Genomic DNA, 128,612 nt, shown 5'->3' with positions numbered 1-128,612 from the left:
GGGTGTACAATCTGTGAAGTTATTCATAATAGTTTCGGGGGATGTTACTCCTAATGTCACACGGGGTGTACAAACAGTGATATTATTTGTAAGGTTTTTTGGGTATGTCACTCCTAATATCACAGGGGCTGTACACTCTGTCATATTATTTGTAATGTCCTAAAGAAATGTTACCACTAATGTCACAGGCGGTGTATACCGTGTGGTATTATTCCCAATACTGTGGGGTGATGTTACTCCTAATGTCACAGAAGGTGTTCACACTCTGATAATATTCGTAATATCCTAAAAGGATGTTACTACTGATGTCACCATGCGTGTACACAATCTGATATTATTTCTTATATCCTCGGGTGATGTTACTTCTTATGTCACAGGGGGTGTGCTCCCTGTGATATTATTCATAATATCCTAGGTGGATGTTACTTCTAATGTCACAGGGGGTGTACCTTTTGCGATATTATTCGTAATATTTTAGAAAGATGATACTCCTAATGTCACAGAGGGTGTACACCCTGTGAAGTTATTCCTAATAGTTTTGGGGGCTGTTACTCCTAATGTCACCCGTGGTGTACACACAGGGATATTATTCATAATATTTTATGGAAATGTTACTCCTAATATCACAGGGGCTGTACATCTTGTAATATTATTCATAATATCCTAAAGAAATGTTACCTCGAAAGTCACAGGGAATGTACACCGTGTGATATTGTTCCCAATACTGTAGGGGGATGTTACTCCTAATATCACAGGGGGTGTTCACAATATGACAATTTTCATAATATCCTTAATGGATGTTACTGCTAATGTCACAATACGTGTACATCCTCTGTATTTGTTCATTATATCCTTGGGGGAGGTTACTCCTACTGTCACACGGGGTATACTTCCTGTGATGTTATTCCTAACATCCTAGGTGGATGTTACTCCTAATGCCACAGGCGCTGTATATTTTGTGATATTATTTGCATTATCCAAGAGAGATGTTACTCCTCAGGTCACAGGGGATGTACACCCTGTGATATTATTTGTACTATCCAGGGGACATTACTCCAAATGTCACAGAAGGTGTACACTCTCTGATATTACTCGTAATGTGTCAGGGAAATGTACTCCTAATGTCACAGGGCATGTACGTTGTGTGTGCACACCCCCTGTGACGTTATTTGTAATATTTTCGAGGCATGTTAATCTTAATATTACATACGCTGTTATCCATGTGTGAACACCTTTGTGGTATTATTCCTAACATACTAGAAGGATGTAACTCCTGACATCACATGGGGTATAAGCCATGTGTGTACACATTCTGTGATATTATTCATAATATCTTAGGGAGATGCTGCTCCTAATTTTACAAGCTATGTACGTTATGGCTGTACCTCCCCTCTGATATTATCTGTAATATTCTAGAAGAATGTTGCTGCTAATGTCACAGGGGGAGTACACCATGTGTGTTACATGTATATTACATTTTTACACTACTTTCCAGGAGTCAATCAATTTTGTCAATCAATTCACTATTCTTGTTGCCCAAAAGGGTAGAGATAATCACAGATCACAGATCTGTCTAGCATTAGCTAAGAACGTTTTATTACAGAGACGGATGCCTGTGTGTGCCTGCGCATGTGTGTGTGTGTAACTCAATCATAAATCGAAGGTTTAAGCGTTGTGTGGGTGGAAGATAATTCATTCTGACTCCTGGCTTCAGAGTCCCATGTTTGTTGGGAGAAAAGAGGGTCACGCTGGGAAGAATAGTAGCCCTGTGCCCTCCAGAACTGCAGCATGCTTGGGAATTGTGAGGCTTCCTGCCTTCCAGGAGATTTTGGAACTAGGAGGATGTCACCAGTGACTAGCACAGTACCACCTTCCTTACATCTGCCTGTCATCCCTCCTCAGGGCATCCAAATGTGGCCCTCTCCTTAACTTCTTCCTCTGCTTCTCTTCTCACAACCCTGGGATCTGAGCACTCTCTTTACCTGTGCACAGTATCGACTTAGGGAAGCCCCAGCACCTGCTGCAGTCAGGGCCGCAGCCCTGAGCTGAGTCTAGTAGAAATTTTGTGAACTAAACATAGAGCAAGAAATGTAAATTAGTGCACCCACTATGGAAAACAGTCTGGAGATCTCTCAAAGAACTGAACACGGAGCTACTTTTGATACAATTATTTCATTACTGAGTATATACTCAAAAGAAAATACATCATTGTACCAAAAAGACACATACCCTCCTATGTTCACGGCTGCAGTATTCAAAATAGCACAGACCTAATCAAGTCAGGAGTCCATCAATGGTAGACTGTATAAATAAAATATGGTACATATACACCATGGAATACTATACAGCCATAAAAAGAATGAAATCACAACCTTTACAACAATGTGGATGGAGCTGGAGGCCTTAATTCTAAGCAAATTCACGCAGGATAGAAAGCCAAATGCTGTATGTTCTCACTTACATGGGGGAGCTAAATATTGAACACACATAGACATCAATATGGGAAAAATAGACTCTGTGGACTACTTGAGGGTGGCGGGAGAAGGACGGGTTAAAAAAATACCGACTGGGGGCGGTCTCTGCAGCCTGCCTTGCCTGTCTCTCTCTGGGATCGCTCCTCCTCCTGCTCCTCTCCTGCTCCTGTTGGGCCTTGTGACCACCTGGTTACCTGTAGGCAGGCCTCCATTCAGAGTCGCATTGCCACAGGGATGGGTCCTGTCACTCCGCACCCCACCCCCAACCCAGTTACCTTCCCCTGAGCCCTGGTTCCCTGTTGAGGTCACTCAGTGCAAGGAGACCTGGGACGTCGCTGCCCGCTCTCCCCACCAGCGCTTCTTCCCTGGCGTGGGAGGCACCACACCCTCCTCTGCCCCATGCGGGGCCTGAAGGGGCCCCTTCAGATCACAGCCGCCACCACAGCCGCTGCCTCACACCGGAGGGCATGACACAGGGGTGGCTTTCCCAGCTGGCTGCCACACGGGAGCGCTAGATGCTTAGCCCGCCCCGTGGAGCGCTAGATGCTTAGCCCGCCCCGTGGAGAGACCTAAAATCAAGGCATGACTTAACAGCTTATTTTGTAAGAGAAAAGCTCAACCCAAAGGCAGATTGTTAGTTTGGACTTTATTGCAAGCAGAACTGCTATGATGTGCTTTTAGCACTGAAGTGAGTTCCAGGCTAAGAAGAGTAAGTGGCTTCTCTGCTTTCCCTCCCAAGCACAAGTGTATTCACCTTGCAGACTTGAATCACTGAAGATATAAGCCAGCTGTTACTCTCATTTTGGGAGACACCCTGTGGACAGCATGAAGACTGTCCCTGATGGAAGTCTTTAGTAAGCAGGAAGGAGTCAAGGTTAAAGAATGTGTTTGCTTAGCCTGGACTACAGTATTTTGGAAAATGAACCAAGCCTTGGGTTTTGCTCTGGAAGCCTGTCCTGCCTGCTTCTGTAATCTCGCGCTCTGCATCCAGATCTTGGCCCTTTATGGACACCACCGTCTGTTACTCTTACGATTCTCTGCTCTTTTGGGAGTTCAGACGCGGCACCTTATTTCACATCTAAGCTACCCTCTGCCATCCAGAAACGTAGTGGACCTGTAGAACTATATTGTTCTGCTAAACCTGTGACCACTCACATCTCAAGGTGGCATAATGGAAAAAATAGAACAAAAACATGGAATATATTAAGATTCATCAGGGTACTTTGACAGTTTTTTCTCTTAACTCCTTCCTTTCGAGTTACTACCAATGCATTTTCAACAACAGGTCCATGTTGTTGTAAGTGGCCCTGGAGCAGTATCCACAGCAGGTCTTGGTGATTTTGATTCATCCGCAAAGCATTTTATTACAGCAAAATAATAAAGGTGCTGGTTTCATTGGCTGCAGGGTACCAGAGAGTAACCCCAAAGCTGAGGAGTGCGCTAAAATCCAGGGGAAGAGGCTGAAACATTCCACAAAGAATTACTTAAGCCCTCCACAAGAACATCTTTAGATTTTGAATGTATCCTTAGCGGACAAGGGATCATATAAATGTGCAGCTTATAATCCGGCCACACATGAATTAAAAGTTGAACCCATTGGCCAAAAGCTCCTTGTGAGTCACCTTTCTTCAGATGATTTTGGCATTCTTCCCCTGCTCGTTCACAGGTATTAGCTGTTCATTCACATAGCCCTGTGCCTTTGGAGTGTGTGTTTAGTGGCATCCTGGCTCCTCAAGTGTGTTGGCTAAAGAACAGGCAGGATATTGCCCCGGGAAGCAACTGGAGAAGGTTGTGTTCTCATCTTGCCATAGATAGCATTGACCCAGTGGACTCTGGAAACGATTCCTGCATGGTGCGAAACAACTCTGGAGATGTAAAATATGTGGCATCCATGGTTAATGTACTTGAACACGCTCCTGCTCTAAGGGACTACAGGATCAGACAGTGTCTCTATTTTCCACAGAACACTTTATCTCTGATGCTTGTAGGAACCCAGCTGCCAAGTATAACTGGTTTCATAATGCGTGGCCTAATCATCCTTCCTCAAGACATTGAACTGCAGGAAATTGATGGAAATTCAGTGGGGTTATTATGCAAGGTACTAGGCTACACCAGTGTTTAGCAGATAATGAGATTGGATTTATGCAGTCTACTGGAAGACTTGAAATAGAAAAAGGCAATGGATTCAAGCAAGTTATAATTTTGACACCAGCAAGCACAAAAGTGGTAGATGGAGACTTTGTTACTCTGTCCTTCAGTGCCACGAGGCTGTTGGGTCCGGTCATTTGTTGGTATGACCGCCATGGATTGATAACCAGCCATCTCTCTTAAGTCCTTAGATCTAAATCCCAAAAGTCAAACTTACCAAGACCTGGAATCTTGGAGCTAGAGCCTGTCTACTTCATCATGTCCCAAGCTGGCTTGAGCCCTCTCCATACTCAGGCTGTGATGCGGGAGCATGTGGAGAAAAACATCTGTGAAGCTACAGATGAACATGGTACCATGCAGGCAGAAGCACCTCTCATGGTTGTTCTTTTTGAAACAAACAAAAGGAGAAATAGTCACACTTTATGTTGCTACCCAGAATAATGAAAAAAAATAAGAGATTGTTCAGAAACTGGATTATTCAGCTCATTTCCAGAGAAAGTACATCCCAGTGCAGTTTCTAGAAACATCAGAGAAAAATGCTAGTGGTATCTCTGTTCCTGAGGTCCCCACCAAAAGGAAGCCCTACAGACCCCCATACCAGTACATACAACCTGGTGTGGAGGGCAGGCAAGGAAAGTGGACTGCCCATCAATGCCTATTTTGTGAAGTATCAGAATCTGGACTATGAAGTTAATGTGATGGGAAGTTGGCACAGGGTTTGAATCCCAGGAAGTGAAAGTGAGCTTCATTTAGCTGAAATGGAGCCATCTGGTCTTTATGAACTCTTGATGGTTGCAAGAAGTGATGCAAGTGAAAACCCACCTGCCATGCTTACCTTCTGAACCAGCAAAGAAAAGACAGCATCATCAAAAAACACCCAGACGTCCTCTCAACTCGTAGGCACCCCCAAGTATCCTGTTGTTTCAGAAGCTGCAAACAACAATTTTGGAGTGGTGCTTACAGATTCATCTAGGCACAGTGGCGCTCCAGAGGCACCAGATCACCTGATTATCTCCACTGCATCAGAGACGTTGGTCTATGTCACTTGATTTCCTTGGGCAATTGGGAATTCTTCAATCGCTGCCTTCAAGGTCAAATATAAATGGATGAGGACCAGTGACTGGCTGGTGGCAGCTGAACATATCCTTCCTTCCAAAATTTCTGTGCAAGTTTGTAGTATAGAACCAGGTTCAACATACAAATTTTGGGTCACTGCTATCAACCATTATGAAGAGAGTTTTCAGAGATCAGCGTCTCATCCTTATCCGGTGACTGGGTTCCCCAGACTTTTTTCCAACTGTGCAATAACGGACCTCACATTGTATACACAGAGGCTGTCAGCGTTACTCAGATTGTGCTAATGTGGACATGCATTCCACGAAGTAACAACAACACTTCCATTCTTTTGTGTCTATTACTGACCCACAGATAATGACAACACCAATGTTTATAAGAGGGATGTTACAGAAGGTTCAAAGGAGTGGCACATGATTGGCCATCTGCTGTCAGAAACTTCCTATGGCATTAAAATGCAGCGCTTCAGTGAAGAAGAAAGTGAGTTTAGCAATGTGATGATCTGCGAGACTAAAGTGAAATGTGCTCCTGGAGCTTCTGAGTATCCGAAAGGCTTGAGTACCCCTCTGAATTCCTCAGGAAGTGAAGGAAATGCGAGGCCAGCAACCAGCCCTGACAGAAGCAGTGACATGTTATATCTGATCCTTGGCTGTATGCTGGGTGTCTTGGGCCTCATTCTTATGTTTTTCATTGAATCGTGCCTGTGGAAGAATCGCCAGCAGAATATCATACAGAAATATGATGCTCCAGGATACCTCTATCAAGGATGAGATATTAATGGACAGATGATGTAATAATACACCACTCTCTCAGGAGCAAATGAAATAAATGGAAGTGTTCATGGGGGTTTACTGAGCCACGGCGGTCTCAGCAGTGGCTGTTCCCACCTTCACCATAGGGTTCTCAATGGGGTCAGTGTAATTGTGAATGGGAGCTTAAATGGAGGATTTTACTCTGGGCACACCAACTCTCTTACAGCAATGGGAATGGCACTGGAGGTTGTAATCCTAAGCAAATTAATGCGGGATCAGAAAATTAAATGCTGTATGTTCTCACTTATAATTGGCAGCTAAGCATAGAATACAGAGAGACATCAGTATGGGCAAAGTAGACTCTGTGGTCTACTTGTGAGTGGACGGAGAGGGATGGGCTTAAGAAACTACTTATTGGAGGCGGACTCTACAACCGGACTCTCTTGTCTCTCACAGGGCATGCTCTGGGCAGCCCTGAACCCGCCGTGTTACATGTCCACTCCCCTCCGCCTGGAGGAGCGCTGCCGCGGGGGCGCGCCCCAGGTCCCCTACACTGAGCCCTGATGCCGGGCTCCAGTGTCAAGGTGCCAGAAGAACCAGGACCCAGCGCCCGCCTGACCTACCCAGCGCCTGCATCCTGGCCTGCAAGACACCGCGCCCTCCTCTGCCCTGCGTGGTGTGTGGAGGGACCCCTTCGGATCACAGCCGCTGCCGCCATAGCCGCCACCATAGCAGCCGCCATCGTAGTAGCCGCCGCGGGCGTCGGAGGGAAGGATCTGAGGGGGGCTTTCCCAGCCGGTGGCCCCACAGTGACTCTGGATGCTTAGCCCGCCCGGCCGAGAGATCTAAAATCAAGACATGACTTAACAGCTTATCTTGTAGGAGAACAGCTCAACCCAAAGGCAGATTGCTAGTCTGGACTTTATTACAAGCGGGACTGCGGTGATGTTTATAACACTGAAGTGAACTCCATTGTAAGTACAGAAAGTGGCTTCTCTGCTTTCCCCCCCGAAGCACAATCATATACACCTTGCAGACTTGAAACACTGAAGATGTAAGCCAACTGTTACTCTGACTTTTGGAGACTCCCTGTGGACAGCATGAAGACTGATCAAAGTCTTTAGTAAACAGAAAGGAGCCAAGGTTAAGGAATGCGTCTGATTACCCTGAATTGTAGTACCTTGGAAAGTGAATCAAGGCCTGGGTTTTGCTCTGGAAGCCTGCCTTGCCTGCTTCTGTAATCTGGCGCTCTGCATGTGAATCTTGGGCCCATATGGACATTGCTGTATGTTACTGTCATGACTCTCTGCTCTTCCATGAGTTCAGACTTGGCACCTGATTTTACTTCTGAGCCACTCTCTACCGTCCAGAAACGTGGTGGACCTGTAGAACTACATTGTTCTGCCAAACCTGTGACCACTCATAGCTCATGGTTGCATAATGGAAAATAGTAGGATAGAAACATGGAACATATAAAGATTCATCAGAGAACTTTGACAATTCTTTCTCTTAACTCCTCTCTTTTGAGTTTCTACCAATCCCTTGCCAAAAATAGCGTTGGTATTATTTTGAGTGGCCCTGTAACAGTGTCCGTGGCAGTTTTTGGTGATTTTGGTTCATCCACAAAGTGTGTTATTACAGAGGAGGAAAAAAGTGCTGTCAGGATAATAGAAACGATGTCATCTGCGTTCGCACAGAAAATCCAGAAGAGTTCAGCAGAGGAGACAGCTGTGTCTATTCAGAAACGGACAGCAACAATTTACATTGGTATCCTCTTATTTTGCCACCTATCTCAGAGGACGGTGCTGAAAAGACAACATGGCCTCCGCCTGGTATTCCTTTGGACAGCCCCTCAGGGGTCCTCCAGCGTCCCCAGGAAAGTGGAGGATGTGCAAACAACCAGTCATCTTCTGACTTCAAGCCTGTAACCAACTGCACAAAACAGGCCTGGGAGTGAGCTGTGTGAAGGATCTTAATTCAAATCGGAGAAAATCATTCTTTATTTTTTTTTTTTTTGCAGTATAATGTCATGTGAATGTGTCTTAAAATGTGTGCCCTTTTATATTATTTATGCCTGAAAAGTTTTCTTACCCGTTGCTTCCTTGCTCTCAGTAAGAAACAACCTTGTTTTGCATAGCTTTCAATCACCTGGAGGGCAGAGGGATCATTCCAAATTTTCTAACAACTGTAGTGGCAGTAAGAACTCCTCATGCAACTGATTCCATCTCTTGGCTGCTTCAGCGCAGAGGAAATGCAGCGGCCAATTGAAAGTTGCCAGCAGTCAGGTTTTCAGATGGAAAACCGTCTTTCAATAGTGTATTATCAGACTTTCTGAGAACACTTTGAAGTCAACTACAGTTGTTTATAATAGCAGACCTGACTGATGAATTTTAAAAGAGTGCCTTCCACTAAAGTGGTGATGTGACCAGACAACATTCTCTCTATCTGCACGTGGGCACAAGTGATGTTCAGTCTTCTAGTCACTAGTCATAAGCAGTGTCGTGGACATGGTAGAGTGTAAGATGTAGTTGAATGATTGCAGTATGCGGAAAAGGAACCCAGGCCAGAGAGACAAATAATGCTTTAGTATCCCTCTGCTTTAAAATTACATTGATTCCTAAAATGGCCGGTATGGGGCTATTTTTGACTGTTTCTAAGAGTAGGAACAAAATAAGACTTGAAGTCGTGGCTTGAAAAGAAAGATCCACATTTTCAGAAGAAAAAAGGGGAGGGCTGCAGGGAGCCTCTCTTGGAGGGAGCTCTTCCGTCTGCTCCATTAGCCTAGGAGCATGCTCATGGTGTCACACTGCCAGAAACTAGTCATTCTCTCACTTCCAACAGGGGCAACAGCCTGAAGGTGTGAGTGTCAGAAAATACTTATTTTGGAAGGAAAGGTGTTTGTCGTTGTTGTTGTTTATTTTCTGAAGTTTCCTGAATTTTTTCCAGAATGTCTTCCTTTTAAACAGGCACCTAAAGCCCTGGTCAGCAGAACTCCTGACCACTGCTGCCTCTGAGTGACAAGGACATTGGAGCTGTCTTTGGATTGATCTTCTCCACATTAATAAATCATTATGATATAATATTTAAAAACTACCTACTGGGTACTATGCTGACTACCAAGGTGACAGGATCCGTATTCCAATGACAAGGTTAATGGAGACATACAATTCTATAGTCATTTATATTTTAATAGCATTATACTCTTTTAACCATCCTCACCTTGTATACAATCTCATTGTATATTAGGATTCAGCTATTAGAGCAATAAGGAAGAATGGATAAATACAGTCAGCTTTTTGTTTTGTTTTGTTTTGTTTTTGAGACAGGTTCTCACTCTGTCGCCCAGGTTGGAGTGCAGTGGTAAGATCACGCCTCACTGCAGTGTCGACCTCCCCAGATCAAGCAGTCCTCCGACCTCAGCCCCCCAAATAGCTGGATACAGGCTGAGCTGACATGGCTGAGTAATTTTGTTGTTGCCATTGTTGGAGAGACAGGGTCTCACCTTGTTGCCCAGGCTTCTCTCCAACTCCTGGCTCAAGTGATCCTCCCACCTCAGACTCTAAAAGTGCTGGGACTATATATATATATAAAATATATGAAAAATAGTGCTTGGAAAATAAGCTTACTAATTGAAATATATATATATGAATGACTGCTTTGAAATATATATATATTATATACATGCACACACATATAAATGTATATATATATATATATACAACCTTCATCTGAGAGTAGGTATGCTTTTGGCTTCTGAGATGAACATATTCACAATGATAAATATTTACTATGAATTCAGCTAAACGTGAAACTCAGCAATATTCGTATCTATTTACCTCTATTTCTACCTAAATCTGTATTTCAAAAGTTGTGGCTAAGCCTTCCTAGTTAGTTAGATTTTTATCCTTTACCATTTAATGTGTGTGTGGTTTGGAGACTGCTTTCACAGATCAGGAAGTTGACAATTATGTCCCACATTCAGCGGACTAACAGCTCAGAGATCCTCTCTCTGGTTACTGCTACGACAGTGCATGGTCAGTCTTCCAGATCACCGGAGACGATTGTGATTTTATTTTTAGGTCTAGCTTCTAGGAATCACTCCCTGGAACAGAAGAATTTATTGTTCACCCAGTGTTCACTCAGAATTTGTGCTTTAGCTCTTCAGCCAGTAGGGCTAAATGCTCTTTATTGATGAATCAGTGGTTAGCTTGGGGAGTGCTTACAAATTTGTCCACGTTATACCTTGATTGCTCTTGAGTGGGTGCAGGCTGGCACAGATACACAGCCTTCCAGATCTCCAGAAATTAGTGATCCAAAGACACTTTTTCTTGGCTTTCTCTTTGCCTGGTTTTCTCTGGTGAACTTCTGGCTGGCTGTCAGAAGTTTGTTCGTTGGTACAAAGCAGGCTAAAGATTCCAAGCTCCTCTTTAATGTTCCTAACCGAGGTCTCCATTGTTTTTGACGATGCCCTTGGGAATGTACCTTTTCATGACTGATTCAAAATCAATCATTAATGAGAGGCATTGAGCAAAGCTCTCAGTTTTTACGGCCTGTCAGTCCTCCTACATGAATCTCTGCATCACTGCAAAGGAGTTGACAGTGGCTTCTCTAGCACTCACACACGCTCTACAAGTCTGTGCTGGAGTAGGTAGGGGGATGGTGTTTTGTCTTATCCCTTGAGGGATGGAAGATACAGCCAGTGGGAAACTTGGGCATAGCAACGCTAGACCTGCTGTTCGGGGTGGAGATTCTACCCTATCAGTGGAGGTTGTATGTGCATTATCTCATCCAGTCCTCACAACTACAAGAGAAACATATTTCTCTCATAAACTTATAAGAACAGCCAATTCAACTGAAGTTTAAATTATTGGCCATATTTATGCCAGGCATGGTGGCTCACGCCTATAATTCCCAGTACTTTGAGAGGCTGAGGTGGGAGGATCACTTTCTCTTACAATTGTAGGACAGAATAAGAAAATTCACTTAAAATTTGATTATCCACTGCCTGTATCTAGTATTCCTTCTATTAATTCAAGTCATTGTTTATGAAGGAATTTTCATATTTTTGTGAATTATTCTTAAACATTAAGAACTATTCTTATGAAGGGGCAATCATAAAGTAATTCATGTTCAAGAACACATTTTAAGACACAGATTATTCTTATAATGAAAGAGAGAGTAACACAAATAATTTAAATTTCAGTTGAATTGGCTGTATTTAGGCCTCGCCTCGTGGCTTATGCCTATAGTCCCAGCACTGTTAGAGGCTGAGGTGGGAGGATGACTTGAGCCAGGAGCTTGAGAGAAGCCTGGGCAACCAGGTGAGACCCTCTCTCTCTAGCAACAGCAAGAACAAAATTACTCAGGCATGACAGTTCAGCCTATAGTCCAGCTATTTGGGAGGCTGAGGTCGGAGGATTGCTTGATCTGGGGAGGTCGAGGCTGCAGCGAGCCGTGATCTCACCAGTACACTCCAACCTGGGCGACAGAGTGAGAGCCTGTGTCAAAAACAAAACAAAACAAAACAAAAGCAAAAAGCTGACCGTATTTAATCATTCTTCTTTATTGCTCTAATAGTAATATTCTAATATACAATGAGATTATATACAAGATGAGGATGGTTAAAACAGTATAATGCTATTAAAACATAAATGACTACAGAATTGTATGTTTGCATTACTCCTATCCTTGAAATAACCCATTACGTAACCCATCTGTCATTAAACTTTTGGATCAGAGTTACTCTTTATAAATGGAGTTGGCCTTTTTTAGACTTTGTTCTCAGCAATCCTCATTAAAGTAGGCATTCCTAGATTGCTTTAAATAAATTCAAAAAACACATATCAGAAACTTTTGATATGTTTGTTGTGTGCCATATTGCCAGCAATTAGATTAAATGCTAGAAAATACACCATGAAATATGATATTTGATATACAGTTGGACCTCCCTATGAATGGGTTCGGCACCCATGGATTCAACTCATCATGGATTAAAAAATTTCAGGAAAGAAATGGAATGATTACCTTTTCACTGAACATGTGCAGACTTTTTTTGCTCGTCATTATTCCCTAAATAATACAGTGTAACAACTACTTACATAGCATTTACATTGCATTAAGTATTTTAAGTAATCTAGAGATTATTAAAGTACATTAGAGGATGTGCTTAGGCTACATGAAAATACTTCCTCATCTTTTGTAAGGACATCTGAGGATTATTAGCATCTAAGGATTTTGGTATCTGTGGGGAGTCCTGGATCCAATTTCCAGTCGATACTTTAGGAAAGTCTTCATACAAAATTAACACAATAAAAATATAGGTATTTCTGATAATAAGGATATTTTACTGTACATGTATTTTAAAAACTTCAAACACCTAAATAAATGTGCAGTTTTCTTAAAATGTAATGAGGCTTCTGAGTATTCTGTATTTTCTGAAGCAAAAAGTGGGTCTTACTTTCTATTCTGGTAATGACATGTTCCCAGGTAACTGTCTGTAGGATGCCATCCATGAAATTACTAAAATCTTACAGGTTTTCAGCCTTTTTATCTGTATCATTGTCACTCTCTTAAGATCTGTGTCCATCAATAGTTTGTTCCTGAGCTAAAGAAAATTGACTGAGCCTATCAATTGGATAAGCAGTCCAATTTATAACTTTATTAAATAATATTTCTCAGTATCCCTGTTGATTTTGGTTACATTCAGTAGTCAAAATCAAAAGGAATACAGGGGTAAACTTGGTAGCCTTTTAAACAGTTGTATCATATGTTTTTATCAATTATTTTGTGCATTTATTCTTTTATTCAAACTGACAATTAATGAATGTTAGTTGTATTTTAAGCATTGTGTACTTTCTTGGAATATACCTGTGTGTAGTACAAACACAATCCTTTTCTTGTAACCTGAGAAGCAGAAAAGATGCCTACTATTACACTGTGAGTTTTACAAAGAAAAGTGTAAGGTTTTCTGAGTCTTTAAAACAAATAGCCTAATCTAGTCCAGGAGCTAAAGAAAGAATTCCCTGAAGAAATGTTGGAACTTACACTTGATGAAATGGGACTTGCAGATGTGGAACAGAGAAAAGAAAATTCCAGTTCAGGGGGAAGAAACCTGTGCTCTTGCATTAACCCATCAGTTTGGATAAACACACTCGGGTATTCATTTACCTGGGCTGGCTTGGAAATCAAGGGAAAGAAAAGATACAGCATAAAAGAAAAGACATGCGCAGTATTCTAAGAGAGAGTAGTTTAATGAAAATCAAAACAAATGTATACCTCCACACTTTTAAAAATGGTACAAAGTTTCATAGAAAAAGATAAAGAATGTCAAGTATTCAGTAGGTTAGCATTCTCAGAAGTTGGTGTTTCTGATACCTTTAGTCATGTTACTGACCTATCTCTGATTCTTTGAGTGCAAATCCAAGAAAGCAAAGCAAAGCAAAGCAAAGCACAGTTGTAAGAGGGTAAGGGAAAGAACCAGAGAGGCTACAGATGAGAAAACTCTTGGCCACATTAACAAAGCTTACTATGCCACATTCATCATCTAGAAACACCCCAATCTGGCCTAGATGTCTTTCTGGATACTGAAATAATAGTGGGGAAGAGGTCTTGAGATGACACCGGTAGCCTTCTTGACACAAAAAAGTAGAAAAATTTTCTTGAAGTTAACCAGCATGTCATTTCTCATTGGGCAAGAATCATTGCAAAATCCAACAGCCCAGTGCCAACACTGCCCAACATCCACCTCTCAGTAATATCTTCCAAGGGTGAATGGCAGGGCTCGCCATCAGGAAAACACTTAGATTTTGTTGGAGTTGGGGCAATGTTGAGATGATCAGAACCAAAGAGTAGCTGTCTCAGAAATTCAAACAACGGGAATGTACCAAGTGGTTATTTTATTATCCCAGGAAATATGCACTGCAGGAATAAGAAAACAGTCACATGAAAACATAGTGTTATAAACTTCTAATGGATGTGAGCTTTACATAGTGTCTACGTATGCCAGGTTATCCCTGGAAATATAGGTCAGGACAGCAGGCACATAAAAGAAGAAATACGTCCTTAGATTTAACCATTGTGCTATTCTTCCTTATCGAGGAGTCCTTACAGACTCTCAGAGCCTAGTCCCAAGAGTTGTCCACATCCAGCTCCCAGTAGTGTTTGCCAGAGGAGAATACCCAGGCTCCCCATGCAGCAAAATAGCCAGATCTGTCAGAATGCAAAGATTCAGGTCTAAACCTCAAACTTCTCACATCCTCAAACAGCCTGATATTGTAATTGGTTACTTCCCAAGTGAAGGAATTTTCCACGGTGGAAAAAAGAGAATGTTCCAGTGAAAAGCAGTTTATAAATTCTTATGTTCAGATAAGAAAGAGATTCTCACTAGAAAACACAGGTCAAGATTAGAAAGAAACTTCTGTCTGGAAAAATGTTGGAATCAAAGAGTGTTAGGATATCTGCACAAGTAAACGCCTAAACTTCAATGATCGCAATTTCTATAAACTCCAAAAGTATAAAGGGGAGGAAGGTCATGTCTATGTCTAGTTAGCGACCATTCATAACAACTGAAAAACTGGAAGCTCTTGCACTGAAGCCAAGTCCATAGCAATAAAATTAACATTCATTGTCTCTTCTCTGTCAGGGCAGAGCAGGAGGCTTGGGACAGGAGATGAGGTGGGAAGCCATCCTTAAACCCAAATAAGAAAGTTATCACTTTGCCGGAAATATTATAATCTGCCACTTAAACTAGTCAATTCATACTTAAAGAGAAAATCTGACTCTGCCTTCTGAAAAGTGCAGCTTCCTTGCAAGAATTATCTGACTTTCATTCCAGATTCAGGCACAGACATCTTTTACCTGCTGGGTTTATCATGATCTATCCTGGAGTTCTATCTAAGGCCTCATCAACCAACAAATCACGTTCCTATCGTTCACAGATTCTCAGTTTTTGCATTGTTATATAAGTTACCCGTGTATGCTTTAGTTGATTAAATTGCACACGATTAAAATTATAAATGCTATGAAACTTCACCTGAAATGTATTTAAAAAAACACTGTCACTCAAATCAGTCATTACCTGCACTGAATTTGAAATTGAAATGTCCTGAATTAATTCAGGTCTGTATACTTCCTGTAATAATTGTATACAGGAAATTGTATCACGGTTGAACCATACAAGAATGGTTCTACATCCTAAAGGGCCCTTCTGCATGTTTTACTTTCCTAAGAAATTTGTTATATGGCTGGTTCCACCATCTTTTATTTAGTTTTGTCTGTTTGATGACAATGAAACTATAAATATAAATACCTATTCACAGGCCATTTTCTTCTAGATGAAAGATCATTACACTGAGAAAGCTGCCCATAGAAAACCAGAATTGAAGGCATTGCATGTGGATCCCACCAAGAGGGTGACACTCACCTAGAAAGCGGTTGAACCTATCCGCCAGCCCAGTGATGGGCCCTGTAGTGAGCTCTGGATTCACAGGCTGCGGCATGTGCAGCAGCACGGACTCACTCCTGCAAGGAAGTAGGTTGAGTTGGTTAGGTTTCTGATGTCTGTGTTTAAGAAACAGATTCCAACAGAAAATGCTTCATTCAAACCCACTTCTGATATTGTAATGTACCTCCACAATCCTAGGATGGGTTTCTGGCTCTTAGGGTATCTTTCTAACTCTTCACTCCATATCTAACCTACTGCCACTGAAAGATAAATGCCTCTCTCCCTATCTGCCACCAAATAGCTGATCTCTAATTATGACTCTGAATCCTAAAAAGAGGCAATCGTATTCTAGCAACTTCTGCATTGAACTCTTCAAAACATAACCGCCTGAGTTACTTGGAAAAGTAAGAAAAGGTTAATGTCTGATAAAAGACATAGGTAACATTCAACACACAACACAAACACATGAGTACACACACACACCCACACAATCACAATGACACATTGTGGTGTTAGTAAATTATGTTTTCACTTTGTTGGAAACAGCTTGATGTTTTTCATACCATGCCTTGTGCTCCAGCTTGCACTGATGGCCAATAACATACCTTGCCACCATGTCTCCCAAATCCTGTAGAGAGAGACAGAAAAAAAAATGACTTCTTTAGAAAGTTGTTATTCCTGTTGGGTGAGGTGGCTCACACCTGTAATCCTAGCACTTTGGGAGGCCAAGGTGGATAGATCAGATGAAGTCAGGAGTTCCAGACTAGCTCGGACAACATGGCAAAAACAAATCTCTACTAAAAATACAAAAAAATTAGCTGTGTGCGGTGGTGCGTACCTTTATTCCCAGATACTAGGGAGGCTGAGGTAGGAGAATTGCTTGAACCAGGGAGGCAGAACTTGCAGTGAGCTGAGATTGGGCCACTGGACTTCAGCCTGGATGACAGAAGACTCTGTCTCAAACAAACAAACAAACCAACAAACAAACAAGTTGCTATTCTGAGGATCTGCTCTTTAGGTTTTGAAAACTTTAGAATTACCACATACTATCACTGCAACAGTTTTAAAATGTATTCTCATCTCTAACACTTATTATACCGGTAAGACCTATTGACATAATCTATTTCTGATAGATTCAGGAACCTAAATTAGAGTGAGAGAGAAAGGTGTGAGTAGTGACTGCGCATTGCTGCAGCTGTCTACAATGTGGTCTTTTTCAGGGCTAGTCCCCGAAGGGTAATGTGGCTCAAATCAAGAGCATTTCAAACCTACGACTTCCCAAAAGGAGGAAGAAGGAAATGTTAGCTTTTCCCTAATTTCTTTGTATTATCCTATGGAAACAAAAATAGAATTTTCACATGAATTTTTTTCTTCCAGAGTTTGAATGAAATGTGCTGGAGGAGGAAGCTTGTGGTAGAAAACGTTCTATGGAAATCTAGTTGCACAATTCCATAAAGCTTTCTTTCAGTCCTTACCTGGAGCAGTTCCACATCTGGTTTATGACACATTTCCATTAGTTCCTGATACATTTCTTTCAAGTGTTTACTCTTGATCCATGTTGATCCAGCTTCTCTGCAGTTGCTGAAAAATCTCTTGGTATTCCTCGTTCAGTCTCTCTAAATGTTGCTTTTCTCCTTTATGGAGAGCTGGATGCAGCTTCCTATACTTATTCCTGATCATCTGTGCCCAAAAAACCACATCGCTCTGTAGGGACATGGCTTTGTAGGCTAAATGCTTAGGTCTACTTCCACCTCACAGAACACACAAATTCATCCTCCTCATTCCTTCTTTTATTTTCCACCCTTTACAAACAGGATGATGAGTTAAGCAAGACCTTCCTTCAAAATTTATGTAATTCATTAATTCTCGAACACCTGCGAAAAAGCCCTTTAGATTTAAATGTTTAAATATATGTCCTCTTAAATCTGAAATACCATTAGAAAACAACTAAAATTTATGATTGATTGTTAAATTGTCATCAATAATATATATAATCTTTGTTATTCAATTAGTTTGTAGTCTCAAACATTTGTACTTCACAGTGCAAACAATCACTCTAAGTAGAGATGCTGTTAGTATATTATAATCAGGATCAGAAGCCATCACACGGAAAGGATCTTAGTAAAAAATTTAACCCCCACCTCTCAAACCGACTACTTATTTTCTGTCTCCCATCTTTCTTCCTTCAAAAGCCACAGGCTCTGAATTGCCCTGCCATTCTGAGAACATGAATCTCCATTCCATTGTGTTTCTCCTCTCAATATTGACATATTTATTCTCTCACTCCCCCGGTCATTTGTTGTCCCTTCTCCTCAGCTTTTCATCGTGTTACATTTTCTCCTACTTGAGCTGGCATCATCTGGGTCCTTTGATGTCAGATTTCACCAGCACAGGCACATTTCTTAAATTACTGATCCCACCTGCTTTTTTACCCCTGGACAACATCATATTCACCATTAAATGCCTTTATTCCTCAATTATATACTATTTAATCAATATTACATAATTCGTTTATACAGAAATCTCTGCCTGAAATACTTACAAATTTTAAGCATCTACTTGTCCTTCAGAATTTATATCTATTTTTATTTATCTGAAAAGCATTTACAGAAAACCTGCACAATTGTTATATTGAACAGTCTGGTTGTTTTCCAGCCTACGAATAAACACATGACAAAATCTGGTATATGAAAATTTCAACTCAAGTTGCTAATATAAATGCTCTCAGCATGCCTGTCTCAAGCTGGTCGTGAGGACTCCTGGTGTCATACTTACCCTCCAGAGGAAGGCTGTTCTTCTCTCCTCACTTAGATTTCTCTGATTTTCTTGAATCTTTTTCCATAAAATCCTCATTTGCTTTATGAACTTCTCCTGCAAAAGAATTACTAGGTTGAACAACAGAAAATGAAACACCATAAATTCCACACTCTGAGTGGTATACACAAGCAAGGGACATAATACATAAATACATTAGAAAGGGGAAAGAAAAACAAATTTTTCACTGCTCATCCTCAATGGATATTTTTCAGTTTGAGGTTTCGGAAGGCAGAACAGATTAGGGAACTGAAAAGTGAAGATTTCCTGTAACTTGGCATTAGCATCCTGCTTCAGAACCCACTATGCTAGCCCCCAGATTTTGTAGTGTGCTAGTCCCATACTCGTTTGTCCAATAATATTGAATATATTTCCAAAATACGTTTCTTTGCGCTAGTAGTTTTGGTGGCTTTTCAATGCCTTTAGCATTGAACTGTAGAATCAATAATAATGACATTTACTTGTTCACGCTCTGTTTGGGTCCAAGCTTCATGAAGGAAGGTAGAGTTGCACATTTTATTCAAAATTTCATCATTGGTACCTAGAACAGCACCTGGCACTCAGTAAAGAATGGAGTAATCACCATGATGATTCTCATCGTCCTTCTAATCTCTTTAACTCTGCCACCTTCCAGCTTTCAGGTGATCGCAGAACTATCTCTTACCTGGTGTTCCTCAGCTGCCTCTTCAGTGGGATAGTGTTTGTGAGCCCCGTGCTCCTGAGAGGTGGCGCACAGCAAGCAGAGCAGACTCTTGTCCATGTCAGAGAACATCTTCTTTGTTTCCGTGTGGTCCCACGTGTTTGTTTCTCCGAGCTCAGGAATTGCCAGAGACTGGCTTTTCTCGCAGTGGTCACTAAGTTCTTCAGAAGAATTTTGGTTTTGAAGTCCTTGTTCAGTGATGGTTCCCTGCACGCAGGGCAGTTGGCAGGACTTCAGGCTTCTTCCCAGGAAAGGCAGAGACAGGGCCTACAGAAGCTGTGCCCACAGCAGACAGTGGCAGGGTCTACCAGGTAGTTCAGGCAGATGACGCAGGTGAGTTCCTTCTGGAAGGCATGTGAGAAGTCTGAGTCCATTTTCCTAAGGAAAGAAAACCACAAGAATTTAATCTTCTACCCTGGAGAGACAAAGGTCCAAGCAAAGTTTGAATCAGGTTGCAATTGAATAATATCCTTTCTTTCTAGAGAAGAATAGGCTTTGATTTGCAACAACAGAGATAGGAAAAATAGAAAACCAAGGCACTAAGAGATATCGACCTCTGTAAGAAAACGTGACTGTTCTCCAATCAACACAGGGCCAGCTTTCCAAACTCTATTTTCTTGCATAGAAGAATGTCGTATTTTTTGAGGGGTTAGTGTCCACAAAATTGCTTGGGCTTCAAAGGTTTCATCAACCTGTAAACTCAAGGGTTGAGTCTCGAATTGTCTGAGAATCAGTAACACTCTTAATTGCCAGTGATTGGTTTAGAGAAGGCAAGCGAACTAAGCTCTTCTACTGTCACTTTTTCATTTAACTGTAACAACCATCCATCGTGACTTTTCCAGAAGGACCTTGCTTGAAAATGTTAGAGCAGAACTCATACTTAGAGTCAAATCAGAAAAAGCTAGCCTTTACTCTCCAAGATAAAACAGACAAATCGAGGTAAAGGCACTTCTCCAAGGCAAAACAAACAATCATTGCTTTTCTAGGCTGCTCTGTTAATTCAATCAACAGAAACTTTCTGGCGTGTTTACTGTTCCTTTACTGTCTGTTAATTTGGGGATGTACTGGTTAATATTATGACATTTTTAAAAGACAGGTAATTAAAATTACAAAAAGATTGATAAACTGTAGGAGAGTACACAAAGGATAGAAATATTTTCTAAGCTCTTTGGAAGCATTATCATTACTCTTTCACGCAGTCAGAAAACGAGTAAGTATTACGCAATAATAATAGGCACTAGACAGTAAGTCAGAATTTTAAATGTATGTTATGAAAAAAAAAAAAAGAGGAAAAATAAACGTAGGCCAGGCAAGGTGGCTCAAGCCTGTAAATCACAGTATTTTGGGAGGCCAAGTCAGGCAGGGTGTTTTGAGCTCAGGAGTTCTAGACTGGCGACATGGCAAAATGTCTAGGTCGGCCTATCTCTATAAATATATATGTGTGTATAACAGCCGAACATGACGGCCCATACCTGTAGTCCCAGCTACTTTGGGAGATGAGGCTGAAGGATTGCTTGAAGTGAGAAGTAGAGGCAATAGTGAGTCTTATTTCCACCACTGCACTGCAGCCTGGGTGGCCCTGTCTAAAGCAAACAAAGAAACAAAGAAATGAACAACCTAAATCCTGGTTTCTACACTGTATAAATATATGATCCCTCTATTTCTGACATTTCTGCATGATTGCCAGTGAGACTTTTCTGCAGAAATACTCATTTCTTGCTTTCTTTGACAGACTGAAGTTTGTGAAGAGACTTTTACCATTTTTTAGAAAAAAAATGTTTGCCCGAATCATCCAATACACTCTCTACCTATATATAGCCATACATTGTAACACAGGCACATTACCACTAGTACGGTAGAATGTAACACATTTATACACATAAATTACAACACCCATAAGCCATTTATAGAACCCACAGAGATTAAAAAACTACTAGATATTTGGAAACTGTTGCAAAACGCTTACAATCTATACAAATAACTTAGAAATACATTAAGTAAAAAATTAATCATAACCTTAATTTGAGGAACATGTAGCAAGACAGATGACGAAAATGTTAATTTGTAAATAGGTTAAGTAAATGGAGCTTGTAAACCTACAGATTATGTTGAGAATAATTTTAAAATAGAAATGGAGCCGTTCTTAAAACTCTGAAAATGAGATCATTTCATCTAAAAAAATCTAATTTTGCAGATAAATTAAAGTCCCCAAATTTTGTTTGTTTTGGTTTGTAACCTAATAGTAGCTCCTACTCTGGAAATCGTGTGCTTACCTCAGAAAAATATCTATGTTCTCACCAAAGCCTGCTGTCAAATAAGATGAATTCAGTTCAGGGATCAGAGCCTCACCATGCAGTGCTGGTAGCTTTTGGAAGTCTCCAAGGCCAGTTGCAAAGACACTCTGTGGGTTCTGGAGAAGAATGAGCTTGACTCTTGAAGTGTCCTTATATAAATCTCTGAAGACCAACCCCTTTCTTTCAACTGACTGCATTTCAGGGGGCATAGGGGGGTGTTAAGATAGATGATGATTAAGTCTTTTCAAAACAGAAGTTTTTTTGTTTTTTTTTTTTTGGATGGAGTCTTGCTCTATTGCCTTGCCTAGGCTGGAGTGCAGTGAAGTGATCTCGGCTCACTGCAAACTCTGCCTCCCAGGTTCAAGCAATTCTCCTGCCTCAGCCTCCCAAGTAGCTGGGATTACAGGTGCCCACTGCCATGGCTGGCTAATTTTTTTTTTTTTTTGGCATTTTAATAGAGTGGTTAGTAAAGTGCTGGGATTACAGTCATGAGCCACCGTGCCCAGGCGATTCACTTTTATTGTAATGTAAGAATTTAATCTAAGAACACTGTCGGCCTCCACTCCAGAAGGGACATTTCTCCTGCTCCTCATGCTCCAGATGAAGGCTTTCAAAGGCCTCTCAGCAACCACAGGATGTAAGATTCCCTCCTATAATGCCTGCCATTGCTCATCCCAGCTCAATGGGTAAAGGAGGGAAAGTCTACAAAGCTCCATCTCAGGGATCTCCCTGGGCCACGGTAGTGTAGGGCATGTTGCTCTGAGATATATTGAAATGCATTTCTACTTGACAAAGTAATGATGGCAGGGCTTCATCTGAATGCATTTATTCTACCGCTCATGGAGAGGAGTGACATGCCATTTCAGACACATGAGAACACTCTCTGCCTAGTTACCGGTGGCTCCAGATCTTCATGCAGTTATGGAAACCCGTGCTGCAGATTCTGGAGAAGCAGCTCAGACCTCGTGCAGACAAGAGTTCTTCAAGAACCACCTTGGCTATGCAAAGACTATCAGGCTCAGCAACAGTCTGAGCTGGATGAGAGATAGAGCAAAGCTCCCAGGAGCAGCAGAAGCTGTAAGGGAGGGAAAAGGGAAGGAAGAAACTCTAGATTTCAGGATATCCCCTTTATCTCTATGAGAATCTCAGCACCCACAAGGCCACCGTTCCTTTTTCTGACTCCTCTTGGATCCAGGAATTTTCCTGGGTTAAGCCATCCAGGGATAGGACAGGAGATGCCATTTGGCTCTAGGAGCAGAGGAGAGAAACTCAGCAGGAAGAGTACCTCTATGGGAGGAAAATTCAGTTGAGCATGTTTGTAGGGTCACAGGGCTGGATATGGGTAGAGTCTAGTGTACATGTTCAGAAGCCACAGTTCCCCCAGATCTTCTGATTCTAACAAGTACACAGAGCCAATCAAATGAAGGAGGGGCGGGTCAAGGGAATTCAGGGACAAGGGGAATGAAGGATATTAGTTGCAGGAGGAGGCTGTTGAGGTCAGTAGGCAGACATTCTCCTTCTCCTCTTATATTGAGAAACAAGTAATGAAGCTTTAAGATGTTGCTTGTGCTCTGGGCCAAAGGCAGCAGAGCACTTGTCTCTGGTCTCCATATACACTTGACCTATTTACTTTCAGTATTCCCAGTAAGATTTTGATTCATTTCCCACGGAATAACACTCACCTACCATGCTTAAATTGCTATATATATTATGAGACTCTACTGATCGTAAGTAAGTTACTCTCAACCTTGAGATCTGGCTTCAGTTTTCTCTATTCTCATTCCTTCTCCTCTATATCAGAAGTTTCATAATAGAGAGTGGGGGCAAATATGGTGTGGAGAAATAATCAGTTTACATTTAGATATTTTTAATGTAGTTGTCACTTCCTAAAAAGCTAGGTAAAAGCTGAAATACATGAAATAGACACGCGCCTTCATTTCTAGCCTCCTTTAGGTGTCTGCCAAAATATATTCTATACTAGGTCTTTTCTGATCATAATATTATAAATTCAATTTTGGGCGGGGTGCAGTGGCTCATGCCTGTAATCTCAGCACTTTGGGAGGCCGAGGTGGGCGGATCACGAGGTCAGGAGATCGAGACCATCCTGGCTAACACGGTGAAGCCCCGTCTCTACTAATAATAATAAAAAAAATAGCCTGGCGTGGTGGCGGGCGCCTGTAGTCCCAGCAACTCCAGAGGCTGAGGCAGGAGAATGGCGTGAACCCGGGAGGCCGAGCTTGCAGTGAGCTGAGATCGCGACACTGCACTCCAGCCTGTGTGACAGAGCGAGACTCTGTCTCAAAAACAAAAACAAAACAAAACAAAAATCAATTTTGTCTATGATACTTTATTTATTTTCCTTTCCTGCTGTGTTTTTCTCTAAAGCACTTATCACAATGCGTTTCTCTATCAATTTTTTTTTTTTTTCAAAACCGGGTCTTGCTCTGTCATCCAGGCTTAAGCATGGTGCCATATCAGCTCACTGCAGCCTTGACTTCCCAATTTCAAGCAATCCTCTCATCTAAGCCGGTGTCTGAGAATACAGGAACATGCCACAACCCCAGCTAATTTTGTTTCTCTTTTCTTAGAGATGGGCTCTCTGTTGCTGAGGCTGGTCTTGAACTGCTAAGCACAAGTGATCCTCCTGCTTCAGAATCCTGAAGTGCTGATATTACAGGCCAGAGCCACTGTGCCAGCTTCACTTTTTCAATGTTGTATTTTGACTTGCTGACTTGTGTTTCTCACCCTGCGACCTCATTAGCTCTTTAGGTGCAAGAAAATCTGTCTCATTTGTTCATTTCTGCATTGGCTTAGAATGCTTATTAAGACACAGTAGGCACTTGATATTTTGAAGAAAAAAGTATCGTAAGTTACATCCTTTAGGATATCACTTTTAAAGCATCAAGATGACTTATAAATAATTTAGCTGATGATATCTCTCTCTTTCACACAGAGCCAATTTCTTTCTTAGTACTTGGGAGTGTCTTTAATATTATTTGTTTTTATTTTCCATCAGGAAATCTTTACTTCTTTCAGAATGTATATGTAATTTCCTTTAATCTCTTCTCTTCATAGTATTCATTTTATGTTTGAATTAGTAAATGATCCATACAGATTCTTCAGCCATGCATCTAGGCCCCATCTTGAACTACCCTATGCTACCTTTTCTGCTACATCTCTAAGCACTGCCTCTCTCATCATATGTGTGTTAATCACATATGTGAACTAAGTGGAAATCCAATAGTACAATGGTTTATCTAGTATATAGTTTCCAGCACCCCCCGCCCCAATTTACCTGCCTGAAATTCCAAGAAATTTTCTATTAATTTTTTTTATGTAATGTAGTTTAATTTTATTTAGAAAATTAGAGAATATAGTTTTAAAACTTTTGACCTATATATACTGTTGACCCTTGAATAACACTGGTTGGAGCTATGTGAGTCACGTATAATTGGAGTTTCTTCCGCTTCTGCTACCCCTGAGACAGCAAGACCAACCCCTCCTCTTTCTCCTCCTTCTCTGATTACTCAACATGAAGATGATCAGGATGAAAACTCTTATAATGATCCACTTCCACTAATTAGATTTAGTATTCCATTAATGAATATTAAATATATTTTTCTTTTGATTTTCTTAATAACATTTTCTTTCCTTTAGATAACTTTACTGTAAAAATAGAGTATACATATAACATAGAAAATATGCATTAATCAACTGTGAATATTATCATTAAGGCTTCTAGTCGACAGTAGGCTATTGACAGCTAAGTTTTGAGGAAGTCAAACGTTACACACTGATTTCTGACTACATGGGATCTCGGCACCCCAACCACCATGGTGTTCAAGGGTCAACTCTAAGTTTATTAAATATCATTCAAATAATCTGAGAATCTCTTTGTGAACAAAGACTTTATCTTTCTGTGAAACCCTGTTTATCTCACGCAGTAATTATTGCATTTCATAGTGATAGTGTATTTTATCATGCTTACTGATATTTTATATCATTTCCCAGGAAACAAAATTGTTTTAGCTGAATATTTTGATATTAGCAAGAAATCCTAATAAAAAGTTTGCTGCCATGTTGAAATGATTAGATAGAACCCTTTTGCTATTGTTCTGCTGCTCACAGTAGCATAACAATTGACACCTTCGTTGTGCCCATTGCTCTGTCTGGTACACTGAAGCATATGCTCTCCATGGATTTCTGATAATATCGTGCATTATATTAATATTTTTGAAAGTAATAGCTATATATTTCTAAAGTGTCCAAGAACTGTCACAAAGTTCCATATTTTGTCACAGTATTTTCATTTCTTGAATTATTTCTTAAGAAAAAGTATCAAATTTGGAAAAGAAAGACTGCTTTGAAAAAGACTTGAGTTCTAAAATGATAATAGCAAGTATTTCAAAGTAACCTCCTGCCTAAGAGAAGAGAAATTACTAAAGAAGTCGATATTCCCCAATGAGAACATTTTATAATCATTAGAATCAGTGATTAGAGTCAGGTGTGGTGACTCACACCTGTAATTCCAGCTATTTGGGTGGGTGAGACAAAAATCCTGAGGTCAGGAGTTCGAAACCAGTCTGGCTAACATGGTGAAATCCCATCTCTACTAAAAAACAAACAAAAAAACAGACAAACAAACAAACAAACAAACAAAAAACTAGCCAGGTGTTGTGGCAGGCACCTGTAATCCCAGCTACTCAGGAGACTGAGGCAGGAGAACCGCTTGAGCCCAGGAGGTGGCCAGCCTGGACGACAGAGCAAGATTCCGTCCCATAAAAAAGAAAAAAAATTATTAGAGATATAATATAAGAAGACATTTACAACAAAACATGAAGTAAGCAGAAAGAATTTAAAGTTGATTAATTTTATTCAACAAATATAGGAAAAACTTAAAGGGAGTTAATCAGTTAGTATAAGCACTGCATTATCTTCAGAGGAATATTGGGAGAATTATTTCCTTATTGTTCACAATTCTTTCCAATTTTTTTTATGTGGGTAAAAGGTCAACAATGAAAATGAAAATGTAAGCAGATTCCATGAAGCTGATTTTCTATCTTTAAAAGAAAAATGATGTTTTCTCTCCCTGACAAAATGCCTCATCATTTGAATTATGGTTTGTTAAGGACACACAGCTTTTTCTTCCTTGAGTATTTCTATATTTGTTTCATTTTCTCCAAATGATAGTAAAGATCCAGTCTGTGTCTCTATAAGATGTTTACAATTCCTGAAACACCTGAGCAGTGCATTGCACGTAATAATAGTAATTTCTCACTAAGTAAATTAAGTTGAATGTTGAATTTCTCAACAAAAACTTTGAAATCTAAGGAAGAGACATGTCTTCATCCTGCTTTTCTTGTATGACTTCTTTCCTCTGTATCAAAGGATACAGGGTGTTAACATAGGATACAGAGAAAGAGAAGTGTGTGTGTGTGTGTGTGTGTGTGTGTGTCTTTGTGCATTTACATGTGTGTAGCCACATCAATTTTTGTATTTGTAGCAATGGATTGTGAATTTGATTCAGAAACCCATAGCATTGTATTGAAATTATGTTTTATTTGATCGTCTCATCTGTTTATGAGAGCTGCTAACAGATAGTCTGTGTTTCATTTACTATATACTATTTCAAAATCTGAGTTCGTGATGCTAAATTCATAAATGTTGATTAGAGCTGATATCCAAATTATGGGGGTTGTAGTTATTCCTATTTTTCCTTTGTCAATAGGGTGCAGTTGAAAGAACAATATAGACCTCCCATTTCATTCTAAAACTATCTAGTGTGAGTTTAGGTAAGTTATTTAACTCCTGATCCTTTAGTATCTCATCTATGAAATGGGGCTACTAGCCTGCCCAACTTGCAGAATTGCTCTGAAGATTAAAAATCCTGTATTGTATAAACATTCAAAACAGTAATTGGCTCACAGGAGGTGATCAGCCAGTTCTAAATGCCAACTGTTAGTAAAACTACATTACAAAAAGTAAGAGATAAATGAATGAATATAATAATTAATGCTTTCATAATGTAATGATGGTTTCTCATTAGTTAATTACATTGTGACAGAATGGTATATTGAATTCAGTGACTCATTGTTCATCTACTCAGAGCTTGTTGATACACTTTCAATTAGATCGAATCATTCTTATTGCAATAGCAACCCCATCACTCCTTTTGGACTGTAAGTTCTGTGAAAGCAGGGAGTGTTTGATTCATAGCAGGCATCCAGATACTGTAGAAAGACTGAAATAAGCACCATGTTTTGTGTTCCTACTAGGTTTAGCTTTAAAAATTAGAATATTGATAGTTATCACTTGGTAAATATTTATAATTTGTCAGGCATCTTACTAAACATTACTAGATTATTTTAATTTAATATTAATATTATTTCTGTGAGCAGATTACTAGGAGACCTAAGGTGAAGAAAGTCTTGCCTATATTTGTATACCTGGGTTTATCAGTTAGTTATTATCGATGTAAATAAAAATCACTATCTTTTATCCCATTGGCACATGCAGCTGTTTATGTGCTTTCATAAGCTTTAGCAGAATAGTATTTTATAAGATTTAAAAAAAGTGGTAGCTATGTATTTTATTGTTCTTCATTTGCATATTATAGGAATTTAAAATACACATTTCATACTTGAAGAACACTGATTTGAATTGCACAGGTCTACTAAAGCACAGTGTTTTTAAAAAAATACGGTCAGCCCTTTCGATCTGTAGATTTCACATCAGCAAGCAAAGATAGGTAGAAAATCCAGTGTTATTCACTGTAATCCCAAGTACTTAGGAAGCTGAGAAAGGAGAATTGCTTACGCCCAGGAGTTTGAGGCTGTGGTGAGGTATGATCAAGCCACTGCACTCCACCCTGGCAAAAGAGCAAAATTCCATGTCTTAAGAAAACATAATAAAATACAGTATTGAAGGAAAGAACCCCACGTATGTAGAGGGCCAACTTTTTATTTTTAAAGATGGTAAACTTTATTTTTCCAAATTATTTTTTTCAAACTTATCTTTTTAAATATTAGTATTGCATACAGAAAATGATTTTGTTAAAAATATCACAAAGTGCCTGCCTTCCTTCCTTCCTTCCTTCCTCCCTCCCTCCCTCCCTCCCTCCCTTCCTTTTCTTTCTTTCTTTCCCTGGCTCGCTGCAGACTTCCTGCGTCCGGCTCCCGTGGTTCTCCTGCCCTGGCCTGCGGACTGCCTGGGATTGCCGGCGCGCGCCACCACCCCTCCCTCGTTTTTCTCCTTTGGCTGGAGGCGCGGTTTCGCCATGTAGGCCAGGCTGGTCTCCAGCTCCTGACCTCCAGTTGTCTGCCCGCCTCGGCCTCCCGAGGTGCTGGAACTGCAGACGGAGTCTCGCTCACTCGGTGTTGCCCGGGCTGGAGTGCGGTGGCGTGGTCTTGGCTTGCTGCAGCCTCCGCCTCCCAGCCGCATGCCTTGGCCTCCCAGGGTGCTGGGATTGCAGCCTCTGCCCGGCCGCCGCCCCGTCTGGGAGGTGGGGAGAGTCTCTGCCTGGCCGCCCATCATCTGGGTTATGAGGAGCTCCTCTGCCCAGCCGCTACCCCATCTAGGAAGTGAGGAATGTCTCTGCCCGGCTGCCCATCGTCTGGGATGTGAGGAGCTCCTCTGCCAAGCCGCCACCCCATCTGGGAAGTGAGGAGCGCCTCTGCCCAGCCGCCCCGCCTGGGATGTGAGAAGCCCCTCTGCCTGGCCGCCCCACCTGGGATGTGAGGAGTGCCTCTGCCCAGCCACCATCGTCTGGGAAGTGAGGAGCACCTCTGCCCGGCCGCCCCGTCTGCGAAGTGAGGAGCGCCTCTGTGCGGCTGCCCCGTCTGGGAAGAAGTGAGGAGGGTCTCTGCTCAGCCACCCCGTCTGGGAAGAAGTGAGGAGCGCCTCTGCCCGGCTGCTCCATCTGGGAAGTGAGGAGCGCCTTTGCCCAGCCGCCCATCGTCTGGGAAGTGAGGAGCGCCTCTGCCTGGCTACCCTGTCCGGGAAGTGAGGAGCCCCTCTGCCCGGCCGCCACCCCGTCTGGGAAGAAGTAGGAGCGCCTCTGCCCGGCCGCCCCGTCTGGGAAGTGAGGAGCGCCTCTGCTCGGCTGTCCCGTCTGGGAAGTGAGGAGCACCTCTGCCCGGCTGACTATCGTCTGGGATGTGAGGATCGCCTCTGCCCGGCCACCCACCATCTGGGATGTGAGGAGCGCCTCTGCCCGGCCACCCCGTCTGGGAAGAAGTGAGGAGTGCCTCTGCCCAGCCGCCCCATCTGGGAAGTGAGGAGCGCCTCTGCCCAGCCGCCCCGTCTGAGAAGAAGTGAGGAGGGTCTCTGCTCAGCCACCCCGTCTGGGAAGAAGTGAGGAGCGCCTCTGCCTGGCTGCTCCATCTGGGACGTGAGGAGCGCCTTTGCCCAGCCGCCCATCATCTGGGAAGTGAGGAGCGCCTCTGCCCGGCTGCCCTGTCTGGGAAATGAGGAGCGCCTCTGCCCGGCCACCCATCGTCCGGGATGTGAGGAGTGCCTCTGCCTGGCCACCCTGTCCGGGAAGTGAGGAGCCCCTCTGCCTGGCCGCCACCCTGTCTGGGAAGTGAGGAGCGCCTCTGCCCGGCCGCCCCGTCTGGGAAGAAGTGAGGAGCGTCTCTGCCCAGCCGCCCCGTCTGGGAAGAAGTGAGGAGCGCCTCTGCCCGGCCACCCATAGTCTGGGAAGTGAGGAGCGCCTCTGCCCAGCCGCCCATCCTCTGGGAAGTGAGGAGCGCCTCTGCCCGGCCGCCCCATCTGGGAAGTGAGGAGCGCCTCTGCCCGGCCGCCCCGTCTGAGAAGAAGTGAGGAGTGTCTCCGCTCAGCCGCCCCGTCTGGGAAGAAGTGAGGAGCGCCTCTGCCTGGCCGCCCCATCTGGGAAGAAGTGAGGAGCGCCTCTGCCTGGCCACCCCGCCTTGGAAGTGAGGAGCGCCTCTGCCCGGCTGCCCCGTCTGGGAAGTGAGGAGCACCTCTGCCCGGCCACCCATAGTCTGGGAAGTGAGGAGCGCCTCTGCCCGGCCACCCCATCTGGGAAGTGAGGAGCGCCTCTGCCCGGCCACCCCGTCTGGGAAGTGAGGAGTGCCTCTGCCCAGCCGCCCCATCTGGGAAGTGAGGAGCACCTCTGCCCGGCCGCCCCGTCTGGGAAGTGAGGAGGGCCTATGCCTGGCCGCCCTGTCTGGGAAGTGAGGAGTGCCTCTGCCTGGCCGCCCCACCTCGGAAGTGAGAAGCGCCTCTGCCCCACCGCCCATCGTCTGCGATGTGAGGAGCGCCTCGGTCTGGCCGCCCCTTCTGGGATGTGAGGAGTGCCTCTGCCCGGCTGCCCCGTCTGGGAAGTGAGGAGCACCTCTGCCCGGCCACCCATAGTCTGGGAAGTGAGGAGCGCCTCTGCCCGACCGCCCCATCTGGGAAGTGAGGAGCACCTCTGCCCAGCCGCCCAGTCTGAGAAGAAGTGAGGAGCGTCTCTGCCCAGCCGCCCCTTCTGGGAAGAAGTGAGGAGCGCCTCTGCCCGGCCGCCCTGTCTGGGAAGTGAGGAGCGCTTCTGCACGGCCGCCCCTTCTGGGAAGTGAGGAGTGCCTCTGCCTGGCTGCCCCGTCTGGGAAGTGAGGAGCGCCTCTGCCCGGCTGCCCTGTCTGGGAAATGAGGAGCGCCTTTGCCCGGCCACCCATCGTCTGGGATGTGAGGAGCGCCTCTGCCTCTCCGCCCCATCCGGGAAGTGAGGAGCCCCTCTGCCCGGCCGCCACCCCGTCTAGGAAGTGAGGAGGGTCTCTGCCCAGCCGCCTCGTCTGGGAAGTGAGGAGCACCTCTGCCTGGCCGCCCCTTCTGGGATGTGGGGAGGGCCTCTGCCCGGCCACCCGTCTGGGAGGTCTACCACAGAGGCCAGAAGCAATGTGGGGGCTGCATATGGTGGCTTACGCCTGTAGTCCCGGTACTCTGGGAGGCTGAGGCAGGTTGATCACTTGAGGCTAGGAGTTGGAGATCAGCCTGGCCAACATGGTGAAACATATGAAAAATACAACAGACAAAGCAACCAACCAACCAAGCGACAACAAAACAGGTCTAACCTGGAGTCATACTCTAATTTTTTATATTTTCCTCCCTTTCTGATCCTTTATCACACTTTCTTTCTCTTCCGCTTCCTTCTCCTTCTTCTTTGTCAAATAGAAGATTGAGTTGTTATCATTGATCCATACAAAGTCCCTCTCTCATTTATTTTCTTTAATTCCCACCCCCTATTTCTATTCTCCGTCTTCCCATGTGCAACCATCCTAATATGTTTGATATACATCATTTTGTTTGTACTTTTAAAAAAATTTTAAAAAAAAAGATTCATAAGAACAAGGATTGGCCAACCATGGTGCCTTATGCCTGTAATCCCAGCACTTTGGGAGGCCGAGGTGGGTGGATCACCTGAGGTCAGGAGTTTGAGACCAGCCTGGCCAACATGGAGAAACCCTGTCTCTACTAAAAATATAAAATTAGCCGGGCATGGTGGCACATGCCTGTAATCCCAGCTATTCGGGAGGCTGAGGCAGGAGAATTGCTTGAACCTGGAAGGTGTAGGTTGTGGTGAGCCAAGATCACTCCATTGCACTCCAGCCTGGGCAACAAGAGCGAAACTGTCTCAAAAAAAAAAAAAAAAACAAACAAAAAAAAAACAAGTATTATTTACTCAATTTTTGGTGAATCAGGAAGGTTGTGGTCGTGGGTTAAATGAAGAAATAAATGTTTGCAAAACAAAAATTGTAAGGAGCACCTCCTACTACTTCACCTGCCTGAGTTCAAAAACAATCACGAATATGGAAGGCTTGCTGAGCACTTTCGTATGGCATTGTTTATCATTGTGCATCATATGATTATTGGATATTTACAGATTTTTATTTGACAATTAAAAAAAATATCACAAAGTAGGAAGGACATAAATCCAGAAGAAAAAGCTTTTAAGTGAGTCAATTTATTTCTATGGAACAAACCTCAACAATTATTTTTCCTTTAGCTTTGACATGTTAGAACTTTTTTCACAGAATGATACTCATTACATGAGCTTGAATCTGAGAACCTCAGATGTGGCCAATAAAGAACTAATGAAAAATGTGTAAAGTAAGAAAATTATGAATGTTTTTCTAAAAAACAAAACAAAATAAAGCAAAACTGTTACGTTCCATTGGGACTCTTAGCCATGTTTTTCAGAAATATTTTGTTTTATATTATTGCCTACTTCATTGTCTTAACAATATGAAGACCAGGCTGTCAAAGGGCATTAGGCATGTGGTGAGAGTTATATTATGGCCAGTTAACACAAGGGAGGTCAGATGTGGCTCCACATTCCACATCCGCAGCTACCTTTCCTCACTGAGGCAGAGCAAGGTAATCCAGAAAGTCTTTTCAGACTCTGAGAATGCTGGACTTACATTATTCGGAAAATCACTTGAAAAGATGAAATATTAAATAATTTACACTAAAATTTGGATTATTATTCTGATAGATCAATTTGATTTGTTTAGTGTTTTTTTCACATTCAGCTTGTTAATTCCACAGAAGGGGGGGGCCTACTTTTCATGTATACATGTCTTTTCTGCAGGACTTGAGTATGCACAAATTTTGATCTCTGTCAGTGTCCTGGAACCAATCCCCAGAGCTGACTAAGTTCAGTTTTGTTCTGAAATTTTTATTTTGTCTATAGAAATGCATTTTCATGAAGTTATAACTATATTCATTTTATTTCTCATTCCAATATTATTGAGAATTATGAATAATCAACCAATGTTTCTGTAATGAGCATTTATTGATCCTTAGCGTTACCAGATAGACGTTTTTATAGGTAGAAAAAGAAAAAATGATTCCCTGTTATAGTATCACTTTTTCTTTTTTTTTTGTACTGTGGAAAAATATCATAGATGATTTCTTGCAAGCCAATAGAAAATTTCAATATATATGTAGTAATGATAAATATAATATTCTCTCATACAATGTAATATAATTTTTGCATATCTTTATTTTCAGTATCTTTTTGTTTCTTATTTTAAAATAATGTTTATTTTAGAAACTGTAAAGATCAAGAAAGCCACAGCAGAAAGTAAATAGCTGCCTAATTCCATCAGAAAAATATGAAATCATGGTTATATTCTTGTGTGTATAATTCTAGCCCTTTTCCTATTTTAAATATATTTTGTGTATGTATACACAAAACCCAGTAAATCTCTCTATATGTAAGGTATATAATCAACACATCTTTATTTGTTCTTTTTCATATTTTTGACATTTAGAGGTGTCTTTCTTCCTAAATCTTGACTATTGTAATTTTTTTCAGCCAAACATTGACTATCCCCAGGTTGACCTTATATGTATTGATAGGGGTTAGGTCATTGGACAGCCAGAAATGGCTCCATCTTTCTCTCCAGGGATTATCAAAGTGTCTGGCTTGGGAGTAAGAGCATGTTTTCAACAGTTCGATTGGTTGGCCAATGGCAGCATATTTTAAACTTACCCATCGCCCCAGCTTATTTTGTTGTTGTTCTTAAGAGACAGGTTCTCACACTGTCTCCCAAGCTGGAGTTCAGTGTGCAATCTTAGCTCAGTGCAGCCTCCAACTCCTGGGCTTGATCAATCTTTCCACCGCAGCCTCCAAAATCGCTAGGACTACACTCACGTGCCGCAGTGCCCAGCTAATATTTGTACTTTCATTTGTCAAGACAGGGTGTCCCTATGTTGCCCAGGATGGTCTCAAACTCCTGGCTTCAAGCAATTCTCCCACTTAAGCCTTCCAAATTTATGGAATTACAGTAATGAGCCACCGCTCCTGGCCTTATTTTTCTCTTCAGAGTTTGTCCTTCCTTTCTAGGTCTATGATATGAAAATGTCTTTGCCTGTTCCATAAAACATTCATCTGTCGTGGTCATATGAAACATTACAAAATTATTTTTGATGTTTCTTCATGTTTTATGTTAAGTATGCTAACATGGTAGTGTGGCTTTTTTAAAAAGGACAAAAAAAACACAATAGATGGTTGACTAATCACAAGCAGGACTTTAAGGATCACAGTTGTGCTATCATTTATTATGATATATTAAAAAACCAGCACTTACTTGTAATGTGCCTTGAGACAAACTATTTAGCAACTCGATTTCTCAGACCTCAGTTTCCTCCTCTGGGAAATACTAATATCAACTGTGTGTAGTTTATCTTGAAGAATTAGAAAAATTGTAAGTAAATACTTTATTACCCAGCACGATTGCTGTGGTTATTTTATCGTTGTTACTGTTGTAGCATTGAACCACTTACCACTTTAGGTTATTTGTTCGAAGTCAAATATTATTAATTAACACATATTTCATAAACTAGTCTTTTCCATTTTATTTATTTATTTATTTTTTAAAGGATGGAACCTTGCTTTGTAGCCCAGCCTGGATTGCAGTGGCATGGGATGATCTCAGCTCACTGTGACCTCTGCCTGCCAGGTTCAAGCAATTCTCCTGCCTCAGACTCCTGGGTACCTAGGACAACAGACACGTGCCACCATGCCTGGCTAATTTTTTGTATTTTTAGTGGAGACGGGGTTTCACCATGCTTTCCAGGCTAGTCTCGAACTCCTAACCTCGTGATCCGACAACCTTGGCCTCCCAAAATGCTGGGGGTACAGGCTTGAGACACCGCGCCTGACCATAATAGTCTTTAGAGTTGATTTAATGTGGAAGTTTAGTTGACAAGTGGCTGGTTCAAATTGTTAAATTAGAAATATTCAATGTTAGAATTGTAGAGTGCCCTTGTGTTCCTCTTCCGTATCATTTGGGCAACTAGTAAACAGTATACTGTTTTATCAACAGGTATGTCATCTATGCTCCAGGCAGCCACAGCAAGTATTCAGGGGAGTCATTTCCAGGAATTTCTAATGCTCTGTTTGATATTGAAAGGAAAGTGGACCCATGCAAGGCTAAAGGAGAAGTGAAGAGAAAGCTTCGTTGCAGCCTTCACTGGGCAGGCAGCTTCAGAGGCTTTGAAACAAGTAGCCTAAGAGGATTCCTTAGAGAACCCATATTGAATTTGTGTGGTATGTCACTCAGAAAGAATCATGATGGGTATATTGATGTATTTTAAAATTAGTATTTTAGAAATAAAGATGGATAGTATATATAGTTATGTGAGTGTTCATGTATTTGTCTTAGTGTGTATTTTTTCTTTTATTTTCTCGTGGATTAAAAATAAAAAATCAAAATTTATAATTATACAAGATTATTCTGAAGTAGAAGAATCAAAGTCAGTATTAAATCCAAGGGGAATGGAGAAATATCATAAAACTCTCATCTGGCATTTTCGAGGAATCAAGTCTAATGTGTCCATGTCGCTTCACACATGGGAAAACAGTTTGTCACAGAGCACACTGCGGAATATGCGCAACTGCTCCAAGCCAGAGGCCTCACGCCCTGCCTGGCCTCCCAAGGCTGAGAGGATCACTATCTCAGCGCACTAGTTGGGACACTGATTAAATTACACTTTTAGTATATGTAATCACTCTATAGCATAAGAAATCACTATTTTTTATTAAAATATTTTATTTATGTAAAAGACTATAATATAACACACAAGTATAGAGAAAAATAGTAATGAACATTTGTGAACCTACTAGCCATATTAAGAAAATAACATTTCCAATATCTTTGGGTTCCCCGTGCACTAATAACAGTTGTGCTTTTTCACTGTCTTGAATTTTGTGTTTATCTTTATTTCCTCTCTTATTCTTTATAATTTTATCACACATGGCTACATTATTTACATGTTGTATGGTTTGGCTTTAGGTAGTTTTGAACTTTTTAAAATAAAATCATACCATGTATAGTTTTGTGGTACTTGATTTTTTTCCACTGGTCTTTAAGTGTTCAGATAGATAGATAAGTAAGTAGATGATAGATAGATAGATAGATGATAGATAGATAGATAGATAGATAGATGATAGATAGATAGATGGATAGCATTTATTCAAATGAAAGGAACATTCAGGGTCTGTCAAGACAGAGAAAACATATAATAATGTGAATAGGGAAAGTTAATATAAAGAATGATTAATTATAACAGCATTTGAGCAAGGAAATATTGTCCAGTAGAATGTAAGGAGAAGTCTAAATAATACGTGATGAGCACATATAAGGAATTGCCATTGTTTCCAGGGTGAAGTTGGAGTAGCCAATGAAGAGTCCCCTCACCCCTTGGCCTCACTGAATGTTAAGAAGTCGCTGTGCTGTTGCGCTTGAACAACTTGCTTTAAATCCACACTTCAGAGCTCCTCAGAAACTTGCCTTCTGGGCCACTTGTAAAGCTGTTTACAAAGAAATGTCATGCCAGACAGGCTCCACTTCAGATTTGGCAAAGCGCAGTATCAGGAGAAGCTCGTGGCTGCTCAGTTCTCCTGGCCACCATGAACTTCCGGAAGTGGATGCTATAGCAACTGCCTGAACTACACAATCTGGGCATTGGTGTATCCCTGTATGCCCTCTGGGCCAGACACTGGAGGTGTCATTTCCAAAGCAGATTGGAAGCGCTTTTTTGGAATTTCTCTCCAATGCTTTCTACTCACACAGACTGACATCTTAACACGTGGCAAAGAAAAAAATATTTAAAGAGTCCAGATCTATTTATGTAAACAATCAAGAGTGAGTTTGTAGTGGAAAACCCAAAGTTGGATACATGGTGCATAATGATATATATTTGTTCATTTTCTGCTGTTGTACACTTGGAATGATTTTTGTGTTTTGATTTTGTGAACATGTCTCCTAATGTAAATAGCCAATAGATTCTCTTTCCAGACAGTATCTTCCGATAACTGGAATGTCTGCGTTATAAAATTTGTGGATGTTAATTCTATTGGGCAATGCCACAGCGCTTCAAAGTAATTTTATTTGTTTATATTTCCACTGACAATCATGTTATACAAAATAATAGAAGTATAGATGATTGTGGCAAGTTAAAGAAATACAAGGCACTCACCCTTACTAGAATCCAAGGCATTTGTGGGAAGAACAATTCATACACTTAGCACCAAATACATCAAGTACGTTTTGGAAGACATCGAGAGGAGTGTAACTACTTTCCTGTAGTTTATCAAAATCCCATAATAAGGTTAAGCAGGTAGGAATATAGGCACATTTCCATTTCAGAAAGCATTCTGGCCTAGATAGAATAGAAGGATATCAACCCAGGAAGAGAACAGAACTAATATTTTGTGTGTGTGTGTGTGTGTGAGACAGGGTCTCACTCTGTCACCCAGGCTAGAGTCGGTGGCACAATCCCTGCTCAATGCAACCTCAGCCTCCTGGGCTCAGGCAAGCGTCCAGCCTAAGACTTAGCTGAGGTTACAGGCATGCACCCTCATGCCCGTCTAAATTTTGTATTTTTTCTGGAGATGGAGTTTCACCATGTTGCCTAGCCTGGTCTCGAACTTCTCAGCTTGACCGGTCAAGCCACCTCGGCCTCCCAAATTGCTGAGATTACAGGCATGAGCCACCATGCCAGGCCCCACCATCTTTTCTCATGACAACTGCTGTCACTTAGACTTTACTATCAGAAAATATAAGACTACTCTCATCCTTTGGGTTTCAGCTTAGGTGTCATTTCTTTTAGGAAGACTTTTAGGATGACTGTCCCTTCCTTTGTATCAACTACTAGACCATGAGCTCCTTAAGGACTTAATCTTGGGTTTTTTTTACCCTTTTTTTTACAAATTTTAATTTAATTTTTGGGATACATGTGCAGAACGTGCAGGTTTGTTACAATTTTGGCTCCAATCTCTACCAGTAAGGAGAGTCCATAGCAGACACTTATTTTGTGAGTAGTCAGAGTAGTGCACATAAGAGACCTCCTGAGACATTCTGTGCTTTGAAAAGCAGAGCTGCACTGCACACTAGGATTTCCACAATGCCTTTGTTATGGGGTTTGGCCGAGCATGCCCACAGGCCTTTTGTGATGTCATTGATAGAGGGTTGGACAGTATGGTAGATGTAGGACAGTGTGCATATTATTATTCAAAAAAGTGGACCAAAGCCTGCACAATACTTGAAGGCTTTGTCAACTTTCAATCAATTCTGCCAGCATGCAAGAAGCGTCCCCTCAAAATATTGTATGTAACACGGTGGCTTAGGAAGATACTTTGGCAACATATTTAATGTCACTGAAAGGAAAACAGTTTTCGGAGACAGACTGCCTGGTTTCAAACCCTAGTTCTCCTACTTAATTTGAGTATGCCTATGGACAAATTATTAAACTTTCCTGTTCTCACGTTTCTTAATCTTTAAATGAGTATAAAATATTATTTATCTTATGGGGTTGCTGCAACAATTAAGCAAGTTAGAACATGTGAAGCACATAGAACAGTTTTCAGCACAGAATTGGTGATCAATAAATGTCTGATATTTTCACTTGAATGACAGAGTATTTTTTGGTTAGGTAAGGAAATACTGCCTTTTCTCTCTTACCTACCCTGCATGATAACACACTTGTAGTAAAATAGATAACTTTTTCAGCTTCTAGCACTAAAATTTGCAACTATATTTTATTCTTTCATATGCATCTCATAAGTTGCTTATTGTTTATTTCTGTCTAATACAGGGCAGTCTACAAAATGTAGAATCAAATTTTTATTGAGAAGTGAGAATACCAGAAAGTCTTTCTTCTTTACACTTAGGTAGATAACATGCAACATCTTAAGTAGTGTTTGAATCTGTTTTCAGAGAACAAGATTTGTGGAAAAGTCTGCATATATATGTATCTATTATTACCTTTTCTTAACGTTATTGGATATACTTTTTGAAGCATAATGCTGGTGAAATGACACTTCAGAAAACATACTAATTTGCAATGCCATGGACTGATTAAAAGACAGCCACTTCATCTTTTTCTAGGATATGCTGGCTTTTATGAATTTTATAATTTTTTAAATGTCTCTTCAAATGTAAATGGTGACTTTTATATAGATTTCTACTTTTTCAAATTCTAGCAAGGTTTGTTAATTTTAAGTTTATAGAAATGACCTAAATCCCCAAACATTAGATAATTTATGAATACAACTATGTATAAACATAGTTGATTTATGTATAAACATGTATCTATGTATAAACATGGTGATTTATTAAATCATGGTAAAAGACAACAAAATCTGTTAGTATGGCAACCGTGTTACAAATAACTTTCATGCACTATTAAAGATAATTATGGACATAATTATTGTGTAAATAACAGCCAGGTGCCATGGCTCATGCCTGTAATCCCAGCACTTTGTGAGGCCGAGATGGGCAGATCACCTGAGGTCAGGATTTCGAGACCAGCCTGGCCAACTTGGTGAAACCTTATCTCTACTAAAAATACCAAAATTAGCCAGTCACGGTGGCAGACACCTGTAATCCCAGCTACTCGGGAGGCTGAGGCAGGCAGGAGAATCACTTGAACCTGGGAGGCAGAGGTTGCAGTAAGCTGAGATCGCGCCACTGCACTCCAGCCTGGGTGACAGAGTGAGACTGCATCTCAAAAACAACAAAAAAAAAAAAAAAAAAAAAAAGGAAGGAAGAAAGAAAGAAAGAAAATAGATCAATAGATCTAACCAACTGGCAAGGGCTCCCAAGAAGCTGCAACTTCCAAGTCACTAAGGAGAATGGTGAATTGGCGGCCACGCTTCCATTAACTGCATTTCTGGATTTTCTAGTGTAGAGTGGCAAACCTAATACATATCTTCATTTTTTTTGTTATTTTAGAAGATAATTAATTGTTGATTCATTCTTGTTAATTATTATAGGTGAAATATTGGCTATTTCAGAATGTGAAAGTGTTCTCTCTAATCATCTGAATTGACTATGGGAAAAAACTTTCTTAATTAAAAATAATAGATATTATTTACATTTAATATATTGGAAGGAAGAGTTTTGATATTAAAGTTAAAAGGACAAATTTAATGATTCATAATTTTAGGAGTTGACAGTCCACTCTGATTAATCAATCTTAGATAAAACCTACTTTATTTATAATTGTCTGAGCATACTTCTTAGGTGAGTTTGGAGGCAGGGAGTATAGAATAATACCATAGATACTAAGTGTCTTTCATATATTATCATCAAGGAATCATTGAGAGAGATAGAATGACAGAGACAGGATGACATTCAGAATGTGCTTCTTCGTTGATTAGCTTATATAAGTGACTCAGAAATCATCCCAGCTTTTACCCTCCGCCCAGGCTTTAAGCTTGTCTAAGTAACTGGGAATGATTGAGAGCACGGCTTGTTTAACAAAAATGTCATGACGACTGTTGTCTCATTTTCTCATTTGCATCACGGTTGTTCATATCCATAAGTTTCATACCCGTGAATTCAACTAATCTCAGATAAAAAATATTTACAGGGAGAAAAAAGCAGCTGTACTAAACATGTACTTCTTTTTTGTCTTTTTTTTTTTTTTTTTTTTTTGAGACAGAGTCTCACTCTATTACCCATGCTGGAGTGCAGTGGTGCGATCTCAGCTCACTGTAACCTCCGCCTCCTGGGTTCAAGCTATTCCCCTGCCTCAGCCTCCCGAATAGCTGGGACTACAGGCAGGTGCCACCACGCCCTGCCAATTTTTTGTATTTTTAGTAGAAACGGGGTTTCACCATGTTAGCCAGGATGGTCTCAATCTCCTGACCTCGTGATCTGCCCGACTCGGCCTCCCAAAGTGCTGGGATTACAGGCATGAGTGACCGCGCCCTGCCAAACATGTACATATTTTTAATCTTCTTGCTGTTACTAAACAGTATGGCATTACAAGTATTTATACAGCATTTACATTGTATTAGGCATTCAAAGTAATCTAGACATAAAGTATTCAGGAGGATAGGTTTAGGTTACATACAAATCCCACACCATTTACTAATAAGAGACTTGAACATCTTAGGATCTTGGTATCTCAGGGAGTCCTGGACTGAATCTTCGACGACTATTGAGGGAAAACTTTATAAATCCCGTATGTTTGCATTTACTATGTCTCAGTTTGTACTGGAGCTAACTTATTAGACATATTGGACAGAGCTCAAGTAGACAAGGAAAATTGTCCACCAGCCTTTTTTTCCTTTTCATCGGGACAAATAAAAATAAGAGAAAGAAATTCTCACTTTTTTTTTTTAATTTTCAGAAACATGGATTCAGATGCCCTGCGAGTCTCCCAGAATGAGCTCATTTGCTGCATTTGCCTGAAATACCTCATAGACCCGGTCACCATTGACTGTGGGCACAGCTTTTGCAGGCCCTGCCTCTGCCTCTGCTCAGAAGAAGGCAGAGCACCAATTCACTGCCCTTTGTGCAGACAAATCTCAGAGAAGCCCAACTTCAACACCAGTGTGGCACTCAAAAAGCTGGCTTCCCTAGCCAGACAGACCAGACCTCAGAACATCAACAGCTCACACAATATCGGTGTGCTCCATGAGGAGGCTAAGGAGCTCTTCTGTGAGGCTGACAAGAGATTGCTCTGTGGGCCCTGCTCTGAGTCACCAGAGCACATGGCTCACAGCCACAGCCCAATAGGATGGGCTGCTGAGGAATGCAGGGTACGTGATGCCTCTAAGGCAGTGTGAATTATGTAGATTCCCAAATAAGAATGATGAGGGCCTATGATAATGATGGTGATGAGAATGCAGATGGTGGAGGTGGTGATAATTCCATGTCAATCATGATAACATAAATGTGTCCTTTCAATGTTGCTGACTAATTTGGCACTCTAATCATAGCTGTGTTGAGACTCCACTAAAGGAGGTTTCCTTAGAAACATTGTTCAAACATATAGAATGGAGCTGTGGAGCAGGTGGCCAGCACCAAGAACACTGTTCAAAGTCGGGTTATATAAAAGCCAGTTTCTCAGAAAATTGATGATATTATCTGAAGGGTCCCTTAAAACTCTCTATTATGTTTCTATCACTTTTCACATCCCAATGATTAGAACCAAATGTGTTTAATTTGGAAAAATCTGACCACTCCACTCTAACTTAATTTATGTTTCTTTCAATGACAGCCTTTTTTTTATTGATAAGGGGATGAAATCTACTATACTGTCTTCATTATTGCTAAGCTTCTTGCTTCTTTTGCAGGAGAAACTTATAAAGGAAATAGACTATTTATGGAAAATCAATCAAGAGACACGAAACAATCTAAATCAGGAAACTAGCAAATTTCATTCGTTAGAGGTAAAAATGAAAATGTTTTCTTTGTTTTTATGCAAATAAACACACTGTTAGCTTATAATTTTTAGCTAAATTCAAACTACCAGTTGAAAGACAGTGATTTCATCCACAGAAAATGTAGTGATTTCAATTAATATAATAGGAATTGCAAACAGAGAAGCCCACACAAGCTAGCCAAATTAATTCTAGTATATTGGATAAATGGCATGATGTGTATTCTAGTTCAAATTTGAAGGTTGGTATCAATCTTTTCAGACACCGCAGATGAGACAACATTTCACTAAGTTTGGGAATGAGGAAGGTGAAAGCAATAGAATAGTATATAGAGTAAAAATAAGGTAAAAGTAAAAAGAAACTGCATAATACGGTGTATGGCTAAATGTTTTTTAACATGTAGGCGAATCAGACAGGGAAAAATCCTAAAAGAGAGATTAATAGAGGAAATAATTGACTCAATAACAACTGTGAAGAAGCATCACAGTGATAGAAACCAGGAGTCTTTATATAGGTTTGATTTAAAAAGGGAGAGAGAATACAAACATTGACAAAGATGGACAGAAGAAGATAGAAAATGTTCAAGACTGCTTGCAAGAGTGAGGCAGAAAGTTTATAAGTTGCTTGATTACACCCAGCATATAATTATTTGAAGTTTTCTATTGAGAGTGAGAACGTGTAATCCTTTTAACCAAACATCTCTGCAGCACTATGTGTCATTAAGGAAGAGGATAATCAGTATTCAATATCAAAAGATGCATATATTTCTAGAAGAGGAGGAGCAACTGCATCTGCAGGCACTGGAAAGAGAAGCGAAAGAGCTTTTCCAACAACTACAAGACAGTCAAGTGAGAACGACCCAACATTTAGAAGGGATGAAAGACACGTACAGAGAGCTGTGGGAGACATGCCACATGCCTGACGGGGAGCTGCTCCATGTGAGGAGGGAGGGTCCATCCTCAGAGACAGGAAGCCTTTGCTGGACAGTGCTGCCAGGACATGCAAATATCACCTGCATATGTCACTGCTCTAAGCTAAGTGACAAATGCTGTCTGACTTCCACCATTACGTTTCTCCATTCACTTATTACTGCATACTTTGGTAATCTTTGGGAAATTTTTGCCATCTTAGCTGATAGCATATAACAAAGTTCTCTTCAATATAATTTGGAGTGCTATCCACACAGAGAGATCATCCAAAATCATTAGAACTCTAGGCCAGGGGAAGGTTAGTAATACTCCATTTACATGCCCTAGTTCATCCTCACTCTGATGTCCCAGACAGCAGTGATTTGCTGAAGACATTGAGGGGTTTCCCCTTGCCTGGGCAAGATTTCTCAAAGCTGCTCATCAATGTCCATGTACTGTTTCTCATATGGTTCTCTGTTTTGTTTTAAGAGTTGTCATGTGTGGTCAGAACTTTCCTTGGAAATAAGATTAGGAAATTAATGACACTGGAAGCCTAGATATCCTTGCTTTACTCCACCATCTCTTGCTGAGCTCCTTTCTTCCTAATGCCCACTGATGAAGCTTTCTATTGTTTAGTTGAGGTTCTGTTATTAATGTAGCCTTGAATGATTCCTTAGCAGGAAATAAAAAGATATACATTATTAAAACACTAAAACAGAAAGAAACAAGAGTGTGAGAAAAGATGCAGAAGGAAAAATCTCTCATAATTAACATTATCTTTTTTTTTTTTGCAGGATGTGGGAAATGTATCAGCAAGATGAGTTTACACTAAAAACAATGCTATTTCTGAAAATTTGTTCTCCTGTGAATGAAGGGGATGTATGCATTTTGAGGACTAACATCGTTGTCAGAGCTATTTCAAATTTTGTTTCAAAAGAGGGCCTGAGGTCTTCTTCTCTTTGGTCTGGAAAATATTCATCTTAAAATTTGTATGAATTAAAATATACATAAAAACACTTTGCCATTTGGAAGTTTTTTCTCCCGATCCATCCATCCTGACCAGCCATACCCCACAGATCTTAATACAAAATTACTCTGAGGAATCATAGAGGCATCTTCTACTCTAGAGGGGTTGGAGGTTAAAAAAAAAAAAAAAAAGACAGAGGGAGGAGAGAGATTCCGTAAGGATGGGCTGAGGAGGGATGTTTTGTTCCTAAAAGCATCAGTGACCTGGGCCTGCCCCATCACCGTACACCCAGTTCTAGGAAAGACCTCAAGAAAATGGTTGCCTCAGGACCCTCACCAGCAGGGTTCTCAGGCTGGAATTAGACTCCTTTGATTTGCACAAAAGATTAAAGCCTTTTGTCTCAGTGAACATTCTCTGTTACACACTGACTAGCGTTAGTGACAGTTGCAGACTGAGGTCCCAAAGTTTTTGTCTGGGTTTTCTGCTCTCTGAAATATTCCCAAGATTTCTGCCTACCCTCAGGGGGTGTGATGGGCAGAGGGAGGCAATGACTTTTTATGACTTTAGAAGTTGTGTAATGTCTGAGAATAACATACCTGGAGAAATTGGGTTTTTATGGAAGTAAAATTTAGAAAAAGTAACATCCTTATGGCCCCTAGAGTGTGGAATAAAATGTACAACCGGTTAACCAAAACTGGCAGAATTCTGAGGAAACATCTTATATGAAAATGTGATATCTTCGTATGACTGTATGATTAACTCTGGGCTTGGAACTATAGCTGAGGCCATTTTTTTTGCAGGACTGATTTGGCACAGATGCAACAGCCCCAGCCAGTGAACCCAGAGCTCACTTCATGGCGCATAACTGGAGTCCTAGACATGCTCAACAACTTCAGAGGCAAGAGCCAGCTGCTTCACAGTCCAGCCTCAAATTATTTCCTTATTGGGTCCCTTGGTTGAGGCTTTTTCCATTTAAGTTTTATTAGTTTTGACATGTAGGTAATACATACTTTTCCAAAACATGTGCATCTTCTCTACCTGCATAGTAATATTACAATGATGAAAACTCAATTTCCTGACTTACAGTTTGATGAAAATGTAAAGAAAGACACACACTTTATCTGCAGAATAAGAGGACAAAGAATATTCAGATCATGTAGTTATGAAGACACTAGTTCTCATGGTGGCATCAGTATTTCCTGTTTATTCAATTTAATTCAATTTTGAAGGCTTAGATTTGTCATAATGGTTTTTAATTCTTTCTATTCTATGTGCATTTACATGCATTCTACAAGTAACCTTTATTATTTACAAAATCAGAACATTTTGATCAACAAAGAAAATGACTGAAATATGCATAATCAGGACAATTCTAATGCCATCAGATACATCTCAAAACAAGTGAAAAGTGAGGGATCTGTGAACGTGGCTGAACCATGTTAGGCCCATTCTAGAGAGCAGGTCTAAGTAGCAGAGGGCAGGAACCCAGAGTAGATTGAATCAGGAGCTAAACAGATAATGTAAAGCCAGAGTATTCTTTTCAGAAACTTATAAATTTTACGTGTGTAAATTTCTACCAAATTTTTTATGTTTGAGACTATAACAGGCATTACTTACATTCCAATAAATTCCCACATCACAGCAAATTGATGTCTACCTGTTGATGATCTTAAACACAAACAATACAAGAAGATTTTTCTACTGAAGAAAAAAAAACATTTTAGATATGTCCTGAAACAAACTATGCAGAGATAGACATTAAATCATTACTTCGCCCAGTTATATGGTCACATTTTTTCTCTGATTTTAAGGAATAATACATAATTGTATGTGCTGAAGAGGTGTAATAACATTTCATCTTCATGCATGCATGGGGCTAAACTCTCTTGCTTTCCTTCCTTCTGTATTTTCTTGGAGGAAGAGCAAATGAAGTGAATAATTGGGCACAGAGCCTCTGTCCCTCATAGCACTCACTAATATAATATTTTTTCCTTGTCAGTGGATAATGCTCTGAGCACGGAAATGATTCCTTGCTATATAAGCCTTTCTGAGGATGTGAGATATGTGATATTTGGAGATGACCATCTCAGTGCTCCCGTGGATCCCCAGGGAGTGGAGAGCTTTGCTGTGTGGGGAGCACAAGCATTCACCTCCCACAGGCATTTCTGAGAGGTGGATGTGACCCTCTCCTCCAGCTGGATTCTGGGAGTCTGTAGAGATTTCAGGACTGCAGATGCCAATACCGTTATTGATTCTGATGAAACATTTTTTTTTAATTTCCTCAAAAAGGAGCAATCACTGTAGTCTCTCCATCAACTCTCCACCTTTAATTCAGTATGTACAAAGGCCTTTGGGTCGGGTTGGGGTGTTTCTGGATTATGATAATGGATCTGTGAGTTTTTTTGATATTTCTAAAGGTTCTCTTATCTATGGTTTTCCTCCTTCCTCGTTCTCTTCCCCTCTGAGGCCTTTCTTTTGCTTTGGTTGTACATGAAAAGTTGGTTTCATGATGATTTATTGTGACCTCCCATATATGAGGCAAATAGTGTCCTAAGACCCTACGTGTGAGAGCCTGTGAGCTCATTGTAACTTCATGGAATGTAATTACTTTATGGTAATAAATGGGATAACCACCTTGAATGTGTACATTTGTTAATTAAATTATTTTAATTAATAAATTATTGTGGAATCTTCACTAGAACATCAATAATTTTTTGTACTAGTTTTGTTGAAATTCATTCACTTACCGTGAAAGTCATGTTCTAATGTATTTAATTCAGAGATTGTTAGTGTATCACACTTGTGTAGGCATCAGAGCTCTCTACTGCCTGTGCACTTTTAACACTTCCAGAAGAATCCCGATACACATTAACATTTATTCTCCATTCAACCTCCCCCATTCCTTGACACCACTTAATCTACTTTTTATGTTTTTGCATTCAGGTAAATAAAATCATACAATGTAAGTTCTTTTTTTAATCTGACTCCTTTTTCAGAGAGTATGTTTTCAGTTTGTACACACTGTAAATCATTTCTCTTAGTTGTATATTTGAACCAGGCTGGGGTAGAATAATGAAGTGGTGGATATCTTATCTTACAAAGAATAAAAAGTGTGCTTATTTCCTTTTTAAGTCTGAGCAAGTTAAGTTGACCTCACAGACTTTATCGTTTCTCAACATCCTAGTTATTAATCACATTTCAACTCATGCAACAGATTTTCAGTGCCGGGTTGCTCTGCTATTACATCTCTGAATATATTATATCAGATTATAATATTCAGAAAACTCTTATACTTATTACTACCAGATTGAAAATTCCAAAGGGGCAATGGCAGTATTTGTCTTCTTTGCTAATATATTACAATTATTCAACGCAACTTTTAGAATAGATCATACAGTAAATAAGATGAGTAAATGGATAATTAGAGGAGTTAACATGTATAAATATTATTCTAACATTAAGAAACTATTCCAAAATATAAGTAACAAAATAGGATAGAACATACTAATGAATATCTATCAAAAGATAAGAAATAAATTGATTTTCAGATTCATATCAAAGATAACACTATTATGTTAGGGTTTAAAATAATTGTAGCATAATTTTTACGGGGTTGATTTCAATTGTCTTAGGTTTTTTAATATAAACAATCAAAAGAGGAAGGTTCCTATATAAGATGATGGGGAACAGGAACAGGACTTAGAATAATGGAGGCTGTCCTTATTTAAACTGACATATAAATTTAACTACTTACTAAGCATAAAGTGGTATAAACCTTCTTATGCAGTAGAAAGGACAAACTTTGTTTACATTTTAAATAAGAATCCAGATGATAGAGAATGGAAAATTGTATAAGAGAATGTAATAGCTACGTCTCCTAGCACACCGGCTTATGTGCTGTAACAAAGACCACGAGTTTGAAATGATTCAGAAGGTGCATTTCTCTCACATGATTGTACCAATATAGGAGTTGGTCAAGAAGAAGACTGACATCTTCAACAAGTGAATTTTACCTCTTTGTGCAGGAAACTTCCATTTATTACCATGTCCCATGCAGCAGGAGAGCCAGAAGAAACGTAGGAGGGTCAAGAGTATTTGGCTTTAAGGAAATCACCTGGTGTTTCTCACAGTGCTTTTATTCCTGTCCTATAGGTTCAAAATTAGGCAGATGGGACACTAAGTGGTAATGTATCTGGGAATGCTGTTTACACTCTAAACCTTATTTATTCTTATCATTTGATTCAGAAAACAAATTAAATGACTGGAACAACTGAAAATAACCCAAGAGATTTGTTCAATGAAACAAAGCTGAACCTCAACCAAATAGATAAGCTGCTGCCTAAGGTTAGCACCAGTTGTTATTCAAGAGTGAGTAAACCCTGCTTTTTACCACTGTCGAGGTGTCCAGTGTCGTCCTTTTTAGAGCCTGGCTAGCTGAGTGTTATGTGTCAAGAAACGTCTTATTTGTATTTTAGTCCCTTAAATGAACGATTTTGATAGAAATGATTCTCCCAATTTTGAAGATACTTATCAGAAAGATTCTCTTATTCCTTCACTCTATATCACGTAGACTATAATAAATTGTCTCTCTTCTGCCTCCACATATTTCATGCAGAACATTAGGAGTTAGCAGAGAGAAAGCTTCTCAACAGCTTCTTTTGGACTCGCTGCCTTTTTCCAAGTGATCTGAGATGATAAAATTATTCACCTTAGGGCTCCAACCCGGCACTCCTTTTTGATTTTCACCTATGTTTTGTGAGTTTTTCTGTTGATGCTACAACTCTATGCAACAGTCAAGGCCTCATAATTTAATTACATTATTTGTTGCTAGATTTCAAGGAAAAATTTGTTCCTGACATTCTTCTAATTTAGCTCACATTCACTTTGTCAGGAAGACAGAATTAGCTACTTTACGATCACTTAGTATTTGACTCTGATTTTGGAAGATGAAAATGTTTTTGTGTCTATTTACCACATTTTCTTAGCCATTTAACGAAGATAATTTTATTCTGTTGATTCTCCTAGAGATACTTAATTTATTTATTCTCTTCACCTGTCAGAATTTATGTTAGAATATCACCAAGACTTACTTACAATTGAAATAAGTCTAAGAGAGACCACTAACAACACTGTCAATCATTAATACAGAAATCTTTAACTTCCTGAGATTTTTATCCCTGAAAGAAGTTATTTATGAATAGCCTGGTTATAGTTTCTTTTAATACAAGAATTTTCACTCTTCTGTAGTACAAAAAGTAAAAACTGATAAAGAGGATAACTTGGAAAAAATTAATCTAACAAAACTGAGACACATTCTTGACTAGCACTTTATTTCTGTACTAAATTTAGGAGATATGTAAATGGCAGGTTTCCTAAGTGAAATGAGACAGACACACAGACAAAAATACTTCATGGTCCCACTCATATTTGAAATCGATTTTTAAAAGTTCAATACATTAAAAAATGGTGGTTACATTCATGGGAAGAAAATAAGTAAATGAAGGGTAACAGTGGTAAAGGTGCAGTAATGTAGAATAAATGAATCTGATGTACAACCTGTAGGTATATTAGATAATCTCGTATTGTTTTTGGGAAATATTCTGAGGGACTAGATTTTTGGTGTTCTTATCATAAAAAAGAAGCACAGCTAAGTGATATGATCGATTTGTTAATTTTCTTCATTATAGTAATCATTTCCTTATGCACATGTATCTCAAAACGACATATTGTGCACCTTGAAAATATAAAATAAAACAAATTAAAACATAAAGATAATTTTGTTCTTGCATGTAAGCCGAAAATAAGTGAAGACTGGGTCAGTAATAACAATGCTTTGCTGAATTAAGAGAATTCTAATAAAATATTTTTAGTTGGAAAGCTATCTGTATTAAATAAAATTGATCTAAAGCTCTTTACAGGGGCCATACTTATAATCCCAGTGCTTTGCGAGGCCAAGGCAGAAAAATCACTGGAGGCCAGGAGTTTGAGATCAGCCTGGACAACATAGTAAGACCTTATCTCTACCAAAGCATAAACAGAAAATTAGCCTTGAGTGGTGGTGCACACCTGTTGTCCCAGCTTCTCAGGAGGCTGAGTTGGGAGGATTGCTTGAGTCCAGGAGTGTAAAACTGCTGTGAGTTCTGATTGTGACATTGAACTCCAGCCTGAGTGACAGGGTGACAACTTGTCTCAAAAACAGCAACTAATTCTTTTTGGTAGTCATTTTACCCGAAAGGTATAATTCTTTCTCCTACAATTAAATCCGCATATGTCTAGGCCAGCTATATCAGGTAGAGCTTGTCCTCTAGTGCTTATATCTATAAAACAAGTAAGATAATTATAAGGAGGCTCTAAGCAAAACAATTTTTTTCTCATTCTGGACTTTGAGGTCTTAATTCTTAGACTAATTTTCTGTCTCAATAGTGGATATCACCCTGAAACTTAATTTGTCCAAGCACCTCACATATCCTGAGATTTTACAAAACATATAGTTCATAGGATCAATACGTTCTTATGCCTTAAAAGTCTCCAGGCATTGAAGGATACTACTATGTGGAAACTCGGGCCTTCTACTGCATTACTGAAAGAGCACATTTGAGACTCACAGCACTGGTTGCAGGAGTCTGTTAACAGGTCTGGACAATGAGTAATGTCAGTCTGGATAATTCTGAGGAAGGCTTTCTGCCTTGTTATAAGGAGGATAATCACTGGAGACTCTAGACAAGTTCCCGGTCATCATTCCAGCATTTAGTTGCTGTTTTTGTAATCCCAGCACTTTGGGAGGCCTAGGCAGCTGGATCACTTGCGATCAAGAGTTCAGGACTGGCCTGTTCAACACGGTAAAACTTTGTCTCTACTTAAAATACAAAATTAGCAGGGGGCGGGGGCGGGGAATATGCATTCGAAGGGAAGGAGAACATACTTAACATGCCATTGGAAGGTGAAATTCCTAATATTTGAGAATATTGTTGACAACTATGTTTAATTCTCAGTATAGAAAGATGTACCCTTTGAATGACATTAAAAATTCACTAGAAGAGTGAAGACTAATAGTTAAAATGTCACATAAGTAACAACAGTCTCAAAACAAAGTGTTCTAAAAGGTTAAAGTACGTATATGAGATAGAGGAGAGAATAAATAACAGTTAATTAATTAGACTTTATTATGTGAAAAGACTTTTCTAAAATTCTTCCATAATAATTGAAGATATAAATTACAATAATTAAAGTATACAAAAAATAAAAGCATTAAAATAGTGAAACATTTAAAAAAGGGTAAATTTGAAAATTATTTAATTTTTAATCTCAAAAATCAGAAAGTGATTTTATCAATGTCCTAAAAAATTAAAATAAAAACAAACAATAATGTAAAAGAAGTGAGGTTTCCCCCGGGCTGGGGGGGAGTTAGGGCTTCCTGGGGACACAGAAGCAAGAAGTAGGGACCTTGGCGCCCACCAGGCTTTCCCAGACAGAGCCTTCGCCCCACGCCCACGCCTCCGGCCGATTGTGTGGTGCTGCTGGCTGGGACCCAGCCACAGGGTGACGGGGCGCGCTGCATGACCCCGCCACCGCTGTCCCCACTCCTAGGCACACAGGTCTAGGAGGATCTCGCTGACTACAAAGAGTTCCAGGACTTCTCCAGTCTGCCCCACACCCGCAGCATCTCCTGGGACGACTCTTTCTACCCTTTCCAGGACCAGGAGGAGCACGGCGTCCAGGGCGTAGAGAGCGTCCTGGAGGAGGGCGTCCTGGAGGAGGGCGTCCTGGAGCAGTGGGGCTGCTGCAGACTCTGGTGCGGCGGGGGCTGAACTTTGAGAAGGCGCAGGAGACTGATCACAATGGCTAGACTGGCCTTAATGTCGCCTGCTACCACGGCTTTGTGGATATACCGTGGTGGCCTTAGCTGAGTGCCCCCAAATTGACGTCAACTGGCAGGACAGGGAAGGGAATGCAACCCTAATCGTAGCTGCACAGGCAGGAGCTGCCCCTGGCCCCATGGGCACAGTTGCCTTAGACACTGGCTCTCAGCCTTGCGCTTCCTGCCTCAGCATCACCTGGACTGGTTCATTTGAGCTTTAACACAGATCTGGTGGAAACACAGGCTACCAGGCCCTGCCCCTGGAGTCTTTCTTTGAATAGGCCTGGGTTGGGGCCCAAGAATGAGCAGAAGAACAGGTTTCCTGGTGAGGCTGATGCCCCTGGCCCAGGGATCCCACGTTGAGGACGGAGGGCTTTGAGGTTTTCCTGGCTGATGATGGCCAGGAACCCTTCACAGTAAGCATTGAAGACCAGCAGAGTCCCAGACCCCAGGAGAGATGTCGTCAGACGGACACAGAGGCATCACGGAATTAAAGTGAAAATGAAGAAAGGAGCTGAGGATGTGTTTCATGACTTTCCTGTGCTGTTTTACTAAAGAGGCTGTTCTGGCCCAGTCAGGGCATGCTATCATCACCAACTACTTGTTGAACTATGTCCTGGGTCTTGACCTTGAAGGATGGACGCGTTAGGTTGCAAAGCCGCCATGCAGGGTCGAACCCATCGCATCCGAGCCCTGAGCTAGCAGGGGCGGGTGTCCACGCGAGGGCCCCGCCGTGGGATGTCGCCAGAGGAGTGGCCACTTACACTTCTGCCTCATGCAGAGGCTCCTGGAGCGCCCCTGCCAGGAGCGGTTGGGGGAAAATTACCAGCTTGAGCTGCCTCCGCTCCAGGGCACGAGCTTGCAGAGGCTGAGGGACTGCGAGCTGTCCGCGCTGACACCGCGCTCCGTGCCTGGCCCGGAGGACCGGGGCGCCCTGGACCACATGGTCAGGATGATCACCAGCCTCTAACAGCCCCGCCGTGGCCCTCGCGTGCCAGACCGTGTGCCCCGAGTGCTCCCTGTGCGTGGGGAAGAGGCGGCTGGCGATGCAGGAAATCCTGGCGGCTCAGGAAATTCTCGCGGCGCGGCGGGGGATGGGGAGGCAGGCGCAGGAGGTGAGTGAAGCCGAGGGCACAGAGCAGCACAAGCGGCCCTGCCAAGTGGCCGCGGGCTCCCGGGAGGGCTCCCCAAGAGCCGGCCTCCCACCTGCCCTGCTACCGGGGTCCTGGGGCTCTGCCGACCCCGCCCGGCGGAAGGCCAGCCTCCTGCCCCTGCAGCGCCTGCGGCGGAGCAGCTTGCTGCCGGGCATGGTGCCCCGGGTCCGCCTCAGCAAGGCGCCCTCGCCCACCTTCCAGCCCCAGAGGCCGGCGCAGAAGGGCAGCACCAAGGTCAGTGGCCACCTGCGGATACCCAAGTGGCCTTACAAGGTGGCCAAGGAGGAGAAACCGGGGGCTGAGGAGGCCCAGAAGAAGCGCCAGGCCAAGGTGCAGGAGAAGCGCCCGCCGCCCTGGAAGAAGAGGACGTGAGAATCCGCGGGCGCTTCACACGAGTTTCGAGGACAGGGTGAGGCGGCGGGGCTGGGCACCATGGCGGCTCCGGGGACCACCAGGCCACGGGCGTTTCCACGCTGTCTTTCTAGGATGCTCCCAGGAAGGGGCTGGGGGATCCACATGGATTCGCCTGACACCAGCCACCCTAGCCATCAGTACACATAGAGGGCATGTTGCCTAAAAGGCTCCCTTTAGAGAACCTCAATTAAGATTTGTTTAAAGATCAATTTATGAGGCCGGGCACGGTGGCTCACGCCCTTAATCCCAGCACTTTGGGAGGCCGAGGCTGGCGGATCACCTGAGGTTGGGAGTCTGAGAGTAGCCTGACCAACATGGAGAAACCCCGTCTCTACTAAAAATACAAAATTAGCCGAGCATGGTGGCACATGCCTGTAATCCCAGCTACTCAAGAGGCTGAGGCAGGAGAATCGCTTGAACCCGGAGGCAGAGGTGGCAGGGAGCCAAGATCGCGCCATTGCACTCTGGCCTGGGCAACAAGGACCAAACTCCGTCTCAATCAAAGAAACCTCAATTTATTAAAGGGTATTTTCTGTTTAATTTTGTATTTTTAATTGTTATCCAATTTGCCAAGTTTTACAAGTGACAGGGCCCCTTGTATCCAAGGCAGTTTTAATACACTTGCCTGAAGACCTTTCATTTAAAATACTGTTTCTAGCAATAAATATTTATGATATCTGTAGGAGTTTACACAGAAATCATGGGATTCTCTCCTTTTTGGCTGTTTGTTTTGGTCTTTTCTTCTCATTGTGGGTGCACGTGCACACTGGATGTTTTTATTAGTTAGATTAAGTGATGCCAGATATTTCTATTTGATGGAGGGATTGACTCATTCAGCCACATGATCAAGTGAGAAAGAGATATCATATTTTATTGTATCTTTTTAAAAAGTATTATCCATACAGTCATATATTGGGGACAAACATTTATCATCAAATTATAAAACAATGCAGAGATAAGCATGTATGTATTGCTAGAATTAAACTCATTTTAATCAAGGAGTTTTAGATAAACTGGATACAAAATCTTTAACATATTAAAAATAGTTATGAGGGCCGGGCGCGGTGGCTCACGCTTGTAATACCAGCACTTTGGGAGGCCGAGGCGGGCGGATCACGAGGTCAGGAGATGGAGACCACGATGAATCCCCGTCTCTACTAAAAATACAACAAATTAGCCGGGCGTGGTGGCTGGCGCCCGTAGTCCCAGCTACTCGGAGAGGCTGAGACAGGAGAATGGCGTGAACCCGGGAGGCGGAGCTTACAGTGAGCCGAGATTGCGCCACTGCACTCCAGCCTGGGAGACAGAGTGAGACTCTGTCTCAAAAAATAAATAAATAAATAAATAAATAAAATAAAAAATAAAAATAGATATGAGGAAAACGTGTCATTTGATAAAATGCGGGAAATGTAATAGATGATTACCGGAACTACAAAATTAAGCCATATATGCTCTTAAGTAAATCAAATCCAGACATCCTTAAAATGAAAAAAAAGGATGCAGCAAGAGTAAGGAGCCCAGAATGATGCAAATTAAGGGAATGGGGGGAGGTGATGTTTAGAACAAGCAAAGAGAATACAATGGGAAGCAAATTTACTTTAGGCAAATTCTCCTGGAGTGGACCAGGAAGCCCTCTCTTCCAGACTCAGTTCCAAAGAGTCCCTTATGTGGGTATTTCTTTTATTTTTCCTTTGAGGACTGCACTTGGTGTTTAGTTCAACCTCATGCGGACCTCATGGAATTCCCAAGACTTGGGGCCTTGGCATTGTGGCACCTTCCTGCCACACGTACATAATTCACAGCATTACCAAGTCACCACGAGCTCCACGCTCACTTCTGTCAGCCCAGGGCCCAGCCAGGCAGTGTCGCATGGTCTCCCAGGCATGCCTTTCCAAGCCGGATATCCCTGCTGCGAAAGTTCTCAAGGCACTGGTCCGGGAAGCTGAGCCCTGGGCCTGTCCTAAAGCTCCACAGGTGACTGCACTGCAGCCCACATGGAGAGCTGCAGCTCTAACACAGGCATTTTGAGAGGCCTCAGTCGCCTTTAAGTGGCATTTCCAGGACACCCATCCTGAGCTCTCACAAATGGCTCCACATTCCCAAGGATGTCCTATTGTCATTGGAACAGCCAGTGTCAGGCAGCTTCTGCTCGGGCTGATGTGGCATCTGACCCTTGGTGGGTGGCCAGATATTCCTTCCCATTTCCGCCATGGGAAGTTGGCACTGGGAATGGTATGGAGCCCCCACGTCTACCCTAAGCCTTAGGTGTCTGCTGCTTCCAGGTCAAAAATGGACATTTCTGGTCCTGACCAGCTGCCACCACACTGTAACCGATGCTCATAGTCTCCAGGGATGTTTAGAACAGCAATGGCAGGACAGCAAACAACTGGCGATTTCTCCAGTTCCCACGCTGTTCCAGAGTGGGCATGTTGGATCCCTGTCCCCAATGTGTTCCAGCCTTACCCAGGTGCACACGGTACCCTGGGGCTAGCACAGGGCTTGTCAAGTAACACTCTTGGTGTCCACAAAACAGCTCCAGAGATACCTGCATTTTGAAAAGCCTGCCAAGCCAGCAAGTATAGGGCAGGACCCAGATTTCTTTGGCAAATCTGAAGGTGAGCTGGCCACTTGCCTGGTGAGTAGAAGCTGCCTTTACCTGGCCAGTGTATGCAACTTGAGAGAAAATGACAGCTTCATGGGGTGCTCTGGTGGGACTGGGAAGTCTGACCTCCCGGGGAGCTTTGTTATGGTCCCAGTGGAAAGACTGGATTTTGAAAACGCAACAGACCCAACTGAAAGAAGGGTCATCCCTGATTGGATCCCAGACTCTCCCTGATCTCTCTGGACTCGTTCTAGACGTGGCTTGCCTGTGGGCAGCCCTTCCCTTTGGCCCATGAGGCAGGTCCAGGTAGCTCCTGCAGCTGTGTGCCTGGCTACTGGCCCAGCACTTCTCATTTTCGCCATGTGGAAGCAGATTTGCTACTAGAGGAATTTTCCAAGTCAAAGGAAGTGTCGCCAAGCCTCTTTCCTCGACCTATGGCGAGCCCATGCCCTTGGTTTCTTATTCTCTTTGGAGTGGGCAGCAGAGGGGACAAGCCGGCCTCCAGCCAGGCTCAGGGAGTGTGGGGAGGGCAGGGAGAAAAATCTAGATGATGAGGAACTGGAGCCACCTTGAGGGGGGTGTCCTGGGGTCAGTGTCAGGGTGATAAGATGAGCCAGTTTATATTTAAGCAACATTATTATGTTCAATTATTTTGGGTAAGGGATTCCTCAGGGGAGGTGTGGTCATCTGGTCCCAGAGGGGGAGTGAAATGCCCACACATCTTCCTGAGCCATTTGGAAGCCCTTTCCTCTAGCCCTAGGTACTGATGACCCAGGCTCCTTGGTCTCAGGAGGTGCACAGGGCTGGGGGGTGCAGGCTTTTTGTCACTTACCCACTCAGCACTATTGGGCATCGGGCATTCAGAGGTCTCACGGTGGTCTCTCTAAAAACCTGGTGTCCTAGGAGAACAATTATTATTTTTGTCTATTTTTGTTTCTTTGAACTGCTGCATTCACTCACTGAGGGCTCGCCCTCTCTGCACCCCTCATCTTGTTCAGGAAGGAGGGGACTGATGAGCATGGGCCCCCTTCTCCTCTCCTGTCAGTTGCCACTAAACTGTCCCCCCTGGCTTTATCACCAAGTTCTCCCACCCCTGTTGCCTCATCTCTTCTTCTTCATTCACACTTCCTTCCTTTGCCTGTTTTCTTCTCCCAGTTGGTTAAGTTCTTTATGATCCCTAGCACCACCTACCCTGAGGTCTACCAAGGACAGAAAAGCAGGGGCCTCTGTGAGGCAATGTGGTGTTATCATGGTGGGACCTCCAGGCCCCCAGAGTGAGGGAAGAGCAGGCCTGCCAGAATCTGTGCTGATGGCTAAGAATTCCTCCACCGCCGTGCCCCTACCACCCCCTACTCTTTACTCAGAAGGGAGAGGAGGTTTGCTCTCTTGCAATGACAGCCCAGCCCCTGCTGTGCACAGGGATGGGGCTCAGGGTCCCTCCCTGCACCCTGATGTTAATTAACTATAAATAGTGAATTTCAAGTTAATAGCTACCTTCTCAGGGATTTATATATAAATAGAGTTAGAGGAAAATCTAAAGCCTATTTTACTACTTTTTTAGTGTTTGTGAAAATTAAGCTTAAAGTGGACAGAATAAATATTTCTCAGACAATGTCGACGCTACTGATTACAAGTGAGATGGCTGGAGCTCGCTCCTTGGTGGAGAATTTTTTGGTGATTGGAAATTGGGGACTCTGGCAACAGAAATGGCTTTACGGTGGGTGTGAAGTCACTTCTGTCCCTCGGAGAGCCTCTTGTGGATGTGAAAGCATGTATGAACACCAGTGAAATCCACCTCCACGTACACTGAGGCAGCTGATGAGAACACAAATGAGCCAGTCCTAGCACTTCCCTCCAGAGCTGGTCACTCCCGGTCTGACGTTAGAGCATGTGAATTAAGAGTGACAATTTTTTCTACTAGCTTCTGTGAATAAAGTGTTCTACAGTCAGCCAGCACTAAACTCACTAGAAAGGAGGAGGGAAGAGCGTGGAGCCAATCATCTAGAATTACCTCAGTGTGCAGAGGCTGTCCCTTGGCTGCCTTTGGGAAAAGCAGTGTGAAATATCATGTGCCTCTTTCTTTTCAAGCTCCTCCTGACAGTCACCTGGCAACACTGGAGACCTCAAAACTATGGAGATCAGAATTTCAATAGCTGTGTCGTCTCAGCATTGACCACTCCTCTGACCCAAGCTTTCTCCTGGCAGCAGGAGACGGAGTTCGTGATGTTCGTAGGAAAATACGATTTCTGAATGCAGGAGGGCCGTGCTGGGCCCCTCTGCCTGCTTCTCTCCCTGCTGTCAGCAGTGACCAGGTCCCCGGTGTGGAGGCGAGTCTGTCGTGGGTGAAACAGAAGTCCCTGGGGTAAGGCCAGACCCCAGGCCTGAAAAGGATGCAAAGCCTGCTGTTTCATGCAGCCCACCGGCAAGAAGACTACATCCCCTGCAGCCCCGCCATCCACATAACATGATATGGGAAGGCCGTCTCTTCACCCTTACCCTGGGGACCAAAGCCTGCCTTGAGGAGTGAGTACAGCCCTGAGGTGTGCCTTGCATTACTCTTTCCCCAGGTGTGCCCGTAGACTCAAGCTTGCTCATTTCTGTCCTGACACATCTCGCTGGTCCTGCGGTGGTCAGAGTCCTCCTGTTCTGTGTCAGCTCCTAGACATCATTAGTCTTTCACGTGATAAAGTATGAGCACTTTTCTCTTTTACAGTATTTGGGGAAATTCTAACACACTCCCCAGGGATTTGCGCAGGTCCCTCTGGCTCCCCTGGTGGGTAATTCTATGGATTCTGCACCTGGCAGCCAGCACTTTCCCTTGGAAGCCCCTGGGGTCCCTGTTTGTGTGGGCCTGGTCCTTGGTTTCTACCCCAGCACCTTTTGGCTGGGACCTGCCTAGAGCTGCCTGGAAGGTCATGGTCTAGGGAAGGACAGGTGGAACCCTGACCACAACAGATCCTTCTAAAACAACAAAGTCACATTGATGACGACGACTGCAGTGGGGTGAATGCCATCACAGTGGGCATGCTGGGAGCCGCCAAGGACTTACGGCAAAAGCAGTTCTTCCCAAGGCGCCCTTTGCATCTTCTCCTCCTCGTCTCTCAGTGCATTTGGAACTTGCTTATGCGTTGGAATGACTTAAATCAACTGCTCCTTTCTGTGCCCCTGCACTCAAAGCTTCCTTCATTAATAGGAAAAAGAAAAGCACACACTACCTGAAATGATTTTACTAATTTTTGAGTGACTCAGTGGAAAGTCAGTGTTGCATACACAATTTCCTCATGCTGAGCCAGCTTGAAATAAGACTCGATAAAAGGCACAGGCCTCAGTAGCAGGCGGTGCCACTGTGGACAGTGTACACTATGGTGTGAGGGTGTGCACAGGCGAGCGTAAGTGTGTTTACTCATACACACAGATAAACCAAAAGGACATCGGGCTTCCTGATGGCAAAGGTTATGGTGCTGCTGTAGCTTGTTATAGGCCCCTGGCAGTGTCAAATGGGAAATGCTTTTTTTTTTTTTTTTTTTTTTATTATACTTTAGGGTTTTAGGGTACATGTGCACAATATGCAGGTTTGTTACATATGTATCCATGTGCCATGTTGATTTCCTGCACCCATTAACTCATCATTTAGCATTATGTGTATCTCCTAATGCTGTCCCTCCCCCCTCCCCCCACCCCACAACAGTCCCCGGAGTGTGATGTTCCCCTTCCTGTGTCCATGAGTTCTCATTGTTCAATTCCCACCTATGAGTGAGAACATGTGGTGTTTGGTTTTTTGTCCTTGCGATAGTTTACTGAGAATGAGGTTTTCCAGTTTCATCCATGTCCCTACAAAGGACACGAACTCATCATTTTTTATGGCTGCATAGTATTCCATGGTGTATATGTGCCACATTTTCTTAATCCAGTCTATTGTTGTTGGACATTTGGGTTGGTTCCAAGTCTTTGCTATTGTGAATAGTGCCGCAATAAACAAACGTGTGCATGTGTCTTTATAGCAGCATGATTTATAGTCCTTTGGGTATATACCCAGTAATGGGATGGCTGGGTCAAATGGTATTTCTAATTCGAGATCCCTGAGGAATTGCCACACTGACTTCCACAATGGTTGAACTAGTTTACAGTCCCACCAACAGTGTAAAAGTTTTCCTATTTCTCCACATCCTCTCCAGCACCTGTTGTTTCCTGATTTTTTAATGATGGCCATTCTAACTGGTGTGAGATGGTATCTCACTGTGGTTTTGATTTGCATTTCTCTGATGGCCAGTGATGATGAGCATTTCTTCATGTGTTTTTTGGTTGCATAAATGTCTTCTTTTGAGAAGTGTCTGTTCATGTCCTTTGCCCACTTTTTGATGGGGTTGTTTGATTTTTTCTTCTAAATTTGTTTGAGTTCATTGTAGATTCTGGATATTAGCCCTTTGTCAGATGAGTAGGTTGCAAAAATTTTCTCCCATTCTGTAGGTTGCCTGTTCACTCTGATGGTAGTTTCTTTTGCTGTGCAGAAGCTCTTTAGTTTAATGAGATCCCATTTGTCAATTTTGGCTTCTGTTGCCATTGCTTTTGGTGTTTTAGACATGAAGTCCTTGCCCACGCCTATGTCCTCAATCATATTGCCTAGGTTTTCTTGTAGGATTTTAATGGTTTTAGGTCTAACATATAATTCTTTAATCCATCTTGAATTAATTTTTGTGTAAGGTGTAAGGAAGGGATCCAGTTTCAGCTTTCTACATATGGCTAGCCAGTTTTCCCAGCACCATTTATTAAATAGGGAATCCTTTCCCCATTTCTTGTTTTTGTCAGGTTTGTCAAAGATCAGATAGTTGTAGATATGTGGCATCATTTCTGAGGGCTCTGTTCTATTCCATTGATCTATGTCTTGGTTGTGGTACCAGTACCATGCTGTTTTGGTTACTGTAGCCTTGTAGTATAGTTTAAAGTCAGGTAGCGTGATGCCTCCAGCTTTGTTCTTTTGGCTTAGGATTGACTTGGCGATGCGGGCTCTTTTTTGGTTCCATGTGAACTTTAAAGTAGTTTTTTCCAATTCTGTGAAGAAAGTCATTGGTAACTTGATGGGGATGGCATTGAATCTATAAATTACCTTGGGCAGTATGGCCATTTTCACGATATTGATTCTTCCAACCCATGAGCATGGAATGTTCTTCCATTTGTTTGTATCCTCTTTTATTTCATTGAGCAGTGGTTTGTAGTTCTCCTTGAGGAGGTCCTTCACATCCCTTTTAAGTTGGATTCCTAGGTATTTTATTCTCTTTGAAGCAATTGTGAATGGGAGTTCACTCATGATTTGGCTCTCTGTTTGTCTGTTATTGGTGTACAGAATGCTTTTGATTTTTGTACATTAATTTTGTATCCTGAGACTTTGCTGAAGTTGCTAATCAGCTTAAGGAGATTTTGGGCTGAGACAATGGGGTTTTCTAGATATACAGTCATGTCATCTGCAAACAGGGACAATTTGACTTCCTCTTTTCCTAATTCAATACCCTTTATTTCCTTCTCCTGCCTGATTGCTCTGACCAGAACTTCCAGCACTATGTTGAATAGGAGCAGTGAGAGAGGGCATCCCTGTCTTGTGCCAGTTTTCAGAGGGAATGCTTCCAGTTTTTGCCCATTCAGTATGATATTGGCTGTGGTTTTGTCGTAGATAGCTCTTATTATTTTGAGATAAGTCCCATCAATACCTAATTTATTGAGAGTTTTTAGCATGAAGGGTTGTTGAATTTTCTCAAAGGCCTTTTCTGCATCTATGGAGTTAATCATGTGATTTTTGTCTTTGGTTCTGTTTATATGCTGGATTACATTTATTGATTTGTGTATGTTGAACCAGCCTTGCATCCCAGGGATGAAACCCACTTGATTATGGTGGATAAGCTCTTTGATGTGCTGCTGGATTCGGTTTGCTAGTATTTTATTGAGGATTTTTGCATCAATGTTCATCAAGGATATTGGTCTGAAATTCTCTTTTTTGGTTATGTCTCTGCCAGGCTTTGGTATCAGGACGATGCTGGCTTTGTAAAATGTGTTAGGGAGGATTCCCTCTTTTTCTATCGATTGGAATAGTTTCAGAAGGAATGGTACCAGTTCCTCATTGTACCTCTGGTAGAATTCAGCTGTGAATCCATCAGGTCCTGGACTCTTTTTGGTTGGTAAGCTATTGATTATTGCCACAATTTCACAACCTGTTATTGGTCTATTCAGAGATTCAACTTCTTCCTGGTTTAGTCTTGGGAGGGTGTATTTGTCGAGGAATTTATCAATTTCTTCTAGATTTTCTAGTTTATTTGTGTAGAGGTGTTTGTAGTATTCTCTGATGGTAGATTGTATTTCTGTGGGATCGGTGGTGATATCCCCTTTTTCGTTGTGTATTGCATCTATTTGATTCTTCTCTCTTTTCTTCTTTGTTAGTCTTGCTAGCGGTCTATCAATTTTGTTGATCTTTTCAAAAAACCAGCTCCTGGATTCACTAATTTTTTGAAGGGTTTTTTGTGTCTCTATTTCCTTCAGTTCCGCTCTGATTTTAGTTATTTCTAGCCTTCTGCTAGCTTTTGAATGTGTTTGCTCTTGCTTTTCTAGTTCTTTTAATTGTGATGTTAGGGTGTCAATTTTGGATCTTTCCTGCTTTCTCTTGTGGGCATTTAGTGCTATAAATTTCCCTCTACACACTGCTTTGAATGTGTCCCAGAGATTCTGGTATATTGTGTCTTTGTTCTCATTGGTTTCAAAGAACATCTTCATTTTTGCCTTCATTTCATTATGTACCAATAGGCATTCAGGAGCAGGTTGTTCAGTTTCCATGTAGTTGATAGGTTTTGAGTGAGTTTCTTAATCCTGAGATCTAGTTTGATTGCACTGTGGTCTGAGAGACAGTTTGTTATAATTTCTGTTCTTTTACTTTTGCTGAGGAGAGCTTTACTTCCAAATATGTGGTCAATTTTGGAATAGGTGTGGTGTGGTGCTGAAAAAAATGTATATTCTGTTGACTTGGGGTGGAGAGTTCTGTATATGTCTATTAGGTCCACTTTATGTAGAGTTGAGTTCAATTCCTGGATATCCTTGTTAACTTTCTGTCTTGTTGATCTGTCTAATGATGACAGTGGGGTGTTAAATTCTCCCATTATTATTGTGTGGGAGTTTAAGTCCCTTTGTAGGTCACTCAGGACTTGCTTTATGAATCTGGGTGCTCCTGTGTTGGGTGCATATATATTTAGGATAGTTAGCTCTTCTTGTTGAATTGATCCCTTTACCATTATGCAATGGCCTTCTTTGTCTCTTTGGATCTTTGTTGGTTTAAAGTCTATTTTATCAGAGACTAGGATTGCAACCCCTGCCTTTTTTTGTTTTCCAGTTGCTTGATAGATCTTCCTCCATCCCTTTATTTTGAGTCTTTGTGTGTCTGTGCACGTGAGATGGGTTTCCTGAATACAGCACACTGATGGGTCCTGACTCCTTATCCAGTTTGCCAGTCTGTGTCTTTTGATTGGAGCATTTGGCCCATTTACATTTGACGTTAATATTGTTATGTGTGAATCTGATCCTGTCATTATGATGTTAGTTGGTTATTTTGCTCGTTAGTTGCTGCAGTTTCTTCCTAGCCTCGATGGTCTTTACAATTTGGTGTGTTTTTGCAGTGGCTGGTACCGGTTGTTCCTTTCCATGTTTAGTGCTTCCTTCAGGAGCTCTTTTAGGGCAGGCCTGGTGGTGACAAAATCACTCAGCGTTTTCTTGTCTGTAAATTATTTTATTTCTCCTTCACTTATGAAGCTTAGTTTGGCGGGATAGGAAATTCTGGGCTGAAAATTCTTTTCTTTAAGGATGTTGAATATTGGCCCCCACTCTCTTCTGGCTTGTAGAGTTTCTGCTGAGAGATCAGCTGTTAGTCTGATGGGCTTCCCTTTGTGGGTAACCCGACCTTTCTCTCTGGCTGCCCTTAACATTTTTTCCTTCATTTCAACTTTGGTGAATCTGACAATTATGTGTCTTGGAGTTGCTCTTCTCGAGGGGTATCTTTGTGGCATTCTCTGTATTTCCTGAATCTGAATGTTGGCCTGCCTTGCTAGATTGGGGAAGTTCTCCTGGATAATATCTTGCAGAGTGTTTTCCAACTTGGTTCCATTCTCCCTGTCATTTTCAGGTACACCAATCAGACGTAGGTTTGGTCTTTTCACATAGTCCCAAATTTCTTGGAGGCTTTGTTCATTTCTTTTTATTCTTTTTTCTCTAAACTTCTCTTCTCTCTTCATTTCATTCATTTCATCTTCCATCAGCAATACCCTTTCTTCCAATTGATCGCATCTGCTACTGAGGCTTCTGCAATCTTCGCATAGTTCTCGAAACTTGGCTTTCAGCTCCATCAGCTCCTTTAAGCCCTTCTCTCCATTGGTTATTCTAGTTATCCATTCTTCTAATTTTTTTTCAAAGTTTTTAACTTCTTTGCTATTGCTTTGAATTTCCTCTCGTAGCTCAGAGTAGTTTGATCATCTGAAGCCTTCTTCTCTCAACTCGTCACAGTCATCCTCCATCCAGCTTTGTTCCGTTGCTGGTGAGGAACTGCGTTCCTTTGGAGGAGGAGAGGTGCTCTGTTTTTTAGAGTTTCCAGTTTTTTTGCTCTGTTTTTTTCCCCATCTTTGTGGTTTTATCTACTTTTTGTCTTTGATGATGGTGATTTACAGATGGGTTTTTGGTGTGGATGTCCTTTCTGTTTGTTAGTTTTCCTTCTACCAGACAGGACCCTCAGCTGCAGGTCTGTTGGAGTTTACTAGAGGTCCACTCCAGACGCTGTTTGGCTGGGTGTCAGCAGCGGTGGCTCCAGAACAGCAGATTTTCATGAGACCACAAACTCAGCTGTCTGATAGTTCCTCTGAAAGTTTTGTCTCAGAGGAGTACCTGGCAGAATGAGGTGTCAGTCTGTCCCTACTGGGGGGGTGCCTCCCAGTTAGGCTGCTCAGGGGTGAGGGACCCACTTTAGGAGGCAGTCTGTCTGTTCTCAGATCTCCAGCTGCGTGCTGGGAGAACCACTACTCTCTTCAAAGCTGTCAGTCAGACAGGGACATTTAAGTCTGTGGAGGTTCTTGCTGAGCTTTTGTTTGTCTGTGCCTGCCCCCAGAGGTGGAGCCTACAGAGGCAGGCAGGCCTCCTTGAGCTGTGGTGGGCTCCACCCAGTTCCAGCTTCCTGGCTGCTTTGTTTACCTAAGCAAGCCTGGGCAATGGCGGGCGCCCCTCCCCCAGCCTCACTGCCGCCTTGCAGCTTGATCTCAGACTGCTGTGCTAGCAATCAGCCAGACTCCATGGGCATAGGATCCTCCGAGCCAGGTTCGGGACACAATCTCCTAGTGTGCCATTTTCCAGGCCCGTTGGAAAAGCACAGTATTAGGATGGGACTGACCCAATATTCCAGGTGCCGTCTGTTTCCCCTTTCTTTGACTAGGAAAGGGAACTCCCTGACCCTTTGCACTTCCCGAGTGAGGCAATGCCTCGCCCTGCTTCGGCTCATGCACAGTGCGCTTCACCGACTGTCCTGCACCCACTGTTAGGCACTCCCTTGTGAGATGAAACCGGTACCTCAAGTAGAAATGCAGAAATCACCCATCTTCTGTGTCGCTGGGGTTGGGAGCTGGAGACCGGAGCTGTTCCTATTCGGCCATCTTGGCTCCACCCCCAACATTGGGAAATGCTTTAATGGCATGTTGTTCAATGTATATAATGGGGTCTCCCATGGCCCAGGGACCCACTATGAGCACTCCACCTTCTGTGGTGGAGAACACGGCTGGAGTCATCACAGCCCAGGTCTTTATTGAAATGCAGTGTTGACCCAGAAGGCTCATGTAGAACCCATTTGGCCAGGTCTGGACCATCTCTCTCCATCTGAACTGCCTTGGCTGCACAGAGGGACCCAGACCCAAAAGGCCCAGAATCAAGAGGAAACTGAATGACATTTACCATTACACCAGCTTTCATTTATTTTTTCCATATGATCATAAGGACTGTATTACTAAGTATGCTTATATATGCTATTTACAGTCTGTTCCCTTTTATATGATGAAAGATTAATAAAGAACAAAAAATTGCCTGCAGTAAAACCATGCCTGAGGCCAAGAGTGGTGGTTCATGCCTGTAATACCAGCACTTTGGGAGGGCAAGAGGGGCAGATCACCTGAGATAAGCAGTTCAAGACCAGCCGGGACAACATGGAGAAACCCCAACTCTACAAAACACACACACACAAAAAAAAATTAGCTGGGCATGACAGTGAGTGCCTGTTATTCCAGCTACTTGGGTGGCTGAGACAGGAGAATTGCTTGAACCTGGGAGGTGGAGGTTGCAGTGAGCCGAGATTGCACCATTGTCCTCCAGCGTGGATGAAAGGGAGAGAGAGGGAGGGAGAGAGAGGGGGAGGAGAGAGAGAGAGAGACAGAAAGAAAGAAAGAAAGAGAAAGAAAGAAAGAAAAAGAAAGAGAAAAAGGAAGAAAGAAAGAAAGAAAGAAAGAAAGAAGGAAAGAAAGAAAGAAAGAAAGAAAGAAAGAAAGAAAGAAAGAAAGAAAGAAAGAAGAAAGAAAGAGCAAGCCATGCCTGAAGGGCACAGTGTGGTCATCACCTCAGCAGGTTGACACTCACCTGGAGGTCATGAAATCTGTCCATTATGCCAGTGATGGGTTGAGCACTGAGCTCTGAGCTCACACACTGGGGCATGTGCCGCTGCTCTAACTCACTCCTTTAAAGAGGAAAATACAATTGAGCTTTCTAATACCAAATATTTCATCACAGGATTTAAAAACAAATAATCATTCAAGGGAAATTCGTCTTTAAAACCCTTTCCTGATGTAGCACTGCGAAATTATAGGGATTATGAACTTGAGCCACTGAGCCTAGACTGACTGATGTATTCTACCAATAAGCTATATACATAAACCCATGTCTTCCCACTTCTCAGAACCATGAAATCAATCATTCCTCCCTTTCTTTCCTTTATTTTTATTGTTTCTTAACAATACTAGAAGCCAAATTCATTCTTTTCTTAAACCACTTTTATTCATTATATGACTTCCTAAAACACCCGAAGAAAGGTTATTATCCACCATTTCTTCCATATACACCCTTTAATAACAGACAACCTACGTGAGAGTCATTGGAATTTATGGTGATTCACAGATAATTTTTTTGCAGTCTTATGTTTTTAAATTAGTCTTTAGTACCAAACCTCCCTACTCCATAGCCTGACCACTCTCTCTGAGCAGTAATCAATGCTGCACTGTACCCTCAGGATTGGAAGCCATGAGAAAAAATCTTCCTCAAATCCTAACCAAGATGTTTTCCACTCAAGTGGTAAGTGGATACATTTGTAGCATGTCTGTCTGAGGCTGAATCTGAGGGAAAAGGCCTAATACTTACAATCCACTGGTTGGTTTTCCTGCTCTCCTCATTTAACTTTCTTTGGTTTTCTTGAATTTTTGCCCAAAAAGATCTCATTTGCTTCATTATCTTCTCCTATAAAAGAACTATGAATTTGAACATCACAGAAACAAATCGCTTTGGGTGTCAGACCCCCATTGATAAAGAAATCAAGGAATGAGATATGAAAGAGATTTGGGAAGATCTCAGAATGTAGAACCACGACATGCAACACAATCAGTTTAATAGGAAAATCATAAGCAGGGCCGGTTTACAGATAATGTGGCATCTTGCATCAGAATTGGAATCCACTGACACCGTGCCTTGCTAATTCTAGCATATTTTATTGTATTATTTCCAGTGTTGGTAAATAGGTTTCTTATATAGAAGGCTTTTGAACTTGTAGTTTAGATAGCCAGAAACCCTTTCTGATATTGAGCTCTTTACAGTGCCTTGAACATTAAAGTAAATAGCCAAATTATTATAATGATTATTAACTTCATCACTCCCTCAGTGAAATGCAAGTTCCAGGAAGGAAGGTATTCTCACAGATTCCGTTTAAATTTTTACCATTGATACCTAGGCACTACATGACATCCAGTACAGAAAAGAATAATCCTCATGCTCTTCATCTTCTCCCTAATCTCTTTACTTGTGCCATCCTCCAGCTTTCAAAATGCTCTCAGAGCCATCACTTACCCAGTGTTCCTTAGTTGCCCCTCACAGTGTCTGTGAGCCCCGTGCTCCTGAGCGTACGGCAAATGAAGCAGGCTCTTATCCACTGCTCCAAATATCTTTTTTTCTCCCTGTGGAACCCACACATTTGTTCATTAGAACTCAGGAATTGCCAGAGACTGGCTTTCCTGGCAATGCACACCAGATTCTTCAGAAGAATATTGGTTTTGATGTCCTCCTGCTGTGACAATTCCCCACATGTGGGCAGCAGGTAGGAATTTTGGCTTCTTCCCAGGAAAGGCAGAGACAGGGCCTACAGAAGCTAGGGCCGCAGCCTGTAGTGATGGGGTCTATGAGTTAGTTCAGACAGAAGAGGCAGATGGGTTCTTTCTGGAAGGCTTGTGTGATGTCTGAAAACATTTCCCTGAAGGAAGGAAATTAGGAAGGGTATGATTGAAACTTCATCTTATGCCTTGGGGAAACAAAGACCAAAGCAAAATTTGACTCAGGTTGTGACTCAGTGATAAACTTCTGTCTAGAGTAGAACAGGCTTTATTTTGTATAAGACAAAAAGAGAACCTGAGGCCCAAAGAGAGCTCTTGGATCTGTAGGTAAAATTGTTGGGTTCATACACAACTCACAGGGCACTACATCCTACCATTTTCTTTTGCATAGAAAAATGAACCTCAGAGAGGCCAGGTGTGATGGCTCACACCTGTAATCCCAGCACTTTGGGATGCCAAGGCTGGTAGATCAGGTTAGAGACCAGCCTGGCCAATATAGGGAAACCCTATCTCTACTAAAGACACAAAAATCAGCCAGGAGTGGTGGCACATGACTGTAATCCCAGAAACTTAGGAGACGGGGCAGGAGACTCACTTGAACCCTGAATTTGCAGTCAGCTGAGACCGAGCCACTGCGCTTCAGCCTGGATAATAAAGCAAGAAGTAAGAAGGAAAGAAAGAAAGAAAGAAAGAAAGAAAGAAAGAAAGAAAGAAAGAAAGAAAGAAAGAAAGAAAGAAAGAGAGAATAAGAGAGAGAGAAAGAAAGAGAGAGAAAAAAACAGAAAGAAGAAAGAAAAAGAAAGAAAGATAGAAAAGAAAGAAAGAAAGAAAGAAAGAAAGAAAGAAAGAAAGAAAGAAACAGAAAGAAAGAAACAGAAAGAAAGAAACAAGAAAAGAAACCTCAGTTTTGTTGAGTTTTGACTTTACTCCAAAAAGCTTCAGGTTTAAGAGTATGAAGTTAGGACCAATTTATACCATTAGACGATGGGTCCTGAATACTCTGAAAATCATTCTTAATCCTCATTGTGATTGGTTTAGAAAAGACTGATTTAGTACAAAAGAAAAAAAGTGATTTGTTTAGGAAATGGTATTTAACTGCAATTTTACTCTCATTGTTTCATTTAGATGTCATAATTTTCTCCTTTAAAGTATTTTGTAAAATCTCAATCACAATCCACCACTGCAAAATGATTTCTAAATAACCATTATTTATTTACTGAACATTGTGAGATTTGATCAGATTTCACCCAGAAATGCTGAAGAGACATTTAGTATACTCTAAAACACTTGTGTATATGCTTGTCTTGTGGAGGCGCAAGCACTATGGACTCAAAAGTGGGAAGCTTCTCTCCCTAGTAAGGGGAGGGCACCACTGGGATCACTGGTGCCATCTCCTGCAATGGATCTTCTGATGTTGGGTCGAACAGAAATTCAGGAGTTGATTTCCCTCGGCGGGTGGAGCGGGATCCTTCCTTGGCTATCTGTTCTTTTGCTACTAACACTGCTGCTGCCTGCCCTCTTAGCCACTGTGGGGGGTCTAGCACCAGCTGTAACCAAGTGTCTATGTATGAAAACTGGTCTGAGTGTCCTGACTTACCAGTTACCTTGTGCCATATCTTAGAAACAAGGGACCTGTCCAGGCTTCTTTCTGATGGCCAGGCCACTTCTAATGTTGGCCAATCTATTCCACACAAAGTTCTAAGTTTCCCTGGTGTCATAGTAACCCCATAGTCTCCATTAAATCCCATCTTAAAATTTTTCAACATAGTTCCTTGCGGAGTAGGCTTACTTTGTGTCTGACCCATGTTTCCTCAAGACAAAACACCAAGCTCACACCACACGCACACCACAGAACAAAGAATGGGTAAAAAGGTCACACACACACTTTTTCAGTTTTCACCAAACCAGAATCAAAACCAAAATCAGAGTATCCATAAATCCAAGCCAGGTCAAACAAAAACCAAAGTATCAAGCAATTCAAGTCAATTCAAAAACGAAAGCCAAAGTGCCAGTACAGGCACGCAGTGGGTGATCAGGACACACTTCCACTCAAGTGGAGTAGGCAAGTTCCAAAGACCAGTCTTACCAAGTTTCAAATGTCTGGACTCCAAGTGCCTGTTCCTTCCCGGTGTTCAGCCACTGCGTTGATCCTCCACAGGGGCCTACCACACACCGCTCTGATGAGGCATTCCACCGGGGCAATTGCCTACCCGGGAGCGCTCTCAGGATCCACATCGCTCAAACTGGCTGGAGTCCCCCGCAGGGATGCGCCACAGGGCAGGCCTAAGCCAACTAAGGGGCAGCCTCAACTGTCCATCAATTACCTCGTTTCCTGGTCAGGGAACCAAGAAATGTAGCAGGACGAGTCACAGACAAAACTCCTCAGACACCGGATTAAAGAAGGAAGAGGTTTTTTATTCGGCCGGGATCCTCAGCAGACTTGTGTCTTAAGAGATGAGCTCTCTGAAAAAGAAATTCCTAGGGTTTTAAGGGCTTACAACTCTAAGGGGTCTAGGTGAAAGAGTCGTAATAGATCAAGTAAGCATGAAGAACGTGACTGGGGGCTACATACATCAGCTAACAGAACAAAAAGTTTTTTTTTTTCTTTCGAGACAGAGTCTTGCTCTGTCGCCCAGGCTGGAGTGCAGTGGCGCAATCTCAGCTCACTGCAAGCTCTGCCTCCTGGGTTCATGCCATTCTCCTGCCTCAGCCTCTCCGTGTAGCTGGGACTACAGGCGCCCGCCACCACGCCCGGCTAATTTTTTTGTATTTTTAGTAGAGAGGGGGTTTCACAGTGGTCTTGATCTCCTGACCTCGTGATCCGCCCGCCTCGGCCTCCCAAAGTGCTGGGATTACAAGCATGAGCCGCCGCGCCTGGCCAGAACAAAAAGTTTTACAGTGCTTTCTCATACAATGTCTAGAATTTACAGATAACACCAGTAGTTTTGGTCAGGGGTTAATATTATTATTATTTTAACCACCAGAGCCAGGTGGTGGCACCAAGGTCGTCTAGGTATTTATCTTACTTCTGTTTCTTTCTAACTTTTTGCTTTCTCCCTTTTCTCCTGTCTTATAAACTACAGAAAAGGGGAGGTTGGGGAGCAACTGGGAAGGACAACAGGAGAAGTGGTGGTCTCATACCATAATACAACAGCTAAATCTAGCTCTGATGCTTATTCTGTGTGGACAATAACAGCAGAGCCAATGGCTGATTTGTGGGAGGTAAAAACTACTTTTGCAGAATCGTACATGATTTCAGCAGAAGGGCAAGGACATTTCAGTTGGGAACAGATTGCTCCGTGGTAATGTGATCACTATGTACCCAACAATGGCTCTTTCTTCCTAGCGTCAATGCAGATGTTATTTTCTCCTTAACTATTATCATCTCTGTTTCTAACCATATAAAAGTATATCCACTATATATCTGAAGTAAATTCATACTAGTGGTGCAACATCTCCAGCCTTTTAAGTGTAAAAAGAGAAAACGTATGATGTGTTTACTCACTGTTTTATACTCTGTAACACATGAAGAGAAGACCCTTTTATTCATTGCCTGTACTATTATTTTTAAACTTTCTGAAACACTTTATCTTATATCCAGCATAGAATTGAGTTTCCCTTTTTGATTTAATCTGACAATATTTTTTTCCTCTAATAAGAGCATGTTATGCTATGATCTATATGCACATATCTTCTTTTGCTGTCTTGTTTGTTTTTATTGATTTTGTTTTGATGTTGTGATATTTGGAAGAGTTAAATTTTTATTCTGATGGCTACCTTACGTAATTTCATAAAATCATCTCTTTCTTTAGACAGTAGCTAATGTCTCTAAACTAAGAACAATGGTATTAACTCTTTCTTGTCTTCCCTATGTGATCTTTCATCCCCCAATTGGATATAATATTAACTTTGTTTCCCCTGGTGCCATTAAGTATGCCTACATTTCTATAAACAATATCCTTTGACTCCCAGGCATTACAGATGTGCAGTCAGTAAAATCATCCTGCAGAATACCTTCTTTTTCCTTTTCTTCTATTTTTCTTAGTGTATCATTTCTGTAATGCCAGAGCACCTACGGTTGCATTTCTTTCTGTCAGCTTTATCCAGCATTTGTTTTTGTCTTTTATTTAAGGTTAAATATATTCCTTGCTCACTATGACACTGGGGAAAGGAAGGTTTTTGTTGTCATGGTTGTGCTTGTACAGTTGCTTATTTAAAAACATTGGCGAAAACAAAAAATGTATGTAGATAGAATGGAGATAAGACAGAAAATGAGAGCGATTGATGATGAGTGTGCTTATTCTAGGCTGGGAGGGGTGCTACACCGAGTAGTGTCTCCAAGGCTACAGGAAAGGATGGTTGATTGGGAGCAGGTGGAGTTTCCAGTGGAGGAGAGAAGTCCTGTCTTCAACAACCTGTGCAGAACCAGGAACTGGTAATGGTTCAAATCAACTTACAGACCTGGAGGTAAAAATTTAGGACAACTCGTTTAGCACCTCGTTTCCTAGAAAATATTAGCTACTATTTGCTGAGCATCTGTCAGTCTGTCTGTAGCATGGAAGATCTGAGTACAGGGGAGACTGGATTAGTAACAGTGGGTCGGAAAATTATATAATATCCATCCAAAATTCCTGCTTTACATACACTGCACCTGGTATTTCCAGAACTAGAAGTTAAAGAAATTATTTGTGCTTGAACTTGCAGAAAACTGCCTTTTCCCGTCTTCTCTTGCATCTTAAACTGGAGTTTCTCTTTTTCTTGAGCTTCAGTGTCCTTCCCAACTCACTTTATAATTGACTTCCTGCAGTTTCTCCTTAGGGCAGGGCTTTGTTTCAGAGGTGGTTAATTTGTAGGGTTCATAGGATACAGACCACTCACAGCACCTGCTTTTTGCCATCCTCACTCTCAGCTGGGAGTTGAGGCTCAGGAAGCCTTCTGCAAGCCTCGGCTGCTGTTCTCAGATTAATCTGCTAAGTTCTTTTTGCCTAGTAGGAATCTCTGAATTTAGGAACATAGATGTTAGCGCTTGTATTTCTAGTTTTTCCAGTTCCCAGGGCCATTAAAGATTTTTTTCCTTTCCTTTCCTTCTTCCAAAAAAGTTGGTGATTCCCCTGGGTCCCTGTGGTTTAACCTCACAAAAGGTTCATGATGACACCCTGTTACATTGTTTTGTCATAGTTAATACTTCATTATCCCAGTTGCTCGGTCAGTTTTTGTGAGAGATTCAGGGATATTAATAAAACTGTGCTGCTGCTACTAACATCTTGCATAAAAGCCCTATTAATTAAAATGTTTACTTTACATGTGATTTGAACTTGTAATTTTTATTCAAAGTTTTTCAATAGAGATCCAGAAAAGACCCTCCTTATATTTGTAGTTTTGTGCATTGCAACACTTTCTAGTGAAAAAAAACAAAACAAAACATTAGAACAACACAAGTGATAGTAAAAGAATAAACCCTACAATCCATTAATTATAAAATGAAATACTGTGCAGGTGTTAAGAATGAGGGAATCAATAAGAACTTGTGTGGGGTAACTATAAACTTTTAAAAAATAAAGTATATGCTCATATGACCATATTATCGTTAAAAAAAAAACCAAGCATACTTGCACACAGCTTCAAGCAAAATGGGTACATTCATTTAAAAATATTTAAATTAAGTAAATGGCCCAATAATTTAACTTTGTAAAATTCTATGTCCTCTGATTATTTTATATGCTAGAAACAGGCATTACTGTTTTGTTTATTTCATTTGAAATAATTGTAGTCACATGAGGTTTAAGTTATAATACACAGAGGTCACATATGCCAATTTTTTAAATGGATACCTTATTTACTACTATTGAGTTTTGAGAATTCTTTACATATGCTAGATATAAGCTCTTTGTCAGATATAGGGTATGCAAATTATTTCTCATGGTCTGTAATTCAGTTTTTCAACCTCTTTACAGGGTCTTTCTAAGTAAAAAAAAAAAAAAAAGAAGTCCAGTTTTATCACTTTTTCCTTTTGTAGATTTTGTTTTTGATATCAAGCCTAAAAATTCTTTGCCTAGCCCAAGGTCTCAAGAGTTTTCTTCTATTTTTAAAAGGTTAATGAATTAATAAATTTATTTATTTATTATTTTTGAGACAAGGTTTCGCCCAAGCTGTAGTGCAGTGGTGCCATCATTGCTCACTGTAGCCACAAACTATGGACTGAAGTGATCCTTCTGCTTCAGCCACTTGAGTAGTAGCTGAGATTACAGTCACAAGCTACCATACACAACTTAAAGTTTTGTAATACTACATTTCACATCTAAGCCTGTGATTTATGTGAGTTAAATTTTATATAAAGTATAAATTTAGGTCAATCTTAGTTTTTGTACCTATGAATGTCCAATTGCTCTAGCACCATCTGTTGAAAAAGGTATCCTTCCTTTAAACGGATTTTGCATCCTTGTTAAAAAAAGTCAGTTGAATATCCTGTGGTCTGTCACCTTTTAATAAGATAAAAACATTAACATTCACCAGATATCAAAGTTTAGAAATTTTTTTAAAGCCAAACTTCTGAAAATAGAATAAAAACACCTTCACATGTCAAATTAGTCAATTTGCATAGGACTAATTCATTTAAGTATATTAAAATACAAACTAATTCAAAACACTAAGGTGATAATACAAAACTATAAATTAAAGGCTAATTATTAAGTCAAATTGCTGTATTCTATGTCTTAGAGTGAATTCAGAAGGATCCATTGTATTATTGAATAGGCAAGTTTTAATTTCAGAGGATGAAACTGATATATTACTGCCACCTTGTGGATATTCTGTTATTATAGGCTATTATAAAAAGCAATGAGGATATGTAATCTGTTCTAACAAGAAGCATTTCCTTTTTTTTTTGCCATTTTTATTATTATTATTATTACATTTTAAGTTCTGAGATACATGTACAGAACGTGGAGGTTTGTTACATAGGTATACACGTGCCATGGTGGTTTACTGCACCCAACAACCCATCATCTACATTAGGTATTACTCCTAATACTATCACTCCCCCAGCCCCCAACCCCCTGACAGGTCCCGGTGTGTGATGTTCGCCTCCCTGTGTCCACGTGTTCTCATTGTTCAACTCAAAAAAAAAAAAAAAGAAGCATTTTCTGCTTTCCCAATTTCTTAACTACAATGCAACTTTATGTTTAATTTAACTAATTTAATTTTTTTTGAGACAAGGTCTATCTCTGTTGCCCAGGCTGGAGTGGAGTGGCGTGAATATGGTTCAGTGAAACCTCCACCTCCCTGGCTCAAGTGATCCTCCTTCCTCAGCCTCCCGAATAGCTAGGACCACAGGCATGCACCACAATAGCCAGCTAATTTCTTTTTTATTTTTTGTAGAGATGAGGTCTCACTTTGTTGTCCACGCTAGTCTCAAACTACTGGGCTCAAAGGATCATCCCGCCATGGCTTCCCAAAGTGCTTGGATTTATAGGTGTGTGCCATAGCACCAGGACAAAGCAACTTTAGAGAAGTCTTTTTTTCTTTCATAAAAACAGTTGTAGATATTTTCCTTATGGAATTTATTTGTGATAATATATTTTAAGAGATGGTTTAATTTGTTAAATAATTTGTCTCAGATAATAATAATTGATTAATATTAAAACTACAAAACAAATAGGGTCTTCTTTTACTATGAAAAATGAAAGTTGATTCTGACATCTATGTAAACATTTTAAGTATTCAAAGTATATAAATGTGAAGTCCTATCAAGAGTAATTAGACAAGAGAAAGAAATAAAGGGCATTAAAATTGGAAAGGAGAACATCAAATTGTTCCTGTTTGCAGATGACATGATCTTATCTATAGGAAAACCTGAAGACTCTACCAGAAAACTTTTAGAACAAACAAATTCAGTGAAGTTGCAAGACACAAAACTAATACACAAAAATTGGTAGCATTTATATCTATGGAAACAAACTAGCTGAAAAAGAAATCAAGAAGGCAAACCTATTTACCGTAGTTACCAAAAAAAAAACCTAGACATAAATGTAACCAAGGAGGTAAAATGAAAACTACAAAACACTGATGAAAGAAATTGAAGAAGATACAAACAAATGAAAAGTAGAAAGTAGAACAGAGGATACTGCAAGCTGAAAAGGGTAGGGAGAAAGGAGGGATGTAAGAGATTGTTAATGGATACAAAATTACAGCTAGGTAGAAATAATAAGTTCTAGTGTTCTATAGCACTGTAGATGACATTCATGCTCATGGATCAGAAATACTAATGTTGTTAAAGTGACAGAACTACTCAAAAGCAACCTACAGATTCAATGCAATCTCTATCAAAATACCAATGAACATTCTTCACAAAATTAAAAAAAAAAATCCAAAGAGATTGTATGGAATCAAAAAATATCCTGAATAGCCAAAGCAATCCTTAGCAGAAAGAACAAAACTGGATGTATCATGCTACCAGACCTCGGAATATACTACAAAGCTGTAGTAACTAAAACATCATGGTAGTGGCATAAATACAGACACAGACCTATGGAACAGAATAAAGAACCCAGAAAATCCACATATCTCAGCCAATTGATTTTTTACAAAGATGCCAAGAACACTCATTGGGGAAAGGATAGTCTCTTCAATAAATTGTGTTTGGAAAACTGGATATCCAAATGCAGAAGAATGAAACTAGACCCCTGCCTCTCACCCTATACAAAAATTAACTCAAAATATCTCAAATGCCCAAATATAACACCCAAAATGGTAAAGCTACTAGAAGAAAACATAGGGGAGATCCTTCAGGACATTGTTCTGGGAAAAGATTTTATGAATAAGGCATCAAAAGCACAGGCAACAAAAGAAAAAATAAACAAATGGGATCACATCAAGCTAAACAGCTTCTGCACAGCAAAGGAAATAATAAAATGAGTGAAAAGACAACCTACAGAATGGGAGAAAATATAAACTACTCATCTGGCAGGAAATTAATCTCAAGAATATACAAGGAATTCAAACATATCAATAGCAAAGAAACTCAACAATCTAATTAAATATAAGCAAATTCTCTGAACAGACATTTCTCAAAATAAGACATACAAATGACCAACAAATATATGAAAAAATGTTCAACACCACTAATCAGCAGGGAAATGCTAATCAAAGCCACAATGAGGCAACATCTCACCCCAGTTCGGATGGCTATTATAGAAGAGACAAAAATAAACGCTGGCAAAGATGTGAAGAAAAGGGACTTTTTTTTTTTTGACAGTCGCATTCTCTGTCCAGGCTGGAGTGCAGTGGTGGTGTAATCTGGTTCCCTCTGCTTCTAGGGTTCAAATAGTTCTCCTGCCTCAGCCTCCTGAGTAGCTGGGGGAAAAGGAACTCTCATACACTGTTGGTAGGAATGTACATTAGTGCAGCCAGTATGGAGAACAGTATTGAAACCCCTCAAGCAATCCCACTACTGGGAATTTATCCAAAGGAAAGAAAAGCATTATATTGGAGAGCCATCGGCATCCCCATGTTTATTCCAACAGTATTCACAATAGCCAAGATATGGAATCAACCTAGGTTTCCAACAACAGAAGAATGGATTTTAAAAATGTGGTATATATATACCAAGGAAGGCTATTTAGCCATAAAAAAGAATAAACAAAATCTTGTCATTCTCAGCAACATGGATGGAACTGGAGGATATAATGTCAAGCAAAATAAGCCAGGAATAGAAAGTTCAACACCACATGTTCTAACTCACGCAGAAGCTAAAAAAAAGTTGATCTCATAGAAGTAAAAAGAAGAAGAGCGAATACTGCAGGCTGAAAAGGGTAGAGAGAAAGGAAGGATAGTAAGAGATTTGTTAATGGGTACAAAATTACAGTTAGTTAGGAGTAATAAGTTCTAGTGTTCTATAGTACTGTAGATGACTATAGTTAACAATACTATATTATGTAGTTTAAAATACCAAGGAGTAGTTTGAATGTTCCCAATACAAAGAAATAATAAATGATTGAGATGATAGATATGCTAATTACCCTGATCCGATCACCATCTACATGTATTGAAACATCCCCATATAGCCATGAATATGTATAAACTTTGTCAATTTATAAAGTAAAAAAAAAAATCTTGAAGAATGCATTTGAAGAACTTGTACTCAAGAAATCAACTTATTTTAAGAACTTGAGTCTCCTGGGAATTTGTGTTTTCTAGACCAGTACTTCTCCAAATTAAAGCAAATTTAGGCTGGGCATGGTGGCTCATGCCTATAATCTCAGCACTTTGGAAGGCCGAGGCCGGCAGATCACTTGAGGTCAGGAGTTCGAGACCAGCTGACCCAATATTGTGAAACCCTGTCTCTACTAAAAATACAAAAATTAGCTGGGCGTGATAGCATGCGCCTGTAATCCCAGATATTTTGTAGGCTGAGGCAGGATAATTGCTTAAACTGGAGAGGTGGAAGTTGCAGTGAGCCAACATTGCACCACTACACTCCAGCCTGGGCAACAGAGCAAGACTCTGTCTCAAAAAAAAAAAAAAAAAGCTAATTTATTTCACTTTGGTTTTGTGTCAAAATGTAGATTCTTTTAAAGTAAATCCAAAGAATTTAGATGTAGTTGAAGCTTGTAATCTGTTCTTAATTGTTTTAATAAAAATAAAATATTTAGATTTAGAGTAAATCTAAAGTGAGGCCTGAAGCTGCTCCCAGGTGATACTGATGCTGCTCATTTTTGCCCACATTTTGAATCACAAGGTTCTAAATTAGTGGTTTGAAGTCCTACATGCGTAATCACTTGGGGAGCTCAATTAACACCCAGCAACAGACTAATTATTAATAAATCAGAAACTTCAATATTAGGCTTCAATCACTGGCAATTTTTTTTTTTTTTTTGAGGTGGAGTCTCCCACTGCCACCCAGGCTGAAGCACACTGGCACAATCTTGGCTCACTGCAAGCTCCACCTCCGGGGTTCATGCCATTCTCCTGCCTCAGCCTCCCGAGTACCTGGGACTACAGGTGCCCACCACCACGCCCAACTAATTTTTTTGTATGTTTAGTAGAGACGGGGGTTTCACCGTGTTAGCCAGGATGGTCTTGATCTCCTGACCTCGTGATCCGCCGGCTTCGGCCTCCCAAAGGGCTGGGATTACAGGCATGAGCCACTACGCCCGGCCAATCATTGGCATTTTTAAAGGTCCCAGGTGATTCTAATGTGAGGTCTTTACAGACATCTTGTAAGTTGAAAACTATAAAGTGTAAAATTGTCTTTGCCTCCCTTTTGGAAACCGCAAATGAATGTCAAAGTTGGAACAGAAGTAGAAAGCATACAAAAATGAACTTGACAATACCCATCTACCGATCCGTGATAGGTATTTGTGTACAACTTGACCTACTTGACTTTTAAGGTCAGTTTGCTCCTATTATTATTAAGAATAAGTTCTAGTACAATGATGGCAATATTTTTCATTGACAGCAGTTCACCCATTGAGTGTTGATACCATGGGTCTGAGTGAAGCTGAGGATGGAAGAAACACAGGGTGAGGGAGCGGGATAGTTTGCCCCTTCAAGGACTGACAGGAAATAACACAAAAGTGGGGGGGAGGTGGGAAGAATAAAGTCCACCTTCTGAGTAAAGCAAAGCAAAGTGTTCTCAGCCAATCCAAAGTTCACTGAGATTACTAAACAAGAGGGTACAGCAAGGGTTCAGGTCCCTTAGAAATGAAAGTAAATGATTCTGAATAGCTGAGATACTTGCTGAAAGCTAAGGGAATATGGAAGATAAGTGGTGGAAGGAAGTTATAAGTGACTTTATGATGAAATGCTGAAACAAAAATTTTATCTCGTGTGTCTCATTTCTTACTGCAACATGTATATATTCTTATAGCTTATCTTAAATTTCTTTTCTCTCTCCATATTACATATATATTTTTTTAATATTATTTTTTTTTAAATGGAGATCGCATCTCCCTCTGTTGCCTAGGCTGGACTCAAACTCCTTGGCTCAAGCCTCGGCCTCCAAGGTATCTGGGACTACAGGTATGAGCCACCATCTTGGCCAAATTTTTAGTTTTAAGAGGCATGGTCTCATTTGTTGCCCAGGCCAGAGTGCAGTCACATGATCATGACTCACTGCAGTCTCCAACTCCTGGGCTCAAGAAATCCTCCTGCCTCAGCCTCTCAAATAGCTGGAACTACAGGCGTGAGTCACTGAACCCAGCCTCCTATGCTTTACAATTTTGTTCATAGAATGAGACAACTGAGATAGAATCATGACAGAACTACAAGAAGAATGAGCATCAACTAGAAAGCTAGATTTGCAGCTGGATGCAGTAACCACAAGAGTTTGGGTCAATTTTTTCCCATCATATAAAAGCAACTCTAAAAGTAATAGTTATCTTCATTTCTGAATAAAAGTTTCTGATTCAATAGCTCTAGAATTGTCCTGAGACTGCACTTCTAACAAGTTGTCAGGTAATATTGACGCTGTTGTCTGGGGATTTCACTTTGCAAACCACTTCTCTAAATAATACTCTAATGCACTTTTTTCCTGTCTGCTTAGAGAAATGATGAGTGTAGTCTTGTTTGCTAAATGTGAAAATTACAAAACTACCACTGGGGATGTTTTTTTTGGAAGTTTATTGGAAGATTAACATGTACAGATATAGGGCAGGCAAAAAAAAAGAGACTATATAATTGTTTGCTGGTGTATTTTTGTCTGTACAGCATTTGAACACCCTTTCTATGTTTGTGGAATGTTCTGCTGTGTGATTCTTCATGGTCTCAGAATCTATGAAGTCTAGACATCTGTCTTCCCTGCCCCTGGTAGAGCACAGGCACATGATCTCACTGTTCTATGGTGGTGGTGATCACGGGGATCGTCTCTAAAACAAGGGGTGCCATCCAGTGTCCCGCTGCCGCAGCCACACCAGCCTCATCAGATTGTTCCTCTGTCATCATTTTTGCCATAGTTCTGATTGACTGGCCATTTTAATCACTGCCCACTTTAAAAAAAAAAGATTCTCTAATCTTGCCAGAGTTTCCATGAACTATATTTCTTTTCTGTTCAAGTTAGAGTAATGTATATTGCTTGCAAAATAGAAGCTAACAGAAACCAAAGCATAGGCCAAGAATGATACAGATTACAAGCAATACAGTTTACAATGGAGTCATTTTAATGATAAGCAAAATACTCTTTCACTTAGGTGAAATGTCACTTCCCAATGCTTACAGATCAAGTATCCAAAGCATTTTTTAAAGTGGAAGGTAAACAAGAATCACCTTCCTCTAAATTCTGAAATTCTGTACTCAAAGATGACTCTTAAATTTGGTTTCACCAGAACTGATCAAATGGGATAAAAGTATAAGATGCAGGAAAGCTGATTGTCTAGTAGGCTAGAGTCTCTCTTTCACTGTATTTTGCTGAGTGGGAGATGGGTTCTCCTCAGGCCAATAAATTGTAAAGACAGACTCTTCTCTAAGCAATATATAAAATGCAATGTTTTGATGTTGCAACACCACTTTTGTAGTACACCTGCTCACCATGCCAAAGATGACAACAGGTAGGACAAAAATAATAGTCCTAGGGACTCTGTATCCTTCACTGTTGACTAAAGTGAAATGCTTTTTAAATCATTTTGAAGAAAAATTTTTAACCGTGTTTTCATTTGACTATAGTTATCCTCTGATTATTGCACATTTAATACTCTGCTTTATATATTTAGCTTGAGGGGATTTTATCCCATTTCTCAATATGGCAGTAAAAAAGAATTCTATGAAATAGTCCAATAAAATGTGTATCGTATATATTTAAGGTGTGCAACATGGTGTTTTGATGTATGTATACATAATGAAATGGCCACAACTGTCCAGCAAATTAAACTATCGATGACCTACCATGATTACTGGTGTGAGTAAGCATGTGCGCGTGTGTGTGTGTGTGGTGAGAGCACCTAAAATCTACCCTCAACAAATTTTTATACGCAATGCAATGTTATCAACTACAGTCCTCATGCTGTACATTAGCTCTCTAGAGTAATTTATCCTATAAAAGTGCAGTTTTCTACCCCTTGACCTAATACTTTCCATTTCCTCCTCCTTCCTGCTCCTGAAAACCACCATTCTTCTCTCCATTTCTATGTGTTTGACTTGTTCTAAATTCCACATAAAAGTAAGCTCATGCGTATTTTCCTTTCTGTGTCTGGCTTATGTCACCTAGTATAATGTTTTCCAGATTCCGGGTCTTTTTTAGGAAAAGAGATTTTAAGGAGAAGTAAAACAAAAGTTTGTGTTGGTTAGAGACTTAGTTTTGTTGTGGACAGATGACTTGTGTGTGTTTTGGGACTTAGAATAGGTAGTCAGGTACAGTTTCGGTCTTGGAGAAGGCCAGAGACCATTCACTGAACCAGCTATTTTATATCTTCTTGGGCCCCACCATGATTCTCTGACTCTCTGCATCTTCTTTAATCTTTTTTACCTTTCTATTAGCCCATTTTCATGATGCCAATAAAGACATACCCAAGACTGGGAAGAAAAAGAGGTTTAATTGGACTTACACTTCCACGTGGCTAGGGAGGCCTCAGAATCCTGGAGGGAGGCAGAAGGCACTTCTTACATGGTGGCAGCAATAGAAAATGAGGAAGAAGCAAAAGTAGAAAGCTGTGATAAACCCATCGGATCTCATGAGACTTATTCACTATCACAAGAATAGCACAAGAAAGACCAGCCCCCATGATTCAGTTACCTCCTCAAGGGTCCCTTCCACCACAGCGGGAATCCTAGGAGATAGAATTCAAGTTGAGATTTGGATGGGGACACAGCCAAATCACATCATTCCACCCCTGGCCTCTCCAGATCTCAATTCTTGATTTCTGTGCAACGGCAGGCTCAACACCACATGGAAGCTGTCAAGGCTTGGGACTTCCACCCTCTGTAGCCACAGCCTGAGCTCTATGTTGTCCTCTTTCAGCCACAGCTGGAGTGGCTGGGATACAGGGCACCAAGTCCCTGGGCTGCACACAACACGGGGACCCTGGGCCCAGCCAATAAAAATCACGTTTTCCTCCTGAGCCTCTGGGCCTGTGATGGGAGAGACTGCTGGGAAGTTCTCTGACACTGCCTGGAGACATTTTCCCAGTGGTCTTGGGAATTAACATTTGGCTCCTTGCTACTTATGCAAATTTCTGTAGCTGACTTGAATTTGTCCTCTTAAAATGGGTTTTTCCTTTCCATCGCATTGTCAGGCTGCAAATTTTCTAACTTTTATGCTCTGCTTGCCTTATAAAACTGAATGTTTTTTACCAACACTTACCTCTTGAATGCTTTGCTGCTTAGAAATTTCTTCCATCAAATACCCTAAATCGTGTCTCTCAAGTTTAAAGTTCCACAAATCTCTAGGGCAGGGGCAAAATGCCATCAGTCTCTTTAATAAAACATGACAAGAGTCTCCTTTGCTCCAGTTCCCAACCAGTTCCTCATCTCCATCTGAGACCACCTCAGCCTGGATTTAATTGTCCATATTGCTATCAGCATTTTGGACAAAGCCATTCAACAAGTCTCTCGGAAGTTCTAAACTTTCCCACATCTTCCTGTATTCTTCTGAGCCCTCCAAACTGTTCCAGTCTCTGCCTGTTACCCAGTTCCAAAGTTAATTCCACGTTTTGGGGTATCTTTTCTGCAGCACCCCACTCTACTGGAACTAGTTTACTGTATTAGTCCATTTACATGCTGCTGATAAAGACATACCTGAGACTGGAAAGAAAAGGAGGTTTAATTGGACTTACATGTGATTGGGGAGGTCTCAGAATCATGGCAGGAGGTGGAAAGCACTTCTTACATGGCAGCAGCAAGAGAAAATGAGGAGGAAGCAAAAGCGGAAACCCCGATAAACCCATCAGATCTCATGAGACTTACTATCATCAGAATAGCACGAGAAAGACTGGACCCCAGGATTCAATTACCTCCCCCTAGGTCCCTCCCACAACACGTGGGAATTCTGGGAGATACAATTCAAGTTGAGATTTGGGTGGGGACATGGCCAAACCATATCAACCTGTACAAACCAGAGAGTGCCATAACTTCATCACCAGAGGATCTGAAAAACTCCTTCACTCATTGATTAATAGCCTTGCTTGTCTGAGCCTAAGAAAAAGAATTTTGCTTGGAAGGTGGGATGGTAGTGAGCAGGGCTGGCAAATGTTTGGCAGCCTTTCTCAGAGTGGTCTGAGACTTAGCAGGAAATGAATGCTCAGTCTCAAATACTGGCAATATAATTTAGGGAAGCATGAGGTTATGGATGTGGCTTGTAGAATAGGGATTATATTCCTCTTGTTATGAATTAGACTGTCCTTGGTCAGGTTAGCTGGTCAAGAAAAGTAACCACTTAATAAAAATAATTCTCTTTTAAAATAACAAATGAATTTCAACTCACCACAATAAAAATATCAAATAATTTTAGTTTCTCCAATAGTTACCTCCAATTGTAAAATTGTTAAACACCCCCTTCTTGCTATTTTACTTTGGTAGGGATCTTTGAAAAATACTATAGAAGGCTGGGGCTTTCTTAGCCATTTGCCATATAACAAAGCCTCCTTTATCTATAGACATACGAATTTATGACACTTATCACTAGGAGGGCTTAGTGCCACAAGCCCTCCCTTTGGGTTTGTCTGTTTCTTTATGATATTGGTGATCTTTGTTGATTTTGTGGTTGCCTGGTCTCTATGTATTTGGCTTGAATGTATTTCCTTAGTGCCGTTTTTATTTGAAGGGAGGTGAGATTCAAAAGCTAGATCGTGTGAGTTTTTGGTAGCCACTCTACTGAGTCTAAATTTGGGGGAAATTGGGGTTGTTTTCAGTTTATATTTTTCTTTTTCCTCAGAGATCCTTGTTCTAATAAATTTTGTTTTTAAATTTAAAGACAGGGCTTTGGAAAATTTTAAGTTAAAACTTGATCTGATTGTTGCCTTAGGAAGGACATTCTATTGAGTCAAAGATGGTCTGCAAAGGTGGAGAAAGAGAACCCAATAAAAATGCTTTACATGAGAGATTATTGCAGCTAAGATTAGAATAATGCTGGTGAAGACGGTAAGCAGCTAGATTCAAGACACATTTTGATTGCAGAGTCAATAGAACATACTAAACAATTCTATGTGAGGTGTGAAAGAAAATGAGGAGTGAAGTGCCAAAGAATGGGGCACACTCAAATTCTACAATGTAGCCATTAAAACCACTGGACAAAGTGGGATAATATCTTGGTGGGGACAATGATGAAAAAAGGAAGCAAATTATATAATCAGATGGAAGTGACTTCAGAAGAGAATGCACAGGGAATAATGGTGACAAAGCGAAGATCTGTCCTTCCTCTCTGACCCCATGTGTCAATGGAGAGGCAAGAAAAGGAAATGTCCATTTAACTGCTTTTCAGAAAAAAGTGGTATCAAGTGAAAATAGGTGTCAGACAAGAGGGGGTAGAAAAAGATATGTTAGAGAGAGGATTCGAAATATAAAGGCATTTATACACAATAAAATGATACTAAAGGGATACAGGGACCGCAGCTGTAAATGAGGCTATAGGATGAGAGTTTGTAAAGGAATAGCACTGGAGGTACTCTAATTATGGCACTATTAGTTAAAACTATTATGGAAAATGGCTTGAAGGTGCATTTTAATGATGAGGGATGAGCAATGTTAAGTTGGAAAATCTTGTTTAAAGGCTCAGTTACACAACTTACCAGTGTCAAGGTTCCAACTAGAATGTTAGCATGATAGGAGGCATATCCTATGTTGATGAGAAGGTATGCATGGTCTGTTTTACACATTAACCTGGTAGGTCTTTTGTAATTTCTACATTTATTGTTGAGTAGAGTAATTATGACATCAGAAGGAAATCATCCAATCATGGTTTCTGCTTTTCTTTTAAAATTTCTTCTCACTTTTATCAGTCTTTTACCTCTTCTCACTATCTAGACTTCTTTTGTCTCACCTCTCCTCTGTTATATAGGTTCTGGTATCTTGTTTGATGTACTAATTTTCTAACATCTTATTTTATGTTTGAAACTAATTTTTGACAATTTTGTAGCCCAGAATCTTAAAAATGCTTAACCACAGTGGTTCGTGTCTGTAATCTCAGCGCTTTGAGAGGACAAGTTGGGAGGATTGCTTAAGCCCAGGGGTTAGAGACCAGCCGAAGCAACATAGTGAGACCCTGTCCTATAAAAGAGAAAAGAAACAAATACCCAACTGGAATATAATTCTTGTGCTGAATCACAGCTATCAGAACATCAACCATTCACATTTTTGAAAGTGAACATTGCTTTCTAGATGACCCCAAAATCATGTGGGCCTATTCATTTCTCTAGTAATGCCACCTTGTGACATCACTAATGACATAATGTCTGTATCTATACAGTGAGCCTCACATATGCAGAATAAGGCAACATTTTCAAGCAAAACCTGAAATTTTGTGGCACAGCACCTGGTGAGACTGTGGGTTTGACAAATATCTCATCACTTTATCATCAAGTTAAACACTATTCTTTTTTATTAAAGCTTAATAATTAAAGCTTAATTCTGCAAGTGAAATTTATATATACTGCTTTATTAGTACATATATGACACTTTGTTTTCAAACATTGCCATAGCCTGTTTGAAGGAACTTGAGCTTCAGAGTTACAAAATTGCCTCTGCTATGATGGAGAAGAGGAGGAAAAAATGCTTAGATAAGAGCAATTTAACTTAAATGGAGGAAGTGGTGAGTTTTGTTATGTTACAGGCTCACTGAATCCTGAGCAGGTCAAATGTGTCAAATAGCTTCATTGAGAGACTGGATTTCAATACTAAAAGTTTTTATATACCATTAGCTTTGATGGAGAAATTGAAAAGGATTGCCCTACGTCAACAGTGTTGCTTTGCTAAGTGTGCTTTGCAAAGTACAAGTATCTGCCAAGATGGTAACAATTAGGAATTACTTTTTGATAGCAGCCTTCTGTTACAAACTTAATTAACATAGAATTTTGAATGCTTGCAGTGTCTATATTGACAAAAGGACAAAGACTTTTTGAGCCAGCTGACTGGGCTTTTTACAATGGCTTTTCAAGATTGCAGATGCCGCCTACAGAGACGACAGTCATATTTGAGGTAACATTGCTCATTCTTGGAACTCTTTACATTTAATTTTTTTATTCAATGTTTGCCTTCTCATTGAATTATAGGCTTCATAAAAACAAGGATCATATTCTTGGAATTGTGCATAATCTGTGGCATGTTATAGCCTCTCAATAAATGTTGGTTGAATGAATAATCTAATTTTAATTTAGGAAGATTATTCAAACTGGCAAACTGTGTTAAATAATGCATTGATTTATTCTATTACTCAAACTTCAATTAGCAATAAAAAACAGAAAATGAGCAGGAAAAAATAAATTTAATAAATAGCTTAGCAACTTTATTCATTAGTTTCTACCTTATCTTTCTTTAGTAAATCTATTCCTGGAGATAATTTTGATCTGAGGGCTATGTGGTCAACAGTGAATGGTCCAATGGGTAGCAAACAGAAAAAGCCAAGAGTCTAAAAATTGAAAAATTACACAATCAATTCCCAAAATATTTATATGTACAAAAATAACATTTGATATTGTTTGAGACCTTTATGTGTCACCTGTTAAACACTGGAGAGTTATTAAAATCCCAGTATAATTTCATAATGCAACACATAAAAATAATTCTGAGTGCTCTTGCAAAATATTTCTTAAGCCATATTTGAGGGGTTCAGTTACTTCACTGGATATTGAACCTTTTGAATAATTCTATTCTAATTCCATATCTATGGTGTTGTGTGTATGCATATAAGGGGGAACAAACTTACTTTGTTATGAAAATGTTTTTTGAAAGATATTTCTCTCTAAAATAGAAAACACAATCAGTCAAGGAATGTCTAACGGGATAGTAGCTGAAAAAGCTGAAGTTAGTTGGGACTTAAATTGCATGCAAACATTTAGAAATCAATAGTTCATTATGGAGGTTTGCTTCAAAGTTAAGTACCAGGTATGCTACAAAAGTTTCAAGAAATAGGTCATTAGGCATACCTATCAACAATTATGTTCAATTCATAGCCAATGAAATACAAGAACAAAAAAATTATGTCCCAGAAAAATAAACTTGACTCTTCCAGTCCCTTGTTAGGAGCAAAGGTGCATTACCTAAAGCCATCAGGGCTGCAGACAATGCTGTGAAGTTTATCCTAGATATATTACCATCTTTGAAATCAACTCAGCAGTTTTGCTTTTTCTGAAAAAACTACTTTTGGTTAGATACGTGAAGCCAATCATAAATTCCTAAAATTTTTCTCTGAGGGGAGATGGTTGGATGCAGGGTATTTACAATGGCCACTATTTTGCAAACCCATCTTTAAAGAGAAATGCTTCATGAATGTAATATGGTGAAGACAGGGGCCATTGTTAATGTAGGGGTTAATGGAAAGCTTCCCCTTCACCCTCTGAAGTTTTGCTGGAAAATCAACTCATAAAAGGCAGACTATTAGAAAAAAAAAGGCTTACAAATTTATTGAACTGGATAGCATAGGGGAATCATAGTAGAATGATTACCCAATAACCAATGAGGTGCAGATGATAATATACCCATCTTTTTAGAGGAAAGGAAGATGGGAATGTGTGTATAATTTTAGGAGGGTAGTAAATAAATTTTAGGGGAATTCAATGGGCTTGAAGAATATACAATGGCCTGGGACAAAATCTGTTGGCCTTACAGGGCAGACAATGGTTTGTGACAGAAGTCTGCCAGTTGTTTTGACAGACTGCAGTCCTTCTTCCTGAGGTATTAGTTCGGTTAATGAAAACTCAGGAAAGAAACAGTTTTTTTTTCTTTGTTTGTTTTTTCCTTTAGTAGTTCTGGACTTTAGGCAGATAAGGGAACTTTAGAGAACAGCTTTATTCTGTGCTGTGGGAGAGACAAAGGATTGAGAGAGAGGAGCTGGAAGAGAGGGGTATTGTGAGAGAGAGCCTCTGGTTTCTTCGGTTTAGCATGTCAAAGCACCATATTTTGGGAAATTGGTGTCTGAGCTTCAGCATGAAGAGCCTACTCTCAGTAACTACTGGCAGTGCAAGGTCCTTTCAATGATTACTTTTACTAATGTGAACTTAAAACATTCCAGTGAGGCAGGTAAAAACCTCAGTTAAATGAGTGGGAACAGAATTACAGAAATGTGGAGTTTTGTTTAAGTAAAGGGGAACAAAAGAGCGCAATCCCATCGATTTTGATGCTGACAGTGATTGAGGTATTAGTGGTGTTAACAGCTTTAACAGCGGAGCACCCAGGCAGGACCAGAAATTCTTTCCGAGTTTGACGAGTGGGAAATTACAGCAGAGAATCTGGAAGAAGAATAACCAATAGATCAGGAAAAGCAATACTTAAATTCACTTCTGAGCCGAAATTGGGCTTTTTGGGGGATGGGCGTGGCAAACAGCCGTCGAGTTCCTTAGGAAATAATTAGGGACATTTTCAGCAGCTCCCGCCACCTACTACGTCCGGTTTACTGCGGGATCCACAGAATGGAAGTTGTCCGCCAACAGGAAGAATGCCTCTTCCCTCTGCAGGGCTTCCTTTCCCCCATCGAGGGCCCCTGGGGACCACAGGTCCCCAGCGGGTAGGGCGGAGGCGTGGCCTTGCGAAAGTCAGCGGAGGTCACTCAGCGCTCACAGCCTCCTGCCAGCGCGCTCTGTGTTTCTCTGCAGCCCCGAAGCTCACCAATGTAGCAGGCGCCCCAAGCTCAGTCCTCAAGAAGCCATGGCGAAGTCCAGGGGCCGTCTGTACCTTTGGATGTGCTTGGCTGCTGCGCTGGCATCTTTCCTGGTGGGATTTATGGTGGGTAAGTGAACGAAACACTCTCTCCTGACTCCGGGGCTCGTGATTCTCTGCAGAGATAAAGGGAGAAATCCTGGAGCCGGAAGGGATTGGGCTGTGCGCTAGCCCTGGCCGGCTGGGCTAGATATGATAAACTCTGCAAATTTCAGCAAAACAAGAAACCAGATGGAATGTATTTTGGGCTTCCTAACAGACAAAGTGTGCTTGAAATTCAAATTTATTAAATGTTCCCTGAGTTCACTAGAGACAACCTACAGCTGTCACTATCTGCAGGGATGAAAAAAAATCGTTTTATTTCCAAGCAACATGAGTGAGTCAAAACTTTCAACTAATACGGGCAGCACTAAAAACAAAGCAAAACGAAACAAAACAAAACCCTTTTCTATATGTAAATAAATATTTGTGGAATGTTCCCTATGTGTCAGGGACTAGATATCCAGGGAAGAACAAGAAAAGCCACGCCTTCATGCATAAAGTGAGAAAATGAAAGAGCTTCTCTTAAATAAAACTCCTTTTAAGCATCTCAAAATTATATTACATATCAGAATTTACAGGTTTTCTGCATTTAATATGAACATTATTTTTTAAAGCTCACCATGATCTATTTGTCAGATAAAGGCTTTTTGTGGGGAAGGAGAGAGGGGTGGCTTCTGGTTTTAATAAAGTCGAAGTGATTTTGTGTATATGTGTGCATGTTTGTGTATTTTTTTCCTCAGCCTGGTTTATTAAGCCTCTCAAAGAAATAACCACTTGTATGCGCTATCATCAAAGTATACGGTGGGAACTGGTATCTGAAATGAAAGCTGAAAACATCAAATCATTTCTTCGGTAAGTTTATTTACGTATTTGATCTTAAAAATCATGTTTAAAATATCACCGTGAGAAGCATATTATACCTGGTGATACGCATGAGGACAGTCTTCTCTGTGTGAAATTACATATTAGTCATCAACTTAACTTTTTTTTGTTTTTTTTTTTGATGTCTCTATGCCACTCTTAGGGTGAAATCTGTTACAATGTTATAAAAGTAGGTGTTTCTTCCCTAACTTTATCTAACAAAAAGTATCTGGTTGGCTTATTAAGAGATGTTTCAACTTCATGTAACTTTGGATCTCACTGAATGTTATTCTTTGTTCATCAGGGCCTGGGATTTAATCAGCATTTTTTTTAGATACCGTATTCTGTCAGGGGAAGTTAGATGCTGGTTGACTAAGTGATTTAGTGGAAAAGTGATCAAAGTGTCTGATTCTGTCTGCCAAAAGTTAAACCTTTATCCCATCTTGCAGGTATAAATTTGTTGTTTACAAATAAGACAAAATGAAACCAAAAACAATCATTGCCATTCCTCCAGCTTCTAACCATGAAAAACAGTGGAAATTGGGGGAGTCATCATAAACTCCTTAAGAACAATGGCCATGATATTTATTTCTGTATTCAGACTCTTTCAAATGGGTGTTAATTTTTAAAATCAGCTTTAGTGAAGTATAATTTACATAAAATAAACTGCATCCCTATAAAGCCTACAATTTGAGAGTTATGACAGATGTATGCTATAGTGAACATACCACCTCCTCCATCACGCTACAAAAATATTCCATTATGCCCTTTGCAGTTTATTCCCCATCCCCCTCCATCTCTGGCACTAGGCAATCACTAATCAATTTTATATCACTGGAGATTCATTTGCATTTCCTAGAATCTTATTTAAATGGAATCATAGAGTATATGCTCTTTCGTATGTAGCTTCTTTTACTCAGAATAATGATTTTGAGATTCATCTAGATTGTTGCATGTATTAGTAGTTCATTATTTTTATTGCAGACTAGAATTCCATTGTATGGATATACTGCAATGTATAGTTGATGGAAATTTGGGTTGGTTATAGTTTTTGGCTATTGTGAATAAAGCTGCTATGAACAGATGTTTACAAGTCTTTCTGTGGATATGTGGTTTATTTCTCTTGAAATGATTGAGTTTGATGATAAGCATAAGTTTAACTTTTTAAGAAAATGCCTAAGATAAGTGAAAAGTGGTGGCATCATTTTGCATTTCTACCTCAAAATAAGGAAATCAGTATTCCAAAGAGATATATGCACTCTGATGTTTACCACAGCAGTATTCACAATAGCCAAGATACCGAATCAACCTGATGATCAACTTCCATCAACAAATATTATGGTGTATATACAGGATGGATTTTTACTCAGCATAAAAAAGAAAGAAATCCTATCATTTGTAGCAACACAAATGGAACTAAATGTCATTATATTAAGTGAAATAAGCCAGTCACAGAAAGACACATATTGCATGATCTAACTCATATGTGGGAGCTAAAAAAAATTGATCTCATGGAGATAGAGAATAGAATGATGGTTACCAGAAACTGGAAGGGTAGCGAGGAGGATGGACGATACTGAGGGGTTGGTTCAATGGGTTCAAAAATACAGTTAGATAGAAGGAATAAGATCTAGTATTACATAGCACAATAGGGCAATTATAGTTAACAATAATTTATTGTATGTTTCAAAATAACTAGAGTGGATTTGAAATGTTCTGAACTCAAAGAAATGATAGGTGTTTGAGGTGATAGATATCCTAACTACTCTGATTTGATCATTACTTATTGTATGCTTCTATGAAGATATCACATATACCCTATAAATGTGTACAAGTAGTAGGTAGCCATAAAATTTAGAAATAAAGAAATAATTTTAGAAGTCTATTCATGGCTTTGGCTTATTTTGTATTTAGATATAAGTTGTTTTCCCCCTGTGGAGTTTTTGGTTTGCTGTTGTTGTTGTTGTTGTTGTTGTTTTGAGACAGAGTCTCACTCCATCACCCAGGCTGGAGTACAGTGTTGCAATCTCAGCTCACTGCACCCTCCATGTCCTAGGCTCAAGGGATTCTCCCACCTAAGCCTCCTGAGTAGCTGGGACTACAGACATGCATCACCACACCCAGCTAATTTTTTTAATTTTTGTTTATTTGTTTATTTTTTGTTGTTGTTTTTGTTGTTGGTAGTGACAGGGTCTCATTATTTTGCCCAGGCTGGTCTCGAACTCGTGAGCTCAAGTGACATACCCACTTCACCCTCCCACAGTGCTAGGATTACAAGCATAAGCCACCATCCTCAACCCCCCTATGGAGTTTTTAGAGTTCTTTATATAGAGTTGACTCTTGAATAGTGTGGGCATAGCGTGCTGACCCCCCATGCAGTCAAAAATCCACACATAAATTTTAACTCCCCCAAAACTTAACTATTAATAGCCTACTAGTGACCTTAGCAATAACATAGACAATTAACATGTATTTTGTATATGTATTATGTGCTGTATTCTTACAATAAAGTAAGCTAGAGAAAAGAAAATGATTTTTAAAAAATCATAAGAGAAAAGCATTTACTATTCATTAAGTGAATGTAGATTTTCATAAAGGCCTTCATCCAGTATTCACATTGAGTGGGCTGAGGAGAAGGAGGAAGAGGAGCGGTTGGTCTTACTGTCTCAAGGATGGCAGAGGCAGAGAAGGTAGAGAAGGGGAGTCAGGAAAGGCAGTCACTTTCTGTTGAATTCATAGACATCATGCCTGTTTTTTACCTTTTCTTTTCTCTAAAAATATTTTTATACACTACCAGTTCTTCTTCCATCATTTGCTTTAGTTTTGTGCCTGTATCATAGAACGGACCGTGTTGTAAAAGAAGTCAAAAGCAGTCTTGAATAATGGAAACCCTTCTGCCAGATTGTCTAATATCATCTTGTTTTCTGGCATTGCTTCTTCTGTCTTCTTCCTCATCATCTGGTACTGGTTTAGAAGTATTCATCTCCATCAAATCATCTTCTGTTAATTTTTCTGGTGTCTACTACCTTTTGAATTTTTCCAAGATTACTGTCATGAAACCCTTCATCCCTCAAGCTTTTTTTTTTTTGCCATATTCACAATCTCTTTCATGATTACCTTGTTTGGCTCTGTCATCAATCCTGTGAAGTCATGTCCGCATCTGCACACAGTTTTCTTTAGCAGGAATTTGTTGTGTTGGGCTTGATGGCTTTCACAGCATTTTCTATAACAATGATGGCATCTTCAGTGGTGTAATTTTTTTCAAAATTTCATTAAGTTCTGTCAGGGTTCTCTTCCGTAGTATTGACAATCCTTTCCATAGAGTGCAGTGAGCCTTAAAATTGTTATTATGACCCCTTGATCTAGGGGGCAAATTAGAGAGATGTGTTTGGGGGCAAGTAGACTACTTGATCTCAGGGTTTCTGGGTAGCCAGACGTGTCTTCCCATACCAAAAGGATTTGAAAAGGCAATCCCTTCCTGGCAAGGTATTTCATGACTGCAGGAACAAAGTATGTGTGGAATCAATCTAGAACATTGGTTTCTGTTGTCCAGGCCTTCTTGTTGTACAACCAAAAGACTGAAAGCTGCCGTTTATCTTTTCCCTTCAAGGCTTGGGGGTTAGCAGCTTCATAGATAAGGGCAGCCCTTATCATAAACCCAAGTGCATTTGCACAAAACAGTAGAATTTGCCTATCCCTTCCAGCCTTAAATCTCAGTGCTTACATCTCTTCCTTACTCTTAAATATCCTTTGTAGCATCCCCCTCCGCCCCCAGGATAGGGCATTTTCATTTGCATTGAAAAACCTTTTCAGGCAGATATGCCCTTTCTCCTCAGTAATTTTCTTAATGTCATCTGAAGACTTGTCCACTGCCTCTTGGTGAGCAGAAGCTGCTCCTCCTCTTATCTTGACACGTTGAAAGTTAAACTTCTTTCTAAATTTATCAAACCATCTTTTGCAGGCATACTATTCTCCACCTTTACCTTCCGTTTGCTTTAAATCATCATAGAATGACTTTGCTTTTTCTCAAATCACATTAATTAGAGTCTATAGATATGCCTTTGTTATAGCAATCCTACACCCACATAAAAGCTACCTTTTCAATACAAGAAAAAAAGGTAATTTGCAAAAGAACAAGGTTTTCACACTTGTTGGCATAGCTGCCATGACAGCTTCAGAAATTTTTCCGTTTTATTTTTTTTTTAACAATAGTCCTTATGCTGGATTTATCTTGAAAATGGAGGGCAATCACAGCTGCACATCTCAGTCTAGGATATACCAAGCAATTCATCTTTATATTATGATGTATCATTAGTGGCATTTTGAATGGATCCCATGGTGTTATTCAAGGTTTACAGTATTATACTAAACACGGTGAGAACTACATTAGAACCATGGGAGATCATTCTTTAGACTGCCATAAGCAATTTACTGGAGAAACAAACTGTTCACGTAGTGATGATTAGGGAGATGCTTAGTATCATACAGTGGTTTAAGCAGATAGTCATCACACAAGCTCACTGCAAGAGCAATAAGCTGTTGCTACAAATGTATTCCTGAAGTACACAATTTATTACAGTTAATTTTACATAATTATGACTTTATATTGTATTTTTATGTTTGTTTACAGTTCTCTAGACTGCAAATGGCACCATGTAGTCTGCAGGTGTATGCATATATTTTGATACATTTTAACTTTTTATAATAGATTCATGTTATTTTAAAACAGTAAATGATAAAATACTTTTACATGTACTGCATGCATTCATGACAAACCTCTTCTTTTTTTTATATTTCTAGGCTATGTGGTTCATTTATGAGTTTTTTTTTAAATTGCTGCAAATCTCAAAAAAAATTTCCAATATATTTATTGAAAAAAATTCATATATAAGTGGACCCATGCTGTTCAAACCTATGTTTCAAGGGTCAATTCTATTCTAGATTCTAGATACAAGTCTTCTGTTGGAAATGCAGTGAACAAATATTTTTTTCCAGTCTGTAATTTGTCTATTTGCCCACCCTCATTTGCAGATCAGAAGTTAAAACCTTATTTTGATGAGGTGTAATTTATCAATTTTTCTCTTTTTGGATCATGCTTTTGGGTTCATATCTAAGAACTCTCTGATCTGGACTTTGACCAATTTTGTCTTCTTTTTTCCCCCAAAGGTTTATAATTTACCTTTTACGTTAAAGTTTCTGACCTATTTTGAGTTATTTTGTGCATAAAGATATAAGGTTTAGGTTGAGTTTATTCTTTTGCCTGAGAATGTCCAATTGCTCTATCACCATTTGTTAAAATGTTATCCTTCTTTCATTTAATTGCTTTTGCACCTTTGTTAAAAATTGGTTGGGTGTATTTGTGTGAGTCTATTTCTGGATTCTCTCTTTTGTAGTGACAGAGTCTTATTCTGTTTCTGGGTTTTATATTCTGCCCTATTTATCCAGTACCGTACTGTCCTGATTATTAAAGTGATATAGCAGATTTTAACAAAACATAGAATGATTTCTCTTACCTTATTCTTTTAAACTATTATTGTAGCTATACTGTATCCCTTACCTTTTCATTTAAAATATATAATAAACACATATTTGTCTAAAAAACTATTTGTGGAGCTTTGCTAGGAATTACAGTAATCCTATAGAGCTATTTGGGAATTCTTGACATGTTTGCTGTGTCCAGTCTTCTATTACATGAACGTGGTATGTTTCCAATTGTAGATCATCTTTCTTTTATCAGCATTTTGTAATTTGCATGAAGCAGATGCTTTATATGCTTTGTTAGATTTGCATCTTTCATTTTCTTTGGAGCAAATGCAAATTATATTGTGTTTTAATTTCAATTTCCACATACTCTGTTGTTAGCATATAGAAATGCTGTTGTGTTTGTGTATTGATGTTGCATCCTGTGGCCTTGCTGAACTCTAAGAAAGTTTTGTTTGTTTGTTTGTTTTGGTTTTGGGGGACTTTTCTGAGACAGAGTCTTGCCATATTTCCCAGGCTGGTTTCAAACTCCTGGTATTAAGCGATCCTCCCACCTAGGCCTCCCAGGGTTCTGGGATGACAAATGTGAGCCACTAGACTTGGCTGGAAGGTGGGAAAGAGTTTGGTTTGTTTGTTTGGTTTGGTTGGTTTCTACCTCAAAATAAGGAAATCAGAATTCCAAAGAGATATATGGACTCTGATGTTTACCACAGCAGTATTCACAATAGCCAAGATACCAAATCAACCTGATGATCAACTTCCATCAACAAATATTATGGTGTATATACAGGATGGATTATTACTCAGCATAAAAAAGAAAGAAATCCTATCATTTGTAGCAACACAAATGGAACTAAATGTCATTATATAAAGTGAAATAAGCCAGTCACAGAAAGACACATATTGCATGATGTAACTCATATGTGGGAGCTAAATAAATTGATCTCATGGAGATAGAGAATAGAATGATGGTTACCAGAAACTGGAAGGGTAGTGAGGAGGATGGACGATACTGAGGGGTTGGTTCAATGGGTACAAAAATACAGTTAGATAGAAGGAATAAGATCTAGTATTACATAGCACAATAGGGCAACTATAGTTAACAATAATTTATTGTATGTTTCAAAATAACTAGAGTGGATTTGAAATGTTCCGAACTCAAAGAAATGATATATGTTTGAGGTGATAGATATCCTAACGACTCTGATTTGATCATTACTTATTGTATGCTTCTATGAAGATATCACATATACCCTATAAATGTGTACAAGTAGTAGGTAGCCATAAAATTTAAAAATAAAGAAATAATTTTAGAAGTCTATTCACAGCTTTGGCTTATTTTGTATTTAGATATAAGTTGTTTTCCCCTGTGGAGTTTTGTGTTTGTTGTTGTTGTTGTTGTTGTTGTTGTTGTTTTGAGACAGAGTCTCACTCCATCACCCAGGCTGGAGTACAGTGTTGCGATCTCAGCTCACTGCAACCTCCATGTCCTAGGCTCAAGGGATTCTCCCACCTCAGCCTCCTGAGTAGCTGGGACTACAGACATGCATCACCACACCAAGCTAATTTTTTTTAATTTTTGTTTATTTGTTTATTTTTTGTTGTTGTTTTTGTTGTTGGTAGCGACAGGGTCTCATTATTTTGCCCAGGCTGGTCTCGAACTCGTGAGCTCAAGTGACATACCCACTTCACCCTCCCACAGTGCTAGGATTGCAAGCATAAGCCACCATCCTCAACCCCCCTATAGAGTTTTTAGAGTTCTTTATATAGAGTTGACTCTTGAATAATGTGGGCATAGGGTGTTGAAACCCCATGCAGTCAAAAATCCACACATAAATTTTAACTCCCCCAAAGATTAACTATTAATAGCCTACTAGTGACCTTAGCAATAACATAGACAATTAACATGTATTTTGTATATGTATTATATGCTGTATTCTTACAATAAAGTAAGCTAGAGAAAAGAAAATGATTTTTAAAAAATCATAAGAGAAAAGCATTTACTATTCATTAAGTGAATGTAGATTTTCATAAAGGCCTTCATCCCATATTCACATTGAGTATGGTGAGGAGGAGGAGGAAGAGGAGCGGTTGGTCTTACTGTCTAAAGGATGGCAGAGGCAGAGAAGGTAGAGAAGGGGAGTCAGGAAAGGCAGTCACATTCTGTTCAATTCTTAGACATCATGCCTGTTTTTTACTTTTTCTTTTCTCTAAAAATATTTTTATACACTACCAGTTCTTCTTCCATCATTTGCTTTAGTTTTAGTGCCTGTATCATAGAAAGGACCGTGTTGTAAAAGAAGTCAAAAGCAGTCTTGAATAATGGAAACCCTTCTGCCAGATTGTCTAGTATCATCTTGTTTTCTGGCGTTGCTTCTTCTGTCTTCTTCCTCATCATCTGGTACTGGTTTAGAAGTATTCATCTCCATCAAATCATCTTCTGTTAATTTTTCTGGTGTCTACTACCTTTTGAATTTTTCCAAGATTACTATCATGAAACCCTTCATCCCTCAACCTTTTTTTTTTTTTTTTGCCATATTCACAATCTCATGATTACCTTGTTTGGCTCTGTCATCAATCCTGTGAAGCCATGACCGCATCTCCACACAGTTTTCTTTGGCAGGAATTTGTTGTGTGGGGCTTGATGGCTTTCACAGCATTTTCTATAACAATGATGGCATCTTCAGTGGTGTAATTTTTTTCCGAATTTCATTAAGTTCTTTCAGGGTTCTCTTCCATAGTATTGACAATCCTTTCCATAGAGTGCAGTGAGCCTTAAAATTGTTATTATGACCCCTTGATCTAGGGGGCAAATTAGAGAGATGTGTTTGGGGGCAAGTAGACTACTTGATCTCAGGGTTTCTAGGTAGCCAGAGGTGTCTTCCAATACCAAAAGAATTTGAAAAGACAATCCCTTCCTGGCAAGGTATTTCATGACTGCAGGAACAAAGTATGTGTGGAATCAATCTAGAACATTGGTTTCTGTTGTCCAGGCCTTCTTGTTGTACAACCAAAAGACTGAAAACTGCCGTTTATCTTTTCCCTTCAAGGCTTGGGGGTTAGCAGCTTCATAGATAAGGGCAGCCCTTATCATAAACCCAAGTGCATTTGCACAAAACAGTAGAATTTGCCTATCCCTTCCAGCCTTAAATCTCAGTGCTTACATCTCTTCCTTACTCTTAAATATCCTTTGTAGCATCCCCCTCCTCCCCCAGGATAGGGCATTTTCATTTGCATTGAAAAACCTTTTCAGGCAGATATCCCCTTTCTCCTCAGTAATTTTCTTAATGTCATCTGAAGACTTGTCCACTGCCTCTTGGTGAGCAGAAGCTCCTCCTCCTGTTATCTTGACAGGTTAAAAGTTAAACTTCTTTCTAAATTTATCAAACCATCTTTTGCAGGCATACTATTCTCCACCTTTACCTTCCGTTTGCTTTAAATTATCATAGAATGACTTTGCTTTTTCTCAAATCACATTAATTAGAGTCTATAGATATGCCTTTGTTATAGCAATCCTACACCCACATAAAAGCTACATTTTCAATACAAGAAAAAAAGGTAATTTGCAAAAGAACAAGGTTTTCACACTTGTTGGCATAGCTGCCATGACAGCTTCATAAATTTTTCCTTTTTTTTTTTTTTTAACAGTAGTCCTTATGCTGGATTTATCTTGAAAATGGAGGGCAATCACAGCTGCACACCTCAGTCTATGGTATACCAAGCAATTCATCTTTTTCTTATGATGTATCATTAGTGGCACTTCGTATGGATCCCATGGTGTTATTCAAGGTTTACAGTATTATACTAAACACGGTGAGAACTACATGAGAACCGTGGGAGATCATTTTTTAAACTGCCGTAAGCAATTTACTGGAGAAACAAACTGTTCACGTAGTGATGATTAGGGATATGGTTAATATCATACAGTGGTTTAAGCAGATAGTCATCGCACAAGCTCACTGCAAGAGCAATAAGCTGTTGCTACAAATGTATTCCTGCAGTACACAATGTATTACAGTTAATTTTACATAATTATGACTTTATATTGTATTTTTATGTTTGTTTACAGTTCTCTAGACTGCAAATGGCACCATGTAGTCTGTAAGTGTATGCATATATTTTGATACATTTTAACTTTTTATAATAGATTCATGTTATTTTAAAACAGTAAATGATAAAATACTTTTACATGTACTTTATGCATTCATGACAAACCTGTTCTTTTTTTATATTTCTAGGCTATGTGGTTCATTTATGAGTTTTTTTTTTTAAATTGCTGCAAATCTCAAAAAAATTTTCCAATATATTTATTGAAAAAAGTTCATATATAAGTGGACCCATGCTGTTCAAACCTATGTTTCAAGGGTCAGTTCTATTCTAGATATGTCTTTTGTTGGAAATGCAGTGAACAAATATTTTTTTCCAGTCTGTAATTTGTCTATTTGCCCACCCTCATTTGCAGATCAGAAGTTAAAACCTTATTTTGATGAGGTGTAATTTATCAATTTTTCTCTTTTTGGATCATGCTTTTGTGTTCATATCTAAGAACTCTTTGATCTGGACTTTGACCAATTTTGTCTTCTTTTTTCCCGCAAAGGTTTATAATTTACCTTTTACGTTAAAGTTTCTGACCTATTTTGAGTTATTTTGTGCTTAAAGATGTAAGGTTTAGGTTGAGTTTGTTCTTTTGCTTGAGAATGTCCAATTGCTCTATCACCATTTATTAAAATGTTATCCTTCTTTCATTTAATTGCTTTTGCACCTTTGTTAAAAATTGGTTGGGTGTATTTGTGTGAGTCTATTTCTAGATTCTCTCTTTTGTAGAGACAGAGTCTTATTCTGCTTCTGGGTTTTATATTCTGCCCTATATATCCAGTACCGTACTGTCCTGATTATTAAAGTGATACAGCAGATTTCAACAAAATATAGAATGTTTTCTCTTACCTTATTCTTTTAAACTATTATTGTAGCTATACTGTATCCCTTACCTTTTCATTTAAAATATATAATAAACACATATTTGTCTAAAAAACTATTTGTGGAGCTTTGCTAGGAATTACAGTAATCCTATAGAGCTATTTGGGAATTCTTGACATGTTTGCTGTGTCCAGTCTTCTATTACATGAACGTGGTGTGTTTCCAGTTGTAGATCATCTTTCTTTTATCAGCATTTTGTAATTTGCATTAAGCAGATGCTTTATATGCTTTCTTAGATTTGCATCTTTCATTTTCTTTGGAGCAAATGCAAATTATATTGTGTTTTAATTTGAATTTCCACATAAACTGTTGTTAGCATATAGAAATACTGTTGTGTTTGTGTATTGATGTGGCATCCTGTGGCCTTGCTGAACTCTAAGACAATTTTGTTTGTTTGTTTGTTTTGGTTTTGGGGGTGTGTTCTGAGACAGAGTCTTGCCATATTTCCCAGGTTGGTTTCAAACTCCTGGTATTAAGCGATCCTCCCACCTAGGCCTCCCAGAGTTCTGGGATGACAAATGTGAGCCACTAGACTTGGCTGGAAGGTGGGAAAGAGTTTGGTTTCTTTGTTTGGTTTGGTTGGTTTCTTGTAGATTCATTGAAATTTTCTATGTAGACAATAACGTCATCTTCAAAAAGGGAACGTTTCTTTTCTTTTTTCTTTCTAATCTGTATGTCTTTTACTTTTTTAAGAATAATTGCCTCTTTGTGCTGACTGGAACCTCCATTACTCTGTTGAATAAGAATAGTAAGAATGGACATTCATTTCTTTTTACCAATCTTAAGGAGAAAGATTTAGTTTCACCGTTAAGTATGATGTAGCTGTCGGTATTCTGTTGATGCTCTTTGTCAAGTTAAGAAAGCTCCCCTCTATTCCAAGACTGCTGAGGGTTTTTATCATGAATGGGTGTTGTATTTTGTCAAGTGCTTTTTCTGGATCAATTAATGTGATCATATGATTTTTCTTTTTTAGCTGGTTGGTAGGGTAATTCCTTTATTTCTTTACTAATTTGGGAGGAGGTCAAATTTAATCCAGAGCTATGTTATAGTTTTCTCCACGAATGCGAAATTGTCTATTTGTCCCATTAATTTGGTCAGTTTTTGCTCTATGTATTCTGAGGCTCATTCATTAGGCATATACACATGGATGTTATGTCTTCAAAACAGAATGACCTTTTATTTTTATGAAATGTGCTTAGTTATCTTTAGTAATAATCTTTTAAGTCTATTTTATTTCATATGAATGGAGCCATGTCAGCCTTCTAATACTTATGTTTATATAGGATGTCTTCTTCCATCTACTTACTTTTAACTATCACTTTCATTAGAAATAAAGTGTACCCTCTATAGAGAGAACACAGTTGTCATTTGCTGTTTTACTCATTTTTGTAATCTTAATTTAAGTATGCCTTCTGTGGGCTGCATATAATAGATATTTGCTTTTTTATCCACTCTGGTAACCTCTGCCTTGTGGGTATTTAGTCCATTAACATATAATATAGTTATTGATTGATATAATTAAACTTAAGTCTGCCACTTTATGGTTTGTTTTCTGTTTTCTTTCTGTACCTTTACTCATTTTCTGACTTTTGGATAGTGGGGAAAATATACGAAATTTTACTTTGTTTCAATTTATCTTTTGGCTATACCTCTTTGGCTATACTTTTTAGTGGATACTCTAAAACTTATATAATACATCTATAATGTTTCACTGTATTCTTAAATTTACTACTGTGTCACTTAATATGTAATGGAGAAACTCACATTTCTGTATATCCATTTACTCTCTCCCCCACCATCCTTTATAAAGTAGCTGTCATATGTATCATACATACATGAAATATAAACCTCAAAAAATAATGCTATATTAATGTTATATTTTTTCTTTGAACGTGTATATGTATTGTAAACCAGTTAAAGTTAAAATTAGTATTTCATGTTTCTTAGATATTTATCATTTTTGATGCTTTTCATTGGTTTCTGAAGATTTAGGTTGCCCTGTGCTATTTCTGTTGAGTCTGAATAACTTCCTTAAGTATTTCCTGTAATGTGGAGTCTGATGGTGACAAATTCTTAGTTTTTCTTCATCCATAAAATTCTTTACTTCAACTTTATTCTCCAAACATATTTTTCCTGGATATAGAATTCTGGGTTGACTCCGCTAATACACATGAAGTTTTTAGAACTTTAAATGTTTCACTGTCTTCTAGCTGCTATGTTATCTGATGAGAAGTTTACAATCATTAAATCATGTAACATGTATCATTTTTGTCTTTGATTTTTGGCAGTTTTACTATGTGTCTAGGCATAGTTTTCTTTAAATTTAGCCTGTTTAGGCTCTCTGAGCCTCTTGACAATGGAAATTTATGTCTTCCATTTATTTAGAAAGGTCTTGTTTACTATTTCCTAAAATATCTTTCTGCACCATTCTTTCTCTTCTTTTCTTCTGATACTCCAGTTAAACCCTACAGACAGATATACCGAGTGAAGTACATACACACTACAGTTAACAATCCCTGACTTATGATGGTTTGATTTAGAATTTTTCAACTTTATGATGGATTTATCAGGATATTAAATGCATTTTCAATTTAGTAATATTTTTGACTTTCAATGGGTTTATAGGGACACAACCTCACCATAAGTTGAGTAGTATATCTATTTTCTACCCATCTGTGCTGTTGAGATCACAAGGTTCCATGTTATTGTCTATGGATGAACTCGAGTGAGCTATTGTAATGAGGAATAAATCAGCTATAATGTTCTTATTAAATTTCAGCTTATGTATTATCAAGGCACATCAGATATCAAGAGGTTAGTTCAAAATGTCTGTTGCGAGGTGCTTTTTTGATGATACAGGAAAAGAAGGAGTAGGAATGAACATCACTTGAAGAGAGACTCAGTCTATATATAGCTCATGCAATGGAGTAGAATGGCAGAGGTTTTTTTTTTTTTCTTCTTCTTCTTCTTCTTTTTTGACAGTCTTGCCCTGTTGCCTAGACTGGAGTGCAGTGGCACAATCTCAGCTCACTGCAACCTCCACCTCCCAGGTTGAAGCAATTCTCCTGCCTCAGCCTCCTGAGTAGCTGTGATTACAGGCTCCCACCACCACACCTGGCTAGTTTTTGTACTTTTAGTAGAGACGGGGTTTGCAATGTTGACCAGGCTGGTCTCAGGTGATCCGCCCACCTCGGCCTCCCAAATGCTGGGATTACAGGCATGAGCCACCGTGCCCAGCCATGAATGTCTTATCAAGTGAGACAGAGTGCTTACATTTAAATTTGCTTAACTTAAAAGGCCAGGTAAGATGTTAACACTATTGAAGTATTTGCACTGTATCATCAAGTGTCCAGAAGAAAGCTCCTAGAAAATGACGTGAGGTATCAGAACTAAATTATGGTGATGCTCTTGATTAAACATTAACATTTTCTATTTATATTATTAGTATTATGCTTTAGTGTATAATATGCATAAGTTGATAAACAATCTTTGAATGGTTTTCGTGATGATTAAATATCTTGTTGGTGTTGATTTTCCTTTCTTTTGCATCCAACCACATACAAATATTACACACCAAGAATGATGACAAGAACAGGGATAGAGGGAAATACACCATATTAGGGGCCCCCAACTTTAATGAATGAAGAGGCATGACTCAAAGTTTTGTAGATGACAGTACATACCTAGAAGGTGTAGTGGGTGGTGACTTTTGTTGTAAGCTTCAAAAAAGCTGTTAGTTTGGAAAGAAGAAAAAAGAGATATATTTGAAACAGCCAGTGGAGAGTAAGGCCTCCTAGCTGAACTTTAGCCATGAGATATATGGGGTCATGGAAAACAAAACAGCCTGCAGCTGAGCAGGGTCCTCAGAGGAAACCAGTTAAGACAAGGAGGTTGGCTGGGCACGTTGGCTCATGCCTGTAATCCCTGCACTTTGGGAGGCCAAGGACAGTGGATCACCTGAGGTCAGGAATTCAAAACTAGCCTGTCCAACATAATGAAACCCCACCTCTACTAAAAATACAAAAAATTAGCTGGGCATTGTGGCATGCACCTGTAATCCCAGCTACTCGGGAGGCTGAGGCAGGAGAATCGCTTGAACCTGGGAGGCGGAGGTTGCAGTAAGCCAAGATTGTATCACTGCACTCCAGCCTGGGCAACAAGAGCAAAACTCCATCAAAAAAACGAAAAAAAAAAAACAGAAAAGAAAGACAAGGAGGTCAAGGAAACATTCAGAGAAGGTGCTGAAGAGATAAGCGAATTGTTGATTGCAGAGCTAAAGGGTAAATGAACACAGCAGAAGAGTTTAGAAGGCAAAGGAGGGCTTGAAGATTGAGTTAAAGGGCTTAAATGTGGGAACAATTGTATTTCTCCCAGCCACTTTCTTATTAACAGAGCCTCAACTGTGAGTGTTCGCCCTCTCTCAGGAGGGTATGTGTTCAGTAAAGGTTACCTTCCTCCCAGCCCAGGAATCTCTTGATTAGTCCATAAGCCAATCATTATCCTCCCTCTGGCAATGATTGATTTGAGAAGGGGTAAATGACCCTATTTTGCCTAATGAGATGGGAGAAAAACTTAGCTAAGATCTTCTACAAAAATGTTCCTTTGTTAAACACAAAAGAAGGAATAGTTGTTCCAGTTTGTACTTGTTTCTCCTGAAGTTACTGGGTGAATATGTATGCCTGGAGCTGTAATGCCCATCTTGAGACCATACGGAGAAACCCTGATATAAAATAAAGGATGTTATACCTTCCTACTCTTTTTCTGTACTTCTCTATTTCATTTCAGGGAGTTCTTGAAAAGATGGGAGGCAAAAAATTCGTGGCTAATCCTCCCTCCTAATTTAAGGAAATACATATATTTTTTTCTAATTGCAAGAATCATATCTGCTCTATGTAGAAACAAAAATAATGAATTGTATAAAGTAGAAATTAAATATCTCTAGCCGTTTTGCCTTTTTATTCCTATACATATAAAATAACTTCTGTCTGAACGCATTTGTACTTTTAAAAAATAAATATGGTAAGAAATTAAACATCTGATACCTGCAGTTTTCATTTTCTGATATAGAGAAGGACACCTTCTCAGAGAAGATGATGCTTGAAGAGTCCTTATGGATGATTATAGTTTGCAGATGAGAAAAGAGAGTGATTAGAAGTGGTGATAGAGGAAGATTCAGGTAGATGGGACAATATTTTTGGCTGAGATAAGACATTGTGCAAAGGCTAAAAGATAGTAAAGATCATAATCATTTTATGAGAAAAATAAGTATACTCAGTGACAGAGAGTAGAGGAGTTTATAAGAGAGTGATGTGGAATTAATCTGAAAAGACAGAAGAGAGAATCTAACCTAAAAGTGCTTTAGATGCCTTGTTGGGGTGTGAACTTTCTAATGCAGGGTACAGTGAGTTGTAGAAGAATTTTAAGCACATGGGTAATAACAGCAGATGAATTATTTAGAAACATCATTATTTCTCAGGATCAGATAACTACAATTTTGGATTCCAGTTCCAGCATTTGTTAGCTGTAAAATTATGAGTAGATTATTCAGCCACTCTGTCAGTGTCCTCATTTGCCAAATGGGGATGATGGAAGAAAGATTGTGATGATTAAATGAGAAAACACATGTGAAAGTGAATGTAGAGTGCTTGTCATACAACAGGTTTTCAATACATGTTAATTTCCTTTTACTGCTGTATATTTTGTGGCTGTTGTCTGGTTAACAAAAAAAATTTTAAAGGGTTTATTTTTGTTCTACTGATGATGGGTGACTTTAATTTTTTTTTTTTTTTTTTTTTTTTTTTTTTGTGACGTAGTCTCACTCCGTCACCCAGGCTGGAGTGCATTGGCATGATCTCGGCTCACTGCAACCTCCACCTCCCAGATTCAAGCAATTCTCCCGCCTCAGTCTCCCAACTAGCTTGGATTACAAGCGCTTGCCATGATGCCTGGCTAATTTTTTTGTATTTTTGGTAGAGACAGGGTTTCACCATGTTGGCCGGGCTGGTCTCAAACTCCTGACCTCAGTTGATCCACCCTCCTCGGCCTTCCAAAGTGCTGGGATTACAGGTGTGAGCCACCATGCCTGGCCAGGGACTTTAAAAATATTATTCACCCCAAGTAAAATAAATCTCACTAAGAACTATGTTTGTGAGGTCACTTAAATGTTACAACCCATTTACATCCAGAACCAAGAGAACACTGCCCAAATTAAATTCAGCAAGCCTGCACTTTTTGGGTAAAAGACAAGAACTAAGCACTAGGGGATATGAAAAATTAAAATGCATGGACTTTGACATCAGTGAGATAAATAAACAACTGCATACATGCTACAATCAACAGTAGAAATACATAAGTTAAACGTGGAAGTGCCCAAGTTGGTCCCCGCGAGATATTAAGATCTAATTTTCTTTCCAAAATGTCTCTGTTCTCTGACAAGCAGCAAAAAGGAACATTATTGGTATAGAAGTATGACATTCTTCCAGGCTGTCTTCTCATATCTGAGTCTTTGCTGATTGTGTCTACCATGGAATGTGTTCTTTTCTGAGGAAGCATAATATGAAAACTGCAGTTGTACACAAATAACTTAAAAATTGGCCTATCTAGAAACTGGTAGCATTAGCTGTGTTTCTTTTATCTATCATATAGGAATGACAACTTAATGCCCAAAGCATAAGTAGTGCATTTAGAATAGTTTTTAGGCACATCGTCTGAGCATAGTCTTTAACACCCTCTTATATTTTATTTTCATTTTAGTTCTTTTACAAAGCTTCCTCATCTGGCAGGAACAGAACAAAATTTCTTGCTTGCCAAGAAAATTCAAACCCAGTGGAAGAAATTTGGACTAGATTCACCCAAGTTGGTTCATTATGATGTCCTCTTATCTTACCCCAATGAGACAAATGCCAACTGTATATCGATTGTGGATGAACATGAAACTGTGGTATGTGAAATTGTTGGTACCTTTTATATTTTGCAATCCAACCGTTTTATGTGGATTGTAATGTAGGGTCAAGTAAAAGTAGAAATTTGTTAATAGTGAATTATTCAGTATCCACTATGTGTTCAACATGGTGTTAAGTCCTGAGGCCAGAATGAGACTAGGATATGGTTCCTTTGCCTAAGTAAGTTGAGGCAGACAATGGAATACTTCAGACTTCAAATTAGTATGGTAAGTGCTATGAAGATTATGATTAGAGTTCATTATTTACAGAGAAAAGGGTCACTCAGCCCAGCCTGGGAGTTAGACAATGTTTCCTGAAGTCTTGACATGTGAGTCATGAAAGGACGTAAGGAGATAACCATGTGACAAAATAGGATAAGAGAATTCTCAACAAAAGACAAAATATTGGCAAAGGATTGGAGGCATATATTAGCTTAGTATTATTGGGAGAATGTAATGATTTTCTGTATTTCAAAAGTGTAAAATACAAAATGGGCCATGATATGAGATAAACCGGTAAATATGTCCTGGGAACAGATCATAGAAGGGCGTATATGCTGTCCTAAGAAGCTTAAACTTCAACTTCAGTTCATGGGCACCAATGACAAGTCCTGAGCAGGGGAAGGATGTGGCTAGAGGGGCATTTTAGATAGACAAGGTCCTCTGTAGATTACACCTAGGCTAAGCAATGGGTTAAAGTTGTTGTCTTAAGACAATAGTCCAGGTAAAAGATAATAAAGTTTTAGGATGTTAGTAGGAATGAGGAAGAGGGATGGATTTCAGAAATAGTAAGGAAATGTATTAGCAGGACATGATTAGTGATTGACTTGGGGAAGGAGGGGAAGATAGAGTTGAGGATGACTCCGCGACTGTCTGGTGTGAGTGGCTAATGACTGAAGCTATTAATAGAGGTAGGAAATGCAGATCAAAAGCAGTCCCAGGGTGAGAGATGATAAATTTGAATTTTAACATGTTGAGTTTGGACATCCAGGATGAAATAACCACCAAACATTTAAATATATGAATCTGAAAAGGTAAGTATCATAAGCATATTAGCTACTAGTAAAATTCTGATACTTAATGAAGTCTCGCAGTGAGGGAGTACAGAGGCAAGCAATGGGCTGGGGATGAAACATGGGGAAATATTATTTAAATAAAGATGAAAGAAAAGGAGCCCACCAAGGAAGCTGAATAGGCATAGTCAAAAAAAGAGGATCACCAAAGTGCCACCTTTGAAGCTCTGCTGTTACACTTTATAAGGAAAGTTTTGGTTACCTGAGATTGCATGCATTTATAAAAGTTTCTATTATTAGGAAGACATTAATAATGACAAGGCTCTTTCTCATTGTTGTCAGTGTAATTTATCTATTTAATTATATAACCTAGTTCCAGGATGCTTAATCTGAAGTATATACTTGATGGCAAAATGAATTATATCTTAATAATAATCTGGAATTTTTCTAACTTGACATATTTTAATTCTTGCTAGATTTTCAAAACATCATACCTCGAACCACCACCAGATGGCTATGAGAATGTTACAGATATTGTGCCACCATATAATGCTTTCTCAGCCCAAGGCATGCCAGAGGTAAAATAAAATACATTTGTAATCCAAGTCTTTAAATGGTTCTTTTGCAATGTAAAACCTGTATAGAGGACTAAAACCAAGGAAATTAGGTGAATCATTCATGCGGGTTCATTGTTTGATATTCAGTACTATGAAAACCTCATCCCTCAAATTAAAAAAATTATAATAAAATAAAATAGAAGAGAACACCAGACAGAGAAAAAAGAAACAAAACAAATACATTAAAAACTGACCCTGCTGAAGGAGTTGCCACTGTCTGAAATAACAAACTGCTGAACATGCCTTTCAGTGAGGCAGTAGATGTTTTTTTGTTAGTTTGTTTTTATATTTGTTTTGTTTTGTTTTTTTGAGACAGTTTTGCTGTTGTCACCCAGGCTGGAGTGCAGTGGTACGGTCTCGGCTCACTGCAACCTCCACCTCCCAGGTTCAAGCAATTCTCTTGCCTCAGCCTCCCGCTTAGCTAGGACCACAGGTGCATGCCGCCACGTCCTTCTAATTTTGTATTTTTTTTAAGTGGAGACAGGGGTTTCTCTATGTTGGTCAGGCTAGTCTCGAACTCCCGACCTCAGATGATCTGCTGGCCTCGGCCTCCCAAAGTGCTGGGATTACAGACATGAGCCACTGCTTCTGCCCAGCAGTAGGTGTTTTTACAAGCTTCTTTCCATTTTTCATAATTTGAATATTTTATGGATTCATAGATAGGATTTTACAGATCATACCATAGAGGTTCTTAAATTAATGCAATGGTTGGAAATTAAATAAATATAGTTAGGATCTTTAAAATGACATTTATTTACTCTATTCCCTGTGGCTTTTTATACACTGATAATTTCTTCAACACAGGACATACTGTTTAGATATGTCTGGCTGGGTGCGGTGGCTCACACCTGTAATCCCAGCACTTCGGGAGGTTGAGGCGGGCAGATCTTTGGAGGTCAGGAGTTCAAGACCAGAATGGCCAACATGGTGAAATCCCATCTCTACTGTTAAAAAATACAACAATTATGTGGGCGTGGTGGCACATGTCTGTAATCACAGCTACTCTGGTGGCTGAGGCAGAATCACTTGAACTCAGAAGGTGGAGGAGGTTGCAGTCAGCCGAGGGAGTGCTACTGTACTCCAGCCTGGAGGACAGTGAAATTCCGTCTCCAAAATAATAAACAAATAAATAACTTTTATGCATTATCCTTTTTTAAACCTTTTCAGGATTTTAAAAGATTCTCTAATGACTTCTGCATAATTACCGTGGGTCTGTTTATTATTCCCCAAATAAAGAAACACTTTTGATGATGCAGTATTGTGAAGCAAACTTATTTTTTGTTTTTTTTTCTTTAATTTTAGCAGTATTATATATATTTTCTTTTCCCTATAGGGAAATCTTGTATATGTGAACTATGCTCTCACTGAAGAATTTTTCAAACTAGAAAGAGAGATGGGCATCCACTGTACTGGGAAGATTGTTATTGCAAGATATGGAAAAATCTTCAGAGGAAATAAAGTACAGTATTATTTATTTTTCTACAGAGAATGAGAGGATATATATATTCTGTAAATGTAAATGACCAACTTGCTTCTCTGTTTCCAAATTGCTTTCAAACATTTCTTTTCTTTTTTTTTTTTTCCTATTTGTCATGGGTACACAGAAACTCATGTTTCTATGTTTTCTCACATACCTGGACAAGAAAATTATTTCTAATCATTTTTATTACAAAAGTAATATTTGCTTTTAGAAATTTAATTGAAGGAAATTTATATAAAGTAAAAAATGAAAAGCTCCTCTGCATTACCCACTTCATTATTCAGATATAATCAATCTTAATACCTTTTTTCAAACCTAATTCTGTGAAATATAAATACATCTGTCCCTATATGCCCATTTTACATATATTTATTTATTTACTTTTACATTCTATATTATAAGACTTTATTTTTTTTCATTCAGCCATGACTCATATTCTTCATGTCCACATGTTGAGAGTTATGTAATACATTGTTTAAGAGTATAGAAACCTAGATCCATTATCACTTGGGTTCTGGTCTAGTCTGGCTCCTATTCTTTCTAGATATTTTACTGTGAGCATGTTACTTAACTTCTCTGTTGCAAAGTTTCCTCATATATAAAATGCGAATGCCGAGGGCACCAATCTCACAGAGTCCTTATTAAATGACTTTCTTTGAAAGCACTTAGGATAGTGGCTGGTACTTAGTAATTTCTATATAACTGCTTATTAATTACCTCACTGTTTTAAATGATGGCATCGTATTTCACAGAATTGACAAGCCATTTATTTAACCATTCTACTACTGACGATGTTTGTCTTATCTTGAATTTGTTACTATTACAAATAATTTCATTGTGAACATCTTTGTCCATATATGCTTCAGAAATTTGTGTGAAGATTATTGTAGTATAGATTCATAGAAATTAAATGGCTAAATAATAGTGTATATTCTTTCAAAATTTTGATAGACATCATCAATTTTCCTTCAAAAAGTTGTGACAGATTGTACTCTTAGTGATATAACAGGGTGTTCTCTAAATATTGGAATGCTTTTTTATGAATCAAGACTGTTATCCATCTTCTGCTGCAATACTTTTGGTGAAGAAGAATTTAGTATCTCACAGGGTGTATTTTCCTATTCTTGGCCAGTTTGGATTTTTAGAAAGATGTTTACAAAAACCCTGTGCTGTTTTTCACAAATATGACTGCTCTGCGTACAATTTTAGATCAGTTTAGTTCCTTAAATGTTTGTAGGATGCTTGCTCTATGATGTGCAAGATTTCACAGGGCAGTAGTTTAAAATTAAGAAGACATGGTTCATGTTTTCAAAAACACCCTCAGCCTTATAGGAGAGATAGACATTTAAAAGATATGTTAATACATTAAGAGCTATCCTATAATATAGAAAATATAGAACTACAAAGAAGGGACATTAATTCTACAGTTGCAGGTTGTAATAGGAATGTTTCACAGAAGAAATGATAACTCATTTAGAATTCCGTGGAATAATGGAAGTCTGTTAGGTCTAACAGGAGAGAAATTGTGTTCAAAGCCAAGAGAACTGAATGTGTAATTGTATGGTAAAAGGCAGTGTCTAAATATCCTTCCATTATTAAATTAATGTCTTTCTTATATGAATAAGCCAACCATTTGCCATATCTGCATTATGAATTGCACACTGCCCCTGCAGGTTAAAAATGCCATGTTAGCAGTGGCCATAGGAATCATCTTGTACTCAGATCCAGCTGACTACTTTGCTCCTGAGGTACAGCCATATCCCAAAGGATGGAATCTTCCTGGAACTGCAGCCCAGAGAGGAAATGTGTTAAATTTGAATGGTGCTGGTGACCCACTCACTCCAGGCTATCCAGCAAAAGGTAAGGGATGAGTCTATCAGTCCACCAATTTTGCAAAGATATTCCTTGCCCTTTTAGAAGGAATACAGGCAACCATGTTCACAATAATATTAAACTAAAATTCAGTGCACTTATATCATTTTGGATTACTGCTGCTAGGAATTTTAAAACATTTGCTTTTGTATTATTTTAGTTTTACATTTTCATGAGATGTCGGCATGGGGAGTAAACACTCAGTTCATACTCTTCTTCTTCCTTTATTAGAGTTCAGAAATGCTGATCCTCATACCCAAAGCAATGCTGCTTTTAACAAATGACAACTTAGGTTTGCTGAGTTACCGATGGATTGTATCCTTCTTTATATCATACATTTCTTCTTTAAAAAAATGAGTTTTGTGTTATTTAAAACATAAAATTGGAAGTTTTACATATGTGAAATGATCTCTACAATCAAAATAGTGAACACACCCATTATCTCAAAAAAGCTTCCTCTCATCTCTTTATATTCTCACCCTCCCAACTCTTCCTTCCCACTTCATCCAATCCCTAGACAACCATTCATCTTGCTTTTTGCTGTCAGCATGATTATTTTGAGACCTGTCCATGTTGGCATCTTTGTCAATAGTTTTTCTTTCTTTTGCTAAGTAGTATTGGCAGGCTTTTCAAAATGCAGGTATCTCTGGAGCTGTTTTGTGGACACCAGGAGCATTACTTGACAAGCCCTGTGTTGGTCCCAGGGTACCCTGTGCACCTGGGTAAGGCTGGAACACATTGGGAACAGGGACCCAACATGCCCACTCTGGAACACCGTGGGACCTGGGGAAATCGCCAACTGTTTGCTGTCCTGCCATTGCTGTTCTACACATCCCTGGAGTGTGTAGAGCATCGGTTACAATGTGGTAGTGTCTGGTCAGGACCAGAAATGTCCATTTTTGACCTGGAAGCAGCAGACACCCAAGGCTTAGGGTAGACGTGGGGGCTCCATACCATTCCCAGTGCTAACTTCCCATGGCGGAAACAGGAAGGAATGTCTGGCAACCCACCAAGGGTCAGATGCTACGTCAGCCCGAGCAGAAGCTGCCTGACACTGGCTGTTCCAATGACAATAGGACATCCTTGGGAAGGTGGAGCCATTTGTGAGAGCTTAGGATGGGTGTCCTGGAAGTGCCACTTAAAGGCGACTGAGGCCTCTCAAAATGCCTGTGTTAGAGCTGCAGCTTTCCACGTGGGCTGCAATGCAGTCACCTGTGGAGCTTTAGGACAGGCCCAAGCTCAGCTCCCTGGGCCAGTGCCTTCAGAACTTCCGCAGCAGGGATAGCCAGCTTGGAAAGCCATGCCTGGGAGACCACGTGACACTGCCTGGCTGGGTCCTGGGCTGACAGAGATGAGCGTGGAGCTCGTGGTGACTTGGTAATGCTGTGAATTATGTACATGTGGCAGGAAGGTTCCACAATGCCAAGGCCCCAAGTCTTGGAAATTCCATGAGGTCTGCATGAGGTTGAACTTAACACCAAGTGCAGTCCTCAAAGGAAAAATAAAAGAAATACCCACATAAGGGACTCTTTGGAACTGAGTCTGGAAGAGAGGGCTGCCTGGTCCACTCCAGGAGAATTTGCCTAAAATAAGTTTGCTTCCCATTGCATTCTCTTTGCTTGTTCTAAACATCACCTCCTCCCATTCCCTTAATTTGCATCATTCTGGGCTCCTTACTCTTGTTGCAACCTGTTTTTACATTTTAAGGATGTCTGGATTCGATTTACTTAAGAGCATATATGGCTTAATTTTGTGTTTCTGGTAGTCATTAATTACATTTCCCCATTTTATCAAATGACACGTTTTCCTCATATCTATTTTGAATATGTTAAAGATTTTTGTATCCAGTTTATCTAAAACTCCTTGATTAAAATGAGTTTAATTCTAGCAATACATACATGCTTATCTCTGCATTGTTTTATAATTTGATGATAAATGTTTTTCCCCAATATATGACTGTATGGATAATACTTTTTAAATAGATACAATAAAATATGATATCTCTTTCTCACTTGATCATGTGGCTGAATGAGTCAATCCCTCCATCAAATAGAAATATCTGGCATCACTTAATCTAACTAATAAAAACATCCAGTGTGCACGTGCACCCACAATGAGAAGAAAAGACCAAAGCAAACAGCCAAAAAGGAGAGAATCCCATGATTTCTGTGTAAACTCCTACAGATATCATAAATATTTATTGCTAGAAACAGTATTTTAAATAAAACATCTTCAGGCAAGTGTATTAAAACTGCCTTGGATACAAGGGGCCCTATCACTTGTAAAACTTGGCAAATTGGATAATAATTAAAAATACAAAATTACACAGAAAATGCCCTTTAATAAATTGAGTTTTTTAAAATTGAGACAGAGTTTGGCTCTTGTTGCCAGGCCAGAGTGCAATGGCGTGATCTTGGCTCCCTGCCACCTCTGCCTCTGGGTTCAAGCGATTCTCCTGTCTCAGCCTCCCGAGTAGCAGGGATTACAGGCATGTGCCACCATGCTCGGCTAATTTTGTATTTTTAGTAGAGACGGGGTTTCTCCATGTTGGTCAGGCTACTCTCAGACTCCCAACCTCAGGTGATCCGCCAGCCTCGGCCTCCCAAAGTGCTGGGATTAGGGCGTGAGCCACCGTGCCCGGCCTCATAAATTGATTTTTAAACAAATCTTAATTGAGGTTCTCTAAAGGGAGCCTTTCAGGCAACATGCCCGCTACGTGTACTGATGGCTAGGGTGGCTGGTGTCAGGCGAATCCATGTGGCTCCCCCAGCCCCTTCCTGGGAGCATCCTAGAAAGACAGCGTGGAAACGCACGTGGCCTGGTGGTCCTGGGAGCGGCCATGGTGCCCAGCCCCGCCGCCTCACCCTGTCCTCAAACCTGGCGTCAAGCACCCGCGGACTCTCACATCCTCTTCTTCCAGGTTGGCGGGCGCTTCTCCTGCACCTTGGCCTGGCGCTTCTTCTCGGCCTCCTCAGCCTCTGGTTTCTCCTCCTTGGCCACCTTGTAAGGCCACTTGGGTATCCGCAGGTGGCCACTGTCCTTGGTGCTGCCCTTCCGCGCCGGCCTCTGGGGCTGGAAGTTGGGCACAGGCGCCTTGCTGAGGCGGACCTGGGACACCACCAAGCTCGGCCGCAAGCTGCTTTGCCGCAGGCGCTGCAGGGGCAGGAGGCTGGCCTTCCGCCAGGCGGGGTAGGCAGAGCCCCAGGACCCCGGCAGCGGGGCAGGTGGGAGGCCGGCTCTTGGGGAGCCCTCCCGGGAGCCCGCTGCCGCTGGGCAGGGCCACTTGTGCTGCTCTGCACCCTCCGCTTCACCCGCCTCCTGTGCCTACCTCTCCACCCCCCGCCGCTCAGCCAGAATTTCCTGAGCCGCCAGGATTTCCTGCACCACCAGCTGCCTCTTCCCCGCGCACAGGGAGCTCTCTGGGCACACGATCTGGCACGCGAGGGCCACGGCGGGGCTGTTAGAGGCTGGTGGTCACCCTGACCATGTGGTCCAGGGCGCCCCGGTCCTCCGGACCACGCACGGAGCGCGGCGTCAGCACAGACAGCTCGCAGTCCCTGAGTCTCTGCAGGCAGTTCTTTGATCCCTTGGGCTTCCGCGCCCTCTCGTGGATCGGAGACAGCTCAAGCTGGTACTTTTCCCCCAACTAATGAAACTGGCAGAGCTTTGACTGTTTTAGCTTGGCAGGAAACCCAAATGAGGAATGCTATCTATCAGAATAGACTGGCCTTGGACTACTTGCTAGCAGCTGAAGGAGGAGTTTGTGGAAAATTTAACTTAACCATTTGCTGCCTACAAATAGATGATCAAGGACAGGTGATTGAAAACATAGGGACATGACAAAGGTGGCACATGCGCCTGTATAGGTTTGGCACGAGTTTAATCCTGAGTCTTTATTTGGAAAATGGTTTCCAGCTATAGGAGGATTTAAAACCCTCATTGTAGGCGTATTGCTAGTGATAGGAACTTGCTTGCTGCTCCCCTGTGTGTTACCCTTGCTTTTTCAAATGATAAAAAGTTTTGTTGCTACTGTGGTTCATCAGAAAACTTCAGCACACTTGTATTATATGAATCACTATCGCTCTATCTCACAAAGAGACTCAGAAAGTGAGGATGAGAGTGAGAACTCCCACTAAAAAGTGAAAATTCTCAAAGGGGGGAAATATGGTATGAGATCACCACTTCTCCTATTGTCCTTCCCAGTTTCTCCCCAACCTCCCCTTTTCCCTAGTTTATAAGACAGGAGAAAATGGAGAAAGCAAAATGTTGGAAAGAAACAGAAGATAAATAGCTAGACGACCTTGGCACCACCACCTGGCCGTGGTGGTTGAAATAATAATATTAACCCCTGACCAAAACTACTGGTGTTATCTGTGAATTCCAGACATTGTATGAGAAAGCACTGTAAAACCTTTTGTACTGTTAGCTGATGTATGTAGCCCCCAGTCACATTCCTCACACTTACTTGATCTATTGTGACTTTTTCACATAGACCCCTTAGAGTTGTAAGCCCTTAAAAGGGCTAGGAATTTCTTTTTCGGGGAGCTCGGCTCTTAAGACACGAGTCTGCTGATGCTCCCGGCCAAATAAAAAAACCTCTTACTTCTTTAATCCGGTGTCTGAGGAATTTTGTCTGCGACTCATCCTGCTACAATAGGACTGAGGAGAGAAGCCATTTCTCTTACTGTCTCCTGTCTCTGAAGAGGAGGAGATAGTAAAAGTTGAAAACAGGAATGAAGTCAGTGGCAAGACCAGCTGGTGCCACTGATGACCAGGCCTGAGGTTAAAAGATTAACCCCCCCCACCAACTCTAACCACATGTGCTCTCAGTCCATCACAACCCTTTCACGTGGAACCCCTTAGAGTTGTAAGCCCTTAAAAGGGCCAGGAACTCTGTCTCCGGGGAAGCTCAGCTCTGAAGATGCGAGTCTGTCGATGCTTCTGACTCATCCTGTTACAGGACAAGGGAACTATTAGGAAAATAATTATAAGAACGTGGTCATGGAAAGTAAGTAGCTCTTCTATAATAGGGGAAGTAGCATCTTGAAGGCCTAATAGAATTGGATGAGCCATTAAGGCATACAAGATCTAACCTATAATTTAACTTTGACAAAGTTATGTAATGATTTTACTAATATCTTATGGAGAAAGTCATAGAGGTTATGGGACTGGCTTGAAACCAGTTTTTGGAGGCGTGATTCCTTCCTTTTTTGGCTGGAGTTTAACGTAGATTTGTTCTTCGAATGTGTGATCCATGTGGTGTACAGCCGTAAATTCTTTCTAAATTAGATGATTATTCAATTGTTAGAACTTTTACTTTTGGAGCAAAGATTTCTCGGATTATAAAGATTGTTAATATAACTGCTGTTATTGAAATAAATGAGCCTACAGATGAGAGAATATTTCACGTGGTGTACGCATCAGGATAATCGGAGTAATGTCGAGGTATACCAGATAGGCCAAGGAAGTGCTGTGGGAAAAAGGTTAGATTTGTACCTATAAATACAATGGTGAAGTTGATTTTAGCATAGGCTTGATTAAGTCTGTAACCTGAAAACAAGGAGAATCAGTGGACAAAGGCTCCTATGATGCCGAATATTGCTCCTTTTGATAGGACCTAGTGGAAATGGGCTACAAAGTAATATGTATCATGTAAGATAATATCTAGTGATGAATTAGCTAGCACAATGCTGGTTAGACCTCCTACTGTGAAAAAGAAAATGAATCCTAGGGCTCAGAGTATTGTGGGTGATCATATGATGTTACCGCCGTGCAGTGTAGCTAATCAGCTAAACACTTTAATGCCAATACAGATAGCAATAATTACAGTGGCAGAGGTGAAACATGCTCGTGTGTTTATGTCTATTCCTACTGTAAATATGTGATGGGCCCATACAATACACTCTAGGAAGCTGATTGATATTATGGCTCATACTATGCCCATATACCCAAAGGGCTCCTTTTTTGTCCAGAGTAATAAGTTATGATATGGGAGATTATCCTGAAGCCTGGTAGGATAAGGATATAGACTTCAGGGTGACCAAAGAATCAGAATAAATGTTGATATAAGAGAGGGCCACCCCTGCCAGCGGGGTCAAAAAAAGTAGTGTTAAGGTTACGGTCAGTTAATAGTATGGTCATGCTGGTGGCTAGGACTGGGAGAGAAAGGAGAGGAAGGACTGCCGTAATGAGAACTCATTAGATGAAGAGGGGTGTTTGATACTGGGATATGGCTGGGGGTTTTATGTTAATAATTGTGGTAATAAAGTGAATGGCCCCTCGAGTAGAAGAAACACCTACCTGCCAAGTGGAGAGAAAAGATAGTAAGATCCACAGAGGCCCCTGCATGTGTCAGGCTTCCTGCTAAAGGGGCATAAACTGTTCAGCCGGTTCCAGCGCCAGCATCTGCTGTTTCAGATGCAAGTAGGAGTAGGAAGGAGGGTGGGAGAAGTCGGTAGCTTATATTATTTATCCGGGGAAATGCCATATCGGGTGCACTATCAGAGGGACTAGTCAGTTGCCGAAGCCTCCAGTTATAATTGGTATAACTATAGAGAATATTATAATGAATGCTTGGGCAGTAGCAATAACATTATGGATCTGATCGTCTCCTAGCAGAGTTCCTGGTTGGCCTAATTCTGCTCGAATTAGAAGGCTTAAGGCAGTGCCCACTATCGCTACTCATGCACCAAATAGTAGATACCATGTTCTGGTATCTTTGTGGTTAGTTGGAAACAATCAACGATTGATTAACATAAGTTGGGCCAGGCGGGGAGGTTGGGGGGGGGCGGGGGTGGCGGTTGTAAAATGGCTGAATAAGTATTAGACTGTAAATCTAAAGACACATGTTTTACCAGCCCTGAGGTGATTTCTCATGTTGAATTGCAAAATCAAAGGAGCAGCTTCAATCCTGTCTGGGCTTCTCCCGCCTTTTTTCCCCCAATGGGAGAAGTAGATTGAAGCCAGTTGATTAAGGCGTTTGGCTGTTAAATAAATTTTGGTGGGTTTGAATTCTACCAGTCTAGTAAGGTCTTAGCTTTGTGTTCAATTGATGCAGAACAGAGTCTTGCAGTCCTTAGGTTTGTTAGAGAAATTAAGTGTAATTTACTTACTAAGGGCTTTGAAGGCTCTTGGTCTTATTTAACGTAAATTTCTAAATCATATTTAGTATTAATGGAGAGATGGGTAAGAGGAGGATGAAAAAATGGTAAGTGGGGGGAGGAGTAGTATGGGTATTGTTTTCTTGAACTGTCATTTTCATGTTATTCAATGTGGGGAATATTGCCGCTGAGATGGAATAAATTAGGCATATATAAAAGCATAGGTTGAGTAGACTTATAATAGCAATAATTGTTGGAGCAGTAAGACTATTGTTTTTTTGTAAATTCTTGAATAATTAGTCATTTAGGCCGAAAACTTATTAATGGAGGTTAACCTGCTAGGGATAGTAGAATTGTGGGATTTTGGGTGTTAATCATGTTAATTTCTTTCAGGCATGAGATAGTGACAGGGTCGTGCTGCTGATATTCAGGTGGAGTGCTAGAAATGCGTTAACTGTTAAAGTAAATAATCAGGTTTAGAATACTAATGTTTGGATTATAAATTAACACTGCTATTATTCAAGCTATGTGAGTAATTGAGGAGTAGGCTAGAATTTCTCACAGTTGTGTTTAAGTCCTCCACAACTGCCCACGATAATGGATAGGATTGTGACAGATAGGAGGATGTTCATGTTTATTGTTGGAGAAATTTGAAACATAATTGAGATAGGGTCTAGTATTTGTTACGTGAGAAGTATACCAGACATTAGGGAGGTTCCTTGAGTTACCTCTGGGACTAAAAGGTGAAAGGAGCCTTTCCTAGTTTTATTACTAGGGCCATTATCATTATTAAGGATGAAAATTGATTAATAGTGTTTATTATTGTTCATTGCCCAGAGAACAGGTTATTGAAGAGAATACCTATTATGAGAACTGTAGATGCGATTGCTTGTGTAAGGAAATATTTGGTGGCTGCTTCTGTAGAGCTAGGATTTATTTTTTTTAAATTAAAATCAGGGTAAGGGCTAACATATTTATTTCTAAGCATGTTCAGATGAGAAATCAGTGAGCCTAGCATTGTGATAAGAGTTCCTGTGAAAATAGTGGTTCTAGGGTAGGTAGAACCAGAAGAGGTTGTAGTCCTACTTTCTGCTCTATTCCTTAAAGTTTTTACACCCAACCCACATTAGTTCATAACCTGGAATCCAACAGAGGGAAAAGGCTAAGATCATGAACCCCTTTAGAATATCTATGGTTGGATTGGCAGGGGCTAGGAAATAAGATGGGAACTCTACTTTGCATTGCTCATTTCACTATTCTGTGCTATGAAATATAAATATTAAATTGAAAACAAACATTTGGCAATAGGTTGTGTAAGAAAGGGATACTAAGCCAGATATGGGAAGAGTAAAGGACATTAATCTTCTACCTACTGAATTTAGAGATTAACATAGAAGAAAACGTTCTGTTAACTCTACTATGAAAATGTTTTGAGGCTGGAAATGGTGGCTTACAGCTGTAATCCCATTGCCTTGGGAGATATAGGCAGGAAGATATTTTGAGTCTAGGAGTTGGAGACCAGCCTGGGTGGCATAGGAAGGCCATGTCTCTACAAAAAATTTTTAAAAAATAACCCAGAATGGTAGTGCCTGACAGTAGTTCTTTCTACTCAGGAGGCAGAGATGGAGGATGGCTTGACCCCAGGAGGTTGAGGCTGTTGTGAGCTAGGAACCACCCACTGCACTACAGCCTGGGTGACACAGCCAGACCCTGCCTCTAAGAAAATAAATAAGAAGAGAAAAAAAAGTTTAAAATCTTGCATCTATGGTACTGTTTGCAATTGCTGCCTTCATTATTTTCTTAAGGAATGTAATCTATTTGATTCTGATTTTTTTATAATAATAAATTTAGTACATTCTTACATTTAAAGGCATAACACTTGTAACATAAAAGCTACGGTGGCATAAAGGAAGATATTCTGAATTGTTGTATTATTTGATTCTGATTTTTTACAGGCTTCTATCATGTTATAGTGTTCAACAACTGAATGCTTTATTTGTGAGATAAATAAACCTGAAAATGTAGGCTGAAAATCAGCTGGACAAACACAAAAGGAATCCTACATGTTTCTGTGGTTCTAGATAAGGCAATACATTGAAATATTTGAGGATTTATGGAGTTAGTGACATGGGACTGATTCCTGACCCCCTCCCATACAGGAAATAGGATGGAAAAGAGATTGCTTACTATTTGTGTGCTCATATATGAAGTTGGGACAATGGGACACATTCTATGTTTTCTGTTGTGATTATGGAAGGTGTGGGCAGGGAGATAGCAAAGTATGTGGTACATCATAGCCCATGTAGTACATTGTTCCCTTCCTTTTTCTAACATATTTATCTTAACAGAAATAAATAAGGGGTTTGAAGAGAAAATGACTGGGGTTTCCAGAAGAATATCTAATAAATGGGATTTTCAAAGAAAGGAAATTTAAAAGATTTAAAAATAGTCTTGGACATTCAGAGGCCACAAAGCAAAATATAATTTATTATTAAATTAATGAATTTTTTTTATTATAATTTAGATTTTAGGGTACATGTGCACAATGTGCAGGTTTGTTACATATGTATCCATGTGCCATGTTGATTTCCTGTACCCATTAACTTGTCATTTAGCATTAGGTATATCTCCTAATGCTGTCCCTCCCCCCTCCACCCATCCCACAACAGTCCCCGGAATGTGATGTTCCCCTTCCTGTGTCAATGAGTTCTCATTGTTCAATTCCCACCTATGAGTGAGAACATGCGGTGTTTGGTTTTTTGTCCTTGCGATAGTTTACTGAGAATGTTTTCCAGTTTCATCCATGTCCCTACAAAGGACACGAACTCATCATTTTTTATGGCTGCATAGTATTCCATGGTGTATATGTGCCACATTTTCTTAATCCAGTCTATCGTTGTTGGAAAATTAATGAATTTTTATTAGCATGGATAGAATTGGGCACATCTCTCCATCTGAACAAATAAAACAAAGTAGCAATTACAATTTAAATGGAATTGTAACTGTTGAATTTTAAATAATATGCTATAATTGAATTTTCAGTAAAGAAATTTCTAAAATAAAATAAATTTAGTTTTCTATGCATATTAAGAAAGCAGAAATAGATCCCAAACTCCTGTATGAAAATTTTATAATGAGTTATGAAACCCACATGAGGGAGAGAGTCTCTTAACGGTTCTCAAAAACAGAATTGTAATTCAATAGAAATCTTTGTTGTAGAGTAAGGTTTCAGATGCTAGAGTGGAAACAGACTCCCAGGTCCAAAACAGAACGTTTTGTATTGAAAGGGGATTCAGTTGGAAATGAGGAAATGAACAAGATTGTTTAGAGTGCTCTTTGTCCACATCATGTATTGTTCTTGCCCATACACACATCTCTAATGCCCATACCCATCTCTATTCCTGCTTCTGGCTTGGTTAGGACTTTTAGAACCTACAAAATGCCAACTCTAAAGGGACTTACATTCTTATATTTGTTTCATGGTTTGAGATTCATGTAGGAAAATAAGTTGTTTCATTAGTAATGCCACGGTAGAAAGAAGTAGATCTAGAATTGAGAGCTCCTAATTTCCAGGGCTCCAGACTTCATCTGCCTAAAGTTGACAGTTGGGATGAGTCAATTACGTGGTGCAAAAAAGTTGAAATTAAATTAGAAGCTACCCTTTTTCCTTTCTCTCCTTGCCCCAATTCTTTCCTGATACACATAGTCATCTGACCTTGGGATGGAATACCAGAGCCCCACTGGGGAGCCCCTGAATCTCAGCAGAGGATGCCTGCAGGGTCCAGTCCATGAACTAAGGTCTCAAAGGCTTCCCACTCTTGAGTGCAGGGCTGAGTCCCCAGTAACCCCATGCACCCAGGGCAGATCTCACCTCTGTGTGGACACTTGGATTACCTCAATTTATTGAGTTACAGAATGTATATCCAAGGGCTTCAGTCTGTTGGTGGTCTTGCACAGTAAACTTAGAAAGGAGCAAGGAATCCTATTTTTCTCTTTCTTAAATTTATGACATATAACCTCTTAATGATTTTTCAGTGTGGCAAATTGGCTAGGTTTAACTACAAGGAGGGAAATGAAAACAGCATCAATTTGTAGCATACACACACCTCCTTCTTAGTCAATGAAATGCTAACGTAGTCCCTGCTGGGAAGGCAGTTTTCAGATGTAAGTAAAGGTTCTAATTCTGGGACTTGGAAGTTTACCCAAGTAAGTCTGACTTTAACAGTGAAAGTTCTCTGAAGGAAGACTTAGACTTTCTTTGGACAAGGCTAAACTGTGAAGGGATCTCTATTGTTCCAGTTCATCCGTACTGACTGTGAACTAAAGCTTTATTCCATGACCATTGGGATCCAACCAGCAGAATTTGTTTTTTTTCCTGATGGACTATACCAGAGATCTTATACTTCCTTCATCAGCCACCACAATTGAGTAAGCTAATTCCATGTACTAAATCCATATATGAATCTTCCTAAGTGTACATATATCTTATGAGTTCTGCTTTTGTCTTTGAACCTTGACTGATATAAGGCTGATAGATATGTTTTCACTGTTCTGACCGTCTTGACCATAAATCTTGTGAGCCATTGGCAAATAATTCCTCTGTCAGAAGATATTTAGGTATCCCCTTCTGAAATCTTTTCCTTCTTTTGGAGTTTCATATCACAAAAAAAACTTTGAAATAGAAAAAAAACATGCATGGTCTCTCCCCATCATTTGGATTCTGTATTCGTGAATTTGCCTACATCCTAATAGATATTTATAATCCCAAAATCAATACCCATCGTACTTTTCTAGCCATTCTAGGATATTATGCACTATGTGGAGGAAAGCATTTAAAAGAGTAACTCATGTTTTACCCATGAGAATGGAAAAGCCTTTGAAAATTTGATAAGATGCTAAATTATCATTTGGATTATTTGATTAATTAGTGAATTCTCTTAGAGTGCTAAAAAAGAATAAAAGAAAATTTTAGTTCCTGTGGGCCTCCTCTGAGAATGTCATAGATAAAGGAGCATTTCTGACTGGGTCATGTGGCTCACCCTGTACTCCCATTGTTTTGGGAGGCCGAAGTCAGAGGATAACTTGAAGCCAGGAATTAGAGACTGGACTGGGAAACGTAGAGATATCCTGTCTTTAACAAAAAAATAAATGAAAAATTAGGAAGGTGCAATGGCATAAACCTCTAGTCTTTTTTACTTTGAAAGCTGAAGTGGGAGGATTACTTGAGCCCTGGAATTCAAGGCTGTAGTGAGCTAAAATTGTGCCACTGCACTCCAGAGGGTGAAACTTTCTTTGGCATAAATAAATAAATGTGCACTTGGAATAGTTTCAGAAGGAACGGTACCAGTTCCTCCTTGTACCTCTGGTAGAATTTGGCTGTGAATCCATCAGGTCCTGGACTCTTTTTGGTTGGTAAGCTATTGATTATTGCCACAATTTCAGAGCCTGTTATTGGTCTATTCAGAGATTCAGCTTCTTCCTGGTTTAGTCTTGGGAGAGTGTATTTGTCGAGGAATTTATCCATTTCTTCTAGATTTTCTAGTTTATTTGCGTAGAGGTGTTTGTAGTATTCTCTGATGGTAGATTGTATTTCTGTGGGATCGGTGGTGATATCTACTTTTTCATTATTTATTGCATCTATTTGATTCTTCTCTCTTTTCTTCTTTATTAGTCTTGCTAGCGGTCTATCAATTTTGTTGATCTTTTCAAAAAACCAGCTCCTGGATTCCTTAATTTTTTGAAGGGTTTTTTTTTCTCTCTATTTCCTTCAGTTCTGCTCTGATTTTAGTTATTTCTAGCCTTCTGCTAGCTTTTGAATCTGTTTGCTCTTGTTTTTCTAGTTCTTTTCATTGTGATGTTAGGGTGTCAATTTTGGATCTTTCCTGCTTTCTCTTGTGGGCATTTAGTGCTGTAAATTTCCCTCTATACACTGCTTCGAGTGTGTCCCAGAGATTCTGGTATGTTGTGTCTTTGTTCTAGTTGGTTTCAAAGAACATCTTTATTTCTGCCTTTATTTCATTATGTACCCAATAGTCATTCAGGAGCAGGTTGTTCAGTTTCCATGTAGTTGAGCAGTTTTGAGTGGGTTTCTTAATCCTGAGTTCTAGTTTGATTGCACTGTGGTCTGAGAGACAGCTTGTTATAGTTTCTGTTCTTTTACATTTGCTGAGGAGAGCTTTACTTCCAACTATGTGGTCAATTTTGGAATAGGTGTGGTGTGGTGCTGAAAAAAATGTATATTCTGTTGACTTGGGGTGGAGAGTTCTGTAGATGTCTATTAGGTCCACTTTATGTAGAGCTGAGTTCAATTCCTGGGTATCCTTGTTAACTTTCTGCTCATTGATCTGTCTAATGTTGGCAGTGGGGTGTTAAAATCTCCCATTATTATTGTGTGGGAGTTTAAGTCCCTTTGTAGGTCACTCAGGACTTGCTTTATGAATCTGGGTGCTCTTGTGTTGGGTGCATATATATTTAGGAGAGTTAGCTCTTCTTGTTGGATTGATGACTTTACCATTATGTAATGGCCTTCTTTGTCTCTTTTGATCTTTGTTGGTTTAAAGTCTATTTTATCAGAGACTAGGATTGCAAACTCTGCCTTTTTTTGTTTTCCATTTGCTTGATAGATCTTCCTCCATCTCTTTATTTTGAGTCTATGTGTGTCTCTGAACGTGAGATGGGTTTCCTGAATACAGGGTCTTGACTCCTTATCCAATTTGCCAGTCTGTGTCTTTTAATTGGAGCATTTAGCCCATTTACATTTAAAGTTAATATTGTTATGTGTGAATTTGTTCCTGTCATTATGATGTTAGTTGGTTATTTTACTCGTTAGTTGAAGCAGTTTCTTCCTAGCCTCGATGGTCTTTACAATTTGGCGTGGTTTTGCAGTGGCTGGTACCGGTTTTCCTTTTCCATGTTTATTGCTTCCTTCAGGAGCTCTTTTAGGGCAGGCCTGGTGGTGACAAAATCACTCAGCATTTGCTCGTCTGTAAAGTATTTTATTTCTCCTTCACTTATGAAGCTTAGTTTGGCTGGATATGAAATTCTGGGTTGAAAATTCTTTTCTTTAAGAATGTTGAATATCAGCCCCCACTCTCTTCTGGCTTGTAGAGTTTCTGCCGAGAGATCAGCTGTTAGTCTGATGGGCTTCCCTTTGTGGGTAACCTGACCTTTCTCTCTGGCCGCCCTTAATATTTTTTCCTTCATTTTAACTTTGGTGAATCTGACAATTATTTGTCTTGGAGTTGCTCTTCTCGAGGAGTATCTTTGTGGCGTTCTCAGTATTTCCTG

The 128,612-nt window shown here is 40.2% G+C and overlaps 1 protein-coding gene, 1 non-coding gene and 5 pseudogenes across 2 annotated transcripts; 5 read left to right on the top strand and 2 right to left on the bottom strand.

The window, feature by feature from the left end:
- The first annotated feature begins 3,452 nt into the window (after positions 1-3,452).
- LOC129485387 (cell adhesion molecule-related/down-regulated by oncogenes-like) lies at positions 3,453-7,012 on the top strand (annotated as a pseudogene).
- Positions 7,013-13,833: 6,821 nt separating this feature from the next.
- LOC129485386 (tripartite motif-containing protein 43-like) lies at positions 13,834-19,778 on the bottom strand (annotated as a pseudogene).
- Positions 19,779-41,850: 22,072 nt separating this feature from the next.
- On the top strand, positions 41,851-47,307 carry LOC129484752 (putative tripartite motif-containing protein 64B; annotated as a pseudogene).
- A 1,494-nt stretch (positions 47,308-48,801) lies between these two features.
- Positions 48,802-54,723, top strand: LOC129485385 (ankyrin repeat domain-containing protein 33B-like; annotated as a pseudogene).
- Positions 53,431-114,951, top strand: LOC129485384 (N-acetylated-alpha-linked acidic dipeptidase 2-like). The gene is made up of 9 exons (XM_055284685.2): positions 53,431-54,178; positions 88,157-88,266; positions 90,879-91,012; positions 91,725-91,836; positions 109,057-109,243; positions 110,733-110,834; positions 112,207-112,332; positions 114,027-114,213; positions 114,457-114,951. Exons 2-9 carry the CDS (start codon positions 88,214-88,216, stop codon positions 114,507-114,509), a joined length of 954 nt encoding a protein of 317 aa, XP_055140660.2. The 5' UTR covers positions 53,431-54,178; positions 88,157-88,213; the 3' UTR covers positions 114,510-114,951.
- On the top strand, positions 80,575-80,645 carry LOC129485568 (small nucleolar RNA SNORD56). Its single transcript, XR_008658707.1, has one exon. It is a non-coding gene; the product is annotated as a small nucleolar RNA SNORD56 (small nucleolar RNA).
- A 5,239-nt stretch (positions 114,952-120,190) lies between the features above and the next one.
- Positions 120,191-120,981, bottom strand: LOC129484753 (cytochrome c oxidase subunit 1-like; annotated as a pseudogene).
- Positions 120,982-128,612: the final 7,631 nt, after the last annotated feature.

The sequence above is a fragment of the Symphalangus syndactylus genome, chromosome 6, assembly GCF_028878055.3.
Source record: "Symphalangus syndactylus isolate Jambi chromosome 6, NHGRI_mSymSyn1-v2.1_pri, whole genome shotgun sequence".
NCBI classification, from domain to species: domain Eukaryota; kingdom Metazoa; phylum Chordata; class Mammalia; order Primates; family Hylobatidae; genus Symphalangus; species Symphalangus syndactylus.
This window is presented reverse-complemented; position numbering and strand designations above follow the sequence as displayed.

Excerpts from the sequence above, each read along its gene's own strand:
- LOC129485384 (XM_055284685.2), top strand. The coding sequence starts at position 88,214 with ATGGCTTTTCAAGATTGCAGATGCCGCCTACAGAGACGACAGTCATAT. Across the intron at positions 112,333-114,026 it reads AAATCTTCAGAGGAAATAAA|GTTAAAAATGCCATGTTAGC; the intron begins GTACAGTATTAT and ends CTGCCCCTGCAG. Across the intron at positions 114,214-114,456 it reads TCCAGGCTATCCAGCAAAAG|AGTTCAGAAATGCTGATCCT; the intron begins GTAAGGGATGAG and ends TTCCTTTATTAG.